Source organism: Oncorhynchus gorbuscha, linkage group LG24, assembly GCF_021184085.1.
Source record: "Oncorhynchus gorbuscha isolate QuinsamMale2020 ecotype Even-year linkage group LG24, OgorEven_v1.0, whole genome shotgun sequence".
Taxonomy (NCBI): domain Eukaryota; kingdom Metazoa; phylum Chordata; class Actinopteri; order Salmoniformes; family Salmonidae; genus Oncorhynchus; species Oncorhynchus gorbuscha.
The window spans coordinates 27,685,097-27,825,417 of record NC_060196.1 but is presented as its reverse complement, the minus strand read 5'-3'; the positions used below and the strand labels follow the sequence as shown (position 1 = coordinate 27,825,417).

General features: G+C 43.2%; 8 protein-coding genes across 13 annotated transcripts; 1 reads left to right on the top strand and 7 right to left on the bottom strand.

Moving 5' to 3' along the window:
• Positions 1-6,243: 6,243 nt before the first annotated feature.
• Positions 6,244-14,710, bottom strand: LOC124013237 (C-type lectin domain family 10 member A-like). Of its 2 annotated transcripts, none has more exons than XM_046327490.1 (9): positions 14,579-14,710; positions 11,774-11,860; positions 8,909-9,031; positions 8,472-8,567; positions 8,283-8,357; positions 7,778-7,840; positions 7,262-7,425; positions 7,017-7,144; positions 6,244-6,917 (listed from the first exon to the last, which is right to left on the bottom strand). In XM_046327490.1, the coding sequence occupies exons 1-9, from the start codon at positions 14,646-14,648 to the stop codon at positions 6,749-6,751; spliced, it is 975 nt and encodes a 324-aa protein (XP_046183446.1). In that variant the 5' UTR covers positions 14,649-14,710; the 3' UTR covers positions 6,244-6,748. The 2 variants fall into 2 exon arrangements, with proteins under 2 accessions (XP_046183446.1, XP_046183447.1); XM_046327491.1 differs by having other exon boundaries at positions 11,774-11,854; positions 14,579-14,672.
• A 12,708-nt stretch (positions 14,711-27,418) lies between these two features.
• Positions 27,419-49,855, bottom strand: LOC124012326 (zinc finger MYM-type protein 4-like). Of its 3 annotated transcripts, none has more exons than XM_046325806.1 (28): positions 49,303-49,855; positions 47,019-48,950; positions 45,835-45,996; positions 45,579-45,640; positions 45,237-45,389; positions 43,434-43,485; positions 42,428-42,683; positions 42,059-42,248; positions 41,595-41,798; positions 41,222-41,372; positions 40,960-41,075; positions 40,602-40,772; positions 40,256-40,406; positions 38,883-39,055; positions 38,328-38,478; positions 37,333-37,467; positions 37,032-37,069; positions 34,690-34,825; positions 34,246-34,358; positions 33,626-33,827; positions 33,071-33,280; positions 32,595-32,719; positions 32,245-32,422; positions 31,842-31,993; positions 31,654-31,768; positions 31,189-31,446; positions 29,324-29,456; positions 27,419-29,137 (listed from the first exon to the last, which is right to left on the bottom strand). In XM_046325806.1, exons 2-28 carry the CDS (start codon positions 47,296-47,298, stop codon positions 28,903-28,905), a joined length of 4,302 nt encoding a protein of 1,433 aa, XP_046181762.1. In that variant the 5' UTR covers positions 47,299-48,950; positions 49,303-49,855; the 3' UTR covers positions 27,419-28,902. The 3 variants fall into 3 exon arrangements, with proteins under 3 accessions (XP_046181762.1, XP_046181761.1, XP_046181760.1); XM_046325805.1 differs by lacking the exon at positions 49,303-49,855 and having other exon boundaries at positions 47,019-47,375; positions 47,406-48,644; XM_046325804.1 differs by lacking the exon at positions 49,303-49,855 and having other exon boundaries at positions 45,835-45,984; positions 47,019-48,644.
• Positions 49,856-51,188: 1,333 nt separating this feature from the next.
• LOC124012089 lies at positions 51,189-53,606 on the bottom strand. The gene is made up of 2 exons (XM_046325486.1): positions 53,258-53,606; positions 51,189-52,338 (listed from the first exon to the last, which is right to left on the bottom strand). The coding sequence occupies exons 1-2, from the start codon at positions 53,479-53,481 to the stop codon at positions 51,792-51,794; spliced, it is 771 nt and encodes a 256-aa protein (XP_046181442.1). The 5' UTR covers positions 53,482-53,606; the 3' UTR covers positions 51,189-51,791.
• Positions 53,607-55,043: 1,437 nt separating this feature from the next.
• On the bottom strand, positions 55,044-83,463 carry LOC124012140 (splicing factor, proline- and glutamine-rich-like). 2 transcript variants are annotated; one of them, XR_006834671.1, is made up of 12 exons: positions 82,633-83,463; positions 78,218-78,406; positions 77,713-78,014; positions 77,509-77,604; positions 74,063-74,259; positions 73,885-73,969; positions 73,692-73,806; positions 73,567-73,609; positions 73,297-73,391; positions 56,201-56,252; positions 55,779-55,883; positions 55,044-55,169 (listed from the first exon to the last, which is right to left on the bottom strand). XR_006834671.1 is itself a non-coding variant. In XM_046325597.1 (10 exons), the coding sequence occupies exons 1-10, from the start codon at positions 83,326-83,328 to the stop codon at positions 67,114-67,116; spliced, it is 1,932 nt and encodes a 643-aa protein (XP_046181553.1). In that variant the 5' UTR covers positions 83,329-83,462; the 3' UTR covers positions 66,396-67,113. The 2 variants fall into 2 exon arrangements, 1 of the variants encoding a protein (XP_046181553.1); XM_046325597.1 differs by lacking the exons at positions 55,044-55,169; positions 55,779-55,883; positions 56,201-56,252 and adding an exon at positions 66,396-67,227 and having other exon boundaries at positions 82,633-83,462.
• An 11,389-nt stretch (positions 83,464-94,852) lies between these two features.
• On the bottom strand, positions 94,853-106,025 carry LOC124012137 (acyl-protein thioesterase 2-like). Of its 2 annotated transcripts, XM_046325595.1 has the most exons (11): positions 105,973-105,988; positions 104,174-104,181; positions 103,631-103,723; positions 101,193-101,224; positions 100,503-100,568; positions 100,270-100,317; positions 99,365-99,435; positions 97,714-97,787; positions 97,420-97,521; positions 96,991-97,167; positions 94,853-96,852 (listed from the first exon to the last, which is right to left on the bottom strand). In XM_046325595.1, exons 3-11 carry the CDS (start codon positions 103,706-103,708, stop codon positions 96,802-96,804), a joined length of 699 nt encoding a protein of 232 aa, XP_046181551.1. In that variant the 5' UTR covers positions 103,709-103,723; positions 104,174-104,181; positions 105,973-105,988; the 3' UTR covers positions 94,853-96,801. The 2 variants fall into 2 exon arrangements, with proteins under 2 accessions (XP_046181551.1, XP_046181550.1); XM_046325594.1 differs by lacking the exon at positions 104,174-104,181 and having other exon boundaries at positions 105,973-106,025.
• A 227-nt stretch (positions 106,026-106,252) lies between these two features.
• On the bottom strand, positions 106,253-109,368 carry pithd1 (PITH (C-terminal proteasome-interacting domain of thioredoxin-like) domain containing 1). The gene is made up of 6 exons (XM_046325596.1): positions 109,029-109,368; positions 108,391-108,434; positions 108,204-108,281; positions 107,619-107,723; positions 107,302-107,410; positions 106,253-107,104 (listed from the first exon to the last, which is right to left on the bottom strand). The coding sequence occupies exons 1-6, from the start codon at positions 109,218-109,220 to the stop codon at positions 107,003-107,005; spliced, it is 630 nt and encodes a 209-aa protein (XP_046181552.1). The 5' UTR covers positions 109,221-109,368; the 3' UTR covers positions 106,253-107,002.
• Positions 109,369-111,695: 2,327 nt separating this feature from the next.
• LOC124012197 (elongin-A-like) lies at positions 111,696-118,903 on the bottom strand. Its single transcript, XM_046325674.1, has 13 exons — positions 118,563-118,903; positions 117,243-117,299; positions 116,642-116,757; positions 115,987-116,522; positions 115,340-115,674; positions 115,021-115,132; positions 114,617-114,772; positions 114,026-114,123; positions 113,566-113,746; positions 113,294-113,423; positions 112,288-112,305; positions 112,162-112,241; positions 111,696-111,999 (listed from the first exon to the last, which is right to left on the bottom strand). Exons 1-13 carry the CDS (start codon positions 118,695-118,697, stop codon positions 111,938-111,940), a joined length of 2,016 nt encoding a protein of 671 aa, XP_046181630.1. The 5' UTR covers positions 118,698-118,903; the 3' UTR covers positions 111,696-111,937.
• Positions 118,904-122,543: 3,640 nt separating this feature from the next.
• klhl43 (kelch-like family member 43) lies at positions 122,544-137,054 on the top strand. The gene is made up of 6 exons (XM_046325357.1): positions 122,544-122,710; positions 133,488-134,258; positions 134,459-134,805; positions 135,161-135,460; positions 135,690-135,865; positions 135,997-137,054. The coding sequence occupies exons 2-6, from the start codon at positions 133,817-133,819 to the stop codon at positions 136,775-136,777; spliced, it is 2,046 nt and encodes a 681-aa protein (XP_046181313.1). The 5' UTR covers positions 122,544-122,710; positions 133,488-133,816; the 3' UTR covers positions 136,778-137,054.
• The last annotated feature ends 3,267 nt before the right edge of the window (positions 137,055-140,321 follow it).

The following is a 140,321-nucleotide window of genomic DNA, read 5'->3' as shown; positions in this document are numbered from 1 at the left end:
GCACGTACAGTGAGGTGAAGACTTTTGGAGGATGGCCTGGTGTTAAGAAGGGTAGCAAAGAAGCCACTTCTCTCCAGGAAAAACATCAGAGACAGACTGATATTCTGCAAAAGGTACAGGGATTGGACTGCTGAGGACTGGGGTAAAGTCATTTTCTCTGATGAATCCCCTTTCCGATTGTTTGAGGCATCCGGAAAAAAGCTTGTCCGGAGAAGACAAGGTGAGCACTACCATCAGTCCTGTGTCATGCCAACTGTAAAGCATCCTGAGACCATTCATGTGTGGGCTTGCTTCACAGCCAAGGAAGTGGGCTCACTCCTAAGAACACAGCCATTGAATAAAGAATGGTACCCCCCAACACATCCTCTGAGAGCAACTTCTCCCAACCATCCAGGAACAGTTTGGTGACGAACAATGCCTTTTCCAGCATGATGGAGCACCTTGCCATAAGGCAAAAGTGATAACTGAGTGGCTCGGGGAACAAAACATAGATATTTTGGGACCATGGCCAGGAAACTCCCCAGACCGTAATCCCATTGAGAACTTGTGGTCAATCCTCAAGTGGCAGGTGGACAAACAAAACCCCATAAATTCTGACAAACTCCAAGCATTGAATTATGCAAGAATTATGCACACCATCTTGAGTGTGTTTTTTATACATTTGTATTTCTGCTTTTCACTGTTGTTTCTAGACCAAGGTCAATTGAACACAAGAATGTTGTGTGCATACAATATCTAAACATCTAAACATCGTTAATAAAGTGTAAAAGGTTTGTTGTTCAGCATTTTATTTGTAAATTATTTTAAGATTAGCTACAGTAATAGGGACAACAAAAACTAGAGATGACTGAATGCCTACAGTACACTTCTTCTATGGTGATATATCAAGAATATTCAAAAGGTAGACAATTCAATATTGTGTTGTAGGATTTGACTCAGCTTCAAAGTTCAAATGGATTTAAGTCTGATTAGTGTCACCTTACCCACCACATGTGTAATACATGCTGCTTTGTAGTAACCTGAGAGGTCACACTATTCTTTGTTAGATTACCAAGTTAGTAAAATGGAGCCTACACCTTCAGAATGTATTCATACCCCTTGACTTATACCACATTTTGTTAAATTACAGCCTTATTCTAAAATCTATTAAATAGTTTTTTTCCCCTCATCAATCCACACACATTACCCAATAATGACAAAGTGAAAAAATGTTTTTCGAAAATGTTTTAAATTTAATGCAAATGAAATACAAAAATATCTACACCCCTGAGTCAATACATGTTAGAATCACCTATGACAGTGATTACAGCTGTGAGTCTTCCTGAGTAAGTACAATATTGTACGTTATTCTTTAAAAGAATATTCAAACTCTGACAAGTTGGTTGTTGATCATTGCTAGACATCCATTTTCAAGCCATACCTTAGATTTTCAAGCTGATTTAAATCCAAACTGTAACTAGGCCACTCAGACACACTCACTGTCGTCTTGGTGAGCAACTCCAATTTATATTTGGCCTTGTGTTTTAGATTATTGTCCTGCTGAGAGGTGAATTAGTCTCCCAGTGTCTGTTGGAAAGCAGTCTGAACCAGGTTTTCCTCTAGGATTCTGCCTGTGCTTCACTCTATTCTTTTTATTCTAAAAAACTACCTTACTGTAGTTCTTGCTGATGACAAGCATACTCATAACATGATGCTTCCCCCACCATGCTTGAAAATATGAAGAGTGGTGCTTAATGATGTGTTGTGTTGGATTTGCCCCAAACATAGCGCTTGGTATTCAGGACATAAAGTTAATTTCATTGCCACATGTTTTGCAGTTTTACTTTCGTGACTTATTGCAAACAGGATGCATGTTTCTGGAATATTTTTATTCTTTATAGGCTTTGTTTTTTAACTCTGTCATTTAGGTTTGTATTGTGGAGTTACTACAATGTTGTTGATCCATCCTCAGTTTTCTCCTATCACAGCCATTAAACCCTGTAACTGTTTTAAAGTTACCATTGGCCTCATGGTGAAATCTACGGCAACTGAGTGAGGAAGGACGCCTATATCTTCGTAGTGACTGGTGGTACAATTCGGTGCCCTTCTTTGCGAGGCGTTGGAAAACCTCTTTGTCTTTTTTTTGTTCAATCTGTGTTTGAAATTCCCTGCTCGAATGAGTGAGTTATTTTTTTTAACCTTTATTTTACTAGGCAAGTCAGTTAAGAACAAATTCTTATTTTCAATGACGGCCTAGGAACAGTGGGTTAACTGCCTGTTCAGGGGCAGAACGACAGATTTGTACATTGTCAGCTCGGGGATTCGAACTTGCAAACTTTCGGTTACTAGTCAACTTACCGAGTTAAATACAATTCAACAGATAATTGTATGTGTGGGGTACAGAGATGATGAAGACATACAAAAAATATTGCCACACTGAGTGAGTCCATGCACTTGTTATGCACATTTGCATTCCTTGAAACGTATTTAGTCTTGCTACAACAAAGGAGTTGAATACATATTGACTCAAGACATACCAGCTTTTTGTTTTTTATTCATTTGACAAAATATTCTAAAAATATAATTCCACTTTGACATGAGGTATTGTGTGTGTAGGCCAGTGACACATCTCAATTGAATTATTTTTAAATTCAGGCTGTAACACAATAAAATGAGGACAAGGCACTGTATTACAGGGAATGAGAAGTGTTATGCAAGTGAGTGAGGACCCAAAAGCGACTTAACAGAAACTGAGTTTATTTAAGTCCAAACAGAAATAACATAATCCTCAATCCTTTACAGGAAAAGTCCAAACGGGGATAACAGAAATCCTCTAGTAGTAGAGGGGAATTGCAGGATAAGCGGCAACCGACTGCAGGTCCCTTCGGGTAGGCGCGGGCCGTAGCTGACAGAGACACCTGCTCACACGCAGCATCTGATGATAGGCAAAACACGACAGGACGGAACAAGAACACAGTAAACAGCAAACAAGAATCCGACAAGGACAGAAGCAGAAACAGAGAGAGAAATAGGGACTTAATCAGAGGGCAAAATAGGGGACAGGTGTGAAAGAGTAAACGAGGTAGTTAGGAGAATGAGGAACAGCTGGGAGCAGGAACGGAACGATAGAGAGAGGGATAGAGAGAGGGAAAGAACCTAATAAGACCAGCAGGGGGGAAACGAATAGAAGAGAAAGCACAGGGACAAGACATGACAATATATGACAATACATGACAAGAAGAGTCGCTATAGAGGAACTGCTGGGGTGTTTTGTTCTGGGGAGATGTATAGGCTTCTGTAAGTGTCTCTGCATGAGTGTTCAGAACTAGTCTTCATCTTGACTTAGTGAAAGGCGGAGAGAATCAACAATGTGAGACTGCAAGTGCCTATTAATTCAATAAAATTGACAAATGACTGAGGGGGCAGATTAAGCTCAGTTTCAGAACTTGATGATAATGCCTATGTATATAGCAACACATACTGTGCATTCAGAGAGTATTCAGACCCTTGACTTTTAAGTTACAGCCTGATTCCCTCATCAATCTACACAACACCCCTTAATGACGAATCAAAAAAAAACATTTTTTAGGAATTTCTGCAAATGTATTTAAAAATCTAAAAATGGAAATATCACATTGACAGAAGTATTCAGACCCTTTACTCAGTACTTTGTTGAAGCACCTTTAGCAGCGATTACAGCCTTGAGTCTTCTTGGGTATGACATTACAAGCTTGGCACACCTGTATTTGAGGAGTTTCTCCACCTTCATCTCCGCAGATCCTCTCAAGCTCTGTCAGGTTGGATGGGGAGCGTCGCTGCACAGCTATTTTCAGGTCTCTTCAGAGATCCTCGATCAGGTTATACTGTAGTACGGATATGTTACAACTTCACAATAAAGCTAACCAAGACTCTTAAATAATACTTAGTTTATAGTGCATATAAAGTTCACACAAGAAGTATTAGTACTCTGTCACCTAATATAAATTAAAAACATTGGCGAGTGTCCTTCATTCTCAACCTGTTTTAGGAGATGTCACCTGGACAAAGTTACACGCCCAAACGGAGAAAATGCCAAATTCGACATTCCAAACCTACTGTTCTTTGAATTCAAGTCATATTGCTTTTTGTTAGGCTATTGGTCTATTGACAGGTTGTATGTATCAATTTATACAGTGATGACAAATGGTATAGATAGGCCTAGTTGGAGGGGGGAAATCAAGATTATACCTCTCTCAGCGTGAACTACCATCACAAAAAAATCATGAATTAATGGGGTTGTACATAGTGTGATTGTACTTTGTAAATGGCAAAGTTCTTTCTGCAGACATCAAACATCTCTACCACATGGGCAGGGAAGAAGAATATGAGAACATTCACATGAGGACATTGGTTCCCTTATTATACGGACCACAAACACAAGAAGGGTCTCTCTCTGTCACCTCTAAGATGGGACAGGACAGTATCAAGAGCCTTGGTCTTGCTCCCTTGAATCATAGGTTTTTGGAAAGTGTTCAGACCCCGGGGCCTTTTTCACATTTTGTTACATTACAGCCTTATTCTAAAATGGATCAAATAGTTTTTTTCCCCCTCAGCAATCTACACACGACACCAGATAATGACACACTGAACACTGAAAACACTGAGATTTACATAAGTATTCAGACCCTTTATTCAGTACTTTGTTAAAGCACCTTTGGCAGCGATTACAGCCTCGGGTCTTCTTGGGTATGACGCTACAAGCTTTGACACCTGTATTTGGTGAGTTTCTCCCATTCTTCTCTGCAGATGCTCTCAAGTTCTGTCAGGTCGGATGGGGAATATTGCTGCACAGCTATTTTCAGCTCTGGAGCAGGTTTTCATCAAGGATCTCTCTGGACTTTGCTCTGTTCATCTTTTCCTCGATCCTGACTGGTCTCTCAATCCCTTCCTCTGACTTCCCCACGGTCCACGGTATGATGCTGCCACCACCATGCTTCACCATGGGGATGGTATTCAGGCCAAAAAGAGTTCAATCTTGGTTTCATCAGACCAGAGAATCTTGTTTCTCATGGGGAGTCCTTTAGATGCCTTTTGGCAAACTCCAAGTGCCCCGTCATGTGCCTTTTACTGAGGAGTGTGATTAGTGGAGTGATGCATAGTTGGTTGTCCTTCTGGAAGGTTCTCCCCATCGTCACAGAGGAACTCAGGAGCTGTGTCAGAGTGACGAGCGGATTCTTGGTCACCTCCCTGACCAAAGTCCTTCTCCCCCTCTCAGTTTGGCAGGGGGGCCAGCTCTAGGAAGAGTCTTAATGGTTCCAAACTTCTTCCATTTAAGAATGATGGCCATTGTTCTTAGGGACCTTCAATGCTGCGGATGGTACCCTTCCCCAGATCTGTGCCTTGACACAATCCTGTCTCGGAGCTCTACGGACAATTCCTTCGACCTCATGGCTTGGATTTTGCTCTGACATGCACTGTACACTGGGAGACAATATATAGACAGGTGTGTGCCTCTCCAAATAATCAAGGATGATCAATGGAAACAGGATGCACCGAAGCTCAATTTCGAGTCTCATAGCAAAGGGTCTTTCTGGGGGTTCAAAATGTGGAAAAAAGGAAACGGGTCTGAATACTTTCTGAATGGACTTCGTCTGTCCTAGTTCGCTCCTTAATGTCTTAATCTAAATTACAGATTGTTTCTTAAATTGCGTGTCGTCCCCTTATGCCGTAGTTTGTAGATCTCAATTGTCAGAAGAAACCACATTTGTTTAAGCCAGTCAATGTCTTTTTAAAGGCAGTAAATGAGGCCGAATGAACCGTTTCGCTGCCAGACAAGGCTCCCTTAATAGCCAGGTGTAGCAGTGATAAGGTGTTGGTACTGCTGTTGGGACAGCTTTATGTAGGCCCTTTGTCACCGTTTGTGTATTGTTTAGTGTTCTGTTGTGTAGTGGCTTTGCTGGCATGCTTCTAAAAAAAAGTGGAGTTTGTCCCACCAAGATTTACATGCTAAAATCACCACTAACCATGAATGAGGCTCCATTTCACCATCTTGGTAATCTAATAATGAATAGTGATCTCTCAGACTACTGTAAAGCAGCATGTAAATGTGGTGGGTATGGAGACACTAATAAATCCCTTTAATATACCTACTTTAAAACTTCAAATGACAATTCTTTATTTGCTACCTTTTGAATATTCATGATACACCACTAGAGAAGTGTACAGTATGCATTCTGCCATCTTTTTCTAGCCCCTGAACTACTGTAGGTAAGACAACAAGGCAAATTTGACTTTTGACACTTTATTAATGCAATGGTTTGGATAGACAAACAGTATTTTTTTCTCAAATGACTAGCCTAGAGACAGCACTGTTAAGCAGAAATATACATGTACAAAACACACTGAGGATGATGTACAGGTGCAGGATCTTCCTTTTATCACTCTCGTTGCTTGTTAACCACCAATCAAGCAACATATGATTGAAGGACTAAAGTTCAAATCCTGTAGCTATAACAATACTATGCAAATTAAGATCCAACACCTGTAGCCTACTGAGAAGTGAAGAGGCGTGAACTGAATGTATCTGACAAGTTTTTCATTAGACTGTTTTACACCATAGCATAAAAATCATTACAAATTATATGTACAAAGAAAGATGTGAATATCAGCAGTAATCTCCTGTAAACTAGTCATAATACAGTTTCTCCTCACTTCTTATCAATGCCAGCAAAAAATATTTTGTTGTTCAGAGACATATTTAGGAACTTTTGAGTTTCTTAAAGATATTGTTTCACAAGGGGGATTTTGTCTCACATATTCTTCTTTGAGTCTTATTACAGTTGACATCAAACCAACTCTTGCCGTCATTAGTACCATCCGGTAACCCCATTCTAGCACAGTCTTCACCGTCGGGGTTCTCTCCATTCCAGTCATCTGGCTCCCGGTCACCAAGCCAGAAGCTATGGATTGAAGGATGATAATACATAAGAGGTATGATCACAATACGTTTTAATCTAGGGTGATTGTATTACCATATTGATTTAAACATGCATTCAAACCTTGTGCTTAGAGGTGAATTGTCCACCCATAACCACTCATTCTCGTTTATACTGTCCGTCAGCCCAATCCAGAACTTGTCTTCAGGATCCGTCCTTATTTTTGTATCAATTTTCTGATCTAAGAATTTCTTCACCAGAAACATTGTTTGAAGAATAATGTCAAGATTTATTGTCATTTGTATGTTAGTAGAGGAAAGGAAAAATGTGCATCAAAACAACTGAGAGAATCAATAATAGAGTCATACCTGCTCCTCTAGGCTCCCTATGATGACAAGGTGTCCCCCCCTGGTGATACACTCATCCCGACTCTGAGCCCAGGTCAGTTTATCAGGGGAGAAGTAATAACACTTCCCCCCATAATAATCCCAGCCTTCAGCACAGTTCATAGGTTGAGGACAATCATTATTCCCTGTAGAGAGAACAGATATAACCCAATGCCATTGTCAGTGCCCCGTGCACTACCCATCTCTATGCCTACCTATAGTCAAATGCCTTTTGTTTTAGTGTTACTGATAGTGTACAATCCATGTGGATATGAGACTGTATACTGTATGATCATCTCACAACTATTCAATAATGCTATATTGTTGCATCAATGAATAAGGAGGGACTAAAACAGACTGCCCCTGAAGTTGACAACTTGATTTGAAGTAGTTTTGACTTTAACTCAGGATTGCTATCTGAAACAGGTTTTTATCTTGGGTCATAATACAACCTACTACATCTATGAGTAAACACATTCCCTCATACTATGATCTCACCTGTGTTTGTAGGGCAAGAGGGTGGAGTTCTCTGCTTTCTCAATTCTTCATTTTGTTGCCGAACTGTTGTGAATAAAGATAATTATGCTTTTCGCAGGTTGAAGTTTATTGCCATGAATCCTGCCCTGAAGGCAGAACTGAGCGACTCCCGCTAGATGGGCCTCACAACGATTATGAAAACAAGAATGAGCTGTTTGGTCTTCATTTACGGTTTGGGCCAGCAGTGTGGTTAAGATTAGGGTTAAATCAGATTTTATGACTGTGGCTTGTGCCAGCTGATGACCACGCTGCAGAGCTGCCTCCAGGGCAAGATTCATGACAATAAATGCCAACCAGCATCATTTTCACAGCGTGACATTGGAATCCATACTTTTTGGAATTAACCAACAATAACAAAAGCAGCACCTTTTTTCTAATATTTTATAAGGAGGAAAATTTCAATGGAAAGGATGTATTAGTGGCAGACAACACAATTTAATTGGAGGGTCATATCTGTGTCACTCACCTGCACGTTCCTTCACCTGAAGATCTTTGTTCTTGACTTGCAGTTCTTGAAGCTCACTCTTTTTGATCATTAAAGCTAGTTGCCAAAAGATAACAACTCTGACTCAAGTTCCCTACATCCAGCTACATATAAACAACAGTTATATTAGAAAACCGATGTGAACATTTTCTTTGTGTGAACTAAACTCACCTGAGGTAAAAGCTTTTTCCAAATCTATAAGATTTCGATTGTAAGCCGCTTGCAGAATTTGGGGCTCTGTGTTTTTGGTTGGCAGGTTGCTGATATCTGATTGCAAAAATACATTAAATTGTAGGAATCTGACCCCAACATTCTTCTGCATAATAATGTAATATTAGTTGATTGTGAAAAGTATTATAAATAGCTATTCATTTTATTCACCAACATTTTTATATTTGATCAGTTATGTTGTCACAGAAATTAGACAATGACCTGGCATAAAACATTTATCCATTTGAAGCAGTACTGTGGAGATTTTCCAGCTCTTGTGCTAAAAATGTGCCTAGATATTTCTCTATATTCATAGCTCTGGACAAGAGCCTCTATGAATCTGTCTCCGATATATAGTCTGCTTTAGACTAGCCACCTCCACTGTCTAGGTCACTCACACAGACACCGAAGTCCAATGACCATCCCCATCAGAAGAAAACAGAGAGTCACCAGGACCACTTTGACAGGGTCACATCCACCTGCTCTGACCTTTGACCCCTCCTGAGAATCAGGGTCACCAGCTGAGGAGACAGAGAGAGAATGAATTAAACGGACCTATAAGACCCGCTACTTCATTTTATTGTATGTGAGACATGAAATCATCAAACATGAAGAAAACAGCTGTGGGTGTTTCTCAAAATGCATACTACCGTACTCAGAGCACACAAATTGGAACACGAGAGTGTCAGAGAATGATTCCAAATCAAAGTATGCAAAACGGAGCATTTAGGACACTTCAAATGCGTTCTCTGTTTGTACATACTTTGAAGCATCCATCGATGCAAGCGTCAGAAAGTATGCAAGGAAATATGACGCAACCACAACATTTTTTGAGCTGAAGCGAGAGAAAATACACTCCGGCTAAATCATTCTGAGTCGACAAGTAATCCTTAGTGGGCGGAGAGGCAGCCGGGGTGTTGGGCGAAGAGGCAGCCGGGGTGTTGGGCGAAGAGGCAGCCGGGGTGTTGGGCGAAGAGGCAGCCGGGGTGTTGGGCGAAGAGGCAGCCGGGGTGTTGGGCGAAGAGGCAGCCGGGGTGTTGGGCGAAGAGGCAGCCGGGGTGTTGGGCGAAGGCCACGGTGGGGAAGATGGCAGGAAAGGAAATAAGGAAGAAAGTGCAGCATATTATGAATAAACATGGAGTGGGGGATTACACAGGTCTTCTGAAAGATCTGGTGAAGGAGAAGATGGACAGATTAAAAGGAGAGACATGGAAGATTTTTAGTGAATATGGAATGGAGGATTGCACAGAAGTTTTGGAAGAGCTTGAGGAGGAAATGGGACAGGATGAGAGTGAGGATCAATTAAATGTGGCAGGTGCAGTGATGACTGCTGCATATATGTTGAGTGTAGAGGGAAGTAGTGGTGAGGAAGATGGGCGTCAAGTGTAAAAACAGGGATACGTGCTCCAGTAGTTCAGAGACGGAACTTGAGAGTGAGGTACCTGCGGCGAAGATTGTCCCAAGGCTGAGTTTGGCCCAGTTGGGGTGAGACATTTTTTATTTAACTAGGCAAGTCCATTAAGAACAAATTCTTATTTACAATGACATCCTACACCAGCTAAAAGCCTAACCAGGATGACACTGGGCCAATTGTGCACCATCCTACAGGTCTCCTGATTACAGCCAGTTATGATACAGCCTGGTATTGAACCAGGGTCTGTAGTGATACCTCTAGCACTGTGATGCATTGCCTTACACCTCTACTCCACTCGGGAGCCCGAAGGAAATGGATCCTTGTTGTTTGGTTGATCCACATGTGGTGTCAGGTTGGGTGGAGGAGAGGTTGAGGACTGTTGAGTTGGTGAAAGTAACTCGGAATGGACTCGTGATGATTTATTATGTTTCCTCCCCCCAGAGGGAGAGGGCGCTCCGGATTACGAGATTAGGGACAAGAATTGTGCCGTGGTTTGTTCTCTGGAGCAGGCCTCCGTCGAAAGGAGTGATAACGAGAGTGGCATGAAGTGTTGAGGAGGAGCAGTTGAAATGGAAGATTCCCAGTGTCTGTGACACCTGCCACTTGATGAGACGTAGATACGGTGGGCAAACCGGAGAAGACATTATCTGTCATGCTGAGTTTTGATGCAGAGTCGTTACCAGATAAGGTCAAGGTAGTAAGTGTCAGTTATCACGTGAGAGCTTATGTTACGAAAATATTACTGTGTTTTAGCTGTCATGTTTATGGGCATATTGCAGCAGTGTGTAGGAGGGACATGCCCACATGTGAGACGTGTGCAGGAGGGCATGAGATGAAGGAATGTGTGGTATCGGTGGAGAAAGTTGTCTTAGTTGTGAGGGTGATCATCGGGATGGAGATCGGAGGTGTCCAGTGAGAGAAAGGCAGATTGAGGTTGCCAGGGTTAGAATAGAACAGAAAGTGTTGTATTTCTAAGCAGTGAAGAGAGTGACAGAGGAAGATGGGTACAGGGTGAGAGCATTCCTGTGAGTAGGTGGAGGTCAAGAGTGATGGGAAGAATAGGTTCTTCAGTACGGTGGGCTTTTTAGCATTTATAGCCATGGTTGTTAATTGTACCGCAGAAATGAATTGAAAGTCACAGAAAATAGTTGTAGTGGCAGCAGCAGAGAAGTACCTGGGATTGCTCACCTGCTCTTTCTATGACATACTTACCAGGTGAAAGCTATGATCCCTTAATGATGTCACTTGTTAAATCCACTTCAATCAGTGTTAATAAATGGGAGGAGACAGGTTAAAGAAGGATTTTTAAGCCTTGAGACATGGACTGTTAATGTGTGCCATTCAGAGGGTGAATGGGCAAGACTAAATATTTAAGTGCCTTTGAACGGGGTATGGTAGGTGCCAGGCGCACCGGTTTGAGTGTGTCAAGAACTGCAACACTGCTGGGTTTTTTCAAGCTCATGTTTCTTGCGTGTATCAAGAATGGCCCACCACCCAAATGACATCCAGCCAACTTGACAGTAGATTTGGAATCAACAAGGTCCAGCATCCCTGTGGACATTTTGACACCTTGTAGAATCCATGTACCGACAAATTGAGGCAGTGCTGAAGGCAAAAGGGGGTGCAACTCAATATTAGGAAGGTGTTCCTCATGTTTTGTACACTCAGTGTATGACTCGTAGGAACAAGGAACATGGTTTGACAAAAATGGCAACTTAGAATCTGTTCTGCATCTATTAAACCTTTTTTCCACCCATATGTAGGAAACTTCCTCATTGTTTTGCCGAGCTTGCACTGACTTCATCTGACCTACACAATCCCACGCATATTCACACACACACACACATACCATTAGTGTCGGTAGATGTCTGGTTGCGTCCGGCTTTGGGAATTGAGATTTCAGAGTACGTGGCATCATTCACTGTGGATGCTGTTGCTGAAATGTAACCATCAAAGTGTGAGCACAAGACAACTCCTCTCATCACATTGGCTGTTCCTGAACCAGCATCATTAACACTCAGTTTATTCGTTTTTGATTTTAGCACTTTGGTCCTGTTTCCACAAGAATGCGGTAACATTTTGTACAAACTCAAAACAGATCATGACAAAGGCTGTTGTTTCAAAAATGTAAGCACATTTTCAGTTGACTAAGTACAACACACAAAATCACCCAGTAACCTTTTCACCAAACCTGATCACTGTTTCATCTAGAAATACCCTTCATATAAAGTCATTGCCTTTCACAAACCTATGAATTTTAAACTGGTTTGTCCACTATATAAGTATCTTGAGAAGTACAAAAATAAAGTGTGTTTGGAAAGTAAACATCTAAATGACATGTATGATGCATGATAACCATACATAATGACTACTAGTTGTTGCTAATTGATTTCAACATGGAGCAGGAAAGACCGCAAGGTAAAGGTGGAAATCAAAGAGCTCGTGGACAAGGGGCCTGTTAAGAGAGGTGGGCCTGGGCCCCATTAAAGAGGTCAAAGAGTTGGGCATGGGCCCCGTCAAAGAGGTGGACATCAGAGGGAGGGAGGGAACTGTTGTATCTTATGAAATCAGGGCCATCGTTGAACATATGATAAACAGAGGCCTTACCATGGCAGAGGCTGACAGATTAGTTCACCCCAATCTGAAAAGATCAACTGTCAATTTGATCCTGAGAAAATGTCATCAAGAAAAGCGGTAAGTCTGGAGGACATGTACTATGCTTTACATCTACAGTAAATGACGTATTGTAATGCATGAACCTTTACTCTGTTCTACCCTCAGAATGGACAGAAGACCCCATGGTGGTGGCCGTGTGCTGACCAGAAGGAGTGGACAGTGGTGGAAATGGCGAGGGCCAGAAATGACATACGGCTGTCCGAAATAAAGCAGGCCATTGAGGAGAACGATGACACCTTTTGCCAATGTGACATCCATCAGCCTACCGACAATGGCCCACCTTTTGGTGAGGCATCCAGATATCTATGAAACACATTTACCTGATGCCTTTGAGAAACAACGACCGGGTGAAACAACTACAAGCCAAGTATGTTCAGGTCCAGCACTATATACTGTATTACTGTTACAAACCACTACATCACAATATCATATTGTAACTATACTGTAAAAATAACTAACCAAAATATATTTTAGAGGGTGATGGTGCTTGATGCTGCTGTGAACCATCACAAATATATATTTGTTGATGAAGTGGGCTTCAACCTGGCCAAAACTCAGAGCCGTGGGTGGAAACTCATCGTCCAATGGGCAACCATCCAAGTGCCTGGACAACGTGGGGGAAACATCTCAATGTACGCAGCTATTTCTGAGGATGGTGTGGCAGGATATAGGTCATTACTTGGATCCTACAGCACTGCACATCTCATTGTGTTTCTCAATGAAATTGAACAGGCCTGTCAATGTGAAGGGGTATCCTATGTCACTGAGTGTGACAATGTCAGATTCCACCCTGCAGAGGTGGTTCAGGCATGGTTTTGGGCCCCATCCCCAATTCGTGGCCCTATACTCTTCTTTCCTCAACCCTATAGAGGAATCTTTTTCAGCACGGAGGTGGAAGGTGTACGATCGCCATCCCTATGAGCGTGCCATAGAATTTCTGTCAATTTTGTTGGGTCATTTCAGTGTATTGCCTAATATGAAAACCGTGTAATCTACAGTACTGTAGCATTTTACTTTCAGCACTTTAAGGATGATTTGAAACACGCATCTTGCATTGTTTCTATTGGATTAACTGGTAGTTAAAATGACTAAATAGAAGATATATTATGTTATGGTGATTAAACCAATGTTCTCATTACATTTCACAATAAACATATGTTGAATCAATGGCTGTGTGGTGAGAGATGTTTACAATCCAAATGAATGCACAATGACAGGTTGAGTGAACGACTGGCTGAGTTACAAGTGTGACCAGTTGACAGTATTGTACTGAGAGTTGTGAAAATGCACCAGATCCCTGTGAAAAGTTGACCAAAGCGACAAAGTAAAACTGTAATGTAAAATAATCAGCACAGATCACTGATAAGGCATGAAGAGTGAATGCAAACCAGCTAACAAATATGTTTCCTGCAAACCCTTTGAATTGTAGTCTCTAAAATCTCTGTGATGCAAGTCATTTTTGTCCTAGCGAACATGTTTTGAAATAGGGTATGAATATGTGTTGTCAAATAAAGTCAGTGTAGTATAAATATAATTTTAAAGGGGCCATCTGGGTATTGTTTTTGGTAAACTGCTGGGGGATGGGGCTGGAGGAATGTAACCACTCAAGTTCATAGACGGAGCTATGGGAGCGAGGACGGACCATCCATGACCATGAGATACAAACGATAGTTTTAACCATGATTTAAAGCCATAACGTGTTAGTTTACAATTACATTGTATACAAACAACACTGTAAAACAAGCTTCCATTTGTTCTGATGGGGTAATACAGTTGAACTAAGCTGATGAGGCGTTTAGAAGTAATATTCTTCAAGAATCAACGGCTATATAGCATTCATTTCAAAAACAGATCCTAGATTGCCCCTTAAAGATTAGAGATGTATATATTGGCAGATAGGGGAAGCTTTTTGTTGAACATTCTGCACATCCTGAGCATACAGCATGATTATAAAAATAGATTTTAGTTTAGAACTTACCACCATCTTTTCCTTCAGTCTGTTTGTGCTTTTTGAACTTCACATCAACGTGGACTATTCCTTCAGACATACTGATCTAAACACTCATACCAGACACTTATTTCATCAACCCAAATAGACACTTGTTTTATATGACGGGGACTGAGGGAGGGACTATGACAGGACTTCTCTTTTCTCTCTTTGCGGCATTAATTTAACTAACCAACTAAATTCAGTTATTACTACAAGTACTAATTAATAAGTGGTAGGCATATTGATGTTGTAAGGACCTTAACCCAACACGTTAAGTATTCCAGTATTCCACACTGGAACTCACCAAGCTGCTGAAAGGTGTTATTGTTGTAAACCTACCATAACAGCAGGTGGTACACACACACACACACACACACACACACACACACAGCTTTCTTGTCTGACACTGAATTGGCTCTAGAACTTCTCATCTATTGTTATAGACAAATGTGTTCAGTGGTTTTTAACTGTTAGAAAGCTGTACAGATGCATCTTTCAGTCTGCATTCTTGTAATAAAACGTCAGCTTATTTTTCCCGCAAACACATGCTTGTGAATATTTCCTGAAATCTTTCCCGGACTAGCTGTCTTGGTTTTCTGATTACTTGATATTTTAAATGATCACACTCCTTTTAAACGCCTTAGAGTTCAAAATAGAACAATCCTTGGTTCCCTATAGAACTTTCAGATCTCATTATGATGAGAAATCAGGCCTGGGCCAAGTGTTTCAGGCTATTGTGAAATGCTGTAGATGTACTTCCTCAATGAAGCTAGCTAACTCAAGCTACTTTCTCATTTCTATTTCGGAGTCTGCTGGTGATCCGTCAACATTTAGGAAAATAGTTAATGCACTAAAGCGTGGAAATTCCTCTAATTTCCCTGCCTAAGCAAGTTGTGTCAGACTTTCTTTAAAGATAAAATCATGGTTAAAAGCCTGGGTAAAAGACTTGCTGGCACGAATGACCAGTTCCTGAAGGAAATTGAAGAACGGCGTAAAGTTCTGTAACCAATTTAAGGAAAATAGATTTAAAGGGAAACGCGTAGCTCTCGTCGTCGATAACCTGTATATTGATAACCAGATGTGCAGAGACAGACTACTCCATGGCTATTTTAAAAATTACAACGTTCTCAGAGGCGGAAAAGAAGGAAACACCGAATTCTAGTCCGGTTATGGATTGTAATACAAAAACAAAAAAAAGCTTTTCTATCTTCAAAAATAACTCATTTCATGATGGAACAGTATTTTAAAATAAATTATACATCTAATTTATTTATTGTCCTATCGTGAGGAACTAAATATTAAAAAATGTATTATACATCTCATTTATGATCCTATATTGATGGAACAGTCCACAACCCTACACCCCCACCTGAACGACCCAGATACTAAGAAGTCCCCATCTGTTACATGGGCCTGCTGTACACGGCCTGTATGCAGTGAAACGCGGTTAGAGAACTAGAGCAGCAATGCCCCCTCAAGGTTCTGAGCCTGCCTGCAAGGGTTGGTCCTGCAAAGCCAACGCCCCCTCAAGGTTCTGAGCCTGCCTGCAAGGGTTGGTCCTGCAAAGCCAACGCCCCCTCAAGGTTCTGAGCCTGCCTGCAAGGGTTGGTCCTGCAAAGCCAAAGCCCCCTTAAGGTTCTGAGCCTGCCTGCAAGGGTTGGTCCTGCAAAGCCAACACCCCCTCAAGGTTCTGAGCCTGCCTGCAAGGGTTGGTCCTGCAAAGCCAACGCCCCCTTAAGGTTCTGAGCCTGCCTGCAAGGGTTGGTCCTGCAAAGCCAGGTTCTGAGCCTGCCCCCTCAAGGTTCTGAGCCTGCCTGCAAGGGTTGGTCCTGCAAAGCCAACGCCCCCTCAAGGTTCTGAGCCTGCCTGCAAGGGTTGGTCCTGCAAAGCCAACGCCCCCTCAAGGTTCTGAGCCTGCCTGCAAGGGTTGGTCCTGCAAAGCCAACGCCCCCTCAAGGTTCTGAGCCTGCCTGCAAGGGTTGGTCCTGCAAAGCCAAAGCCCCCTTAAGGGTGAGCATAATATAAACATAAATTCTCAAAGCTGCTAATGAGAACCTTGACGACCTTGTACCTAGCCGGTGGGGGGGGGGATTCCGGTGGGGTGCCCCCACCCAGGCAATGGCAGTGCTGGCAACGCAAGCTGCAGTAACCCCAGGGGGGAGAGGGTGCATATTATTGTGGCCATGGTGGCCCACAATCAAATGTCTGACTGCACAGAGATGCTTGGGAATATCATCAATACAGGGGACCATGTTGTGGGTGTTTCAGTGGAAGGGGGTACATCTGACCATGGTTAATAAAATCTCCCCATAGTTTTTGCACAGTTTCACAGGCCTTCTCATACAGCTGCAACTGTATATGCATTCGTAAATCAAGACCTTTCTTGAGTTGGGCTCTGGGATGGTGCAACTGTTGAGAATGTGAGTCTATGGTTGTTTGGGGTAAAGGGGTTGAGTGTGTATGAGTGTGTGTATCCCACAACTGTTGCGCGGGAGTTAAAGAAGTTAGGATGATTCACAATAATTGCTTGCCATAATGTAATTTTGGTAATGGTGAGAGGTAAAAACACTTTGCATAAATGGCCTACATTACTACAAATATTAATAGTTAATTATGGAAAAGATAAATAAGATGTAAAATATATGGCTCCATATAATGCGAGGTGAGGGCGATGGAAATGCAACCCAACTCAGGATGAGGAGGGCTTTTAGCAGGTGGAATAGTGGAGACCAATTGGAGGTTTACTTAGTAGCAACGCAAATATCATGGTACAGCTATGTAGACACTCAATCATCATTTTACTTTTTGACAGTACGTTCACAAACATATATTTTGATAAATAGAATTGAAACTTGTCTAACATTATGGTTAGTGTTGTAATTAGTATAGCCAGTTATAATTGTAATGGCTTAGCAGATGACAAAAGAGTATCAGTATTTACCTGGTATAAGGGCACAGGGCGAGACCCAGATGCAGGCACAGGGAGGCAGATGGTTTGAGTCTCTGATATTTATAATCCAAGGGGCAGGCAAGAGAATGGTCATGGACAGGCAAAAGATGATAAGCAAGGTACCTACAGGAACGGGCCACCGCCTTGATGTTAGTTGAGAACGACAGGGTGTCGCTCCAACGGGTAGTATAACTTTTTCATTATATTTCATTATATCACAACGGTTTGATTTGTCTTATCTTAGCAAATTCTTCTCAGCTAGCTACATAGCCGTCTTTGTATCAAAGATAATTGCGTAATTATCGTATTTCGCCGTCCTAACGTAGTCTTCACTAGCCAGCTAGCTAACGTCCACTGATTAGCTGCACTGGAGAAACTATCACACTCAACTGAACGACTTGATTAGTTTAGTGTTAGCTAGCTACATAGCTGTCTTTGCTGTCTTCGTATCATCGTATCCAAGATAATTGTGTTGTTTAGGTTTAGAGTGTGTAGTCTTAGAGTGATTATCTTAATTTACCGAGGTTAGCTAGCCAGCTATTTGTCGTCCTTAACGTAGGTGACTCTGCTAGCTAGCCAACAGCTAGCCAACGCTAGCCAACGTCTTCTGTATAGAACTCAACTACCCGGTCGCACTCACAGGTAGTATCACATTTTCACTTCATTTCATTACAGTACAACGGTTTGATTTGTTTGATCGTAGCTAGCTACTTAGCTAGCTACATAGCCGTCTTTGTATCAAAGATAATTGTGTAGTCTAGAGCGATTTTCTAGGTTCGCTAGCCATCTATTGTCGTTCTTTTAACGCAACGTAACGTAAACAACACTGCTAGCTAGCCTGCTAGCCCCCGAATAGCAACACTGCAGAAACTATTACACTCAACGGAACGACTTGATTAGTGTAGTGTCAACAACGCACCCACTGCCAGCTGGCCTACTTCAGCAGTACTGTATCATTTTAATCATTTTTAGTCAATAAGATTCTTGCTACGTAGCTTAACTTTCTGAACATTCGAGACGTGTAGTCCACTTGTCATTCCAATCTCCTTTGCATTAGCGTAGCCTCTTCTGTAGCCTGTCAACTATGTGTCTGTTTATCCCTGTTCTCTCCTCTCTGCACAGACCATACAAACGCTCCTCACCGCGTGGCCGCGGCCACCCTACTCTGGTGGTCCCAGCGCGCACGACCCACGTGGAGTTCCAGGTCTCCGGTAGCCTCTGGAACTGCCAATCTGCGGTCAACAAGGCAGAGTTCATCTCAGCCTATGCCTCCCTCCAGTCCCTCGACTTCTTGGCACTGACGGAAACATGGATCACCACAGACAACACTGCTACTCCTACTGCTCTCTCTTCGTCCTCCCACGTGTTCTCGCACACCCCGAGAGCGTCTGGTCAGCGGGGTGGTGGCACCGGGATCCTCATCTCTCCCAAGTGGTCATTCTCTCTTTCTCCCCTTACCCATCTGTCTATCGCCTCCTTTGAATTCCATGCTGTCACAGTTACTAGCCCTTTCAAGCTTAACATCCTTATCATTTATCGCCCTCCAGGTTCCCTCGGAGAGTTCATCAATGAGCTTGATGCCTTGATAAGCTCCTTTCCTGAGGACGGCTCACCTCTCACAGTTCTGGGCGACTTTAACCTCCCCTCGTCTACCTTTGACTCTTTCCTCTCTGCCTCCTTCTTTCCACTCCTCTCCTCTTTTGACCTCACCCTCTCACCTTCCCCCCCTACTCACAAGGCAGGCAATACGCTCGACCTCATCTTTACTAGATGCTGTTCTTCCACTAACCTCATTGCAACTCCCCTCCAAGTCTCCGACCACTGCCTTGTATCCTTTTCCCTCTCGCTCTCATCCAACACCTCCCACACTGCCCCTACTCGGATGGTATCGCGCCGTCCCAACCTTCGCTCTCTCTCCCCCGCTACTCTCTCCTCTTCCATCCTATCATCTCTTCCCTCCGCTCAAACCTTCTCCCACCTATCTCCTGATTCTGCCTCCTCAACCCTCCTCTCCTCCCTCTCTGCATCCCTTGACTCTCTATGTCCCCTATCCTCCAGGCCGGCTCGGTCCTCCCCTCCCGCTCCGTGGCTCGATGACTCATTGCGAGCTCACAGAACAGGGCTCCGGGCCGCCGAGCGGAAATGGAGGAAAACTCGCCTCCCTGCGGACCTGGCATCCTTTCACTCCCTCCTCTCTACATTTTCCTCCTCTGTCTCTGCTGCTAAAGCCACTTTCTACCACGCTAAATTCCAAGCATCTGCCTCTAACCCTAGGAAGCTCTTTGCCACCTTCTCCTCCCTCCTGAATCCTCCGCCCCCTCCCCCTCCTCCTCTCTGCAGATGACTTCGTCAACCATTTTGAAAAGAAGGTCGACGACATCCGATCCTCGTTTGCTAAGTCAAACGACACCGCTGGTTCTGCTCACACTGCCCTACCCTGTGCTCTGACCTCTTTCTCCCCTCTCCAGATGAAATCTCGCGTCTTGTGACGGCCGGCCGCCCAACAACCTGCCCGCTTGACCCTATCCCCTCCTCTCTTCTCCAGACCATTTCCGGAGACCTTCTCCCTTACCTCACCTCGCTCATCAACTCATCCCTGACCGTTGGCTACGTCCCTTCCGTCTTCAAGAGAGCGAGAGTTGCACCCCTTCTGAAAAAACCTACACTCGATCCCTCCGATGTCAACAATTACAGACCAGTATCCCTTCTTTCTTTTCTCTCCAAAACTCTTGAACGTGCCGTCCTTGGCCAGCTCTCCCGCTATCTCTCTCTGAATGACCTTCTTGATCCAAATCAGTCAGGTTTCAAGACTAGTCATTCAACTGAGACTGCTCTCCTCTGTATCACGGAGGCGCTCCGCACTGCTAAAGCTAACTCTCTCTCCTCTGCTCTCATCCTTCTAGATCTATCGGCTGCCTTCGATACTGTGAACCATCAGATCCTCCTCTCCACCCTCTCCGAGTTGGGCATCTCCGGCGCGGCCCACGCTTGGATTGCGTCCTACCTGACAGGTCGCTCCTACCAGGTGGCGTGGCGAGAATCTGTCTCCTCACCACGCGCTCTCACCACTGGTGTCCCCAGGGCTCTGTTCTTGGCCCTCTCCTATTCTCGCTATACACCAAGTCACTTGGCTCTGTCATAACCTCACATGGTCTCTCTTATCATTGCTATGCAGACGACACACAATTAATCTTCTCCTTTCCCCCTTCTGATGACCAGGTGGCGAATCGCATCTCTGCATGTCTGGCAGACATATCAGTGTGGATGACGGATCACCACCTCAAGCTGAACTTCGGCAAGACGGAGCTGCTCTTCCTCCCGGGGAAGGACTGCCCGTTCCATGATCTCGCCATCACGGTTGACAACTCCATTGTGTCCTCCTCCCAGAGCGCTAAGAACCTTGGCGTGATCCTGGACAACAAACTGTCGTTCTCAACTAACTACAAGGCGATGGCCCGTTCCTGTAGGTTCATGCTCTACAACATCCGCAGAGTACGACCCTGCCTCACACAGGAAGCGGCGCAGGTCCTAATCCAGGCACTTGTCATCTCCCGTCTGGATTACTGCAACTCGCTGTTGGCTGGGCTCCCTGCCTGTGCCATTAAACCCCTACAACTCATCCAGAACGCCGCAGCCCGTCTAGTGTTCAACCTTCCCAAGTTCTCTCACGTCACCCCGCTCCTCCGCTCTCTCCACTGGCTTCCAGTTGAAGCTCGCATCCGCTACAAGACCATGGTGCTTGCCTACGGAGCTGTGAGGGGAACGGCACCTCAGTACCTCCAGGCTCTGATCAGGCCCTACACCCAAATAAGGGCACTGCGTTCATCCACCTCTGGCCTGCTCGCCTCCCTACCACTGAGGAAGTACAGTTCCCGCTCAGCTCAGTCAAAACTGTTCGCTGCTCTGGCTCCCCAATGGTGGAACAAACTCCCTCACGGCGCCAGGACAGCGGAGTCAATCACCACCTTCCGGAGACACCTGAAACCCCACCTCTTTAAGGAATACCTAGGATAGGATAAAGTAATCCTTCTCACCCCCCCCTTAAAATATTTAGATGCACTATTGTAAAGTGGTTGTTCCACTGGATGTCATAAGGTGAATGCACCAATTTGTAAGTCGCTCTGGATAAGAGCGTCTGCTAAATGACTTAAATGTAATGTAAAATGTAAATGCAACAAGACGGTCTGATTTCATTATTACTGAAACAGCATCAAGTGATATATATTAAGAACCAGTCCATAAAAAATGGGAGGCCTCTTACACTTCAGTGTTGTGTTGCAAAAATTCTAGCTAAATGCTTGGCTTATAGAATAAAAAAAGGTATTGTCAGACACGTTTTTTTTTACATGGACGATACATTGGAGATATAAGACAAGTACTGGAAACAATAGAATACTAAGAAATATCGGGGAGACCAGGCCTGATTTTCATAGCTGATTTTGAAAAGGCTTTTGATCAAGTACAACTGGAGTTTATATATAAATGCCTGGAATATTTCAATTTTGGAGAATCTCTTGTAAAATGGGTTAAAGTTATGTATAGTAACCCTAGGTATAATATAGTAAATAATGGCTACATCTCAGAAAGTTTTAAACTGTCAAGAGGAGTTAAACAAGGTTGTCCACTATCGGCATATCTTTTAATGATTGCCAACGAAATGTTAACTGTTAAAATTAGATCCAACAATAATATTAAGTGATTAGAAATCCGTGGCTTTAAACCAAAAGTGTCATAGTACGCTGATGATTGTTTTCTTTTAAGCAATTAGAATCCCTCCACAGCCTCAGAGGTTCTAGATACTTTTGCTAACCTCTCTGGATTAAAACCAAATTATGATAAGTGTACTATATTACATATTGGCTCACTAAAAAAATACAACATTTACATTACTGTGTAGTTTACCAATAAAAATGGTCTGACGGGGATATGGACATACTCGGTATACAAGTCCCGAAAGAAAGAAATTCTCACTCCAATACATTTCTATAGAAATTTAACAAAAATAGGTAAGATATTGCTACCATGGAAAGGAAAATACCTGTCTATTTGTGGGGGGAAAAAAATCACTCTAATTAACTCTCAATTATATGAACAACAAACTATTTTATTTGGAATGGGAAGTCAGAAAATTAAAAGGGCCTATTTATATAATGAATAGGAATTTGGAGGGCAGAAATGTTTAAATATCAAAGCATTAGACCTCTCACTAAAGGCATCAGTCAAACAAAAGTTATACTTAAATCCGAAATGGTACTCTAGTAAATTGGTAGGAATGTATCACCCCATGTTCAAGAATGACCTTTTCCCTTTATTCAGATTACAACTGCTCACTTATGGTTGTTTGAAAACAAAATCATCTCCAATATATCGTTATTTTTTAAACAAGCCATAGAAAGTTTGTTTCATTGTTCAGTAATCCACCTGAAAAGACAGAACAAATAATACAACAAAGTGGTTAAACTCAGATATACTAATTGATTAAAGAAAAACATATTTTTCAATAACATTTAAAAAAAATGTATAATCTTTGTAAATTATATCATAAATGGGACTGGTGGAGTTGTATCACACATGCAGCTAACACAGACATATTGAAATGTCTGCTCTACCCAAAATCACAACCAACTAATTGCAGCATTACCACAAAAAAGGAAGACGCAAGTAGAAGGGGGGAAAAGTAAGGAACCTGTCTGTTGGCCCTGCATTAAAGTAGCAGCAATCGACTGACATCCAACATTTCTAAATTTGAGGATTACCACATTAAACAGATGGTTGAGAATCACCCATTTTATGTTAAAGACACTAGTCACATGATCTCATTGATAGAGGGCTTAGGAAGGATACCAGAGGACGCCCAGCTGGCCACTTTTGATGTGGAGAGCTTGTACACTAACATCCCACACACTGGAGGCTTGCAGGTGCTGCAGCACCTCCTTCAGCAGAGAGACGATCCTTGCTCCATCCATCTTACAACTGGTATTATCCAATAACTACTTTGTCTTTGAGTCAGATTTTATCCTTCAAATTCAGGGTGTAGCAATGGCTCCCCCCAACTATGCAAGTCAGCAGGAACTAAGTGAATTCCAAACTACTAAACAAGAGCTCTGAATACCTCAAATTCACCATGCAGACTGATGAGAAAAATAAACTACCTGGACCTATGGATCATCAAAGAGAATGATGGATTATCAAAGAGAATGATGGATTACACACAAAGCCCACAGATCGCAATACCTTGCTGTGTGTGGATAGTATGCATCCCCTTCCCCTCAAGAATGGTCTATCATATAGCCAGTTACGCATGGTTAAAAGAATCTGTCCACCAGACAGATTGACAGAAATGCACAAAAAAAGAAGACAGATACATTCAAAATGAGAGGCTACAAGGACAAAACTCTTGATGCTGCAATGAAAATATCTCAAAAACCAAGAGAGGAATTAATTCAAACTCAACCAAAGAAGGACGGTTACATTGTTTTGCACTAAGTACACCGAGGGTTCAGAGAAAATGAAATCAATCCTGGAAAAGCACCAGCAAAAAATATTTTTTTAAACGCACACCTCTTCAAGGAACCCCCACTGGTGGTCTATCAGCATGGTCACAATATTGTAGATAGTTAGGTGAGATCTGACCTGCCCCCTGAGCCCACGCAGACACTCTTGACACCTAACCCAAATGGGAACTACAAATATGGCTCATGCAATAGCATAATTAAAACATCTTTCTTCAGACACACACATACAGGTCCAGATTTTTTTATATTATTATTTTTTTAAATCGCTGTTAGGGGTATCATCTCATGCAAGACCAAGGGAGCAATCTATCTCATAACCTGTTCATGTGGAAAAGCCTACGTAGGACAAACGAAAAGACGATTAAAACAACGCATAGCTGAACACCACAGCGCAATCAGGTGTAAGAACATTGACAATCCAGTAGCAGCTCACTTTGTTGAAGCTAACTATCCAATATCCTCCCTCAAATACACAGGCATTGAGCATGTTGCTCTACCAAGGAGAGGAGGTAACATCGAGATCCTACGACTACAAAGGGAGTCTTACTGGATATCCTATCCAAAAACATTGACCCTAGTGGTCTGTATGTTGACTTTGAGCATAGGGCCTTAGGAACAAATCTTTCTTTTCATGGGCAACGGTCATGAGAATTTTCAATCCCAATGATAATTACGAACAATCAATAGCTTTGACTAATCCCCAAGGTTTGTAAGACCATGGGTATAATAATAATAATGAGGCAAAGACTCAGTTTATGCAAAAGTCTAGTACAGTTTATTCAGAGAACGTTCTAAAGTCAAGAATACAAAAACATACATTTTATAGCTGCGCACATACTTTATCAGTAACCTTAGCTAGTTAACATTAACCTTCTACATCTAGCTATTGAACTTACATCCTCTAAAGCCAGGGCCACAATGTATGAATTAATGGTTGGATCAGATACCCTGTTATAATCATTGGCCAGTACGGTGGATTAAGTAAAACCACAAGTCCAAATCCCTGTTCCCATCCATGGCTTATTTAGGAAAGGGACAATTTTAGCTAGTCCAATCAATTGAATTGACCATAAGTGGACTCCAATCAAGTTGTAGAAACATCTCAAGAATGATCAATGGAAACAGGATGCACCTGAGCTCAATTACTTAACAAAATGTGGAAAAGGGGAAGGGGTCTGAATTCTTTCCGAATGCACTGTATGTCAAACCAAATAATAAATCCCCTATAGGTTGGTGGTAGTCCAATTCATCATATGAATTATCTGTCTCCTCAGCTGGTGACCCTGATTCCCAACATCAAGTGGGGTCAAAGGTCAGAGCATGTGGATGGAACTCTGTGAAAGTGGTTCCGGCGACTCTCGGTGTTCTACTGATGCGTGCCGTCATTGTTCTGAGAATTGTCTGTGAGCGTTGACCCTTCTGGAGGAGCTGGCTAGTGAGATGTAGAGAATTGACGAGTGAGCACTATTTTATCACAGGAGCTTCATGGGACAAAATATTGTCATTTATTTCCAAAAACAAGTGCTTTTGACAATGCATCTGGATGTAGAGAAAATGGGCCAAGCTCCTGTATATTTCTGATGGACTGTATGTATTTTTGCAACTAGCTTTAACTATCAATAATGGTGAGCCACAAGATATGCAGGTCGAAAACAGAGCTCTAAAAAAATCTCAAAGACTTAATGTAAAATCTAACAGCAGGTGAGCAATCAGCGTTCTATACGAGTATGCTCTGCTATGGTAAACAAATAGTATTGTCTGTCATCAATAGAGCATTTCAATTGAACTCAGTGGCATCCCTAAAGTGTATTAGAAAACGGTGCTACCATGTTATGGCCTTAACCGCTTCAGTGTTTTGAGGAAATAATGATTTCACACTGTACAAATGATAATTATGATCCCTTCAGAAGAGAAAAGGGGAAGGTACTGTATTGCTTCATTCTCCACCCGTTTGAAATCAAATGAAGAATTGAGAATTCTACCCATTTGCTGCAAACACGGGTGAGTGAGATTCTAGTACGCACAAATGTTTCATATTTCCATGTTATATTCCTTTTTGATATGGGCCTTTACACAATATATTGATTCAGGAAACTGAAACTAACATTTAGGGGTATTTCATTTCCCAATCACACAGGGAGTGAACATCATCGGAAATGTGCGGTTGGCTGGGAAAGTACCATTTCTTCTTTATTGACAGTGGCCTGGACTCAGTCGCGACAACTGTGTCTTTATGTGGGGGAAGGGGCCTGTTCATCGCAAACAGGACAAGTATGACTATTGACAGACCATGTAATACAGGACAGTAGTCCAATATAGCCCATTTCACTCCAGCCTCAAAGGGGCGTAACATTGTATGAGAGCTCTGCTCAAGAATCCCGGTGGTTTGAATCTGTATTTCAGCACCATATTCTCAAGCCTCATATCTATATTTATGATAGAGGAGTTTGTGACTGCCCATAGTGTACAAGGTAACATGTGAGCTATGCGAAAATCCTGATACTGTACATTTTCTACAATCATTCAAGGAACCATTGCATGTTTTCTACTTAACCGTAGTAGCATTCAGAAATGATATGTTTTTTTAAGACATTTTTAGATGAGCAAGTTGGTGCTGGATTGGGTTAACAGATGAACAAGAGGGAGCGTGGTTATAGGTGGACAACACATCCCAAGCTCCAAATAAAAGGACAGAATATTGTAGTGATTCATTCACTTTAGATGTAAACTATAAAGCATGATCATTCAATCACACAATGCTTCAATTAAAGTATAAAAATAGAAATCAAAAGGTTTATCCAAACAATGTCGTTTGTTTGAGGACATGGATCGTATGAAATGTCATTCCTGATTATGCGTTACCCAGCCTTCTACTCTAGCTTCCAGTGGGGTAATCATGAGCCTGATATGTGGAGAGGAGTCCAAAGACAATATCCCAATGGTGAAGACTGTGCTAGAATGGGAGAAAAGTACCTCGTAAGTTGGAAATACCCAAGAGTGGGTTTGATGTCAGCTGGGTTTTACCAGACAGACAAAATGTAACTATGTCAGGCGCATGACACAGTATCTTTATAAAACTCACGTCTTGAAATGTGCTCATAAAGCCAAAGTAAATTTCAAGTACCAAAGTATCAAGCACTTATTTTCTTCCTAACATTGATAAATGAGGAGTTAAGGGGTTTTCTTAGTGTATGTGAAGTTTTACACTGTTTTATACCCTGCTAGGGTGTGAATCTAGCCACCTTCAACTGGCAAACAGAATTGATCAGAGATCTTCACGCCTAAAACATATGACCACAAGAAATGTATTATTTTAAAACAATCTGGAATTAACTGGATAAATAAGTCTTCAAAAACTAAACATTAGTTTTTCGGCATTTATTTAAAAATAATATTTGGATACAAAAGTTTCTCAGAACAAAGTCGAAGACACGCTGAGAACCATTATGGGGGGCACTTAATGTAAAAATTGCTCGTCTTTGCAGGTAAACTGTCAACATGGCCTCAAACTACAGCATACTCATTTGTAATTTCACTTTGAGGATTCAGGGTTCTCTTCTTATTCCTGATATCACACCAAATCACAAGTGTTTGGATATTCTACATAGGGAAACAGAATGACAATGCCCCCCCCCAAAACAACATTATACATGCATTCTTCCTTCTGTAGCTCAGTTGGTAGAGCATGGCGCTTGTAACGCCAGGGTAGTGGGTTCGATCCCCGGGACCACCCATACGTAGAATGTATGCACACATGACTGTAAGTCGCTTTGGATAAAAGCGTCTGCTAAATGGCATATATTATTATTATATTACATGCATTCTTGTGTATGCATGTGGGAGCACTAATGTGTCAAAGCATTTTGGCAAGTTCAAATGACTCCAAATATAATGCAATAGACAATTAAATGGCATGGGTCTGCCTCCCACCAATTTTAGTAGGCAATGGACTTGGACAACACTATTGACAGTATGTTATAACCCTCGGCGTTTGGTCAATGTTCTCATTCCCATAAACAACAGCAAACACCAGAAATAGTCATATATCCTTTAACATACAAAATCACTAAAACAACATTGTTGACATGGCTGAATGACTTCTGTAATAATAAAAAATAAAAAAACATTTTCAAAGCGTCCTCATATTTGTAGTGATCCCAGAAATAAGAACTCTGCATTAGAAAGGACTTGGTCAGATTGACTTATGCTCCATGTGATAGGCAACTTCTTAAAAGTGTCTTCCCAATCGGAGTACATATTGATTAGGGCTGGAGAGCATTGCATCGTATTGTGAAGTGAAAGAACTTGAAAAGATCTTGTTAACCAAACTCATTTCTTTCTATGACCACAATTATGCTCACCAGGGTTGGGGTCAAATCCATTTACATTCAGGAAGTACACTAAAATTCAAATTCTCTTTAATGCTTTTCAATTGGTAACACTTTGAATGGGAGTTTGGTTCACTTTCTTAATTGACTGGAATGTAAATGGTATTGACCCCAACCACGCTCACAAATGCAGTAATGTCATTCTTCTTAAAGTGATTCCTTCTGTTTACGCCACTTGATTTTGAAAGAGCAGACAGCATGAACAGTGTCTCTCTTCAGTCCCAGTTGTGTGGTTGAGCGTCAGTTCATAATTGCGTTTACACACATTCCCTATACATTTTGTGTACACGACACATTCTCAGTCCATACCTTGGACACCATGTGCGAACACACAGCTCTTCACACATGGCTGGAGTCCTTACGGATCAACACGTAGTGTGTGTGTGTGTGTGCGTGTGTGTGTTTATGTATGCAAACAAGAGCTTCTAACTGTGTGTGTGTGGGCACCATTCCTCATAATCAATCAGTCTCGTCACTGTCTTGGTCAGGGGTCCACTCAGGGTCCTTGGATTGGGGCTCGTTTCTTTGGGGGTCTCCCAAATGGATCTCCCTGACGGTGAGGATGCGTGTCAGCATGGTGTCCAAGGTGTGGTCGTCCAGGCCCTGGGAGGAGAACCACATGGGGCTGTTGGGGACGCACGAGCGCTCCGGGAGCAGGAAGAACACGTTGGTGCGCTGCTTTACCGAGTCCGAGCTGGAGGAGAGAAGAGGGTGAGGAGGAGAGCTCTGTGTTAGAGGGGGCTAGTTTTTAATGAGGAAGGATTTCAGAAAGCACTTTTGAAAAGCACTTTCAAGAACAAGATATTAGGTTACAGTACTAGGTTAGATTGTCCTGCAGAATGGGGAGAATAAAGGCATGCAGTATTTGTGTGTCACTCACCACTTGGAGAGGTAGAACTCGTACAATCGGACAGGACAGCGGAGAGGATTCTCACTGTTCTCCATCATCTCCAGCACCTCCTCTTTCTCCTCGTCCTCCCTCTTCCTCTTCGCTGCCACACCGTCTGCATCAGCTACACACATACAGGTCCATGATTACATAGGAATCAAATGTGATCTATATTGTACTTTCTCCATTAGCAAAAACAGCAGCTCACACTTAAGGCTCAATGTTTCTAGCTTGACGTGACGAACAAAACGGAGCGATTTGTCCAAAACAAATCATCTTTTTGGAAAAACTGAACATTTGCTATCTAACTGAGTCTCCTCATTGAAAACATCTGAAGTTCTTCAAAGGTAAATGATTTTATTTGAATGCTTTTCTTGTTTTTGTGAAAACGTTACATGCTGAATGCTACGCTAAATGCTACGCTAGCTATCAATAATCTTACACAAATGCTTGTTTTGCTATGGTTGAAAAGCATATTTTGAAAATCTGAGATGACAGTGTTGTTAACAAAAGGCTAAGCTTGAGAACTAGCATATTTATTTACAGATTTTCATGAATAGTTAACGTTGCGTTATGGTAATGAGCTGTATTCACGATCCCGGATCCGGGATGACTAGAATCAAGAGGTTAATAGTTTTGATGTCGTCACTATTATTCTACAATGTAGAAAACAGTAAAAATAAAGAAAAACCTGCAATGAGTAGGTGTCCAAACTTTCGTACAGCAAAACGGATAACACCATCGCGTTCGTGAGAGTCTCATCTTTCCATAAAGGGGTAGTTGTACGTTCGGACGCTACAGAAGTTTTTGTGAGAAGTGTCACGCCTTGGTCATTGTATTTTGTGTTTTTGTTATTTGTTTGGGTAAGCCAGGGTGTGACATGGGTTTATATGTTGTGTTTCATATTGGGGTTTGTAGTAATTGGGATTGTGTATGATTAGGGGTGTGTCTAGTTAGGCTTGGCTGCCTGGGGCGATTCTCAATCAGAGTCAGGTGCTTGTAGTTGTCTCTGATTGAGAACCGTATTTAGACAGCCTGACTTTCGCAGTGTATTTTGTGGGTGTTTGTTCCTGTCTTAGTGTTGTAGTCACCAGATGGGCTGTAATAGGTTTCACGTTTCGTTTGTTGTTTTCATATATAGTTATTTCATGTACCGCGATTATTTTCATTAAAGTCATGAGTAACCTACACGCTGCATTTCGGTCTGACTCTCTTCATACAACAGACGAACGTCGTTACAAGAAGACCGATTTTCGGGATGTCTTAGTAGGCAAAACCAAATTGCTGTTTTTGTAACAGTCCTAACGCGTCCTGCACGTACTGTGAGCATCAGAGGGGAATTCCAGAGAATCTTAGCTTAGCCCAAACAATTAAAACGCAAGAGCGAAATTCATAGAAGACAATAAATGTAACATTGGCTTCAGAAACTGCCAGAGACCCAGAGACCTGTTATCACAGATCGTTTGAATCTATCTATTCTACCATTCCTTGCAGGAACAGTAGCAGGATTTTGTCTGTGATTTTGAATCAATCTAGAGAACTGAATCTGAACGCATCTGAGAAATTAAAAATTAAACTTCCGAAAACTTGAAATGATAGTTTATGAACTTGATAGACAATGAGTGCAATGTCTACCATATTGAAACTGAATATATAAGTAGTATATTTGAAAATGTAATTACATAGACATTTTATGCACTATTCATCCAATTCATTTTCAAATCATGAAATACAAGGTACATTTATGAATTCAATGATTCAATTTGTGTGTTTAAAATAAAAAACATTGAATTCAAATACAGTTTCTGTTGCAACTGAACTTGCTCCATTAGAGCGAAGGAGAATAGGCAAAGCACCTGCTGTCTCAGTTGCGAGGTCCTTCTTGGGGATGGGCGGGTAGAAGCGCAGGAAGTTGGACTTGGTGTTGTCGTGGATGGACTTAGTGCAGCGCATGACGTGGGCGAAGGAGAGCTGGCGGTGCTGAGCCACCGTCTTGAACTGGAAGAACTTGGTGCAGAAGAAGAGCAGCGTGTTGAGCAGCACGATGGGAGAGTAGGCCCCCAGCTGTTTACAGTCCCACAGGTACTCCTCCTCCACCCGCGAGTGCAGGTAGCCTGGGAGAGAGAGAGAGGTTCCAACATTAAAGCCCTTTCAAGAAGCATACTAATAAACACAGATCACAAACCCAACACACTCAAATACATGAAAGGAACACAAGAGAGGGGGAGAACGTGAGTTAAGGTGAAGGATGACAGGCGACAGTAAGCAAAAGGCCTTATTACAACCTTTGAGTTATACACGGTGTGTTTGTGTTTTCTTACCACTGGCGGTTATGGTAGGTTTGAAGTCTTTCAGCAGCTTGGTGATCTCCAGGGTGAACTTGCCATAGAAGAGATCAGTGAATATGTTCTCCATGCGACCATTCTGAAATAAGTACTGCAGAAGGAGAGGTAATCAACAGAATGATATCAGAAGTGAGTGTTTGAATGTGTGTGTGTGTGTGTCCTACCTGCTGGACGCCGAGGCAGAGATAGAAAAGACTGTCCTGGCTGTAGGACTCGCCGTTGGGTCGTTTAACTTCACAAATAAACCGACAGAGACCGTAGCTCAGCTCTGCTGTTGTGCACTTCAAAACATCCTCCTTTATCTCCATTGGCCGCGCTGTAACAGGGGGAACAGAACGTTATTCACTGTACAGAGTTATATGATTCCCGTAAGCAATTAAGGAGGCAGGTTTAATCCTAGAAAGAGGCAGTAAATTAAGAAGCAAAGCAACAAAATGTGTGATATCAGGGTTTTCAGGAAATTAACAGTTATAATATAGTCATGTTTGCCTGTGCGAGAGTGTGATATGGTCAGGGCAGTGGGTTGGGTGTTCGTGCATGCACAAGTGTATCAGTAGGCAGACCCACAGCCAAATCGAGGCTTCTCCAGGTCAGGCTGGGTCTTGCTCCATTGGACCCATCTCTTCCAGGCGTCCACCCCGTACATGTGCTGCAGTTTGGGGGGCTCGCCGGGCACCACGTCACTCTTGGCCGCAGCCAGCGAAGGCACAACCGACGCAGTCTCTGCTGCTTTCGACTTACGCTTCTGTGGGGTCAAGGGAGAGAGCAAGAGAGCGAGAGAGAGACACACCCACAGACAAAATATTTACAAAGTATTTTTTAAAGGGAGCACTGCTGGGAGTTGAAATATGGAAATAAATGGCTGAAGGCGCTCTTTGAAAAGGGTCTTATTTAAAGAAACTGTTTTGGGCTCGTACCTTTTTCTTCTGTGGCAAGCCATCCCGAGCTTTCCTTCTGGCTCTTCGTCGTGGAGGAGAAGGAGGTGGACTGGGACTTCTATCCCTCTCCTGATCCCGCCAATGGGCCATCAGCTCCAGGGTTTCTGACAAAACCGATGCAGATATTTGAAAACAAACTGACGACAATGAGAGCAACGCCAGCTGAATTGTAGTGTGTTGAATGAAAGAAGCGTTTGACTTACTGCTGATTGTTACATGTTGAAAACATAACAGGACAGAACAACACAGAGCTAGAAGCCATTCACTATAAAGTCTCAATATGTTTTGACCATATAATTACCTTAAAATAAAAGATTGACAGCCTTCAACCAATGTATAAGTATTCTACAAGTTATACTTCAGGGAAAAAAGTCTAAAAACTCTTAACAGATAAACATGGCTCAAATCAGGAATCCCTAATAACTGTGGAGGAGTAAAAGTTGAGCATCACTCACGGACTGGGAAGTCGGCCTCTATGTCCATGATGGGGGGTGGGGGGGTGGCGGGGACATTGATGTCCACGATGGGTCGGAGCGTCTCGTGGGCATAGGGTCGACTGTGGCGCGATGAGATGCCAGGGGTGGGGGGTGGCTCGTCATCCCAAGTGGTGAGGAAGTTGCTCAGTTCGTCTGTGTCCAGGTCTCCACTGTAGGTGCTGACCTGGTCTGGTCCCCGGAGAGAGAAAACACAAAAGCATTTAAGTTATGGGACAGAATTCAAATTAATAATAGTTTTTCATACTCTCAGAAATTGCATTTAAAAGAGACTTGGTGGAAGAGCAAAGAAAAAAGCTCTCAAAGCTGTAGCGTGGCCTATGAAGCCATAGAGAGAGCTCAGGTTCAAAGACAGTGTTTTTAACTCTGATTACCGAAATAGCTTAAACATCTCCAATTATATAAGGCTACGAAACAGAACATGTTTTGCAAGTCCAGGTTATCCCTCCATGTTTCAGTCACCTAATGAACATGACCTAGATCTCATTCCAATCCCCGTCTCCCTCCCCTGGTTACCGTCTTGTACTACTGGGGCTGGAGGCCTTTCAGGGGGTCGCTCAGGGGACTTCTCCCTCCCCTCATCGGCCACCATCTCAGCCATGAGGATGAGGTCTGCCTCGAAAGGGTCAGAGGGGATCTTTTCCTTGATGTCCTGGATAGTCTCCACAATGCGCTCAGCGTTGTCCAGGGTCACTGGCAGAAACATGGGCACGGGCAGCTGGAAACAGGACAAATAAAGGGTTATTTTCTTTATTTTACCTTTATTTAAATAGGCAAGTCAGTTAAGAACTCATTCTTATTTTCAATAACGTCCTAGGAACAGTGGGTTAACTAATGACAGATTTGTACCTTGTCAGCTGGGGGATTCGAACATGCAACCTTTCGGTTACTAGTCCAATGCTCTAACCACTAGGCTACCCTGCCGCCCCGTGGAGGCTATGAGGGATGTAATTATTTGTTCATGTTGCTATTCTGTTCTGCAAGAGCATGTACCAGCCAACCTCCAACTACTATTCAATGGTAGTTGGTTTCAAATTAGTCCAGAGCACACAGCTCTTAAAGAGAATTTGAGGAGAAATCTATGTGACTGACCGAAGTGAAGGGTAGGTAGTGCTAGATGTGGGGTGTTAACATACCGGGATGGGAAGTCCAACAGGCTGGGGGGTGTACTGGGTGTACAGGTTCATGGGGACTGGGACATACACTGGCACTGGGACAGGCACTATGATCACCTTGGGGAAATCATCATCTGTGGACCAACAAACAATTTCAAGATAAATAGAAATAGAAAGTAGAGTGTCTGAATATCTATATACAGGCTACACGTGTGCATGTGTATATGATGGCCTGTATCATAAAGCATTCATTTTTATCATGCATTTTAATAACACGATTTCATTTTTATAAATGCTTGTTTTGTTTTACAACCATTTGAAAGGGGGATGTGCCTTAAGCCTTTTGTTTGACCTTTCCCGCATGTGTTATTGTTTTGTTTTGTATTTTCTTGTACATATAAATACAAATATAAAAAATAAAAGAACTGTGTGGTATAAAGGCTACATGCGTGTATGATATTGTACCTGTCTGGCACCCTGTGGTAGTGAAGTTGGGTTTACACATGATGCCCTTGTTCTGGACCATGGGTTTGCAGAGCAGGGCCTTATTCTTCTGAGCCCTGGGTGGAGGTGCCCGGGGGGCCTGTGTCTGGGTGCTGGCCTGCCACACAATAAAGACAGACCATTAGTAACCTTAGGCCAAATATAATTTACGCTCATTCAAGGGTTTTTCATAATTTTTACTATTTTCTACATTGTAGAATAATAGTGAAGACATCAAAACTATGAAATAACACATGGAGTAATGTATTAACCCAAAAAAGTGATCAACAAATCAAAATATATTTCCGATTCTTTAAATTAGCCACCCTTTGCCTTGTCAAACGCTTTGCACACTCTTGGCATTCTCTCAACCAGCTTCACCTGGAATGCTTTTCCAACAGTCTAGAAGGAGTTCCCACATATGCTGAGCACTTGTTGGCTGCTTTTCCTTCACTCTGCGGTCCAACTCATCCCAAACCATCTCAATTGGGTTGTGGTCAGTGATTGTGGAGGCCAGGTCATCTGATGCAGCTCAATCACTCTCCTTCTTGGTCAAATGGCCCTTACACAGCCTGGAGATGTGTTGGGTCATTGTCCTGTTGAAAAACAAATATAGTCCCACTAAGCACAAACCAGATGGAATGGCGTATCGCTGCAGAATGCTGTGCTTGCCATGCTGGTAAAGTGTGCCTTGAATTCTAAATAAATCAGACAGTGTCCCCAGCAAAGCACCATCACAACACCACCTCCATGCTTCACAGTGGGAACCACACTTGCAGAGATCATCCGTTAACCTACTTTGCGTCTCACGACACGGCGGTTGGAAGCAAAAAATTATTCCAAAAGGAATGATTTCCACCGGTCTAATGTCCATTGCTCCTGTTTCTTGGCACAAACAAGTCTCCTCCTCTTATTGGTGTCCTGTAGGAGTGGTTTCTTTGCAGTAATTCGACCATGAAGGCCTGATTCACACAGTCTCCTCTGAACAGTTGATGTTGAGATGTGTCTTACTTCAACTCCGTGAAGCATTTATTTGGGATGAAAATTCCAAAGTCTGGTAACTCTAGTGAACTTATCTTCTGCAGCAGAGGTAACTCTGGGTCTTCCTTTAGTCATAGCACTTGATGGTTTTTGTGATTGCACTTGAAGAAACTAAGAATTCTTGAAATTTTACAGATTGACTGACCATGTCTTAAAGTAATGATGGACTGTCGTTTCCCTTTGCTTATTTGAGGTGTTCTTGCTATCTTCTGTATACCACCCCTACCTTGTCAAAACACAACTGATTGGCTAAAACGCATTTTAAAAACTCAAGGCAAAGGGTGGCTACTTTGAAGAATCTAAAATATTTCGTTTTGATGTCATCACTATTATTCTACAATGTAGAAAATAGAAATTGTAAAAATAAAGAAACCTGTCATGAGTAGGTTTTTCAACTTTTGACTGATAATGTAAATCTGGCGGTTTAGAGCGACATAAGTGGATAAGTGCATAAGAGGAATCCAAGACCACTCAAGACAGGCCTGGTTGTAGCTAGATATGTTTGAGTCACGTCAGGGACAATTGTTGGATTTTAGCTAACCCTTTTCCTAACCTTAACCTAATTATCCTGACCTGCCAATGTAATTCTCCTAACTTTGAATGACAAGTCACTTTTGCCCATCCAAACTGGCAGACCTGCCATGTGAGCAGTCTGAGTATCCACAACCTCGATAGTGCGCTCTGCGTGCGAGTAGCCAAAGCAACTGCTCCGTTTGGCTGCTGCTCAGCCCTCACGAGACAGCTGCCTGCACAGTGCCACACACAGCTGATGACAACCACATTACGAGAATTTGGTAATCAAGGCAGCCCTTCCACTTAGCCAGAGTCGGATGAACTCATGATGTGGACATTTGTGTCTGTCTCCACGTGCATCGGAGGTAAAGTCAATGGGTAAAGTAGTGACTAGCTGCAACTGGAGCAAGGCGCAGAAGACTGAGCCGATGGAAGGGGAGGGTGAAATCACCTTGTAACATATATAGATTTTTATTTTATTTTCTTAACTATATTAGCCTAGACAGTTTGTTTTTTAACAGAATGCTCCTCACATTCCATATTTCTACAACCTATGTTTATAACTATTCCGGTACTGCCCGCTCCTGTGGACTATCGATCCTGTCCTGAACTTGATTCTAGAACTTCACTCCCATCCCTGCCGGAATCCCGTGAGGTCAAATAGATTTCAGTTCCCCTGCATTAAAGTCAAATTAAGTGGAAGTTACAATTCAGCCCCATACGCATAATACATAAACATATAGACAAAAGAACACATATGCACAACTTACATTTCCAACATACTTCACATGTCTGCTGGGAACAGTCCCTGTCATGAAGCAACAGAGCATGAGTCAGTAGAAAAACATCACAGCCAGTCAGGCCTGCAAAGTAGATCATTTTTCAATCTAAAATCAGCTGTACTTAACCTGTAGCTTAATGGACGTCAACAGGCTATGCTATTAGCAAGGACAATTCAAACCTACTCAAAGAGATGATTAAGGATGGTTTAACCCCTCTGTGGTTTAACTTGATAGTGTTTAAGGCCTTGTGTGTATTGAGTAACTGATAACTGTGTGTGTGTGTGTATACCTTGCAGGGAAGTGTTGGCGTAGTTGGGCTGGCCAGTGGGGGAGCTGGCTAGTGAGATTACATTGGCGATGACCGGATCAGACACACTCGTAGCAGTGGTAGTATTGGAGGGGGATGGAGCGATTGAGATGGCCACTGGAAGGATGTGTGGAATAGAAAGAAAGAGAATGAGATAAATGTTGCAGTCATTATTATACAGTGCCTGTGGAAAATCTACACGCCAATTGGATTTCCTCACATTTTATTACATTTAGTTACAAAATAGGATTAAAATGTATTTCATTGTCATTTTTTGCCAGCGATCTACACAGAATACTTTGTCAAAGCGAAATAAATATTCTAACATTTTTTAAGAAAATAATTTAATGAAAAATAAAACACTGATATACCTTGATTAGACAAGTGTTGGCCTCCCTGAGTAAATACACGTTAGAAACACCTTTGGCTAAGATTACAGCTGTGAGTCTTCTTGGGGGGACAGAGGAAGGGGTAGTCAACTCCTATAATTTCAGAGTGAGTCCTTATAACTTATGTCAATTGTTAAGCCAAATTTGACTTCTGAACAAATTTAGGCTTGACTAAACAAAGAGGGTGAATACTTATGCAACAACTATATATTTGAGTTATTTAATATTTTAAAAATTAAATGTTTTCACTTTGACATTATGGAGTATTTTGTGTAGATCAATGACAAAACATTAGTGTAGACTGGCTTTACTGTGATATACAGCGGATGTAGACTAGTCAGAACAGAAAGTTGCAGTTGAGTTTAATTTGATACTTTTACATAGTTGTGATAAAACAAGGAAATTATCTTCTTACACAATCTCAAGTAATTATTATTTTACCACAAATTGTTAAGGGGGGGGGGGACTCCAAGTCTTTATGACAATTTGTGTACCTCTCAAGCATGAGCTTTGACAGGCAACATAATGACATGTAATAACCCATGATGACACATTACAATGTCCTATAACATACTACATAAATCCTACCCTTTTGTCCCTGGGGTTTGCCCTGGCTCTGCGTCTGCAGGCTGCAGAACTGGAGCAGACACTGGAGGTTGCAGAAGTGCTTCACCTCGCCCAGCATCGGCAGGGTCTCAATCAGCTTCCCCTGGCGCTCGCACGCGTCACACTTAGCCACCTGAGTGAGGAGACAAGCATGATGTAGAAATACCAGATAAGAGCGTACCTCGTAGAATAAGAACTCACATAACAGCTATTCCACTTGCCACACTGAACTCACATAACAGCTATTCCACTTGCCACACTGAACTCACATAACAGCTATTCCACTTGCCACACTGGATGTAACATTTAATTCACTCATAAAATGAATGTGGTTTCCTATCCCCACCTTTCTCTCTCCTGCACTAATATGAGAGAACTGTACAGTAATCAAAGCAGAATGTATTTTCTAGAAAAGTAAGTATTTTCAGATCCGTGTTAAAGACGAAAAAGACATGCACAGGAGACGAGTCCTAAGTATTGAGCCTCATTGAGCCCTAGGTGTCTTGCTCATTTCCTTAGCGTGGTTCCTTCTCTTACCTGGCAGAAGAGCAGGGTGTAGTGGGACTTGCACTCGTCCGAGCAGAAGTCCTCCAGCTTTCCCCCGTACTGGCCTGTGACGGCCTTCTGCGCAGTGGAGGCGCAGTAGGCACAGATTTTGCAGTGTTTCCCCCAGCGCTTGGTCAGGTCGTGCTTGTAGAGCAGCTTACAGCCTGGGTATGGAGGAGAGAAGGGAGAAAGACAGGGAAGTTGAGCTTTGTACACCAAGTCAAAATTCTTATCAGTTCGACTATGATGATCAGAATAGTCTTTGAAATGAAAAAAGTAATGCTTATTACTGATAGCCATGACATGACTAGGGAATCGCCAGGGACCTCACAATACGATATTATCACGATACTTAGGTGCAGATACGATATGCACTGCGATTCTCACGATTCTGTATGTATTTCGATTTGATACTGTGATTTCATTGCGATTCGATGTTCCAAATATATTGCTCACTATACTATGTCTGCTGCAGAGAGACCAGAGAAAGCATGAGAACATTTGTTTTGATCAGTCATGGAGAAGAAAAAAAGAAGAAGAAAGTGTTGAAAACACGCTGGCTCAACTTAAAAAGATGGAGAACGAGCTATAGGATGAAAAACAGTTTTGGCGCAGGTACAGCCGACTAGTGCTAGCTAACGCTACTTGGGAAAAAAATATATATAAATACATCTCTATTATGATCGGTATGGTCTTTTTTTGCCATCTGTCGGTGCTATCAAGCACTCGACGCGCCCACCGCTCTAGGTCCTCACTCTCTGCTCGCCTTGTCACGCTCCGCTTCATGACACAGGTCCAACACAGTCAGACTGCAACACCTCCAGGGGGTATAGTCTTCCAAATAAATAATACCCATTTCTGACAAACATAAGTCGTGATGATAAAAGTAGAGAAAAAAGTGATTTGTTGGGGCTGTCAACTCATTTCGTGTTATGATGGCAAAGGAAACCAATAAATAAATATAAATGTATACCTTGAGTCAGCAGACCTATTAACACCATGTCCTGCTGTCAAATTAACAAATCGCCCTCTAGTGGCTTCAAAAACGTTAGATTTTTTAATTATTTATTTTACACCTGCAGAAAATCTGGTGTTTCAATGTCAAACAGTTTTGTTATATTTCAGTCTTCTGTGATGTATATAAAGTGTAATATTGGGATGCAAACTCAAAATGGAATACATTTAAACTCTTTATCTGACATGGTACAGGTGTCTCCTTTTTTTAAGCCCATAACCATGTGTGTGAGGTGTACGCTTTTGTTTCAACGTAGATTTGTTTAAGACTACCAAGAAACACTGTGTGACACTGACTTAGCCCACTGCAGTAAAAAGTTCAAGACCATTTTTTCAATCACCCTCCTAACCTTCGCTGCAGAAGGTGTAGTCCCTCTTGTTGATTCTCTTGACCTCCTTGGCTGGCTTCTCAATCTTGCAGTACTCACAGCGCGCCATCTCGCAGTTGATCTTCTTGTACTCCTCAGAGCAATTTACCGAACAGAGGAATACCATCTTATCCTGTAGGGTTGCGCAGACACACATTCAATCAATTCTATAGCAGTTTTAACAGGGAGTTGTGTCTATCTAAATAGAGGGGAGGTGAGTTTGTGAGGGAGTTCAACAAAATGAACAAAGAGGGAAAGGCAATGAGAAAAGAGAGAGTCAGAATGAGAGATGGGATAGAGGCAGAGAAAGAAAACACCATTTAAGTACCTTGAATTGAATGAGCTCGGGCTTGGAGGAGAAGAGGCGGTGGCAATGGAAGCAGGGTAGTCGGGTCCCTTGGGATACCTTGTCCCTGGTCTGGGCCGCGGGCGGAGCTGTGGACCCTGTGCTGGGGGCCACATTAATCTGGCTCTGGGAGTTGCTCTTATTGAACTGATCCTACAGGTCCCAGAAACATAACATTGTGGTGTCAGTGCAGGACAACAAAGAGTAGAGTGCAGGGTAAAAGAGGTGTAAAATATCAAAAGTAAGTGTTTGAGCCGCAGTGAACCATTAAGTTGCCGTCTCTTCAATAGTTATATTCTAATTCAACTGAGCTAATGGATTAACCCAGAGGTGGTGTTACCTGAAAGGTGACGACGCAGTTCATGGTGCAGAAGTTCCGGATGGAGCCGTCCGACATGGCCAGGTGGAAGGAGGGCACCGTCTTTTGACCACAGGTGTTGCATTCTACCCGAGCACCTGGGTTGAAATGAAGGAAGGAGAGTGAGTTATGAATGAGTGTGTGAAACAAAGAGTGTGTAAGTGAGTGAATAAATGATAGAGAGTGAATGAATGTGTGTTTGTGACAGTGAGGTATGTTGCTGAGGTGGTTAGCCTAACTATACCCGAGGAGCTGACAGTCTGTACTTTGTGGGCTGTAACACAGCCAGTAGAGCAGAACATCTCCAGCTTGCCGTCAGAGTCCGCGCTGTCGATCATCTCCACCGGTGGGCGGAAGTTGCGGCACATAGTACATGCCACAGGCTTCTTAGCTTTCTGAAAAACCAGACCAAACACAAAAGGGAGTGAGGGTGACTGCTTTTGCTTGCTTCAACTTACAGGTAGATGGTTCTTACGTACTGGAGGACAATATCCAAGGTCCCTCCCTCGGACCTCCTCTGAGAGTTTTGAGAGCAATTGAGAAAACAAGAGAGGTGGAAAGCAAGGACTTGGCTTCTTCTGACTGTGTGAACTTCATCTCAGGGATCCCATTCTTACCTGTTTGAAGGTGGCGACACAGCCGTCGCTGCAGAAGGTCTTATTGACCCCCTGCACGACCAGCACGGTGACCTTGCCGTAGCAGTAGTTGTTGCAGCTTTGGCAGCTGTTCATGGACAGCTTGTTGGTGGAGCGGAAGCGCGTGAAGCACACCTCACTGCACAGCTTATGCATACTGCCCTGGAAGATCACCTCGTGTTTACTCTGTGGGGGGAAAGAACAAGGAGCAGATGTTGAGACGAGACGCCAATGGAAGAGGTGCAGGAAAAAGACGAAAGGCAAAAGTACAGTTTTATAATTAATTATGTCAAGTATGTCTCTGTGGCGTCGGCCCACTATAAAAGTGTAATTCATCCAAAATGTTCACTTCCTTGTCAGCTCTGACATCACCAATTTTATATTGCCAATTTTGATACTTCAGGCAACTACCACACTGAAATGCGCAAAGATCTTAAGCCCCTTACAACGCAGGCCTTCTTGCACATGCTGCACTTGACGGCCCCTGTCATGGTGGACAGGGAGGAGGAGAGAGTGGAGACGGCAGAGTTCCTCTTGAAGTTGAAGGAGGAGAGGCAGGTCTGGCTACAGAAGTCCTTCACCGTGCCCATGGTGTCCACAGGAGCTGTGATCACGTCCTTGGGGTTAGCAATCTCCCTGGGGGGGGGGGTGATAAGCTCATAAAAACATAATTTACCTTTGTAAATAGTTTGGAATATATTCCCAGGAGAACAATACAGCTTTGCAATGTCAGAAGGCTTCTTATTTTACAGTCTTTTATCTTATCTTTATTCATTATCTACATACGCCATCGGCACGACAACAGCAGGACTCACTTGAGGCAGTAGTGGCAGGGTTTCTTGGCTGGGCCAGTCATCTTGACGGGCGGGGGGCTGTAGGAGGTGAGGCAGGACGTGGAGCAGAAGAGGTCCGAGGAGCCCTTCCTCTGGTAGGCCGTCTGGCCCTTCAGCAGCACCTTCTTACAGGCCGAGCAGGCGACCCGCATAGCCATGGGGATCAGCGGAGGGATGGAGGAAGAGGCTGGGGCAGGTATTACAGTCTTAGGCAGGGCAGCCACTGGCGTGGATACGGCTAATAGTGGAGAGAGGGATGATGAGGATGGGTGGAGATTGATGGAAGGGGGGGGTGCATAACCTGTAAGGAGAGCTTGCGGTAGACTATAAAAATACACTCCAAAGCCCAGAGACTTTTCTGGCATTGGAAATAATTGGGCATGCTTGCATAATCTTTTTTTTAAAATACATATTGGAGATGTTAAAAACGCTTTCAGTGTAAACGACTAATACCAGAAATAAAAGCATGTAGAAAAGATAATATATTTTTTATATAATCTTTGAGAACTAACAATTACCAAAATAAGAGCTCGAAAGTGAAGGAGAATTTAAAATAACAAATACAATTTATTTAGCAGTATTTATTGTTGTTATTATGTTTGAGCAAAAGAACACAGCATTAGCCATGGCAAAATGCATAGAATTGTAGGAAATTAGATTTAAAACTGCAAAGTTCTCACATCCATGGCAGAATATGTATAATCACAAGAAATTAGCTTTCTCCATGGAGAAAATGGTAGAATTGCAAGAAATGTAATTAAAAATTAAACACTCTACACCGCCAAGATAATAGCCTTTAAAATGTTCTCCAAAATTCAGCTGCGCCTACAGGCCGAACTCACCCATTGGCGCGCCCCCTGCCACGCCCACCACCTAAACCCCTATCTGATTCAGAAAAGAAATCTGGAGCTAGGTTAAGACATAGCTTAGGGCTTGACCGACCACTAATGGGTCCTGTTGTGTACAAATATTAAAGTCCCCTGCTCACCGTTCGTAGTTGGGCAGCCGCCCACAGAGAAGACGTTGCTGATTTTCAACTCCTGTAAATAACAACGGTGACATACATTTAACATGCACACAGGATTTGGGATTAAAAAACACACACACACACACAGCTTGAACTATACGCATTGATATCAACTAGAGGTCGACCGATTAATCGGAATGGCCGATTAATTAGGGCCGATTTCAAGTTTTCATAACAATCGGAAATGTGTATTTTTGGGCGCCGATTATCGTTTTTTTTTTGTAATTATTATTATTTTTTATACCTTTTATTTAACTAGGCAAGTCAGTTAAGAACACATTCTTATTTTCAATGACTGCCTAGGAACTGTGGGTTAACTGCCTTGTTCAGGGTCAGAATGACAGATTTTCACCTTGACAGCTCAGGGGTTCCAATCTTGCAACCGCATAGTTAACTATTCCAATGCTCTAACCATTGCACTCCACGAGTAGCCTGCCTGTTACGCGAATGCAGTAGAAGCCAAGGTAAATTGCTAGCTAGCATTAAACGTATCTTATATAAAACAATCAATCATAATCACTAGTTATAACTACTAATCCAGTTTAGCAGGCAATATTAACCAGATGAAATTGTGTAATTTCTCTTGCGTTCATTGCACGCAGAGTCAGGGTATATGCAACCGTTTGGGCTGCCTGGCTCATTGCAAACTAATTTGCCAGAATTTTACGTAATTATGACATACATTGAAGGTTGTGCAATGTAACAAGAATATTTAGACTTAGGGATGCCACCCATTAGATAAAATACCGAACGGTTCTGTATTTCACTGAAATCATTTACGTTTTGTTTTCGAAATGATAGTTTCCGGATTCGATCATATTAATGACCAAAGGCTCGTATTTCTGTGATAGAGCAGTCTGACTGAGCAGCAGCAGGCCCGTAATCATTCATTCAAACAGCACTTTCGTGCGTTTTGCCAGCAGCTCTTTGCAAGCACAGCGCTGTTTATGACTTCAAGCCTATCAGCCTAATGGCTGGTGTAACCAATGTGAAATGGCTAGCTATTTAGCTGGGTGTGCGCTAATATTGTTTCAAACGTCACTCGCTTTTAGATTTGGAGTAGTTATTCCCCTTGCGCTGCAAGGGCCACGGCTTTTGTGGAGCGATGGGTAACGATGCTTCGAGTGTGGCTGTTGTCAATGTGTTCCTGGTTCGAGCCCAGGTAGGGGCGAGGAGGGGGACGGAAGCTATAGTGTTACACTGGCAATACTATAGTGCCTATAAGAACATCCAATAGTCAAAGGTATATGAAATACAAATGGTATAGAAATAGTATTTATAGGACTATATTAACTACAACCTAAAACCTCTTACCTTGGAATATTGAAGTCTCATGTTAAAAGGAACCACCAACTTTTATATGTTCTCATGTTCTGAGCAAGGAACTTAAACGTTAGCTTTTTTACATGGCACATATTACTTTCTTCTCCAACACTTTGTTTTTGCATTATTTAAACAAAAATGTAACATTCATTATTTATTTGAGGCTAAATGGATTTTGATTGTTTTATATTAAGTTAAAATAAGTGTTCATTCAGTATTGTTGTAATTGTCATTATTACAAATGTAAAAAAAAATAAAATAAAAAATCGGCCGATTAATCAGTATCGGCTTTTTTGGTCCTCCAATAATCGGTATCGGCGTTGGAAAATCATAATCGGTCGACCTCTAATTTCAACGGACGACTTTCATGTAACTCACAACAGAAATGTCCAGTTAAGACTTGGCCGTTGCTGAGGACCAGTGAGTTTAGAGATGCCGTACCTCTGCTGCGTCTGGTTCATCCTTGACGCACTCTGAGAGGACCGCTGGAGCCAGGGCCTGATCATACTCCTCGTCCACGGGCTCATCCTTCACCTTGAGCATGGAGATGGTTTCCGCGCTGGTGGACACAGGCTCAGCTGCCAACTGAGCAGACTGGGTCGACCGCAGAGAACATTCAACAACAGACGACAAATGACCGAGGTATTCTGACAAAGCCTTTACAACACCTGGAAACCTTTAACACTCATAAGCAGTGACCAGATTTCTGCCACGCTTAAGCTCGTCTAGTCTCTTGGGCGGAAATTAATTCACTATCGTTTGTGACGGAGAGAGGATACTCACAGCCACAACTTTGACTGGCTGTCTTGCCACTCCATTCTCCAGCCCTGCAGGACAGTCGATGCCTGCAAAACAATAGGTCATTCAGCATGTGAATTTAAAAACCAAAACAAACTGTAAAACCATTACTGAGGAAGTGCACTCATTAGCATCTGAATATTGTGAAAGACCACACCAACATTCAGGTATTCGGGTCATGTGGGAACATTATGTAGCCAAAGACCGTATATTCCAAAGACAGACCCTTGTGGCCTCTCACCTTCACTGTTCTGTGGGTGAATAGCTTCACTAGAGGTGGTGGGACTGGGGTGAAACGGTTTGACATCTTCAGATTGGTCCTCCTCCATAGGCAGAGACGAGCTGCTAGCCTTCACAAAGCTGGTCTCCTCAGCAGGTTGCTCTGTCTCTCCTGTCATGGAGACTTCATGTTTGAGAGGTGGGATAGTGTGTGTAAGATGACATCTTTCAACTCTGAGGACTTTCGACACTGGGGCATTCCAGTAGCAACGGAGTAGAGCAGCCTCTCTTAAATTATGGGTTGCGACCCACCTGTTAATGGTGAATCGCGACGTGTCAGAGTAAGTGTATAATTATTTGACTCCCGGCTGGCGCAGTGGTCTAAGGCACTGCATCACAGTGCTGGCTGTGCCACCAGAGACTCTGGGATGGGAGAGACGAAGGTCGAGAGCCATATGTCCTTTCGAAACCCAACTAAGCCGCACTGCTTCTTGACACAACGCACATCCAACCCGGAAGCCAGCCGCACCAACGTGTCGGAGGAAACACTGTACACCTAGCGACCCGGTCAGCGTGCACTGCGCCCGATCCGCCACAGGACTCTCTAGTGCGTAATGAGACAAGGATATCCCTGCCGGCCAAACCCTCCGTAACCCAGACGACGCTGGGCCAATTGTGCTTCGCCCCATGAGCCTCCCGGTCGCGGCCGGCTGCGGCAGTGCCTGGGCTCGAATCTCTGGTGGCACAGCTAGCACTGCAGGTCCGTTAGACCACTGCGCCACCCGGGAGGCTTATTTATTGTATTTTAATAGCAACCGTTCCAACCTAGACAGATACGTGAATGTTTTTAATAGGTGGAAATAATCAGATATTTAATTTCATTGTTATTTGTTTTTTTCTATATATATATATATTTTTTTTTGCATATCGGCAGTGAAAGGAACCAATATTTATGTATAGTTTTCATAAGCTTGGGTTCCAGGAAAACACAACATTTCTAATTTGGGTCCCAGGCTGAATAAGTTTAAGAACCCCTGGAGTAGAGTGCCAAGCAAGACAAAAAAAGTGTTTAGGGTAGCAACACACATAAAACACAAACAAATCCAACCTGAAGAATTGAATTCAGCAAACTATGGAAACAATTGACAATTCTGATCCTAAGGTCATATAGCCAACAAAAAGCTGCAGGCAGCAGTCTCTTCTTACCTGTATCCATGATAGAAGGAATGGAATTAGTCTTCTCCACTTGCCCGGTCTTGCTGGGCTCCTCTACCTCATTCTCTGTCAGTGAGTCTGTCCCCGTGTCCATCTTCTCCACCTCATCCCCATGATCCAGGGAGTTGCTGCTAAAAGCAACCATGTTGCCTCCCTCTTCCACAGCTGTTATCACAGGCATCCCCTCCAAGTTGTCTTCCTCCTGCATCTGGTCATCCTCCACTTTGATAGCATTGACCTCCATCTCATCGTCAGCATCCACTACTCCCATGTCCAGGGGTATGTCTGTTTCTCCATTAGTCTGTGAACCACTTGTACTGCCTATTTCTTCCAAAGTCTGGGGTGCATCTGTACGGGCTGTTTCCGTCTGAGAGGCATCCGCACGGGCTGTTTCTCTGTCCGTCTGTGAGGCATCCGCACGGGCTGTTTCTCTGTCCGTCTGTGAGGCATCCGCACGGGCTGTTTCTCTGTCAGTCTGTGAGGCATCCGCACGGGCTGTTTCTCTGTCCGTCTGTGAGGCATCCGCACGGGCTGTTTCTCTGTCCGTCTGTGAGGCATCCGCACGGGCTGTTTCTCTGTCCGTCTGTGAGGCATCCGCACGGGCTGTTTCTCTGTCCGTCTGTGAGGCATCCGCACGGGCTGTTTCTCTGTCCGTCTGTGAGGCATCCGCACGGGCTGTTTCTCTGTCCGTCTGTGAGGCATCCGCACGGGCTGTTTCTCTGTCCGTCTGTGAGGCATCCGCACGGGCTGTTTCTCTTTCCGTCTGTGAGGCATCCGCACGGGCTGTTTCTCTGTCCGTCTGAGAGGCATCCGCACGGGCTGTTTCTCTGTCCGTCTGTGAGGCATCCGCACGGGCTGTTTCTCTGTCCGTCTGTGAGGCATCCGCACGGGCTGTTTCTCTGTCCGTCTGTGAGGCATCCGCACGGGCTGTTTCTCTGTCCGTCTGTGAGGCATCCGCACGGGCTGTTTCTCTGTCCGTCTGTGAGGCCTCCGCACGGGCTGTTTCTCTGTCCGTCTGTGAGGCCTCCGCACGGGCTGTTTCTCTGTCCGTCTGAGAGGCATCCGCACGGGCTGTTCTCTGTCCGTCTGAGAGGCATCCGCACGGGCTGTTTCTCTGTCCGTCTGAGAGGCATCCGCACGGGCCGTTTCTCTGTCCGTCTGAGAGGCATCCGCACTGCCTGTTTCTCTTTCTGTCTGTGAGGCATCCGCAAAGGCCGTTTCTCTGTCCGTCTGAGAGGCATCCGCACTGCCTGTTTCTCTTTCTGTCTGTGAGGCATCCGCACAGGCCGTTTCTCTTTCTGTCTGTGAGGCATCCGCACAGGCCGTTTCTCTTTCCGTCTGTGAGGCATCCGCACAGGCCGTTTCTCTTTCTGTCTGTGAGGCATCCGCACAGGCCGTTTCTCTTTCCGTCTGTGAGGCATCCGCACTGCCTGTTTCTCTTTCCGTCTGTGAAACATCTGCACTGGCTGTTTCTATTTCCGTCTGTGGAACATCCACACTGGCTGTTTCTCTTTCCGTCTGTGAGGCATCCGTACTGACTGTTTCTCTGGCCGTCTGTGAGGCATCCGCACCGACTGTTTCTCTTTCCGTCTGTGGAACATCCACAACGGCTGTTTCTCTTTCAGTCTGTGAATACTCTTTACTGTCCATTTCTACCACAGTCAGCAAGGCATCTGTTTTTACAGTTTCTTCCACCATCTGTGAATCCTCTGCATCAGTTTCCCTCACATGTCCTGATTTACCAGCATCCCCTGCCCCGTCTATAATTGAGGAGGAACATGCACTGACTGCATTGGTAGCATCAGCCCCATTGTTCCCATCTGCCGAGGCTGTATTGCTGTGTGAGGCTCCAGGGTCCACTGAATCCATTGATGCTCCAGCCTGAGATGGCTGCTCTGTCTCTTTGTCTGGCTCGCCTTTATGCTGAGGAAAGTCAATATTCTATTAGTAATAGCCCTACAAGTAGTGTCCTGAGTTTTTCCTTACTACATGACATGACCAGGAAAAAGTAAAGACCCCAGTTTGCAGATTGATCAAGTGTCATGGCTATTGAGGGAAAAGTCTAACTCATGCTTGTAATCAAATACCAACTTTGGGAGAACCAAATAGAACCAAGTTGGAGCGTGCAGTGTTTGTTTTAGATTGTTTATTTGCTCACGCTAACTAAATCTGCGCGGGAAATGAAGGGGAGGGTCGACATAATTAGCTAGCTTGTTAACTAGCAGAATAGGTCATCGCTAGCTAACGTTAGTATTCATTCAAAAACGTAAATTACCTCTGAATGGTCAGCTTTCTGGGATTCAGCCATGGCTTGCTTGTAACGGCGAAAGTCGGCTAGCTCTTATTGTCACTCACTCACAATATAGGTTAACCAATGTCCACCAAACTATACTAAAAACGGAACTGAGGCTTTCCAGCTAGCTACCATGCATTAGCTACTTCCGCCCGCCTCCTTGTTGTGGAGAAAACTAGCGAGCTAAATAGCAACGATATGTAGCCAGCTAAAACGACTCTTAATTTGAATTACCGAATAAGGTTCTTAAGCTTTGCCATGCATAAGACATTAACTTCGATTATACCAATGCCGGTGAGTTATAACTTTACAGAAGTCAAGTCCTTTGCATTTTCACTCTGCAGAGCTCATCAAAGAAACTCGCACAACACACGCCCGTCGCCTGCGTAAACATGGCAGACCTGGCCATGTCATTTCCTGTTTGACATCTAGCAAGCTACAACAGAGTTTCTAAACCATACTGTACTGCAGGGCTATTAAACTGTTCCGTTTATCAATTTAAAAAGGCACGTTGATCACTTCCCCGCAAAAACCCGATGTTTAGTGCCAAAAGGAGCCGTTGTTAATATTCTCCAATGGGAGAATTTGTTTTCCTGTAGTCCCGCCCATTAACTGCTGTCAATCAATATCACCCAAAGTCCCAGTTACAGCCAATCAGAGCTGCTAACAGGAGTACAGGTTCTGCCTGCCCGCCTATCCGCTTTTTCACAGCACATTAGAAAGCTCCACTGCCTGATACACCAGTATCCTTTGCATGGTCATTCTGAAATTTGAAGTGGTGGTACAGCATTCACTGTTGATGGTGCCTTAGCAGACGTCAGACCTTTCATACTTGCGTTTATACGGATGTACCACGCCAGTCATGTCAATGCGGAGCTCTCCACATTATTACAACATTTGAGAGGAGCACTGCGATGTGGTATAGAGCTGATTTGGCCTCTGCATACCTCCGGAGGCTATGAAAATTGCGTCACACCCTCCGACCACATTTTCAGATCAAGTTTAATTTAAGAATTAGCCACATTTTTTCAATTTTCGCCCTTCCCCCAGTTAATACTTTACATTAATAAGTTACATGAGTACTCCCTCCCTTGACCTTAATTGCCACCAACATTAACTGCTAACTTAGCAATGACTTACTACTCACTAATTCCTATCAAGTGCTTACCTCACGGAGACAATCCATAATATAAATCAGCTACCCTCAAGAGATATTCTGACAACTTCTGCTCCTGCTCATTAATGAAAACCCTGTTTCCACAACGTTAGCCAACATGAGGAAGCTCTCTCAACCAATTCTCCAGTAGCTTTTGTCGCGTTACATAATATGCATAGCGACATATGCCATACAACATCTGATTGACTTCCCATGCTCTGCTACATAATTTGACCCTCTTTTCAAAGTGTGGAGAGGTCGGTCTGTCTTTCTTTTCCATGATCTAGGCTAGAGGTCGACCATTATGATTTTTCAACGCTGATACCGATACCGATTATTGGAGGACCAAAAAGCCAATACTGATTAATCTGCCAATTTTTTAACATTATTTATTTGTAATAATGACAATTACAACATTACTGAATGAACACTTATTTTAACTTAATATAATACATCAATAAAATCCATTTAGCCTCAAATAAATAATGAAACGTGTTCAATTTGGTTTAAATAATGCAAAAACAAAGTGTTGCAGAAGAAAGTAAAAGTGCAATATGTGCTATGTAAGAAAGCTAACGTTTAAGTTCCTTGCTCAGAACATGAGAACATATGAAAGCTGGTGGTTCCTTTTAACGTGAGTCTTAAATATTCCCAGGTAAGAAGTTAAGTTGTAGTTATTATAGGAATATTTCCCTCTATTCATTTCCTGTAAATACATTTCCAAAAACCTGTTTACATTTTGAAAATGTTTGTCAAAATTGCTCAAGTTCATTAAAAAAAAAATTCTACAAATTGCTTTCACTTTGATAATGTGGAGTATGTTGTTTTGCTCTGTGGTAAAAACATTTAATTAAATCCCCTTTTAGATTGAATTTTAATGCAGAAAAATGTAAAAGCAAGTTCAATGGAGTGTAGACTTTCTATAGGCACTGTAATATTCCCCAAGAACAACTGCATATATCATTTATTGAAACCGCTATTGAACAACATGAAACCTTACATGTTGTACCTTTTAATATTCTTATACAATAGATTCATTGAAGGAATATGCATAACTAACAAGTATTTACAGGTACTGCACATAAAACATGTAGAAGTTGGATTTATTCTTCTGTGACAAAATACCAGTGGAGGGCTTCATGCATTTTTAGAATCCCTCTATTCTGAGCTGACACATTTCACAAAAAAAGGACTAGTGTTCACATCACAATACTTTGGAGCCTTTAAACCTACAGATAACTGAGCAGTCATCATTTAAGACCTGTTGTTCCTAAAACGTGAAACCCAGTCAACTTGCTCAGTGGGTTGTGGAAAGTCACTTTATTTTTCCAGGGACCTTATCAGGGTGTGTGTGAATCTTGGCCTTCCCCTGCTGGAGTTTTAGGGAAGTGATCTTACTATCCAGCTCGTCCATAAACCCTTCATCCACAGATTCACTGTCCCCCTCCTCTCTCCCTCCAACTCCTTCCGTGGGCAAGAATATGTGAAGCTGTGTGCGTGCTGGCATAGAAGCAGCGGGAGGTGAAGATTGGCTGGGGAGGCTCAGGCAGGGCTTTCCTCTCACTGTTAGACCCTCCCAGTGTGACGACTGGCAGTGCTGCACCACCGGAGGACGGAGCTCGCCTTGCTCCTTGGCCAGGGTCAGACTTTGTGATCTGGGCTTCCCCAGCTTTGGGTTGGGTCTGATGGGGTAGGAGAAGTGGCTGTACACTGGTCTGTTGCTCTGGTTCAGGTTCTTTCCTACTATTGTGTCACAGGACTTGCAGAGAGGCAGTGGTCGTTTCCGCAGAGGGCGGCGGTTAGGGGAAAAACCCTCGAACACGGCTCGTTCTCCCGGGGTGAAGAGGGAGGGCTCGCTAATGCTGTGTGGAGAGGAATCGGACAGGTGGAGGTGGGATAGTGGCAAATATAGACACTGTGAAGGTGTGAAATGATATGAAATGTTGACACACTTAAAACTTCCTGTAATCATTTGCGTATCAAGGGCCTAAACAGACACAAAACAATTGCATTCAAGCAAGCATTTTAGTCCTACACGGTCTCTTTCAATGAGACTCAATACTGTACTTCCTCAATGAAAATAACAGATGTACAGTATGAATGTCAAAAATTACTGGTCAACAGCTTCCTTTGACAGGGGGTGAATTTAATCATTTTTTTGTTATTCAAAATTTGCATTCTAACTGGCTGCAGCGGTGTGGTATCAGGGGGAGTGTTCCCAGTTGTGAGGGGTTTTAATGCCTCACTCAGGTTTCTCGTCCAATCCTCCAAGACACAAACTCAGAATTGTTCTTGCACTACATTGTAGTTACAGTGTCCCAAACAGATATATATCCTCGTACACCTGAGATTTATAGAGGAAGACTTCTGTTATCAAAACATGTTGTGTATATATTACCTAATTTGATAACTAATTGTTGGGAACTATACAATTTGCCTACAGAAGTTAAATCTGGGCAATTTCCAGACAATTCAGGAAATAATCTTTCCTTTCCTCATTATCTAATCAATTCACTGTATGATGAAACTAGATTGTGAATCAATATCAGGATATATTTCAGATACATAGGCAACAGTTTATTACGAAGGATTCTTACACAATGTATCTTTTGAAAATTGCACCAATAAGAATACAGCACAAACTAATTTATAGAGGTCCTTCATTATATCTGGTTTGCAAACACTTACGCAATTAAGTCCTCTAATAACAATAATGCATTCAGCAGCCAAGCTGCTGGTTGCATGGGCCCCAGGCTGGTCCTAGTATGACTATCAGCTTACCTGAGTGGAGTCGTGGTTGTCTGCCTGTGCGAGGCTTTAAAGGCAGCTAGGGAAGGCAGTCGGACACTGTCCCTTTGTCGTGTTCCATTGGGCTGAGGCAGTGCGAGCACAGAGTTGGACTTGAGGTAGGTTCGGACAAGAGCTCTGCTCCTTTGCATGGCTCTCCAGTGCCACAGCCTACCGCTGTCCAGGCTGAGGCCAGGACCGGCTCCTGCGGTGCTCATGTCTCCCCCAGAAACAGCAGACTGCACAAGCCCATCTGTGTGCGCATTGGCGCACCCGGGGGTGCATGCGGCCAGGTGAGGCTGATCAATAATTCATGCCCATTAAAGATGCATCGATGAGGCAGCCCAGGTGGACGCCACCTACTTTATATATTCATAACATTAAATAGTCTATTGTGAAACTGGGTTCTGGACTGCAGGAGGATCTGATGATCCACTCATAACTTTGTGCATATTAAGCAACCAAAAAAAGTATGTGTGCGCCATACTTCATCGCTATTCAAACTTGAAAGTAGTCAAAAATGGTAGGGCAGCGTGATAAAAATACCTATTATTTTCCAATAAATGTTTTTGTTCAGATTTGAGAAACTTGAAAGCATTCAAGTTGGAGCATTGACAAATTAAGTCTTATTCCGATTCAACATGAAGCAGAGTCCTAAACCACTGCTTTTAGATTCTTTAAATTAAATGGTTATGCAGCGCATTCAGGAAGTAATCACACACCTCTTTTTCCACATTGTTACGTTAAAGCCTTATTCTAAAATGTATTAAATAAAAAAAAGCAATCCTCAATCGACACACAAAACCTCATGAAAGTGAACAGGTTTAGACATTTTAGCAAATGTATTAAAAATACAGTAATACCTTATTTACATAATTTAAATACATTAGCCGTATTCTAAAATGTGGAAAGAGTTCTGAATCATTTCTAAACGCCCCATGTAAGAATTTAGTATTTCCTGCTTTTAGTGTAGTTGATCTTTACGAAAGCAACAACTACATCAGAACAGGTCTTCGTGAGATATACAGAAAACATTTATTTCTTCGATCATCTTGAAATGTCTACTATAAATGATAACGTTCAAATCATTTCTAGCGCATGGGCTTTGGGGAAATTTCAGGCACACATTCTCCATGCCTTCTGTTTCCTCGGTTTCAGCTTCCAGCACCGTGCCCCTTTCGCTGGACCATCTCCAGCAGTGACAGCCAACCCACAGGATACAAGCGTGATCCAGCACAGGGAAACATTGTACCTTGCCCTTAATTGTAACCGGACAAGAGGCTTCCGAGACAGGTCAGAATAGGAGTGTCTCAGCGAGTTTAAAAGCTTTGAGACACACACACACTTTAGAACAAGCTAAATAGGTATACCAAAATATATTCATGGCAGAACAATAAACATGTTAACTTTCATACTTGTTGATAATGGTAGGAGGATTTCCATGTTAAACCTGCACATTTAAGTTCAATCAGTTCTATTCAACTGTTGAATGAGGCAAGGGGAATTACCAGAGGCAGTACTTTATTTTACATTGTCACTCAATGGCACCTGAATTATGGTAATTTAACAAGCGCCACTAGGCACAACTTAGTACCAATTGTGTTGAATTGTAAGAATATTGAATTTGTGTGGTAAACTCCAGTGGAAACCGTGCCATAAAATGAAATGTTACCAGTGCTATTAGATAGCCATAACATCCCCGTGGATTAGTTGTCAGATCTCTAGAGATTCACTAGGACAATTACAGGTTTAATCAAAACAAAAAAACTGGACAAATCTCCCAAGTTGAACCTTTTATTGCAATTTTGTGTAGAAAAATACATTTTTAAAAAAGTCTCCTGTTGAAATTCTAGTTTTTCTGCTGGTTGGATGCTGGGGCGGCGTCACACTTCACTTCCGCCTGGTTCTTACGGGAGGAAAAATATGAAACATTTATTGAGTCGATACAAATAACATCATCCATTGGAAATGATCAACAAATATCAAATCAAGCAATAACAGCGCAACCACCCAGTTTTCCCAGGCTGTCTCCCATCCCAGCACTAACCAGGCCCTGGCCACAAGCAAAAATAAAATAGAAAATGTTTAACCCAGGTTTCTCCCCGAATTACCTCCCTTGGCTCATCTCTGCAACTTCTCAATGGGCTCGGAGGCAAAGGTCGAGTCATGCGTCCTCCGAGACATGACCCGCCCGGCCCCCTACTTACCAACCACACTGCTCGCTTAACCCAGATGTCAGCCTCAATGTGTGGGAGGAAAAACTGTTATACTGAAAACCAGAGTCAGCTTGTCACTAGAGCACGATGAGTCAAGGAGAACCCCACCATCCAAACCCTCCCCTACCACGGACAGCGCTGGGCCAATTGTGCGCAGTCCTATGGGGCTCCCGGTCACAGCCGGTTGTGACACAGCATGTGATCAAACCTCAGGCTGTAGTGGTGTTTGACCACTGCGCCATTCAGGAACAAGCAACCACACTATTTAAACTAATGTGTTTGAGAATAGTTCAACCAACCTGCAGATCCATTTCCTTGCTTTAGGATAGACCACATCCTTGTTTTAGGATGGACCAGAGGCGCCCCTGCACAGGCTTGAACAAACATCAGTCTATTCAGTTAACCTGCAACAAAAGAAAAACATAAGTCAACAACTTCCACTAAGAATGAAGCAACATTGTCAAAAATCAGGGGGGGGGGGGGGGGGGATTCAGGAGGGTTCAGGATTCAGGGTTCAGGATTGCATGCTCTCCCTCCCCCCCAAAAATGAAATCTTGACAATCCCCACAAAAACATTTCTATTTGTTTAATATGAGAACTTAAGAGATTTAAGGCTTCAAAAAGGTAAACAATGTCTTAGCAACATTAAATCAATTCAGACTAGTGCCCTTTGGTGCAATGACTAAAATGCTTCCATCTAGCCCCTCTGCAGGTAGCTTACCATATGTTAAACCAGGAGCAGCTCCTCAGCCTCCTACAATCACTCGAGGCCCCTGCAGTAAGAGAGAAACAATGAGCTCAAAGCTATGAATTTCGAAAATTTATCCTGAGACACTAGTACACAAATAACTGTAGATATGAGTGCTAAACTACAGGGATGTAGAGGACTTGAGTGGATTAGGCTTTTTGGAATTTAAATGACAAAAACTACAGTACATGCATGCACTAGATGTAAATGCCAGATTGTTTAAAATGTTAAAAGAACTTGTGCCAATTAATGTCAGACATTACAATTTTTTTTAAAGTAAATTTTAACATACAGTGGGGAGAACAAGTATTTGATAACCTGCAAAATCGGCAGTGTTTCCTACTTACAAAGCATGTAGGTGTGTAATTTTTACCATAGGTACACTTCAACTGTGAGAGACAGAATCTAAAACAAAAATCCAGAAAATCACATTGTATGATTTTTAAGCAATTCATTTGCATTTTATTGCATGACATAAGTATTTGATCACCTACCAACCAGTAAGAATTCCGGCTCGCACAGACCTGTTACTTTTTCTTTAAGAAGCCCTCCTGTTCTCCACTCATTACCTGTATTAACTGCACCTGTTTGAACTCTCTACCTGTATAAAAGACACCTGTCCACACACTCAAACAGACTCCAAACTCTCCACAATGGCCAAGACCAGAGAGTTGTTTAAGGACATCAGGGATAAAATTGTAGACCTGCACAAGGCTGGGATGGGCTACAGGTCATTAGGCAAGCAAGGCAACAACTTGGCGCAATTATTAGAAAATGGAAGATGTTCAAGATGAGTCAATCACCCTCAGTCTGGGGCTCCATGCAAGATCTCACCTCGTGGGGCATCAATGATCATGAGGAAGGTGAGGGATCAGCCCAGAACTACACAGCAGGACCTGGTCAATGACCCGAAGAGAGCTGGGACCACAGTCTCAAAGAAAACCATTAGTAACACACTACGCCGTCATGGATTAAAATACCGCAGCACACGCAAGGTCCCCCTGCTCAAGCCAGCACATGTCCAGTCCCATCTGAAGTTTGCCAATGACCACCTGGATGATCCAGAGGAAGAATTTGAGAAGGTCATGTGGTCTGATGAGACAAAAATAGAGCTTTTGGGTCTAAACTCACTCTCCGTGTTTGGAGGAAGAAGGATGAGTACAACCCCAAGAACACCATCCCAATCATGAAGCATGGAGGTGGAAACATCGTTCTTTGGGGATGCTTTTCTGCAAAGGGGACAGGACGACTGCACCGTATTGAGGGGAGGATGGATGGGGCCATGTATTGCGAGATCTTGGCCAACAACCTCCCTCCCTCAGTAAGAGCATTGAAGATGGGTCGTGGAAGCGAAACACACAGCCAGGGCAACTAAGGAGTGGCTCGGTAAGAAGCATCTCAAGGTCCTAGAGATGCCTAGCCAGTCTCCAGACCTGAACCCAATAGAAAATCTTTGGAGGGAGCTGAAAGTCCGTATTGCCCAGCGACAGCCCCGAAACCTGAAGGATCTGGAGAAGGTCTGTATGGCGGCGAAGTGGTCCAAAATCCCTGCTGCAGTGTGTGCAAACCTGGTCAAGAACTACAGGAAACATATGATCTCTGTAATTGCAAACAAAGGTTTCTGTACCAAATATTAAGTTCTGCTTTTCTGATGTGTCAAATACTTATGTCATGCAATAAAATGCAAATTAATTACTTAAATCATACAAATGTGATTTTTGTTTTAGATTCAGTCTCTCACAGTTGAAGTGTACGTATGATAAAAATTACAGAACTCTACATGCTTCTTAAGTAGGAAAACCTGCAGAATCGGCAGTGTATCAAATACTTGTTCTCCCCACTGTAGTTAGGTATGTAGGCTACGTCACTTTATAGCAACATTTATTAACTCCAGAGGGAACAGGCAAATGCATAAGAGCCATGACACCAATCATGCAAAAACACGAGGACTGAAAAAAGTTACAAAGCAAGGTAAGCTTGACTTGGTTGACACTGGAAAAGTATTGTTATAGCAAACCCCCCAAAACGTCAGGAGTTGCACCTATGAAGACGCTTTCACCTTATACATCATGATGGGCATTTGCGACGTCGATCTTGCAGAACGAGTTTGGAAAATGCATTGCCCTTTCCAGTAGAGGCCCTGGAGGGTAGTTCTGGCATCACACTCTGAAGGGGATACGGAGAAGCAGACTGGCCACTCAAAGAGGAGACTCCCGAGGGGAAATGGATCACAGTGCAGACAGACACACTAGACAGCCCTAGGGCTGATTTCACTGCTCATGGTAGTTCTTTACACAAGACGCTTACAGTCCAAGATAACCAACACTAAGTTTGCTGCATGAGACACCGTTTACATACAAACTGTTACACTAAGGATGTTGGCACAGTCCTTGTGAACTGAACCCTTTATAATTGGCTGGCTGGTCACTGGCTTGAGAATGTCACTGATATAAGACAGGAGGATTGATGATACCTTGAAGCATGAAAAAAAAGGGCTGTCCCAACAACAAATATATATGTCGACCGAGAGTATCTTCTTTCGCCTAATCAATAGGTCAAAATGGGAGAAGAAAAAACGTGCATTTTCCCATATATAGAGATTGTGTGTTTTAATCAAATAAACTATATGCACTGAGCTTGTCTGATGCTTTAAGCACACTGTTGGATGAAATAATTCCGACAAATGACTTAGGACTCCGACCACAACTGATTTGTGCCGGGCAGGACTCAAACCTGCTGCGCACAAAAAAAATAAAATATAAGACCGTGTTTGTTAGACTTGCACCCGTTGTGTCCTCCTCCCTGCTGCAGCAACCACCACAGAACAGTTTATCGTCCGTGTTGCTGAAGCAGCAACATAATTAGAGCTATTTCTGAATGAAAAGTTCAGTTACCCAAATGTTTAGTTTACAACCATCCCTAAACCCTTGCTCTTTACGTGACACATGTAGGCCTATGCATCGCATGCTCGTGATCAATGGGGCATGACCTATACAATATCATAATCACATCAATAAATTGGTTAGAAACTACTAACTCCGTAACGTGACAGCAAAATGGATGCAGAGCATGTGACAAATTAAGTCAAAACATGAATGTTTACTGGTTGCTCAAGTAAAAGGGGAAGTCAGATATGTGGAATAACTGAATAGTTGTGGAAAATCTTGGAGATCAAGAAAAGGAATATATATGCATATTATGTGTGCCAAACTGGTGCGGTTAGATTCAAAACATTTCTGACCGTTTGGAAAAATGTAAACACTAACCAAATATGCATACCAGAAAGTCTTTTCGTAAAGCCTTTTACAGCAAGACTAAAAACAGTCGCATGCATTTGTGAATGTAATTGCAGAAATAGAGCGGTTTATTTACTGTTTAGGCCAATTATTCAACGGTTGCTTTATTATTATAATATATTTTTCGTACGCTTCATTGCATTTAAAATCCGAATGACTCGTACGCTGTGTGATGACATAAACAAATTAATTATTGCTACAGTGGCAGAATAAATATATATATATAAAAATGTATGTATTGAAATACAGGCCCAAGTAAATTACAGTATTAATAAACAGGATGTGCTCTTAGGCCATACAGCTCAATGTTAGTTATACAAGGCTGTTATACTAAGCCTAATGATAATGACATCACTTATTATAATGATCATAATAATATCATGATCGGGGTTATTATACATACTTTCTGATCATTTGGAACAGTGTACACACTAAATAAATAATACCAGAGGCTGTTCTAACAAAATGTGTAACTCCTTTATTACAGCATATAGCAAATAATTTTTAAAAACAAATTTGTGAAGTTGTTTATTCCACGTGGTTGCATGGGAATAAGTAGGCTATTATTCAAACAGGCAACACTACCGTTTGAGGCCGCTTAGAGAATGTATATATAGCACATTTAGGCTATTGATTAAAGACCTAATTAAGTTGGGATTTCCTCTCACTTTTCCTAGACAATTATGGCAAGGGCTGTTTTGTCACCTAACTCCGCTGCTGCCTCCACTGCATTTCTCTCAACACCAATGCGTTTAACATTTCGATTATGCACATAGCAACATGGTCTGGGAAAAGGTGGCAATTCAACATTTGCACACACCGTATATAGACTTTGTTGTGTTGACTGTACGTTTGTTTATTCCATGTGTAACTGTTGTTTGTGTGTCGCACCACTTTGCTTTATCTTGGCCAGGTTGCAATTGCAAATGAGAACTTGTTCTCAACTGGCCTACCTGGTTAAATAAAGGTGAGATAAAAAATAACAAAAATGGACTGATATTTCAAAACCGCTGACAGCGACCGCTTGCAAACGAGGGAGAAAGCGCATGTTAAAAAATATAATTTTAGTGTTGCACCATTGTCCTTAACAGTACACAATTTCAGTAGAACATGTCTGAGAGTGATGGACTGGGCCATCCCCACGGGGCCTCCATAATGGATTTGGCCACTTAAGACAGGCAGGAACCAGACAGGGGGAACAGGCTGCCATTTTTGGACAGAGTCACAGGTCTTTCCAAAGTACAGGAGAGAGAAAGAGAAACAGTGCCTTCTTGTGTATGGTAGTTGCCACACTATAGTATCAAGTGAAGTGACCAAGTGACCTTTATGAATAGCTAGGCTGTGAATGACCCAGATAGACCCAAACCCAAACCCACAACTGTCCAGCCGCCCAAGAATAGCCCAGTGGATTAACGCTTGAAAATGACACGTTCTAGTTGATCTTAGCAATACACCAAAGTCACATTCTACAAAAGTAGAGGCTGTTCCCAGCCTACTCAGTTGTCAACAAGCTCATGTTTGCCATTTCTATTACAATCTCAAAGTAAATAAATGAAAGCTGGGTGGAACAAAAGTCCAACTAAAACCTTCCTAAATGACCTAGGGGAGCAACTGAAAAAGTGTAAGAACCCATAATGATGAACCACACAACCAAGAAAACCTGGAAATTGGAGGTTGCCAATCACATATACCCCCCCCAAAAAAAAAAACTGGACTACTGGTGTGTGACAAGACAGGCAAGAAAGAGGACTGAAAGAGCCCAAATACTAGTACAATTCACTGCTCCACATGACCGAATACCTATACTTTCATCCTAAACAGTAGGCCGCATGAGTACGCGGAAAAATAAAGTTTAATAGTATGTAACATGTCAAAAAAAAAAATTGAGCACTTTAAGTCCAGGGTGTCATAATCATTTTGGCTTTGACATTAACTGATCAATTAGATGCGAATGAGCTACCGAAAATAAACAAATAGCAAACGCAATCTCACATGTCGCATTCCCAGTATGCAAAAATATGTTAGTGTGTTCATTTTCAAAAATCAAGTATTGTTTAAATGCCAGGACACTACGCTCATTTTCTGCCCTTCATCTAGTCAAATTCAATGCACACTTCCAGAATGCATATTGAAACAGGGGGTGATGGGCTCTAGTTCTTGTCAAGTAGTCAAACAAAACTAGGCTACTTAAATTGGGAAGACTCAGTGTTCAAATGTAGGCAAAGCCGTTTTTGTTCTCCTTAAAATTTGAGTATTTTGTGCACAGATGTGTTTACATCCTTGTTAGTGAGCATTTATTCTTTGCCAAGATAATCCAGCCACCTGACAGGTGTGGCATATCAAGATGATGAAACAGCATGATCCTTACACAGGTACACCTGATATAATCTGCAGTTATCAAGTCTTGAGGGAGTGTGCAATTGGCATGCTGATGACTGCAGGGATGTCCACCAGAGAATTGAATGTTCATTTCTTTACCATAAACTGCCTCCAAAGTAGTTGTCAAAAACTTGCAGTACGTCCAACCGGCCTCACAACCGCAGACCATGTGTAACCACACCAGCCCAGGACCTCCACATCCGGCTTCTAATGCAGGATTGTTTAAGACCAGCCACACGGAGAGCAGAAAACTCAGGAGTATTTCTCTGTAATAAGCCCTTTTGTTGGGGGCTTATTTTTTAAGGGGTATTGGCTGGGACTGGCTCTCCAGTGGGTGGGTTTATGTCCTCCCAGGGCCACCAATGGCTGCACCCCTGCCCAGTCATGTGAAATCCATAGATTATTGCAGAATTAATTTATTTCAATGGAATATTTCCTTATATGAAATGTAACCCAGTAAAATCATTTAAATTGTTGCATGTATATAGATAGATCTCACGGCCCTTTGGTTTCACTATAAAATATGTTATGGCTTATAGTATAGGTCGAATGTGGTAGTCTGCCTATAACCATCCTGAGTAGGCATATTACACCATTCCTATTCAGAGATTAGAGCAATGTATCAAAAATGTGCTATTATCAGGCTGGAAAAACCCACCCGCACTCGGCCCCGTCCACCTACTCAGCCAGCCACTATTGCGTTGCGACTGTGGCATACTTATTACTAAAAGGTACGTGCTAAATAGTATGCAGTTTAAGCAGAGTACGCTAGTATGGGTATTCGGACATAGCAAGTCTGAACCGCTGATAAAATACATTGACAATTACTCGTTAGGGGTCTTTAAGGAGTTTCTTTGCCGTAACATTGAATCGACTGGGCAAATATCACTTGCCAGTGTTGCACTGTAGACGTCCAAAAAAAGCCAGTCCACTTAGAGCACACGTCAAGTCGAAATGAACATGGTCACCAGGTTGATTCTCACATCCCTAGACACACACAAAAAGTCTAGTGCTGAATATTGCTCGAGTCAAAGCTATCGTTTCTGTATTGAAAATAACTAGTCCGACTTGAGTCAGAGTCCTGTGCTCGAGTACTACGATACACCTTAGCGGCTACATTTTGGCCTTGGTCTACATGATTTACGAAGGTTTGCAATAAAGGCAAAATAAATTATGTTCTAATATTAGGCAAACATTGGACAATGGACAGGCTTCACAAATTGCTTCCTCTATTACTCGATTAAACAGGTGGCCAAGATCAACAATAAAGATCCCCACCAACAACCAAGACCCTTCTACAGGGCCAAGGAACCAGATAATTCAATGACAAAAAAACAATTGCCAGTACCACCCCCCCCCCCTCCATTTGCACTTGTCATTACAGCTTGAAAGAAGTCTCAACAAAAGGAGTTGTGTTGATTGAACCAAAGTCAAGTTGTGGGTATACACCATCACACACTATTTGTTGAGCCAGTGACACAGCAGTCCATATACAGTTTGTTTCATACAGAGACCAGCTTCAGTCAGAAATGAAGGAAAAATACCAGATACTGCACAGGCTAAAAACACATTGCCACACGTTCACATACAGAGGGAGGAATGAGTACTGCACTGTGATTCCATTTTTCAGAAGTGTGATGCCAGAACCCCTGTACTGTCACATCACGTCAGGTGACAGAGGAAGTTAGAGCAGTACATGTTTGGCATTTAAACAAATCATGAACAGGAACACTTACCTTTTCAGTGGCTCTGTAAGCATACCTCTCGCTGCACACAAGTCCAGGCTCTACTGTCCACTGACTTCTGCAGAACTACTCATCCTCAACGTAACCAACTGCCGGAGCCTTTACTTGGAGCCTCTACTGTGGAATGGGGCAGGCTGGCTGTTGGATTTTATTGCACAGCTACTGCACGCCCATGCACTCAAGACACTTGACAAAGACAAGCTTCTCGCTCCTTATAGGTACGCAGGTCTCCTCAGTCTGCCGAAGGGTGACGGGGAATAAGGGGAAGTTCTACTATAGACTTCCATCGGTTATACAAGTCTAGCAACTATTTCAGAGTACTTCAATAATCCATATAAAGCCAGGACAACAAATATATATATATAAATATAAAACTAACTAAGGGGTGATCTACATACCCACTACAGGTGCATAAACAAGGCTAGCTACATTTATTTTAACCATTAGTTTGTGTCCTGATCTGTGATTCCATCTGCAAACAGTATGACATGGCTGAGTTTAGGCAGGCAGCCCAATTCTTAAACTTTATCATCCACTAATTAGTCTTCTGACCAATCAGATCAGCTCTGATTGGTCGAAAGAGCAATTAGTGGGGAAAATATCAGAATTGGGCTGCCTGTAAAAACAGCCCAACAGGCTGAAAAAAAAGCAACTGTGGTCATTGCCTTTGTTAACATAAGATCACCACAGATTGAGTTGAAATTTAATTTTAAAATGAGTCTGATCTTTCTTTCCCAGTACATTGCTGCTTCTAGGCCTACATCCCACCGAGTTGACTGTAGGTCAACATTACTATAGCAAGTTGACTAACATGGTGAGTAGTCCAGGAAGAGCTGACTAAGAGTTCACCAAGAAACATACACCCTATGAAACACAGCCAGATCCAGTCTTCTTGTTATTCAGCCATTCTGGCAAACTGGCTTCATTCATTGTATTCCAAATCACCTAGACATGTTGACAACACCCAGTTAGAATTTTAGATGGGGTGTCAGTTCCGATTTCAGTCACAGGGGGTTGCTATTTACTGTTCTGTTAATCAAACAACCATTTCACCAACTGGAATCCCTGTTACATTACTGAAAACTGCTGAAAACTCTTCACTAAGGCAAGACTCTTCATCAGGATTGTCTGTGTAAGACAAGTCACGGGAGTAAACTGTATTAAGTGCGACACAGTTAGGCCTAGGACTTCTTGTTTTAGAAATGTCTCCTTACACACTGCAACCTTTAAAGTGGCCAAACCTGTCAAAGAAGAAATGTACACAAAACAAACATACAGGAATAACATTGAATGTTTTATGGTATACATTACTTGTGTTAAGGTATCCAATCAGATTGGTTTAGACAACTGTTTTGATAAACAACTGTAGTCATTTGAGTAACATTGAGCACAACCACAATCAATCTTTGTGCTGTAATTGTTTGAAATTGACAAAATTCTAAGATCCTATTGAGTTCAAGTACACAGTGACTAGTGCAATTTCAACAGCGATGTAAAAAATATGGATGAGATTATTTTTAAACATCTCATAGGAGCACAAGTTTGATCTTCAATTAATAAAAATGTAACACGGACAATGTTCTCCATTCTCTGTAGCTTTCTTTGTAATTATATATCTATTTTTTTTTTGTTGCTTACATCACTGACATATCTACCCTTTGGTGTGCTGTGTCTTAAGTCTCACAGATTTAGAGGTCTAATCGAGCAGTCTTAAATCAAGAAAATGTATTGCAAGGGGCTGGTGTTTTCATATCTCAACATCTTCATAAATGCGTGAAAGATCATGTTGACAGTTTTTAAACAATGTGCCCTAATCCTAAGAGATAGCTTGGGGTTTTAGCAATGAAGCTCTTTATATACTTCCCCAGTGAGACGTAAAATGGTGGTCACAAGTTAGTCTCTGCGTCCAGTATAAGAGGTCATTTTGGGAGGAAATGCTAACTAGCTTAGCGCAAGGACTGGAAGTCCAGGAACAGCTAGGATCCTCAAGAATTCATCTTTGCCCTAAGCTAGCACTAGTTAGCACCGGCTCACAAAACTACCTCTAACTTTATTCTTAATGGAAGTAAAATGGTAGGCAGAAATTAATCAGACCCTGGGGAAGTAGATAAAGGTCCTCATTGCTAAAACCCCAAGCTGTCCCTTTAATGTTTCAGACCTAGCTGTCCAATTGGTTCATGTGAAACTTCAAAGTAACTATAGTCACTAATGAATCAGTTCACATCCCTGTTGGTTTATCAGTACTTACGCTATGAAAGACACTAAAGAAATTCCGCGAAGGAGCCATAAATAAAATGGACAAAGTGGAAGGCCGAAAAGTTCTACGGTAGCTTGAAGGGTACCACTTCTCTCAATTCCCGTTTCTCATAATAATATGGCCATTTGAATTATGACCTAAGAACATCTGTCAGACAGTGGCTGAAACTGGAATTATTTAGGGTAACATTCTTAAATCGTTTTCATACATTGCCGTGTATGATATACATTCCAATTAAACATATTGAATGATGCAATATCAAGAGACAGTGGATGAATCAAGTGCTGCTTTGAGATGTTAAATGTGGTCAAAGAGGACTTTCAACCTCTGTTCAATAATATGTAGCCGACTTGGGAACAATACACGAGCCAAACATACTACCTTCTTGTCAACGCAAAAGCAGCAGCACAGTTGTCAAAAACCATAACACTTCATTTAGAGCTAGACAAAAATTATACTTTTAAAACAAATCTTAATTGAAGTCGCAAAAGTCCAAGGGAATTTTTTTAATCTGGTATTTTTATAAACAAACTATTCTAGTAGCATTTATCGCATTTGACACCAGCACTGCTCATTTCCATTGTCAAAATTGGGCCCCAAAAGTACAATTTCTACTAGACCTAATTGTGCTCTAAAATGTGAACTTTCTTTATCAATACTGTCCAGTATGCATATGTTGTTCCATTTAGTTCACATGGTGATCATTTACATTATAAAGTTGCTGTTCACCCCCGGCGCCCAACATAATAAACATCTAGGGAAAAAGGCTTGTCAACTCTTGCTGGGCTTATTTAGGATAATGACTCAAAATTGGGTTAAAATAAACTTTAAGAAGGTTTGGAAAGAACCAAATTAGGTCTTTATTGTAAAGTTACATGTTTTTAGTTCAAATCTTAAATGGCACAAAACACAGCCATAGAAAGGTGAGAAAAGTTGACACTTATCACCATTTACGACACGGGCACGATACAACTGGAAAGAAAGTTATACATAGGTGGGATAGCGCTATGTGATTACTGAGGGTGACCAATTCATCAATTTCACACTACAAATACAAAAGAAAAAAAGAAAAACCTAACTTGCCATAAAATGAATGAGTCCTCAGGCTAAAGTGCAAGAACACTTTCAACTTAAATATAACAATGACTCAATGTGAAGATGTTCAGAGAACCTACACAAAAACACTGCTATGAGGGACACCGAAAAGATTTAAAAGCGGGGCTTCTTGGCAGGCCCATCAAACTCCTCACGGACCCTGCCAAACCCTTGGTTGTTAGGACCCATTGCCCCCCGGCCTCCCTGAGGGAAGTTCCGCTCGTTGTGCTATAGGGATCAACAACCATACCAAGGAAGCAGATTGGGGGGGTGAGGTGAAGGCAGTGCAATGGCACGCAGTTCAAGTCCATATTCAGGGGAGAAGTAAGGGGGGGTAGAAAGAGAGTTGGTTTTGTTTGAGAGCCATGACAAAATAAACAGCAGAAGACATGTCCAAGGGAAACGTTCGTTGAAATAGTTCCAATATGTAGATCCACAGGTGCCACAGGTAACATACGGAGAAGGAAGAAAGGGTAATGTTTTCGTTAGTTATGTCCTACCATAGTCTGCTGTGCATGCCAAAGGCTGGGCTACATCACTCACTACTGGCATCATATGGAGCATTGACAGGAAGCCTGCCAGTTTGCTATGGCCCGAAGGCTCAAAGATGAAGTATAATGCCAAAATGTACAGGTTGGCCAGACTGGTCTGTTGATAAATGCACTTCAGTGCTATACTTCCACTTTCTTAATCGCTTTAAAAAAAAGACTTATATCAGGCCTATTTTCTGATATAGCTGTAACCCCATTGTTGCTTGTCTTGCCTGTATTGCTTAATTACACAAGTAATCCTGAACAACTACAGTATTGCTGGCCTGCCAAACAGCAATAAAAATGGGAAATATGATTTTAATCAATGAGCCTACATCAAGTCTTGCCCAGTTGTTAAACTTAACTTTCATAGCCTTAGTAAAAAAACACAACAACTTGAGGCAGGACTGAATTTCACATTACAAACTACAATCTTGAGTCTACTGGCTCACCATAGACTAGGTTTAATTCAAATAGCTGTTCATTGGCCTAATCCTGCCATGTTATTCAGTTGGTCAATGCTTTATAGTGCCATTTCTCCAACCATACCTTCTACAATTTACTATGCATCACATATGTGTAAATATGCCATCAGTTGGGCAAATGATGCCAACACTGGTTAAGACTCTTTTCACTGAAGTTCCACAGCGTTTGTGGCAAATCCTGATCTAAGTTCCTGGACCAAAAATACCTCGGTTCATTTTGTATACACACACAAAACAGTCACCCTGCTCCTGCACAACACAATAATTTTGTATACACACACAAAAAACAGTCACCCTGCTCCTGCACAACACAATCTTTTCATTCTTAAGTGCTACATTTTTTATGTAAATGACATGTTATAGGGTCTACACACTTTAGTGATTTGGCTTGTTTTTGAGAAAAGTGCAGCAGCCGCAATTCACTTCCTCATTGCTCAGTGTCGGGGCATGCAAAAGACACGATCAAAAACAAAATAAATTACCCCAAATGTCCTTTTAGAAACAGACACTCCAAGTATAGGGATATAAGTCTTTAGATGTTGTACACATGACATGGTATCATTCCCAACTTTATATAACTTTTTTTTGGGGACTCAAGACCTACCAGCGGTGCTGCACTGTCTATGCCCATGTACTACAGGGACACGCTCGGCATTGCACAGCAGCATGGGGAACTAAACCAAAACGGATTAGAAACCATGGGTTGGAACTAGAGGTTGACCGATTAAATCGTAATGGCAGATGAATTAGGGTCGATTTAAATTTTCATAACAATCGGAAATCGTTTTAAAAAACGGCCTAGGAATGGTGGGTTAACTGCCTCGTTCAGGGGCAGAATGACAGATTTTCATCTTGTCAGCTCGGGTGGATCCAATCTTGCAACCTTACAGTTAACTAGTCTAACACAATAACGACCTGCCTCTCTCGTTGCACTCCACAAGGAGACTGTCTGTTACGCAAATTCAGTAAGCCAAGGTAAGTTGCTAGCTAGCATTAAACTTACCAATCAATCATAATCACAAGTTAACTACACATGGTTGATGATATTATCTAGCGTGTCCTGCGTTGCATATAATCTGACTGAGCATTCAGGCACCTAAGTATCTGACTGAGCAGTGGTAGGCAGAAGCAGGCGCGTAAACATTCATTCAAACAGCACTTTCGTGCGTTTTGCCAGCAGCTCTTCGTTGTGCGTCAAGCATTGCGCTGTTTATGACTTCAAGCCGATCAACTCCCGAGATGAGGCTGATGTAACCGAAATGAAATGGCTAGCTAGTTAGCGCGCGCTAATAGCGTTTCAAACGTTACTCGCTCTGAGCCTTCTAGTAGTTGTTCCCCTTGCTCTGCATGGGTAACGCTGCTTCGATGGTGGCTGTTGTCGTTGTGTTGCTGGTTCAAGCCCAGGTAGGGGCGAGGAGGGGGACGGAAGTTATACTGTTACACTGGCAATACTAAAGTGCCTATAAGAACATCCAATAGTCAAAGGTATATGAAATACAAATGGTATAGAGGGAAATAGTCCTATAATTCCTATAATAACTAAAACCCAAAACTTCTTACCTGGGAATATTGAAGACTCATGTTAAAAGGACCACCAGCTTTCATATGTTCTCATGTTCTGAGCAAGGAACTGAAATGTTAGCTTTCTTACATGGCACATATTGCACTTTTACTTTCTCCTCCAACACTTTGTTTTTGCATTATTTAAACCAAATTGAACATGTTTCATTATTTGAGGCTAAATTGATTTTATTGATGTATTATATTAAGTTAAAATAAGTGTTCATTCAGTATTGTTGTAATTGTCATTATTACAAATAAAATAAGCAGATTAATCGGTATCGGCTTTTTTGGGCCTCCAATAATCGGCATCGCCGTTGAAAAATCCTAATCGTTCTAGTTGGAACCCAAATTATTTTCCCAATCGTTTCCTTCTGAATATATCATTTTCTCTCTTTGTTCTATTTCACTGCTCCAACCAGCAAAACCATAAACAAATTGCAGGTTCATTTACTTACATTTTGTTCCTTTTTCAAACCTTCAGATGTAAAGTCCCCTGTTTAGGGGACCTGCAAGGTTCTGGTACCGACCAAAACGTTTACGCTTATTAATCAATCTGTGAACGTAAATTTTAAGAGGTGAGATTTAAACCTGAGTATGTAGCATTACTAGTTATTGTTTTAATTTGGATCACATTGATTACACTTAATTGGTTAAACCCCTGGAATGTTTTACATTTAGTGCGACAAACTACTTCACCAATCAGTGCGGAATGCCTTCTGTAGCTCAGTTGGTAGAGCATGGCGCTTGTAACGCCAGGGTAGTGGGTTCAATTCCCGGGACCACCCATACGTAGAATGTATGCACACATGACTAAGTCGCTTTGGATAAAAGCGTCTGCTAAATGGCATATATTGGATAGAGCAGCGTGCTATTGAACGGGTCAGAGAGTTAATCTGTATAGTAAAGTCATTAAGATCTAATTCTATTTTGCCGTAAACAGCATGGTTTAAATCATAATTAAAGAAACACACTGTGCCAGTCACAGTGAGGGTGCGAGATGCAACTTAAATGAGAAAGCGTGCCTTGAAGCGCTGGGCATTTTATCACATGCATGATCTGAATTAATCCCACAATTATACATACGGAGTGGCTTCTATGGAGGGACTTTGAATGTCTGAACTTCTGAGTTGGTTTAACGTTGGACAAGAGCAAACATTAGCTCGCAAGCTTCTGTGCGCAGTGCAGCACTATAAAAACACATCTTACCTTACTGTCGTTAAAGACACCCTACGCTCCACCATTTCTTGGTTGCTAAAAGCCTAATTTCAGTTTGTGACAAAACAAGCAAGTACAGCTAACCATTGTACCATCTAAACCGCTGCGAAAAATGCTCTAGAAGCAAAAATATTGTATTCAAACAAAACTTAACGAGAAGCATAGAAAGTGCACATAGAACAGATCTACCGCTTCTTAGAGGAAATTTCAATGAGAATGACAACTCTACAACACATTTCTATGTTAATTTGGTAATGTCGCCCAAATGGTTAATTACTGCAGCTTGAATAAATACAATGTGAAACATCATATAGTATCGAACTTAACTAGCATTGAAAAAGCAAATCCATTCTTTTAAACATCTCCCTAATTTCTAAATCATGCATCAGTAGGCTACAGTAACTAACCTATTCTTCAGAGGGGAAACACACACACAGATTTCCAGCTGGCAGGCAGAGGCTGGAATAAGTTTCAGTAAAGGCTTTGCATAGGAGCTTTGTTCTAATTATTGTGGGACAGATTTTTTTTTTTTTTGCCCAGAACGTAAAATTGCATTATTAACCGGTTCCCATGCTTTTACAATAATGGTTCTGTTCCGGAACAGTATAGACCACATTTGGTTACAGTTTGCAAGTCTGTTCCCTGAACCGATTCCAAACCTGGATTAGAATGTTGTGGAAAAAAGTTCAGAATAACACAATTTCATGTGTACACATCTGAAGACCTATACAACTACACTGAGAGCGTGTCCATTTCTTAAAAAACACATTTGAGTACTTTTGTTACCATCTTTTGTGCAACCCGATATGGCTCAACGAACAATCAAGAAGTGTATTGCAGCTTGGGTAAGTGTAAAAAACAAGCCAAAATGCACAAAAGGTGTCTGGACCCTTCTAGAACATTCCATTTACATCAGAAATAGAGATTGACTTTAGAAATAGGAAAATCCTCCTTTCAGGTGTTCTACAAATTGGTAGACAGAGCCCTCCATACTTTAAAATGCCAAAACTCAAAATGAGTTATCACATACAGGTATGTTGATCGAGGCACATGGTGTAAAAGTGTATATATTAATTGTTCATTCTATTTGGAAGGTAGTCGTAGCCGTATCAGCACTTTTGTTCAAACTAATAAAAACTTGGCCGATTAATGGTAGTTCTACTGTGAACTTGACTAAATGGACCCTGATTTGTCATAGCTTCCACGTGTGTAGTGGCAAGAACAGCTTGTCAAGCCAGTAACATGTCTACTAGCCATCTTACATCCTGGGTAAGAGGATCTCTGCGATCACTGCACTAAAAGTTAGGTTCATACTGCATTGCTTGCAGTGAAGAACAGAAAAACGGACGTGGTGCTATCAGTAAGAAATACACTAGATACGTTGTCGAACTGTACAATCCATTATTGAATACCAATAACTGCTCACCCATTGCAAAAGCAGCCAACCAGCTGTGTTTTTCTATCAGATCGTTTGCCACCCTTACGTCAAAATAGATGTGTTCCATTACATTAATTGATATATCCTTGACAGTATAACAACTTATACAAAGCACAAGCTGTATCCATTTTAATGGACTTGAACAGCTTCGCGTCAGACCATTTCTAAGTTACCAACCAGACATCTAACTGGTCAACTTACTAATTGTATGTAACCTATAACACAAAAGGACATTAATACACCTGCCTGCCATAGGCCTAATGTGGATGCCTTAATCACATTCTGGGCATTATTTCACCCACAGGGTACAAGTAGTACAGGTATCCAGCAAGCAGTCCCAGGGCAATGCCTGTCACCATCAGTTCTTCGTATTGTGTTTTGCAAGTTGCACTAAAAGAGCTTACTCATTAGCTTAATGTTATGTCAAAAGACATGTTTGCTTCAAAAAGCAACCTGCACTAAAAAACCCATCATTTGAATTGCTTGGACATGGTGGTTTGCCGGGAAAATGTTAAAACAACTGCTATGCCACAAGAGAACATTGCAGGAAGTTCACTTTTCACACTGAAGCCCCTAAAAAAATACTTCCAGGTTACACCGAGACACCATTTCATGTGATCGCTTGAAGTTCAATGACAGTATGGTAAAGTGTTTCAACTAAAAAGGTTTTCCACAAAAAAAAATGCTTTTAGATGACATCTTTCCACTTGCCAAGAAAATGTGCCTGTCTGGCTCACACAAGACAGGGCTTGCAGTAGGTCTATTACACGAAGTAGGAGCTTTAAGAAAGCAATTCACTGGGTTTAGTACAGGTTGATTATTTTCAGCTGAAAAACAGGCTGTAAGAGTGGAGGAACTGAGGGGACATGCTGCTGCTGAAAGCTGCTACGCACAAATTCAATATCGACACGGTACAGACGCCTATGAAGACACTGTCAGCACACAAGCTTCGAACCTGGGCCGACCTGAGCAAAACCATCCACTTCACTCTCCCAGATGACAACTACAGCAACCAGAGGAGGAAACCACCCCCAATTAGTCTTCTACTCCATTTGGAATACATTACCATTTCGTTGGGCATCATGGCTCCCCCAGCGTTAGGTCCACCCATGCCTTGGAGTCCCATGGGGAACTTCTGGTTGGGTGAGCCAAATTGATTGTCTAGTTGGGACAACATGTCAAACATTACAATGAGTCATGGCAGCCCTTAGGGGGCAATGTTGTCATATATGTTTATAAAGCAGTCTCAAACTTCTTACTCGTTTCAAAACAACAAGCTGAAAATAAATATTTTTTATTTGACAAATCCTTAAAAATATAAAGATTCACTACTCACCAGCCATACCCATGGCGCCACCCTGAGTCAATCTCATGTCCCTCTGTAAAATCAATATCGTAAGAACACGCATTTTCCTCAAATGTAAAGGTCTGAATGGTGATATGGTACTCTGCTCAGCTTACATTGTCCATGAAGTTCCCACTTCTGTAGGCCTCCTCCCGCTTGCGCCGGATTTGCTCCTCAATCTCCCTCTGGCGGAGCGTCTCCTCCTCACGTATGCGACGTTCCTCCTCCTGCCTGTAAAGCACACTGCCACGTTTTAGTAACACTCCAATAAATTGTGTGTTCAACAGTTATTCAAACCAGTTTCAATACCTGAGCTGCATCTCTTTCCTCTTCTGCATCTCCGCACTGTGCATCTCCTCCATGCGTCGGAGCTCCTCCTCACGCCTCAGCAGATCTAAACAGTGTACGAACATACATGTAAGACACAGCAACATCTAACTAGCCTTCCATTTTGAGAAGGAGTTGTTTCTGGTCCAGTTAAGCTTGCCTTGGCGGATCATGTTGGCCTGGTGCACATGGAAAGCATCGTCCATCTCGCCCTCCAGTTTCTCACGGGCTTCGCGGATGTTCTTCTCAACTTGCTGGCGCTGCTGCTTCTCCATGTCATCCAGGGACTTCCAACGCTTAGAGTACTCAAACTCAAAAGTGCCAGGACGGGCAAACCTGGGAGGCTCCTCCCGCTCCCTGCAGGTGTTAGAATAGAAACCGACTTGTAATCAAGACACAACAAAAAGTGGTACTCAAGAGGGGTTATCATTCTCTGAAAAATCAACCGCAATGGGTCTTTAACTGTGGTATCTGCTAACCCAACCCCCGACCTCTGGTAAACACTACCCATTTGGACTTTTTTGGGGTGGATACTTTTTACCCCACTCTCCCCAACTTCGTAAAATCCACTTCGGCACCGAGTCGTGTCCTGTTGCTGCAACTCCCGTACAAACTGGGGAGAGGTGAAGCTAGAGAGCCATGGGTCCTCCAAAACACAACCCTGCCAAACAGCACCGCTTCTTCTTCGCTTAACCTGGAAGGCAGCCGCATCAATGTGTCGGAGGAAACGCTATGCATCTGGCAAACGTGTCAGCGTGCATGCGCCCAGCCCGCCACAGGGGTCACTACAGTAATGGGACAAGGACATCCCGGCCAGCCAAACCATCCCCTAACTCGGATGACGCTGGGCCAATTGTGCGCCGCCTCATGGGTCTCCCAGTCGAGGGCCGGCTGCAAAACAGCCCGGCTTTGAACCGGGATCTGTAATGACGCCTCAAGCACTGGGATGCAGTCCCTCAGACTGCTGTGCCACTCGGGAGGAGTGCTTTGACTTTAACCCCCATTAAACATTGTGTGTTTGAGCTACAGACTTTTGGATTCGTCCATTTCTTCTGAATCCATGGATAGTAGGCATGCGTAATTAACGGGGGGCTGAGCTAGAGTGGTGTTGGTGAGACAAGGGCGGATACCGAAGAGGCCCAGGCCGGGTCTTTTATACAAACTTAAAAGCCATCTATGAAAAGCAGACACTCTTACAAACATGTAAGATGTTTTGCTCTATGGCGCTCACAAACTACAAGAGTTGTTTGAAGTTATGTTTTTTTTTCTACATTAGAAGATAATTGGAAGACATTGTGTCCATTATATACAGTGCATTCGTAAAGTATTCAGACACCTTCACTTTTTCCACTTTGTTAAATTACAGCCTCATTCTAAAATGTATTAAATAGTTATGTCCCCCTCAATCTACACACAATATCCCATATTGACAAAGCATACAGGTTAAGACATTTTTGCAAGTATAAAAATGATCACACATTTGAAGTATTCAGACCCTTTACTCAGTACTTTGTTGAAGCACCTCTGACAGTGCTTACAGCCTTGAGTCTTCATTGGGTATGATGTTACAAGCTTGACACCTTAGTTTGGCACACCACAGTTCTCTGCAGATCCTCTCAAGATCTGTCAAGTTGGATGAGGAGCGTCGCTGTACCGCTATCTTCAGGTCGCTCCAGAGATGTTTGATCGGGTTCAAGTGCGGGCTCTGGCTGGGCCACTCAAGGACATTCAAAGACTTGTCCCGAACCCACTCCTGCATCGACTGTGTGCTTACAGTAGTTGTCCTGTTGGAAGGCGAACCTTCACCCCAGACGGAGGTCCTGAGCGCTCTGGAGTGGGATTTCATCAAGGACACCTCTGTCTTTGCTCCTTTCATCTTTTTCATCTGGGGCGGCAAGGTAGCCTAGTGGTTAGAGCGTTGGACTAGTAACCGGAAGGTTGCGAGTTCAAACCCCCGAGCTGACAAGGTACAAATCTGTCGTTCTGCCCCTGAACAGGCAGTTTAACCCACTGTTCCCAGGACGTCATTGAAAATAAGAATTTGTTCTTAACTGACTTGCCTGGTTAAATAAAGGTAAAATAAAAATCTTTGCCTCGATCCTGACTAGTCTCCTAGTCCCTGAAAAACATCCCCACAGCATGATGCTGCAACCACCATACTTCACCGTAGGGATGGTGCTAGGTTTCCTCCTGAAGTGACGTTTGTCATTTAGGCCAAAGCGTTCAATCTTGGTGTAAGCATACCAGAATATCTTGTTTCTGAGTCTTTTAGTTGCCCTTTGGCAAACTCCAAGCTGGCTGTCATGTGCTTTTTACTAAGGAGTGGCATCCTTCAGGCCACTACCATAAAGGCCTGATTGGTGGAATGCTACAGAAATGCTCGTCCTTCTGGAAGGTTATCCCATCTCCACAGAGGAACTCCGGAGCTGTGTCAGTGACCATAGGGTTCTTGGTCACCTCGCCAACTAAGGCCCTTCTCCCCCAATAGCTCAGTTTGGCCATGCAGCCTGCTCTAGTAAGAGTCTTGGTGGTTCCAAACTTATTCCACTTAAGAATGATGGAGGCCACTGTGTTCTTGGGGACCTTCAATGCTGCAGACACAATCCTGTCTCAGAGCTATGCAAATCTGACAATTCCATCCTCCTGATTCTTAAAGTGTCTTCGCTTTGTCATTATGGAATATTGTGTTTAGGTGGAAGATAAATTATTTCATCCATTTTAGAATAAGGCTGTAACGCAGCAAAATGTTGATAAGGTCAAGGGGTCTAAATACTTTCAGAGCACACATAGTTGCCATCACAAATGCCAAACAGTTGTCACTGATATTAGTTTCCCAGTGAACATTCAAATAATGAATTTGTCCGGTTTTTTGCTTTGGCGAACCTCATTTTTTTGACATTCATCAATTAAACTCATGAAATCAACTTGTAGCCCTGGTTGTTCAGCAAATGAAATGGTAAAACACTTTTTTAAAAACTTTATTTAACCAGGCAAGTCAGTTAAGAGCAAATTCTTATTTTCAATGACGGCCTAGGAACAGTGGGTTAACTGCCTGTTCAGGGGCAGAACGACAGCTCGGGGGTTTGAACTCGCAACCTTCCGGTTACTAGTCCAACGCTCTAACCACTAGGCTACCCTGCCGCCCCACTTCATTTTGATGCTAGATATTAGGATAGGACATGTATATAAATGAAAGTTAACAGATTTTTACTGGGATGTCGGGACTGATGGTGTTAGTGTAATTTTCACGCCCCATGGAAAGCACCTAGCTACAATAGCTAAAGTTCCATACCTTTGGGGGCAGGGTGGCAGGTAGTCTAGTGGTTAAGAGCGTTGGGCCAGTGACCAAAAGATCGAATCCACCGAGGCGACAAGGTACAAATCTGCCGTTCTGCTCCTGAACAAGGCAGTTCACCCACTGTTCCATTGTAAATAAGAATGTGTTCTTAACTGACTTGCTAGTGAAATAAAGGTTAAATACATTTTTTAAATGTAAAAAAGAAATACCTCAATATGATCAAAGGAACGCTGTGGGGGGGTGATAAGAACACAAAAAGCCATATGCTATTGATTTAAGGCTATTTAGTTATATGAGGTGAGGGTTACTTATGATAGTTGTGGTTCTTCTGTGCCAGTTTCTCTGGCAGACCATCCTCATCATCGTATTGTTCAAGAGGCTCAACGACGATTGGACGAGGTGACCTAAGACATCAAAAGTACCAATTAATTACAGCATGTGAGCCTTTAGGAGAAAGATTCATTTGTTTCATGTTCTACTGAATGGTTACCAAATTCATGTAAATCACTTACGTGGTGAGCAAGAAGACTCCATCATTGCAACGATCCAGGGCCTTTCGTGCAGCAGGTTTAGAGGCAAATTCGACAATGCCCTTGCCAGTGGAGCGCCCGCGATCATCTACAATTACCACAGCCCTCTCCACCACTCCAAACTGGGAAAAGGCCTCCTCCAGTAGCTCATTGGAAACAAAAGGTGATAAATTCTTCACAGACAGTGCAGCCGAGTGAGTCGCAAAGCGCACCCGAAGCGGTCTGCCTTTCATGGGTACATCATCCAGCTCAGCTTTAGCTATCTCAGCCAATGCACGGGATTCCTGGAATGGTAGAAATTTGGCTTTTAATTTGATTGAGTTGTTAGTGGGTAGTTTTAAGATTAAATGGTGAAAAAGTAGTCAAAAGCAACAACCTTCACCCTAATTGTCCGGTTCAACCTAGACAAGGCATTAAAGACCAAAAATTACAACATTTATAACTACCAAAAGGACAATGTCTATGTCAACTAGTGTAGTGCACTTACAAGGCGTATGAAGCCAAAGCCTTTGTTTTTGTTGATGAAAATCTCACTGGGCTCGCCATACTTTGCAAACAGCTTCTTGAATGTGTCATCTGAGATATCGTTGGGAAGGTTTCCAATGAAAAGACGGCATCGTTGAGTGTATGTCTTCTCGCCAGGTCTGCGCAACGAGGACAATGTCGCTCTCAACTCCTACAGACAGATACAATGTTCAGTTCAGATTCCAATACTACAATGTTTAGCCTGACAAATGCCCTTGATTATTCTGTTACTAGAACATAACTATGGTTAACATTAATTAGGTGATTATGTCGCTCCTGATGACTCGCTTTTCAAATGTCTAGAAATGTACACATTTTGTGCTCTTGTTGGAAGCAATCACTCCCCTATTGCTGACTATCAATGATCTATAACTGGGCTAATAACTCACTAACTAGCAAAGGATATGCACAAAATGTGCACATGGCTATATACAGCTCTTGCTTTGATCAAGTTTATCTACTCACGACCACAGCTGTAAACACAGTCCAGTTCAAAGTAAATGGCAATGGTCTATTTGCATACAGGCCTACAGCAGCTCTGACTGGTTACGCTGCACAGGTCTGGGTCGAGAACGGCCCGAGTAGTGTGTGTCAATATAATAGAATCCTACCACGACGTGGTCTGCCTACAACAAAATCTATTACATAGTTTGTTTTGGTCTGTTGCATTGAGAAAGTGTCTAATAGTTTTGATTCGATCACAATTGCCACAGTAAAGGGAAACTTTGATAAAGTTAACAGGGAAAAACTCTAGAAAATTGAGTTAAGTTCAATAATAACTAATTAATATTAAAAACTAAATACACTTTCACTGTATCAACCTCATCTATCAGAAGGCAACTTCGAGTCCTTTTTTGATAAAACTCTGTTAAGCCTAGAGCAGGGTTAACCTCTTGAACCTCTGGGGGCAGTATTTCATTTTAGAATGTATGCACACATGACTGTAAGTCGCTTTGGATAAAAGCGTCTGCTAAATGGCATATATTATTTATATATTAAACAAGATATTTTGTAACGAAAAGATGCTCGACTATGCATATACTTGACAGCTTTGGAAAGAAAACACTGAACTGAACTGCAAAGATATTTTCTGTGAGTGCTACAGAACTAATGCTACAGGCGAAACCAAGATGAAATTTCATACAAGAAGGGCTACTCATGTTTTGAAATCTCTGCGTTCCGATGCGTCCCTATTGAGCTATCAACCAGATTGACTGCAACGTACAGCCCCCTTCAGCTTTTCTTCACCCAATCCGTCGTCGAATAAGTATGGGGAGAAGAAGCAAGCAGGCAAAAAGGTAGCATGGAAGCCCATATCCATATCAGACCCTTTCTGCTACCTTTCACTGGTTGTCTACATGGGGCTGGTGAAGCTGAAAAGCCTGAGGGACTACCAGAAAACATCATCTCTCTACCAACTGCCTTTCCCCATGACTTACATCCTGCAAAACGTTTCTGGTTCTCTCACAGGCGCTTCACACCAGTGACCCAAAGGTTGATGAAGCGAATGACAAGAAGAGAGGCACAGCAACATTTGATAGACTGTGCAAAATAAAACCTTTCTACTACTACAGCATTGTTGAGGCCTGCAAAACCTACTTTCAGCAAGCCCAGAATGGGTCAATAGATGAGAGGATGGTAGCCTCAAAGGCCAGAATTGGCCTCAAACAATACATGAGGAACAAACCAATCAAGTGGGGTTACAAGCTGTATGCGTTGGCTGATTCTGTGTGTGCCTACATATGCAATTTTTTTTGTCTATGAGGGGAAGAACAGTTTTGCTACCGGTAAGAGAGTTAGCTTTGACTCTGTAATGGAGTTATTGGAGTTTCAACTGCCAGGGAAGGGCTACAAACTGTTTGTGGAGAACATCTACACAAGCCCTACCCTGTTTGCAGACCGTAGGAAGCGGGAAGTGTGGGCTTGTGGCACCATTCGTACCAACAGGGTTGGCTTTCCGAAGACGAAGGTGAACGACATGCCTAAGCGGGCTGAGTGGGGGACCATGCAATGGATCGGTGAAGATGGCCTGCTGTTTGTAAAGTGGATGGATACCAGAGAGGTGGTGATGTGCACAACTATCCACAAGTCCTTCAGTGGGGATCATGTCATCAGACTTGTGAAGGACGGTGCCGGGGCATGGGCCACCAAAAATGACCCCAGTCCAACTGCAGTAAAAGACTACAACAAGAGCATGGGAGGTGTGGACCTATCATATGCGCTGACAGGCTATTACAATGTACCACATAAGACAATGAAATTGTACAAGACTTTCTTCTATCATTTCATTGACATTGCTGTGTTTAATGCATTGATCCTACACAAGGAAATGGCTAAGAGCTGTGGAAAGCTCTTCCTCTCACAGAAAGCCTTCAGAGAGCTGCTCATCAAGGAGCTTGCTGGCTACAGCACCACATTCTGGCCACTCTACCTAAGTGCCTTCTGCTCCTACCACAAGTGTTCATCTGCCCAAATTTATTTCTGCAGGCATGGATTTGCCAAAGGGGCGCAGCATGGAGTCCCCCATCACCTGCACCACATGCTTGGTGACCCTCTGCTTCACAGCAGAAAGAGACTGCAATGGCACCTGGCATCAGCAGCACAATAGAGCTTTGGCAAAGTGGGTGGGGTTATATCCTTCCTGTTAGGCCCTGTCCAGGGGTCTCATCGGCTGGGGCCCAGTGTCTCCTGGCCCCTCCGGTTTCAGCCTCCAGAATTTATGCTGCAGTAGTGTATGTGTCGGGGGGCTAGGGTCAGTTTGTTATATCTGGAGTACTTCCCCTGTCTTATCCGGTGTGAATTTAAGTATGCGCTCTCTAATTCTCTCCTTTGTCACTCAGAGGACCTGAGCCCTAGGAACATGCGTCAGGACTATCTGGCATGATGACTTCTTGCTGTCCCCAGTCCACCAGTTGAAACTGCTATTCCAGTCTCAACTGTTCTGCCTGCGGCTATGGTTTCTTCCTAGGTTTTGGCCTTTCTAGGGAGTTTTTCCTAGCCACCGTGCTTCTACACCTGCATTGCTTGCTGTTTGGGGTTTTAGGCTGGGTTTCTGTACAGCACTTTGAGATATCAGCTGATGTACGAAGGGCTATATAAATACATTTGATTTGAGAGGACTGGGGGTCTTCCAAATACTGAAAGTGTGTAAATTAGTTACCTGTTTGGGACACCTGGGTGACTTCATCTGCACAAGTACTGTTGCCCTCATGTTTTTCACTGAAATTGTTCCCACCTTCCTATCTGAATGTTTTTTATCTTGTTTTTATTTAAGTCAGCTGGAATTTTAACTGGAACCATTTACCCAAGTCAGTCCCCTTTCATCTTCTAAAATCAAAAAGGTAAATTCTGTTATATTTATATTGAGGAATAAAACACAGTATATTCAGAAACCTCAATTAGTGAAAAGACTATCATGAAAGTTTATAGGCTATTGATTGAGTTGTTAGTGGGTAGTTTTAAGATTAAATGGTTAAAAAGTACTCAAGAGACACCCTTCACCCCAATTGTCCGGTTTACCCAAAAGATAACGAGCTCAGTTTGATCAGTTTCCTCCACATGCCCAGTTTACGATTTCTTGCACAAAAGGTTAAAAAACATATTCTGATTGAGAATCTATTGAGCATTTATGCCACCATTCTAGGAAACTATGACTTGAAAGTCATGAATGGTCGTATATAAATACTCCCAACATATCTATCTTCACCTTTTATGATATTAAATGGCATTATGCCCATCCTTGTAATTCACAACTAGCATATTAACATAATTATTTTCCTGGCCAAATATACTAACGAATGAAAATGGGCTTGGAAAATAAAATGAGCGTTTTTCCCGTATTGAACTGCAACAATTATATAAATCACTCAAACTTGTTCAACTTTAATTATTATAAGTAATGTTTCTGAATGTCTGTTAATTAATGTCTCATCGCCTTTTCTTATTCCTTTGTTTTTTTCCACCGGTTCACTGTAACAGCAATGGCCATGTATTGATGTGTAATTTTGTTGCAAACAAATGATTCCCCGCGGCGCCACAAATATGTTACATTTGTCTCCACGGTGGCTTTCCTCGAAACTTTACGTAGTGTGTGTGGATGCATATCTATTAATCCGCTTTCAGTAACATTGTGGAAATGTACCCCATTCTCACAAAATGGCCGACGTGCCTCCCATGTAGCCAACTAGCCTAGTTACAGGCTAACTCCGCAGCGTGTGAATGGAACGCTTAAGTAGCCCAATGCCATGGACCCACTTTTATTTCACATAATACATATGCATATCTAACGTTAGATATAATAACCTGTTTTTTAGCTAAGTAGCTAAAATACTAATTACGGAAAGTTAGCTAGCATGGCTGGCTAACGTCGTTACTCACATTGGGGGGGTGGGCTTCCTCCGCCTCATTTGAAGTGTTCTTCTGCGTTTGAGGTTCAGGTTTTTTGTTCCCGGGTGCAGATTTATTCCCATTCCCATTGGCGTTGCCGGGTCCTGGTCTTTGCTGGTTCCTATTCATCTGGTTTGGTGGGGGAGATGAGAGAGCGGGTTTTGTTATTTGGTTTGGTGGGGGAGATGAAAGCGCGGGTTTCGGAGGAACAGGCTTCGGAGGTGGGGACTGCATTTTTGGTTGAGCCGCAGGCGCTGTTGCTGCGGCCGCGGGAGGTGCGGCCATCGGAGTTGCTGCTGCGGCCTTCGGAGTTGCTGCTGCTGCTGCGGCCGTCGGAGTTGCTGCTGCTGCTGCGGTGGCCGGAGCTACTGTGGCAGCGGCCTGCTGTTGCTGTATGGGGCCCTTCATGGTTAGCGCAGGGCCAGGAGTAGGTGGTGGCCGAATCGCTTGAGCGCCTGGCTGGGAAAGAGTTGGTGCGGGTGGCTTCTGAGGGGTTATCTGAGGTATCTGGTTGGGTGGTTTTCCAAAGTTACCGGGATGAGGCCCTCTTTGAAAAGGGTGTTGGTTTTGTCTGAAATTATTCATGTTACCCATTCCACCTCGCATCGGGCCAGCACCTCCTCGGCGTTGAAATCCAACTCCACGATTATTTCCTCTAACGTTAAGGTTAAATCTGTCCCGAGACATTTCTGCGTTGTAGGATCGATCACTGGATAAAATAAAAAGATGCACTATAACGTTGAAGCACGAAGCTAACTGACTGCTGTTGTTCCAAACAGCTCTCCTTCTTTCTAAAATGGCGATTCAATAACGTCGACGTACCTCCCGATTTAGACAGGAATAGCACCTGCGCATGCGTATCTCCGCCCAGAAGTATTTACATATCGGGAATCTCCGGATGTGATTTTTTTGTAAACAAGCATTTCTTTGTGGTTTTTTTTAGACTCTTTTTTTATGTAAGTCATAGTCATTTCACATTAACGGTCCGTGTAACCCTTATCAGTCTAATAATCTCATACACTCATTCAAATTGAATATTGGGCTCCTGAGTAGTGCTGCAGACTAAGGCACATTAAGGTTTAAAAAATGTGTCCCTGACCAAAAGGCACCTGAACAGCTTCTACCCCCAAGCCATGAGACTGCCTACCCACTTTATTATTTATTTCATTATCTTAATTGTTTTTGCACTGGCATCACACTCACTGGACTCCATTCCATTTCTTAAATTCCAGCCATTATAATGAGCCCATCCTCCTACAGTTTCCCCCACCAGCTGCCAGTGCCACATGTACATGCTGAACTACCTCAATTACCTCGTACCCCCCTGCACATTTACACAGTACTGGTACTCCTTGTATATGCAGTGCATTCGGAAAGTATTCAGACCCCTTCCCTTTTTCTACAATTTGTTACTTTGCAGCTTTATTCTAAAATGGATTACATTTTTAAAAATCCTCATCAACCTACACACAATAACCCATAACGACAAAGTGAAAATAAGTTTAGAAATTTTAGCAAATGTATTATAAAAAAAAACAGAAATACATTATTTGCACAAGTATTCAGACCCTTTTCTATGAGACTCGAATTTGAGCTCAGGTGCATTCTGTTTCCATTCATCATCCTTGAGATGTTTCTACAATTTGATTGGAGTCCACCTGTGGTAAATTCAATTGATTGAACATGATTTGGAAAGGCAGACTCCTGTCTATATAATGTCCCAGAGTTGACAATGCATGTCAATGCAAAAAACAAGCCAAAACAATTCTGCAGCATTGAAAGTCCCGAAGAATACAGTGGCATCCATCATTCTTAAATGGAATAAGCTGGCATCCATCATTCTTAAATGGAAGAAGCTGGTCGCTGGCCATTCGGTTAATCTGAGCAATCGGGAGAGAAAAGCCTTGGTCAGGGAGGTGCCCAAAAACCCGATGGTCACTCTGACAGAGCTCCAGAGTATCTCTGTGGAGATGGGAGAACCTTCCAGAAGAAAAACCATCTCTGCAGCACTCCGCCAATCAGGCTTTTATAGAAGAGTGGCCAGATGAAAGCTACTCCTCAGTAAAAGGTACATGACAGCCAACTTGGAGTTCGACAAAAGGCACTTAAAGGACTCTCAGACCATGACAAACAACCCTTTGGCCTGAATGCCAAGCGTCATGTCTGGAGGAAACCTGGCACCATCCCTACGGTGAAGCATGATGGTGGCATGGGGATGTTTTTCAGCGGCAAGGACTGGTAAACTACTCAGGATTGAGGGAAAGATGAATAGAGCAAAGTACAGAGAGATCCTTGATGAAAACCTGCTCCAGAGTGCTCAAGACTTCAGCCTGGGGTCCAACAGGACAACGAGTGGCTTCGGGAAAAGTCTCTGAATGTCCTTGAGTGGCCCAGCCAGAGCCCGGACTTGAACCCGATCAAACATCTCTGGAGAGACCTGAAAAGAGCTGTGCAGCGATGCTTCCCATCCTTCCTGACAGAGCTTGAGAGGATCTGCAGAGAAGAATAGGAGAAACTCCCCAAATACAGGTCTGACAAGCGTATAGTGTCATACCCAAGAATAGTCAAGGCTGTAATCGCTGTCAAAGGTTCTTCAACATAGTGAGTAAAGGGTTTGAATACTTAGGTAAATGTGATATTTCAGTTTTAAAAATGTTATACATTTGCAAACATTTATAAAAACCTGTTTTTGCTATGTCATTATGGGGTACTTTCTGTAGATTGATGAGAGGGGAACTATTTAATCATTTTTAGAATAAGGCTGTAACGTAACAAAATGTGGAAAATGTAAAGGGGTCTAAATACTTTCCGAATGCACTGTATATGAAGATGGCGATAGTGTGGGAGATCAGGGGCGAAGAATACTGGTGGCAAGTACAAACAGAGTGAGCAGTACAGCAGATCAAATTCTGGAGGTGAAATGGACGTGAATGAGTGGGCGTTAAGCAAAGTGGAAGGAAGGTGTGGTGAAGAGCTCGGAGCCCGAACCTTGCATCAATGGATATGATATAGAAAAATCTGGTCCAGTATGAGTGACATTTTTGGAGAAAGTGAATCCTTGCCTTTTGGCGGATCCATTTGTGGTTTCAGTCTGGGTGGGAAAGGAGTTGTGGACAGTTGAGTCAGTGAAGGTAACCCCTAGTGGACTTGTGATATTTGTGTGTGTTTATTTTGCCCGGCAGGAGTGGGCGCTCCGTGTCATGCAACTCGGTTTCTTATTTTGCTCTGAGGAACACGGCACCATTGAAGGAGTGATTTCTGGGGTAGCATTAAGTGCGAAGGTGGAGCAATTGAAGGTCAAGATTCCCAGTGTTTGTGACGCCTGTCATTTAGTGTGTCGTAGGCCTGGTGGTGAGCATGGGGAAGTAGAGGAGTCACTATCTGTCATTTTGAATTTTGAATCATTGTCTTTACGTCAAAATCATGTTAGGAAATATCAGTTATTCTGTTAGAGCTTTGTGCAGAACCCACTGCGGTCTTTCAGGTGTCACATGTATGGTCATGTTGCAGCAGTGTGTAGGAGGGAAATTCCAAGACGTGGGAAGTGTGCAGGAGGGCATGGGACAGAGGAATGTGTAGTTTATGTGGAAGAAGTTGTGTGTCAACTGTAGGGGTGCCCATGTTGCTGGGGATCGAAAGTGTTCGGTGTGAGAGAGGCAGGTTGAGGTGGCCAGGATCAGAGTAGTACAGAAGGTGTCAGGCAGTGAAGGAAGTAGAGGAGGGTGGGTTAAGGGCACGGGACCCTGAGAGGATCCCTGCGAGTAGTCGATCTGTGCCAGCACAGAGGAATAGGTCAACGAATATGCTGGGATTCAGGAAGCAGGTGCAGAAGATGAGTTTAATAATGAATCGATGCAGATGAACAAAAACATGAGAAGCGTACAGAATCTGAGAGAAAACAATACTACCTAGTGGCTGCTGTCTACTGAGGGCTAAATAAAGGGGGAGTAATCAAGGAGAAAATGATAACCAGGTGTGCGTAATGATGGGGAGCAGATGTATGTAATGATAGGTGCCAGGGCCAGTGGTTAGTAGACCGGTGACGTCGAACACTGGAAGGAGGGAGCAGGAGTAGGTGTGAAAGTACCCCGCTAGCCAGGAGGACGGCCCGAGGGTGAGGAGCAGGCCGGTACGGACGGCGGAGATGGAAATTCCGGGTTGATGTTGGGTTCCAGGATGTCCACCACTCGGACCAAAGAACGCTCCTCAGGACCGTTTCCCTCCCAGTCCACCAGGTACCGGAGCCAACCCCCACGACATCAGGAGTCCAGGATGGACCTAACCGCATAGGCGGCAGTCCCATCGATGTCCAGGGGAGGCGGACGAGTGTCGCAGGGGGACAGCATCAGCCAGAGAACCAGGAACTGTCGGCCTGAGGAGGGAAACATGAAAGGAGGGTGAGATCCGGCAGTTGGTGGGGAGTTTTAGACAATAGGTTACTTCATTGACCATCCGGAGGACCTTGAAGGGCCCCACAAACCGGGGGCTCTGCTTCCGTCAGTGTAGGTGGAGTGGGAGGTTCCTGGTGGAGAGCCAGACGCGATCACCAGGGTGGCACACAGGAGCCTCACTGCGGTGGTGGTCCGCCTGTTCCTTCTGACGGCGCACTGGAGCCTCATGTGTACAGAGAGATCCTTGATCCTTGATGTGGGCGGCGTTCCACACCTCCTCTGAACCACTAGTCCACTGCAGGGGCCTTGGTCTGGCTCGGAGTCCACAGAACCCGGGCCGGCTGATATCCCAGGACGCACTGGAAGGGAGTCAGCTGGGTTGGAGGAGTGACGAAGTGAGTTCTGGGTGTATTCCGCAGGAACTTGGCCCACTCCCCCTGCCGGTCCTGGCAGAGACTTCTTAGGAAACTCCCCAGCTCCTGGTTGGTCCTCTACACCTGCCCATTGGACTGAGGCCGGTACCCAGATGTGAGGCTGCCCTAGTGCCGGAAGACCTGCTGGAATAGTGCCCCAGCAACCTGGAGAGTGGTAGGTAGACCAGAGAGAGGGATTAAATGTCAGGATTTTGAGAATTTGTCAACGACAACCATAACAGTGGTAAAACTATCAGTAGTTTCCCTGCTGGACCATGCCGGGAGATTTGGTTTGGGCACATACAGAGCAAGAGTTGACATAGTGGGCAACGTCCTGCGCCAAGGTAGGCCACCAGTGCTTATCGGAGAGCGATTGGATAGTGAGGGTGATACCTGGGTGTCCAGTGGCGAAGAATGTCTGCCTAGGTAAACAGCCAATCTCTTACCCCGTAGGGATGTAGATGCATTCTGGAGGGCAGGTAGCAGGAGCGGGTTCCCTCTCCAGAGCCTGGCGGATGTCCACACCTACGTCCCAAAACACGGGGCTAACGATATGGGGGATTGATTGATCGGCAGAGGAGGCAAGGGCCTGGTCGATGAAATTCCCAGATTCTGCCTCAGGACAGCCAAAGGAGGGAGGCGAGTGGCGAGGTGGGGACCACCGCTCCCGAATAAGGTTATCCAGACGGATGGCCATCGTGTTGAGTGCGTCGAAGGATGGGATGTCATCCCGACACGCCAACTCTGTTTGGACCTCTTTGCACAGTCCTCCCCAGAATAGAGTGTGGAGCGCCGGCTCATTCCATCCGCTGGAGGCTGCCACAGTCTGAAAGGTGAGGGCGTACTCCGCAGCGGTACGGGCACCCTGCTGGAGTTGGAGAAGTTGCTCACCTCCCTGTCTGACCTCTGGAGGATAGTCGAAGACCACCCTGAACAGAACCATGAACCCCTTATAGGAACCAAGCTCCTCCTCTCCTCTCTCCATGACGGCCGTAGCCCACTCCAACGCCCGTCGGATCAGCAGGGTAATAACCGTGGAAACCTTGGACCTCTCAATGGTGGGGTCTCCTGTCTGATAGGGTATGGAGGGAGCACTGGAGTAGAAAGCCACAGCATTTCGATGGAGTACCATCATACTTCTCCGGAAGGGACAGTCGGGCATCGCTGACCTGGGCAGACAGCTGGGTAAGCTGGGGGACTGGCTCACTGTGACAACCTGTGGTAGGAGACCCTCTGATAGAGGTATGGAGAGCATCGCTAGTGGTGTCGAGACAGTGGAGGATGCTGAGGACCTCCTCCATGGCCATACCCAGTTGCGCCAGCTGGTCGTGGTGTTGGTGGAGTAGTTGACCCTGTTTGGGCGATAGGGCAATGTATGGGTTGGAGTAAAGACAGCTACTACTATACCAGCATGGAAATCTTGAGGCACCAGTTACAGAAAGAGAGAGAAGAGCTAGATGAGATTATGAATGACATACAAAACAAGCAAGACATATTAAAGAGGGAGAAGGATCAAATGGAAAAGATAAGGGTTGAGGTTCAGAGAGAAAAGGATACAGAAGGTTACTAGATTACTCAACTTAAAAAATAGAAGGGGAGGAAAATGGAAACCCTGGAGTGGTCTTCAGCAGAGACAGACACCCTTAGTTCAGGAGCAGACAATATAATGGCAGTAGGCAGTAGAGAGATGGACGGGGAGAAAGAAATATGTCCTACGGCAGAGACAAAACAAGAAAGGGGAGACATGGAGAAAGTCAAACTGGTAAAGCAAGGAACAGAAAAAGATGTAAGCAAAAGCAATCGTAAAGACAAAAGGAGCTATATGAATGCTGTGACACAAACGCATTCAGAAGAGATTGAAAAAGCGCACAAAGGTCTGGAGCAGGTGAACTCTGCAACACAAACCTCACCAGAGAAGATGGAGAGAGAATCAATTGAGGAAATAGGACAGGAGGATGAGGAAAATGAGCTTGCTCTACTGATGGCTGAAGTAGACAAACAGAGAAAGGAGATTGAAAACAACATGGTGGAAATAGATAGAGAGAAGAACAGATCAGAGCTGAGATACAGACAGCCCCCCCAAAAACTGCTGGAGGCTGAGATGCAGAGACAGATCAAAGATTCCACTCAACTTAAAGAGGAAACTGAGAACAACCTCAGACAGAAGACAACTACAATGCAAATTGAGCTGGATCTGACAACAGATGAAAAAACGCTTCCATAGAGAGAATATTTTGAGAAAATCCGTGAATAGGATTGAAGGGAGGAGATTGAGAATGTTAAGTGCAGGCTTCATGAAATTAAAGAACATCTAGAGGAAAGACAAGTGGTCATTCAGAGACATGAGTTGGTACAGAGAACAAGAAAACAAAGAGAGAAAGAAGTGTTAAAGAAGATGAAGACGGAGTTGGAGAGAGGCAGTCAAGCTCTGCAAAGAGAGTGGGGAAGAGGTAGGAGGAAACATCAAGAGAAGGACCAGGAGCTTGAGATGCTAAATGTGGAGATGTTCAGAGAGATTGAGAGACTGTAGGGTAATATGGACAAAGAGACGGAAACACTCAAGTCAAGTGACAAAGGTATCCAAACCTCAGACATGGTATTAACCATAGAGGAAATGAGACTGTGGTTGATGGAGGAGCACACAGTGATGGAGGATGCTCAGATGAGTGTAATAGGAGCAGAAGCTGCTCCACCTGGATTCAGCGGAGTGCTACGGTGGCATTGGCGCTTCTGCTATTGCAGAAGAGGAGAAAAACATAGTATAGTCCCAACTCACAAGTCAGCAAAATTGTGTTTTATAGAAATGTAGAGAGTACATAAAATTGAACAACTCTGCTATCATTGATCGGGTGTCAATGTAAATAGTCTGTGCGGCCATTTGATTCATTGTTCAGCAGTCGTATGGCTTGAGGGTAGAAGTTGTTAAGGAGCCTTTTGGTACTCAACTCGGGGCTCTGGGATCACTTGCCGTGCGGTAGCAGAGAGAACAGTTTATGACTTGGGTGACTGGAGTCTTTGCCAATTTCTTTGGGCTTTCCTCTGACACCGCCTAGTATATAGGCCCTAGATGGCAGGAAGCTTGACCCCAGTGATGTACTAGGCCGTACGCACTACCCTCTGTAACGCCTTATGGTCAGATGCCGAGTAGTTGCCATAGCAGGCGGTGATGCAACCGGTCAGGATGCTCTCGATGGTGCAGCTGTATAACGTTTTGAGGATCTGGGGACCTCCTGAGTGGGAAAAGGTGTTGTCGTGCCCTCTTCAGAACTATCTTGGTGTGTTTGGACCATGATAGTTCATTGGTGATGAGAACACCAAGGAACTTGAAACTCTCTACCTGCTCCGCTACAGCCCTGTCAATGTTAATGGGGGCCTGTTTGGCCCGTCATTTCCTGTAGTCCACGATCAGCTCCTTTGTCTTGCTACGTTGAGGGAGTGGTTGTTGTCCTGGCACCACACTGCCAGTTCTCTGACCTCCTCCCAAAAGCTGTCTCACTGTTGTCGGCTATCAGGCCTACCACTGTTGTGTCATCGGCAAACTTAATGATGGTGTTGGAGTCGTGTTTGACCACGCAGTCGTGGTTGAACAGGGAGTACAGGAGGGAACTAAGTACGCAACCCTGAGGGGCCCCAGTGTTGAGGATCAGTGTGGCAGATGTGTTGTTGCCTACCCTTATCACCTGGGGCGGCCTGTCAGGATGTCCAGGATCCAGTTGCAGAGGGAGGTGTTTAGTCCCAGGGTCCTTAGCTTAGTGATGAGATTTGTGAGCACTATTGTTTTGAACGTTGAGCTGTAGTCAATGAACAACATTCTCACATAGGTGTTTCTTTTGTCCTGTAAGTTTGGCGGCGTGAGTGAAGGAGGCTTTGTTGCGGAATAGAAATGAAAGTTACTCAACGTTCGCACAGGAAGTTGCCAGTGGGACATGCCCATAACAGTGTTCTGTGAGAGTTGAGTTTGAAGCGTTGCGAAAGGTTCATGTCTTGTCAAAAGAATCAGTGCACTCTCTGCCGGTTTCCTGGACCCAGATTTACCCACTGGACTAAAAAGGATACTCTATGGAGAATACTTTTGCTTTTTAGCCCAGGAATAGGTTTAAATAGATTATTGTCTCAAGTTTTTTTAAATTACCCAAAGACCCATGGTGGAGATGCAGGATTAAATAATTTGACAAACTACCAAATGTGCAAGTCCTATGTAAAAGCACAGCTGCAATGCACTTACAATTTTTGTCAAATCACTGTTTGCCTAATAAGTCTAATAATGACACCATTAATACATGTTTTATGTTGTCATTCCCTCACATCATTAGCTTATCTGTGAATTTATAACAATGTCTTATATTTTTTTGATGTAATTATTATTTTTTTACTGACTTTTTTACTAGGCAAGTCAGTTAAGAACAAATTCTTATTTTCAATGACGGCCTAGGAACAGTGGGTTAACTGCCTGTTCAGGGGCAGAATGACAGATTTGTACCTTGTCAGCTCGGGGGTTTGAACTTACGGTTACTAGTCCAACACTCTAACCACTAGGCTACCCTGCCCCCATGTAAGAACCCCCATGTCTGGAAAAAGATCTCCTCACCTACACATGCTATTTTGACAGATTCTTTAAATTTTTTATTTTTTTTTTTTTATTATTTTTTCACCTTTATTTAACCAGGTAGGCTAGTTGAGAACAAGTTCTCATTTGCAACTGTGACCTGGCCAAGATAAAGCATAGCAGTGTGAACAGACAACACAGAGTAAACAATTAACAAGTCAATAACAAGTCAATAACACAGTAGAAAAAAAAGAGAGTCTATATACATTGTGTGCAAAAGACATGAGGAGGTAGGCGAATAATTACAATTTTGCAGATTACTGGAGTGATAAATTATCATGATGAGCACTGGAGTGATAAATGATCAGATGGTCATGTACAGGTAGAGATATTGGTGTGCAAAAGAGCAGAAAAGTAAATAAATAAAAACAGTATGGGGATGAGGTAGGTAAAATTGGGTGGGCTATTTACCAATAGACTATGTACAGCTGCAGCAATCGGTTAGATGCTCAGATAGCAGATGTTTGAAGTTGGTGAGGGAGATAAAAGTCTCCAACTTCAGCGATTTTTGCAATTCGTTCCAGTCACAGGCAGCAGAGAACTGGAACGAAAGGCGGCCAAATGGGGTGTTGGCTTTAGGGATTATCAGTGAACTGAGATAAGGCGGAGCTTTACCTAGCATGGACTTGTAGATGACCTGGAGCCAATGGGTCTGGCGACGAATATGTAGCGAGGGCCAGCCGACTAGAGCATACAGGTCGCAGTGGTGGGTGGTATAAGGTGCTTTAGTAACAAAACGGATGGCACTGTGATAAACTGCATCCAGTTTGCTGAGTAGAGTGTTGGAAGCTATTTTGTAGATGACATCGCCGAAGTCGAGGATCGGTAGGATAGTCAGTTTTACTAGGGTAAGTTTGGCGGCGTGAGTGAAGGAGGCTTTGTTGCGGAATAGAAAGCCGACTCTAGATTTGATTTTAGATTGGAGATGTTTGATATGAGTCTGGAGGGAGAGTTTACAGTCTAGCCAGACACCTAGGTACTTATAGATGTCCACATATTCTAGGTCGGAACCATCCAGGGTGGTGATGCTAGTCGGGCGTGCGGGTGCAGGCAGCGAACGGTTGAAAAGCATGCATTTGGTTTTACTTGGGTTTAAGAGCAGTTGGAGGCCACGGAAGGAGTGTTGTATGGCATAGAAGCTTGTTTGGAGGTTAGATAGCACAGTGTCCAAGGACGGGCCGGAAGTATACAGAATGGTGTCGTCTGCGTAGAGGTGGATCAGGGAATCGTCCGCAGCAAGAGCAACATCATTGATATATACAGAGAAAAGAGTCGGCCCGAGAATTGAACCCTGTGGCACCCCCATAGAGACTGCGAGAGGACCGGACAGCATGTCCTCCGATTTGACACACTGAACTCTGTCTGCAAAGTAGTTGGTGAACCAGGCAAGGCAGTCATCAGAAAAACCGAGGCTACTGAGTCTGCCGATAAGAATATGGTGATTGACAGAGTCGAAAGCCTTGGCAAGGTCGATGAAGACGGCTGCACAGGTTAATTAACTAAAAGTGCATTTTTTACCAAAATAGGCTTGTGAAATGTGTTGAATTATAAAACAATTGTCGACAATGCAGTGCTGCAGACGGATGCCATTACCAGAGTTTTGAAATCACCTCACTCCTCTTGAGGACAGCTCTACTTTTTAAAAACTTTCTGAAACACAACTCAAAGGCAAATAAAAAGGTTTACATTAGAGAGAAGGCGAAGGAGAAACTGTTATTTTGCTAAATGTCTCAATAAGCATCATGTTTACCTTGATGATGACGTTGTAGTATTAGATCTATTCATGCATGTCATTATGCTACACTTCAGTGACAGACTATCAAACACAACTAATTTGACATACCCATATCTAACTGCCTGTAGCCCAGGACCTGAAACAAGGATATGCATATTATTGATACCATTTGAAAGGAAACACTTTGAAGTTTGTGGAAATGTGGAATTAATGTAGGAGAATAGAACACATTAGATCTGGTAAAAGATAATAGAAAAAAAGATAATACAAGATAATACAAGAAAAAATTATTATCTTTGAAATGCAAGAGAAAGGTCACAATGTATTATTCCAGGTTAGGTTCGATTTCGTCTCTAGATGGCAGCAGTGTAGGTGCAAAGTTTTAGACTGACCCAATGAACATTTGCATTTCTGTTCAAAATGTTGTATCAAGTCTGCCCAAATGTGCCTTATTGGTTTATTGATACATCTTCAAGTTCATAACTGTGCACTCTCCTCAAACAATAGCATGGTATTCTTTCACTAATAGCTACTATAAATTAGAAGGGTGCAGAATTTAAGCGTTCTGCCCATATCAGATATGTCTTTGTCCTAGGAAATGTTCTTGTTTACTTATAACCTCAGGCTAATCACATTAGCTTGCGTTAGCTCAACCGTCCCGCAGGGGGGGCACCAATCCTGTAGAGGTTAAACCACCCGAATTCATACATATTTCAGTGTCTGCACCATAGAGATAGAGGACTCATCTTTATATATCTGTCCTAATGCAACATCTGTGAAAGCATGGGCAGCGCCATTGAGGCTACAACTCATCGGAATCCCCACCCAGGTGACTACTTTGATGACTTTAAGAGGAGCAGAAGCATAATGGAAGACCTCAATGGCTCTGCCCATTCTAAAACGGCCACTAGAGGCCTCCATCATTCTCTATGGTCTGCAGATGTCCGCAACAAAGAATTGCACCCTTTGTCTGTCCGTATTTTCTTGAATAATATGGTGTACAGTTCACAGACCAGACACATTAATACTGTGATCATGTTCGACAAAAACAAAAACGGTTCAAATGCACGGTTATTTGCATCATTTATTCCACATACAGGTGTCTTAGAAAGTAAAATAACCTGAGGGACCAGCAGTCGCTCAACATATTTTAGCCAATCAGATTAACAGACACAATGATGAGATGACAAAGTGACAATACACATTGAGACCAAATGAAAAATTGAGATGAGCCACAACTGTAAAAAAAATTCTAACAATGACAAAGTACAACTCAAGAGAACAGACATGAGACACTTTATTCAACCTTGTCCCACGGGGAATTAGGTGACAGGATGGAACTAGAAGGCAAAAAAAAAAGGGATGGAAGAGAGAAAAGCATACGAAATGTCATCCACTAATACAAGTGAAAAGTAAACGTGCTGGGTCAAGGAAGATGACATGGGGGAAAGATGTAATAAGACAAAGAGGGAGTAAGAGACATTCATTAAATAGCGGAACAATTAATGTCTACCATTTTAAATTAGGTTTCAGTAATACAGAATAGGTCATCATAAAGAGAACATTGACAAAAGGAAAAATACAGAACACCTGATTTTAGCACAACGACTCAGTTAATGTCCTACGCCCAAGCTCCGCAAGTTGTTCAAGACTAATGCTTTTTTTGTTTTTTAATCACCCTTCAATTAATAAAAGGAACAGCTTTTTTCCCCTCTGCCTTCCCACCGCATACCAATTTTAAGAGTCAAATAACAAGACCTGGTTAAAGTTAACTCTGACCTTTCACACTGTATTAGTGGGTGAAGGTAAGTTGTCAAATGAGTAAATAGTTTTGCTTTGACAGTAAAAATGACCTTGGTCAGTGAGAGAGCGGAAACGTATTTGTGCTGGACATGGATGGAATAGAACATGGCTCACCGGTCAAATGCCAGATGCTAAGAGGGAACGGCGAGGAAGAGCTGCAGTCAAATGAGTAAAGTTGTGTGAACTACATTTTATGTTCTGGTCTGGTTCTGGTACCATCTGGAGCAACACATTATCTATTTTATCTTTGCTGACCATCTCTTTTGTGCAATAGACAAATACTTGTAGCAAAAACAATTATGATTTTAAGCCCTAAACCCTTTAAGGTATATGAAATTAATAATTTCAATATTTCAGTCAATACATTTAATTCAATCTCGCCACAATCATTTTGGATTCAGGCAATGGAAATGTTTGATTTTATACATTTAGTTTTATCATGGCCCATTTATGGCAAACAAAATAAATCACATAAATGTACACATCATCAATAACCCGAAATTGTGCTAAAGAATAGAACATTGTGGCAAAAGTAATGATCCATTGGTTTCCTTTATTTCAATTGGGTTTTTATAACGTCAGATAATTGAATCAGCACAAGTACGGGAACCCATGGGTAGCTGTGGCGTGACCACAACCCCACCAGTGGCCGTGAACCCGTTGGGAACAGCATACACAGCAGCATGGCACCAGAGTCACTCCAGACGGCACCAGACTTCGGGGACTGAGGTCCAGAACCATAGGCTGCTGAACCTGCCATCTCCTCAGCCTGGGTCAGGCTCTGACACTGGGTGGCATCTAAGAACAGGAGGAGCCCCCTGCCCACTTACTGCTTCACTCACTGACACACACAGCAATGGAGGGAAACAGGAGTGGCGGTTCAGAGAAAGAAAGAGGGGATAATGGTGGGTTGGGTAAGATAAAAGAATCCCAGGGGTATGTACTGTGTTTATCAGTGATTCTCCATCAAAGCGAAGACTTGTTTGCCCACTTCAGTGTGTTCAAAACTGTGCGTTTATAAAAAGGTCTGTCCAGTATGATGTGCGTTGGATTTTTATGGAATGAGGCATGTATTATGATGTTATGTGAAAGTATGTGTTACTGTGTTTGTGTGTGTGGAGGGAGAGGTGCTCATGGCTGTTTCCTGTGAGAGAATGGCAGGTCAGAGGTGAGAGGTCAGCGTCTAAGAGTCACAGTGGGGTTGAGGTGAGGTCAGATTCGGGGCAACTGCTTCTCAATGAATTCCTTCACTGCTGCCATCTCCTGTAAGATCAAAATAAAGAAGCATATAAGAACCCGAACATCGTGAATACTTCCACGCTGATACTCATAGAAAACCATTAGCACACATAGAACAACATGGATACTCATGCATGTTACAATCAAAAAAAACTTTTTTACCTGAGGACAGGAGCTGTGCATGAGTCCTGGGTAGGTCCGGAAGGTGATTTTCTGAGGGTTGACGATGACCTTGAGCTTCTCGGCTGTCATGGCCCCAAACTGCACTGGGATCATGGGGTCCATCTCCCCATGACACTGCAGTATGGGCATGTCCCTGTTCCCACTGGTGCTCGCAGCCTAATGGGCACAACAGACCATTACATTCAATTATTAAAAGCAAAATGTGAAGACCAAGACCAGGTTCTAACGTCAAATAACCTATTCAGTTTATTCATATCTATACAGCAAAATCATTAAGAGCAATGGAGATAAGAACGTTTCCCAGTTTGGAATCCAGCCAGCCCAGTAATAAAAGAAACAGCTCTAGGGAATGTTCAGGGGACTGAGTACCGGAAATTGTAGAAAAACAAGTAAGCTGTGTAAATGTACCTGTGGGAAACTCTTGTGAAGCGGCAGCCAGCAACTGAGGGCAACCACACCTGCCAATTGCTGCTGACAGGTGAGGGCGGTGTACAAGGACAGAGCCCCACCCTGGGAGACAGGGAAAAATAGAGGGAAAGTAAAAAGGTAGAATGTGTTTAGACCTATGGAGATGTTCATGGTTCACATAGTTTACACAGTTTCAACAGCAAATGTTGAAAAGTCACTGACAATCTGGAAATGGAACAATCTTCTTTTTTTTTGCACAACACCTTCAGAGCGATTGACATTGAGTAACCTCACCTGAGAGAACCCTCCAAGCATCACACGATTGGCGGGTATCCCATTCTTTACCTCATGGTCGATTATGGCTTTGACTGTGGAGAAGTAGGGTGAAATCAGAGGCTGAACATATACCCAATGTCTAGTTATGATGGGCACAGTTTTAGCTATCATGGTTATATGAATAGATCTTGGCATGATATCTATGTGCATCTACAGGGCATTCGAAAAGTATTCGGACCCTTTCCCACATTGTTACCTCACAGCCTTATTCTAAAATTAATTAAATTAACTCTCAATCTACACACAATACCACATAATGACAAAGCGAAAATAGTTTTATTTATTTACAATGTTTACTTTAAAAATATATATTTTTTAAACCTTATTTACATAAGTATTCAGACCCTATGAGACTTTGATAATCAATGAGATGTTTCCAGAACTTGATTGTAAATTAAATTGATTGTACATGGTTTGGAAAGGCACACACCTGTCTATATAAGGTCCCACAGTTGACAGCGCATGTCAGAGCATAAACCAGGCCATGGGGTCAAAGTAATAGTCCGTAGAGCTCCGAGACCGGATTGTGTCGATGCGCAGATCTAGGGAAGGGTACCAAAAGATGGCTGCAGCATTGCAGGTCCCCAAGAACACAGTGGCCTCCATCATTCTTAAATGGAAGAAGTTTGGAAGCACCAAGAATCTTCCTAGAGCTGGCCACCCGGCCAAACTGAGCAATCAAGGGAGAAGGGCTATTGGTCAGGGAGGTGACCAAGTACCCGATGGTCACTGACAGATCTAGAAGGACAACCATCTCTGCAGCACTCCACCAATCAGGCCTTTATGGTAGAGTGGCCAGACAGAAGCAACTTCTCAGTAAAAGGCACATGACAGCCCACTTGGAGCTCGACAAAAGGCACCTAAAGGATTCTCAGACCATGATTCTCTGCTCTGATGAAACCAAGATTGAACTCTTTGGCCGGAATGCCAAGCGTCACACCTGGAGGAAACCAGGCACTGCTCATCACCTGGCCAATACCATCCCTATGGTGAAGCATGGTGGTGGCAGCATCATTCTGTGGGGATGTTTTTCAGTGGCAGGGAGACCGGTCAGTATCGAGGAACAGATAAACAGAGAGATCCTTGATGAAAACCTGTTCCAGAGCACTCAGGACCTCAGACTGGGGTGATGATTCACCTTCAAAACAGGACAACGACCCTAAGAACACAGCCAAGACAATGCAGGAGTGGCTTAAGTCTCTCAATGTGCTTGATTGGCCCTGCCAGGGCCCAGGCTTAAACCCGATTCAACATCTCTGGAAAGACCTGAAAATAGCAGTGCAGTGACATACCCCATCCAACCTAACAGAGCTTGAGAGGATCTGCAGAGAAGAATGGGAGAAACTCCCCTAATAGTGGTGCGCCGAGCTTCTAGCGTCATACCCATTAAGACTCAAGGCTTTAAAAAAATGTTTTTTTTTTTTAATTATACATTTCTAAATACCTGTTTTTGTTGTGTCAGTATGGGGTATTGTAAGTAGAATGAAGAGGGAGAAAATGAGTTAATCCATTTTAAAATAAAGGCTGTAAAGAAACGTGGAAAAATTCAAGGGGTCTGAACACAGTCGTTATAACATGTATAATACTTGTGCCACACTGAATGACTTACTGTTCTCCGCTGCCCTCTTGATGCCAGCCTCATCCTCTGGAGAATCTGGGCTGAGACCCATCAGGTCAAACCTACAGAAACACACAGATCCATGTTCAGACGATGTAATACTCATCTCAAACCGTGAGCTCCAAATATATTGGAACAGTGACATTGTTGTCGTTTTGGTTTGTACCCGAGCACTTTGGATTTGAAATGAGTGAAAGTTAGACGCATTAATATCATACTCATCATTATTCACAACTTATTCAGGACCATCTGTAATCATGGTAGCATCCACATGAATGTAGAAGTGTTTAGAAACTTGTTTTAATCTTATTTACAATAAAAGTTACTACAAAATGACAATACATGATTTACCATTCATTTCCATTGGGCACAAAATAATCTGAAACCACCAAAACAAACAGCAAATGCATCAAACAAGTTTGTAGAGTCACAATCTTCATGTAATCATTGCGTGCTAGGAATATGGGACCAAATACAAAACTTGATTACTTTAATACACATAAGTGAATTTGTCCCAATACCTTGGGTCTCCTAAAATGGGGGGACCATGTACAAAAAGTGCTGTAATTTCGAAACGTTTCACCCGATATGGATGAAAATACCCTCAAATTAAAGTGCACTGTCAGCTTTAATCTCATAGTCATAGTATAATTTCAAATCTAAAGTGCTGGAGTACAGAGCCAAAACAACAACAGAAATGTCACTGTCCCAATATGTTTGGCGCTCACTGTACATCTTATGTGCCCCTGGTATCCTGGTAGTGTGTGTGCCCTTGAAGGAATTTCATGTTCACAAAATCTCTTACCAAAAGGAAATCTCTTTTCCACTGAAGTGTAGTTTATAGTCAAGCCATTGGCCAATGGCAAATGTTTTAGATCAGTGCAAACATGACTCACCATGAAGGCATGGTCATCTTCATATTAAGAGTGACAGGGATTCTGGGCCTGTGGAGAAACAAATTAATCAATGGACACATGCTATACTAGGTTAGAGGACTAAATGGTTGTGTAGAAAGATAAGAGACGACCAAAGACGAGATTCGACAAGATTCTGCAACACTCCAGAAACTGAGGCACTCAAGAAGAGGAATAAACATGCAAGAAAATATGGAAAAAGAACAAAGACTTACGCGTGGGGGCAGATATACTTTACATGTGGCAGTCGGATAGCAGTCAGGGTTTCTGCCCAGCCATGTCTGAAAAGAGGAAGAGCAACTTAGAGAGAGAAAGTGGTACTCTGTACAGATTAGGCTATTCGATTTATACAGAGAATAAAGGCGCAGCATACTAGGTTAGGCTTGCTCCGAGCAGAACTTGGCTAGGCGATGCGAACGTCTGTGCATCGCATACTCCGTTAAAAGACCTTCGCTTGAAAGGCAATTCTTTTTTTTAAATGAAATTGTACTGTTTGTCCCCCTTGAGACGCTGTAGCAACATAGGCAGTATACATCAATGACCATAGAAGTGTTGATATACAATTCCTCAGAAGTCTGAATTAGTAAAAAATTAAATCAGGAAATCTGCAATTCATTTTGACGCTTTTGCCCGTGAGGTCTTAGTCACTCCATTTTACATCGAACTAAAATGTTTGGCGTAGTATTTCTCTAGTGAAAACATTTGCATGAAAACTAAGAGTTTTTTGTTGAATGACAAACAGTTCCTTAAAGAATCCCGTCTATGGTTCCCAAACCTAATAGGAGTAGCACTGTCAAATCACCCACGAAGGAGCTTCGACTTCAGCTACTGAACTTCGAATTGCCTCAGGAAAAAAAGTGTGAAATGCTGGGAAGCCTGAGACAGGCTTAAGACAGGAAACTCACCCTGAGTCACCCAAACCATGAAGGAAGATCACCTGTGGTAGAGATAGGGAGGGAGATTGACAGTTCTACATTGGGTAATGGTGCATTATGAACATCAAAGAGCATGCCAGTTTACTGGCTACTGCACTGTATTTGCATATGAACACCAGGTTCTAGTGAATCATGCCCAACAGCAAAAAAAAAAAGGGGAAATTCCTGCTGTTGCCAAGACGACTCTCAGTTTATATTACTGCTTGTCAACTCTAAAGAATAGCATTTATCAGAGGCATCATAAGAGAACATCTGAATTTGGTGAGCCATATAGATTTTTTGTACACTACGTAAACATCGAACACACACCTTCAAATTAATAGAGTTGGTTTTGACCTAACAAGTGCTTGCAGACCCTCAACTTTGGTGTAATCGGTTTGTTATCCCTTTCAGGGACAACATTTTAACCAAAGCACAGTTCAACGTTTTTTATTTACATTTGGTGGAGTTGTCAACTAACGTGAATTCAATGTGAAATCAACGAAAATATCACGTCATCAAATCAAAGTTTGTCACGTGCGCCTAATACCTTACAGTGACATGCTTACTTACAGGCTCTAACCAATGGTGCGGGAAAAAAAGTGTGTGTGTGTGTGTAAGTAAAGAAATAAAACAGTAAAAAGACATTTGAAAATAACAGTAGCAAGGCTATATACAGACACCGGTTAGTCAGGCTTATTGAGGTAGTCTGTACATGTAGATATGGTTAAAGTGACAATGTATATATGATGAACAGAGAGTAGCAGCAGCGTAAAAAGAGGGGTTGGCGGTTGGTGGGACACAATGCAGACAGCCCGGTTAGACAATGTGCGGGAGCACTGGTTGGTCGGGCCAATTGAGGTAGTATGTACATGAATGTATAGTTAAAGTGACTACGCATATATGATAAACAGAGAGTAGCAGCAGCATAAGAGGGGGGGGGGGGGGGGCACACAATGTAAATAGTCTGGGTAACCATTTGGTTACTTGTTCAGGAGTCTTACGGCTTGGGGGTAAAAACTGTTGAAGCCTTTTTGTCCTAGACTTGGCACTCCGGTACCGCATGAAATGCGGTAGTAGAGAGAACATTCTATGACTGGGGTGGCTGGGGTCTTCGACAATATTTAGGGCCTTCCTCTGACACCGCCCGGTGTCGAGGTCCTGGGTGGCAGGCAGCTTAGCCCCAGTGATGTACTGGGCCGTACGCACTACCCTCTGAAGTGCCTTTCTGTCGGAGGCTGAGCAATGGCCGTACCAGGCTGTGATGCAAACAGTCAGGATGCTCTCGATGTTGCAGCTGTAGAACCTTTTGAGGATCTCAGGACCAATGCCAAATCTTTTCAGGTTCCTGAGGGGGAATAGGCTTTGTCGTGTGCCCTCTTCAAGACTGTCTTGGTGTGTTTGGACCATTCTAGTTTGTTGTTTATGTGGACACCAAGGAACTTGAAGCTCTCAACCTGCTCCACTACAGCCCCGCCGATGAGCATGGGGGTGTGCTCGGTGTTCCTTTTCCTGTAGACCACAATCATCTCCTTAGTCTTGGTTACGTTGAGGGATAGGTTGTTATTCTGGCACCACCTGGCAAGGTCTCTGACTTCCTCCCTATAGGCTGTCTCGTCATTGATCAGGCCTACCACGGTTGTCATCTGCAAACTTAATGATGGTGTTGGAGTTGTGCCTGGCCATGCAGTCGTAGGTAAACAGGGAGTACAGGAGAGGACTGAGCAAGCACCCCTGGGGAGCTCCAGTGTTGGGGAGCTCCAGTGTTGAGGATCAGCGTGGCAGATGTGTTGCTACCTACCCTCACCACCTGGGGGCGGCCCATCAGGACGTCCAGGATCCAGTTGCAGAGGGAGGTGTTTAGTCCCAGGTACCTTAGCTTAGTGATGAGCTTTGGAGGGTACTATGCTGTTGAATGCTGATCTGTGGTCAATGAATAACATTCTCACATAGGTGTTCCTTTTGTCCAGGTGGGAAAGGTCAGTGCAATAGAGATTACGTAATCTGTGGATCTGTTTGGGCGGTATGAAAATTGGAGTGTGTCTAGGGTTTCTGGGATAATGGTGTTGACGTGAGCCATTACCAGCCTTTCGTTGGACATAGGTAAAAAGTTGAGTGAAAAATATTAGTTCGTATCGTGGCAAGTAAATAAAACAAAGCGGATAAAACTTAAAGAAAATGCCCTAATGTTAGAAACAAGCATCCTTACGATGTCATCCAGAGTCACATTTATTTTCCAATTCAAAGCAGACAATATTTTATATCCAGCAGGTTTTTATAGGACTATTGTGATACTGGTATCATTCCTGCCCTAGTTCACAGAACCTCTGAACAACAAATTAGCTTCAGTATGGCAAGCTTTGCAAGAAGTGGCCAAATTTGCTGATGGATGCCCGAAGTTACACTATGGTGTTGGTGTGCTCTCTCACCGCAGCGGTCTCCTTCTCTGTCCCAGACACCGTCACAGCCTCGGCGAGCAGCGGCACAGACATGTTGTTGCCACACATACACTGTAAGGAGTGCTAGAGAGGAGGGGGAAGGGCATATCAATGATGTGGCTGGTTATCAATGCTGCTATTCATCACAGGGACAGACATGATGACTAAAGACCTGAACATGCCGCAGTTTATGGCTGCTATGAACCAATGAGACAGGCGGAGTACTGAGAGAGTACCGAAACTCAAATAAATGCACACCTAACTGCAAATCTGTTATTAACCAAAATGCAAATAAGCTAGTATCAGCGCCACTGCCTATACACTGAAAACGGATATCGGCTAGCTAGAGCATATTGTTTTCAAAGTCAACATTTAATACCCTCAAAGCGTCAGGTTGAACGACATAGGAAAAAAGATTGAGGCAAGCAAAAGAGAAAAAAAACAATGAGAGGAGAAATGAAAGGGAAAAGTGAGGAGGTTAATGTATAAACCTTCAGGGAGATTAAACACAGAGTTAGTTACAATTCCACCCACCTAATGACCTGTAGTTAGTGAAAGCAAAGGGAGACAGAGAAAGAGCCAAATCAGGGGAATGATAATGACAGGCTCAATAGGGAGAAAGAACAGGACCGTGGGGTCACGCATCACAATAACTTTCTGCACTGCAATGACACGCATGTTCATTATGCCTTTGCCTCATTTCCTTGTCACTGTCAGCTACTGTACACTTTAATAGACTTAGTGCCTACCTTTAAAAAATGTTGTAGCTTCAAGAGGTGATGAATAGCTAATATTTGTTTAGTTAATTGTGGCCCACTCCAAAACAACCAAGCCATACGATTCCCCCATGCAGGATAGCCTACAGCACTCTGTCCTTGCAACCCGGGATCCTTGGGACATCCCGACCCCATTGAAGTTAACATTTAAAATGGTTAAAGTAAGGGTTAGGCTTGGGCTATGTAAAGGTTAGGGACGTCCCAAGTATCCCGGATAGCACTAACCCTCGCTGGTGAATTGGATACTAGTAAAAATGACAAAGTTTAGGCTTTGTTCCTGCATGCCTATATAATTTTTGACTTTATGCCGTCACTTAACGTTAGCCTGCCTGTAATTGTATTTGCAAGGCAAAAATCCTCAGTCCCTTCAAATATAAAGGCAAAATCGCTGCTTGTCCTGCACAACCCTGTCAGCAGTTGTTAAATAGCTAAGCATGGACGGAAGGAAATGCACCGATTTCACAGTCAGCTCTATCAGCAAGCCTTCTATTAACGACACAAACAATGCCGTCCATGCACTGCTACAACATCACGAGTTCGCATCTGACTGGTATTAAACTGAGAAACCAAACTTTGACTGGTTCAGTGAATGGCGTAAAAACAATGTGCCGCCTTTATTTAGTTGCATTCACAGCAGATAATGGCTCCATTTTCTCAGTAGTCAAGCGCAATTGTTACTGGGAATAAAAACCTTGTAAGGTTTACCCGGTGCGCAAATTCTAGCCACCAGGCAAGCGTCGAGTAATATGCGGCAGTCAGTATAGCCAGCTAGCACCAGCAACACTGGGTTGTATTAATTCCGCTGATTCTGTTGTTAAATGTTTCTTAAAAACGTAACGAATCGGAGAGGGATATACCTGGAATTTTCCAATATAAAATATCGTTTCAGTTGCCAAATTAAACTATTTGGATTAATGAGTTTACACCTAATTTTATTAGTAAGCCAAGTTACGCATGCTAGCAAACGCATGAGCTGGTGTGGCTACCTGCAACACGTCAGTTATATTTATATTTTAGCTAGTTTGGTTAAAATATTTGACGTAGACATATGTGGCAATACATTGACAACTAGCGATCGAGGGTACGATTATGTTGTTAATTAGCTACTGTAGCTAGCTAAAGGAAGGGGGTGGGTAGGAAGAAACAATGGGGGCTGAGAGATGCAATTTAGCTCGCTGCTAGCTAACAGCCGTTGCGTTGTGCAACCCGGTGGGGAAATTCAGGAGAGGTTAAGTGCAAATCCGCTAGCTAGATTGTTTCAAAACGTTGCCATCTACATCCAAGCAGTCAGCTTAATCCTGTTTAACTAGCTACACATCCTCAAAGATGACCAGCAAGCTAATCACACAACAGCAATCTGTAGTACAATGCCCTCCGGTATCTTTCGAGCTTGGTTCGATTGACATGTGGGCTAAATTCGACCAGGTATTTGAATACATCACATTCCCCATGCTCTTCAACCAAAGCGGTAACCAAAAGGCCCATATGGGTTCGGTTCGGATGGGGTGAAGGAGTATTGTAAAACCGCGGCCCGCTAATACAAATTCATACACTCACCACTTGCTGTCCCAGAATCTCAACGGAACTTCCGCTACTGGTGTAGAAAGGCGGGATTCTTTTTAGTGGCGTCATAATGTCTACACCCCTTCTCCTGCTTGCGCTGTACACCTCGCCATCAATTGATCCATTGATTATAAAATATTTGCTTAGTGCAAATTGCACTACCAAATCCAAAGAGCATCTTTTGAATACAAATAACAATACTGTAGCCTTTTCACTACAAAATCTACATTTCAATACGATTCTATTCTCACAATAAAAAAATAAAATACTATTATTTTCTTATGTATAACATCTTTATTCTTCAAATAATTTCATCACACACAACAGCAGAGGACATTTTCTATTCCTTAGACTACGCATACAGCATTTTCCTCAAATTCCCAACTCCAACATGTCGAACAAAGCAATCACATTCAGCCACTGGCAGCAATGTGACAGCTCATTAATAATGCAATGAAATCAGAGTGAAACAGCTTTTGTGTTTGGTGAGTGTCAAAGGAAGCCGTGTGGTATAGTGGGCAAGTCACTTGGGTATATGGGTCAAATCTAATCTATTCAATTTAAAACCTTATGCTGATCTACTTTGGTTGTGTCAAAATGTTCACATTATTGCTAAACCATTCAGAGCTTGGATGAGAAAGAATATGAGTGATCTCCCACTGCATTGGAGTCGTTCCAGTTTTGCTGAGACAAGTTGTCATATTACAACAAACCACTAGGTGGCACAGTATCCAGATATATTTTAGATAAAAGCACTGAAGCTTTTGATGCTTTATCACAGGGTTGCCAGTGAGTGGCGTTAAATGTAGTCATTACCCAAATGAAAACTGACTCACTCCTTTCAGCCTCCACTGTTTGTGGTACAATAAGTGCAACAACTGAGCAAATCCAGATTAGACACTGATATTCAGTATTAGTCATACCTGACCTCCAATAAGAAAGTTCACCCACCAGGCCTAAGTATCCATCACCACTTCATTTTGACCCATATCTGTCAATGCAACTTTCCCACCCCTCCATTTTCTCAGGAGATGAAATTTGTTTGTGGGATGATGCTGTCGACTTTATGGTCTGCAGGGTTAGCGGACGCCTCATAGTTGCAGATAGTCACTTCATGTCTGTGAGCCTGGGAGGAAGAAAGCAAAACAGATGAGACAGAGGTGAGGTGTTTTGCCATTTCACAAATGGACAACATGGAACAGTCAAAGTAAAGCCTGATACAAAAGTGAAACATAATTCTGCAAATCAATAGAACGATAAGAAACAAATAAAACATTCAGCGCCTCAGATAATTTACTGGAGGTGGGTCTAATTTGTTCTCACCTGGGAGTACTCCCCTCTCAGCCCAATGTAGTAGACCCGTGTGGACTCTGTCCCAAAGTTCCGTGATATGTGAATGGACAAGTGATTAACGTTGGAGAAACGGGCAATCCTGGAAAGAATGATAATTTAGGGTGGATTCGTTTAGTGGGTTTTTAGGTTGGGTGGGTACTCAGGCACAGTAAACTGAAATGTGATTTTTTTTTAATATTTTATTTTTTTTTTTTACAAAGGTTTTGTTATCTTGCCTCGGAAATAGTCTATGGGTGAGCAGTGACCAAACCATATTTTTTCTGGGAAAACAATACTATTGCTCTTACTTAGTTGGGTATTCCAGCTGAGCCAGTGGATCTCTATTGAGACGGAAGGCTTGTTCAGGTTCTCTGCCTGTGTCATCAAAGGACATTTGGGGTATGTTCTTGTACCTACACGGACAATGCAACAACACAAAGTGACAAACAGTTATCAAAACCACACATGGTGACAATAAATACATGCATTTCCATGCCAATGTAGCGGAACATAGCTAATTGTCACTAGCTATCTTGTCTCACCGTGTGAAGAGTGAGTCAAATGTCAATGACAGAGCAATATGTTAGCTACTTGCTCTTTCAGTTTGCCCAGAGCTGGGGGTGTATTCACTATGAACCAAACAAAAGCAAACAGAACAAAACTACCTGAATCTGTCCAATAGAAACTCACTGCAAAACATTTTCTGTTGTGACCTGTTTTGTAAAAAATGAATACTTCCCTGGTTGAGTCTTGAGTAATAAGCATCATATCAAATCTCAGAGTGAGTTGATACATGCTACACTGGCTCAATGCAATCCCACATGCTACACTGGCTCAATGCAATCCCACAGTCAGGACCCGATGTGTTTCTGAAAGGCAGAAACAGTACTCACAGTCTCATTTCAGCAGGATGCGATTCATCGTCTTCACCGGCGATGATTATACCTTTCAGCTTGACACTTCCAGTGAACCTGAGAAAAATTGGATTTGTGACAGAATGCATAAAACACAATATGATGAAACAAGTTAATATTCAAGATTAGAAAGGGTGAAAAGGGGGTTGAGGGGTGGGGTTCTTACGGGATGTTGAACAGGAGCTCTTCATCAGCATCACTCTCAACAAACTACAGAGGTTAGAGACCATTTCCAGATAATTAAATGAGAGAAAACATTTCACATAACAGGTATGAGAAAGTTAAGTGGGCCTTCATCAAATCTAAAATAAAATGCATTCAGATTGCCCTTATTACATCAGCTGATATATCAAAGTGCTGTACAGAAACCCAGCCTAAACCCATCACATTAGAAAGGTTATGAGAAATTGGCTTTCACTAATGGGAGAGGTCCAGATCAGCTCTAAAGAAAAGTTCACTGACACCAAAATGTTCCACCACCTGTGTAAGTTACATATTTCGTTCAGTGTACAAAACAAGTCAACATGGGTTTTTAATATTACAAGTGAATGTGTATCATGGACTTCTGGAAGGACGCATCATATCATCCAGTCTGGCCTTTACTGACAACTGCAGTATCGCTGCATACCAATTTCCCTTGACAAGTACGCGATACATTTTTGCAACGTTTTGTTTTACCGAGGAGCCAAAATGGCAGCTGCCACAGCTGAGTTTCATAATTTCAGATGATAATTCAGGGCTTCTACACCCTCAAAAATGGTTACATTGAGATGTACTATACACGCAAATAGTCGACAACATTACCTTCTCCCTGTCAGTCCGTTGATCCCATGGTTTAAACACGAGTTTCCCATCGCCTTCTCTTGTTTCGTTGAGACACTGCAGTTTCTCGATGTCAATGCGCTGATACAGTGCATACTCCAGGCCCCGTTCAGCTGGCTCATGCTCGTCTTCACAGCAGCCGTGGCTGTGCCCACCATGGCCGTGACCAGACATCACAGGTACTAAATATCGCACTTTAGAGAAATGTACGTCCTAGCTGGTGATGATAGGAGCTGTCGAACTAGCTAAGTTTGTTTCAGTCTGACCTGGCTGATTTCACTTTTCCACAACATTCTGGAGAGGAAACCTTTCAAAACCACATGTACGTTAATAGCCAATCAAGATGGACGTACAGATGCAGAACATCAACGTGCTCTCTGATTGGCCTGGCCAACACCAATGAACAAGCACAGGGTTTCCACTAGCTATCTGTTTACTAGCTTTCATACCCAAAAAATCAGATTCCAGTCAAAATTGGCTACAAAAATGTGCTTTTTGATATTTAAGGTTAGGCATAAGGTTAGCAGTGTGGTTAAGGTTGTTTAAAAATCACATTTTAAGATTGTAGAAATTGACAGGGTTTATGCCATGACCCAAGCACACAAACCTGTAAAACTCATAAACTGATACTTGATCCTTGTCTAGTGGAAAGCTGCTCTCACTTGTTTTGCACCCAACATCCATCGCATGTTTCTTTCAGTAGTCATTATTACAGTCAGTGATACAATATTAAGTTGAACAATTACATATTCTCTATGTTCTCAATAGTGCTGGGAATACAGAATGTACCCTACTACATACAGCAACTTATTCAGTGCACTGTGGACAGGCTCCCTTGCTAGATTTGAGCAGTGGTTTTCTCTTTCATTTCAACACAAGACACAATAGAACATGAATACATTTGAGGGCAAAATGTCAATTTTATTGAAAATGTCCATATAACATTTATTAAAATCTATTAAAATTACTATTTCATCCACATCCATTTGGATCCAGGTTCAGGGGGAGCCAGGGGTCCCAGAGATGAAAATAAATACATAAGAGTGAAGCTGCAGGGTCCTATCACTTCCTCTCTCTCCCTTTTTGTGTTTTCCTCTTTCCGCACTCACTTCATTCCTCACAGTGAACCAGATAAAAGTAGGGATGCACATGTGGTTCAACACTGAACACAGTAAGAAAACAAGGTGTGGATGCACTGGAATAAAATGGGTCTATTCAATTGTACGTAAAAACATGCTGCATGTAACAGCACTGTCATTTGATGTCTTAACTTATGCGTACCATAATAAAGCATAGTTCTGTCTGTGTCAGAGTTCCTCTGTAGTGTATGAACTTGTAACAAATTACTAGTTTCGCATTTGAAATATTTTGTCTGTGTGTTTGTTTGCCAGGGTCTATCTGGGAACATTTAAAAATGGAGGACATAATTGTGTGTGTATTTAAGAAACGCTAAAATAATGGAGAAAATCTGTGTGTGTGTGTGTGTGTGTACAGTCGTGGCCAAAAGTTGAGAATGACACAAATATTCTTTTTCACAAAGTCTGCTGCCTTAGCTTCAAAAGGAGGGTGGTGCTTGGAATCATTGTTCTTGCTCTGTCAACCATGGTTACCAGCAAGGAAACATGTGCCGTCATCATTGCTTTGCACAAAATGGGCTTCACAGGCAAGGATATTGCTACCAGTAAGATTGCCCCTAAATCAACCATTTATCGGATCATCAAGAACTTCAATTGTTGTGAAGGCTTCATGACGCCCAAGAAAGTCCAGCAAGAGCCAGGACCGTCTCCTAAAGTTGATTCAGCTGCAGGATCAGGGCACCACCAGTACAGAGCTTGCTCAGGAATGGCAGCAGGCAGGTGTGAGTTCATCTGCACGCAGTGAGGCGAACACTTTTGGAGGATGGCCTGGTGTCAAGAAAGGCAGCAAAGAAGCCACTTCTCTCCAGGAAAAACATCAGGAACAGACTGATATTCTGCAAAAGGTACAGGGATTGGACTGCTGAGGACTGAGGCAAAGTCATTTTCTCTGATGAATCCCCTTTTCGATTTTTTGGGGCATCCCGAAAAAAAGCTTGTCTGGAGAAGACAATGTGAGCGCTACCATCAGTCCTGTGTCATGCCAACAGTAAAGCATCCTGAGACCAGTCATGTGTGGGGATGCTTCTCAACCAAGGGAGTGGGCTCACTCACAATTTTGCCTAAGAACATAGCCATGAAAAAAGAATGGTACCAACACATCCTCTGAGAGCAACTTCTCCCAACCATCAAGGAGCAGTTTGGTGACGAACAAGGCCTTTTCCAGCATGATGGAGCACCTTGCCATAAGGTAGAAGTGATAACTAAGTGGCCCGGGGACAAAACATCGATATTTTGGGTCCATGGCCAGGATACTCCCCAGACCTTATTAATCCCATTGAGAACTTGTGGTCAATCCTAAAGAGGCGGGTAGACAAACAAAACCCCACAAATTCTGACAAACTCCAAGCATTGATTATGCAAGAATGGGCTGCCATCAGGCAGGATGTGTCCCAGAAGATAATTGACAGCATGCCAGGGCAGATTGCAGAGGTCTTGAAAAAGAAGGGTCAACACTGCAAATATTGACTCATTGCATCAACTTCATGTAATTGTCAATAAAAGCCTTTGACACTTATGAAATTATACTTCAGTATTCCATAGTAACATCTGACAAAAATATCTAAAGACACTGAAGCAGCAAACTTTGAAAATGTATATTCATTTTCAAAACTTTTGGCCACGACTGTATGTGTGTGCACATGTCTGGTGGGCATTTTTGTAGATTACCCATAATTCATTGAATTAAAAAGATCTTAGCTCCTACAATCTCTTCCTCTCCTCTCAATCACGTCATACATTCATCTCTCTCTAGCTCTATCGGCGGGAGAATCTGTTCTTGAAAGCTTTGATAGTTTTGGCCATCATGGGGGCGATTTCTGCAAGACAAACAGACGTGACATTTTAAAACAGAAAAGTTAACCACGCAGACATGTCCTCTCAGAGATTAAAGTCAACACGTTTTGTTTTACATGCATGTTGGGTCTAATAGAAATATCTGAACCTATTTTCTCACACACACACACACACACGATACTGACTTTTGACCTGTGGTTTGTTGTCTCTGGCGCTGGGGCCACCCCCACCGCTGGGGCCTGAGGAGCGAGAAGTCTCAGGGGGACTGTCGTGAGGAGGAGTGGCTGGGCTCATCCGAGTGAGAGCTATACGACAAGGCTGGCCTTATTCTAAAAAATCAAATAAAAACAGGAAGGTAAATCCAATCAGTGTACAGAAATATTAAATAAAAAACAGTATAGTTTTAATAGTGTTTTTCAAATCTGGGGGGGCATTATATGCGCCATCTTTGAATACTCAGAAAACTAGTAAGCAATGCGAGGAACATTTCAAGAAAGTTTCTATGCGCTATTTTTTACTCATGTAGCATAGCTGCTATATCCTCAGATTGAACAACTGTCTCGTTTTATTTTCCCCACCTAGCTTTCACAATGTCATCCTGCAAGGTCGGAACGTCCAGAACACGACAGAATGTCTCTTCCATTTCATCCTCCATTGTGTTGAACCTTTTTAATATCTTATGACTGTTCATTCCTCAAACAAAACATATTTGGATCAAATTTGATACATATCATCTTAAATTAGCAATCAGCCCAGCATTTCTGCGTATATGAAAATGTAAGTAGCAATATAACAAAGTGTTTGATGGTGGTGGGGACATGAAATTCATTCCAGAATGTTTGTATATGCTCTTCTAGCCTCACCCCATTGTCAGATTGAACAACGAAAAATCTGTGGCTTCTCTCTCTTGCCCTTTCTGTTTAACAATATCTCTGGCTACTCTGGCATCCCTGAAGCTATGTGTCATCCTGCAAGGTCGGATAGTCCAGAACACGTCAGGGCGAGTTTCGCATTTTAATTCAATGTACGTTAGGAATCGTAACCCCTCTGCGTGAACTTGGTTCCCCATGATGACATTGCAACAATTCACATAGAATCAGAACGGTCAATTTGTAGATTAAAATATGATTTAGTGGACCTTTGAGAATAAGTTTGAGAGTCTGAATTACGTGTTAGCAAATAAAGTTACCACTCAGCCAATCATGTCATCGTATATGGAAATGTAAGTAGGAAAAAATAAACATGGAAGTGCCAACATGAAGAGTGTGCACTACTATGCAGTGTGTGACAGTGATATGCACACTAGTGTCCACATACTTGATCGGAGCTGCAGCTGCGGTGGAGCTGGCAGTGGAGGTGCTTGTGGTGCCAAACTTCTCCTGTCGCCGGCGGACATCACGCGGAGGTTTGGCGACGGAGTTCACAAATGCCATTTTAACCTGTCGACCTGCCAGGAAAAATACACACACATAAAACACATGCTCACTCAAAATCAACACCCTCTGTACACTTTCATTGATAACAATAACTCCTAGTAATAACTACGCTATAGTAGAATTCAGCTCATAGATAGGATGTAGGGAAAGAACCTTTGGGCTTGTTGGCATGGGCCGAACTGATGTTCTGGGTGAGCTTGCGAAGGCGCTCCTCCCGCTCGTCGTGCTTCCGCAGGTACATCTCCCGCCACGACTCGTACTCCTGGGGTGTCTCACGCTTGAAGTCCCGCTGGCAGTGGCGATGCCAAAGCTCATCAGAGTCCTCCATAAAACACTGAGGGGAAAAGAAAAAGGGTTAAAATTGATCACGTTTTTACATTAAATATATCTTACAATTTAGTAGGGAGAGTAAACACCATTCATTGTTCAAAGCCTAACAGTTAAGAGTCATGTTTTTTGTTTGTACACTTCACCTAGGTTGTTCCTGGTATACAGTGTGTCTTGGCAGAGTATGACAGCTTGTGTACTACATGCTCACTGACCATCTCGTACTGGGTGACGGTTTGTGCGTTCATGTGTGAGACGCTACTTTGATTGTGTGTGTGTGTGTTACCTGATTGCACTGCTCAATGCGGTAAAGCTGTTCTGGGGTGCATCGCTCTAGTACTGGTTCCAGAATCTCAAATGGCACACCTCCCACCTCATCAATTGCTGGGAAAAAAACATACAGTAAGCATCTCATTATACAGAGACTCACACAATCAGCAGGGTGTTAAGTATCTCGCAGATAAAGAATGATAGCGTGGATATATCATGGACAGCACTGTGGTTAGAATACATAACAGTCACACTAACAGTCAGTGTTCAATGTGGGTGTAATGTTAAAGAGGAAGTCACGTGTTGCTCTTAGTTTTGGTTTAAATTATTTTAAAACCGTGAGAAAGTGGATCGAAGTGGACCAGCAGCCACAAGAATCCACAAGACAATTAAGTGGTGTTTGAACAACAGCCCATTATAAAATGGGTTCAGTGATCCATGCCTTTGGCTTCTCTCTTTTGAGAGATGTTAGGTGTACTACATTAACAAAAAATGAACCCTTGACTAAACTAACCAAATGTGGTAACAGAAACTGAAATAAAAACCTAAGCATTATGATAACGACGCCATTACATGGCATTCAGTGTCGCTAGGAGACAACACTCACAGTCAATGTTGTTTTGAAGCACCCGGATGCACTGCTCGTACAGACTCATCATCTTAGGCAGATAGGACGTCTTTGAACCCGAGTAGACCGTCATTTTAGAGTTAAAGCGTCTCCCAGTGAAGCCGGTGTCCTCCTCGGCGTCATTTGACACAGGACCTGCAGGAAAGAAGCCAAAAGTTAAACATGAAAAATTGCTGACAATCACAACTAAATTTATTAGGCCTAGAGAATAAACACAAATGTACAAATGTCCCCAAAGTGCAGACAAGTCCAACACACAAACTGTACTTACACTCTAGCATACTACATAGAATGAACCAATGCATTCTCAGTTGTACACTTGTATGGACATTAGAACGCACCCACACAGTGCGAAAGAACCAACATTAAAAACCAATAAGTACCTTTACGCCGCTGAGGAGACAATGGTGTGAGATCAATGGAAGGCAGAGGTCTGTAGAAAGGCTGGATGGCTGGCAGAGTGATATCAGGAAGCGTGGACACAACCTCGACCACCTGAGGTAAAAGAAAGAGTTCAGTCAAGAACCTGAGAACAAGGACTCTCATAATGAGAACATCAGGGTCAGGGCACCTGGTTAATAAAAACATTACAGGAAGGTGGATTGTAAGGACTTAACTGTCCCGCAGCCCAAAAATATAACATTCTCCAATTGAACATACGCATCTTGCGTGAAGAAAAGGTCAATGTAGGTCTGTTCTTACCTTCCGGCGTTTCTCAGGGACCGGAGTCGTTGCTGTCGGGTTCTGGGCTGGATCAGCCCTTTTGCTGCGGCTCCCATTGGCCTTGCTGGGCTTGGACTCCTTGGAGGAGGAAGGAGCAGCAGGCGAGGGCTGGACAGGCGGACGAGGAGGTGTGTGGTGGTGGGAGGAGGGCCGACTGCTGCTGCTGCCGGGCTTCTTCTTCTTCTTAGTGGGTGTAGGGGCGTCATATGTGAGGAAGGATTCAAACGACATGGTGGGGGTATCAAATGCCTCTTCTGCCTGCTCCTCAGTCACTTGGACTAATACAGGGGAGTCCCTAGGATCACGTGACCTCCCTAGAGATTAAGGAGAACAAGGAGGGAATGATGTTAATGGGATGTAGTTTTTTTTAAAGAGAGAAGTGGGTGAGAGACAACCCACATCTTTAGGGAACAGGTTAATGGGAAAATGGTTCTCATTATCCAACATGGTTAAATAAATAATACATGACTGGAAAACCATCTATTAACAAGCCAGCAACCCAACACTGACTCAAAGCTTGAAAGAGGCATCTATGGAATAGGCTGTCATTTGAGAACCACCCTCTCTGTAAATGTCATAGAAGTCACAGCTAAATTCTCAGCCAACTCAGTTGGCAGCACACTCACCATCACTTCCACCTCTCTTGTCCTTCTTGCTCTCCTGTGGGGTGGAGTGCCGACTGTGCTTGGAGGCCTTGCCAGTGTGCTGCGGTTCCCTCTCCGCGCTGCGCTTCTTCCCTTCGCCACCACCGCTCGCCTGGACATGACGTCGCCGCCTCTCCTCGTCCCGGTCGCCGTGGGAACCGTGATGCTCCCTGCCAGGCTCTTTGTGTGGTTTGGTGTGTCGGACCTCTTTGTGAAGGAGGCTGGGCGCGGGCTCTGACTCTTCCTCCATGGGGCTCTCGTAGCCCTCAGACTGGTATCCCACTCTTTGACCACCGTGGCTGAGCTGTGGGGGGCTGTAGTGGTGCTGGGGGGGGGAAGGGGAGTAGTTGGTGCGGTAGCCTCTTTCCTCTTCTATCATCATCTCCTCCTCTTCATCCTCCTCCTCTACATGAGGAGGCTCCTCTGGGGATAGTTCCCGGACACGTTTGTGGCTTACGTCCCTTCCCTCAGAGCTGTGAGAGTGCGCATGTGTCCGTACGTCCTTGGCGTTGCCGGGTCTGTGAGGAAGAACAAAAAACAAAGCTACACTTCAGTAGAATTCAGATGACGATACGCTGAGAAAAAGACGAAGAAGACAAATCAGAAGAAGTCCCCCAATCCCTCAGTAATAACGTACCTTTCAGCAGACGGGGTGGGAACCAGTTTCTTCCACTTGGCCACAAGGCTCTTCGCAAGATCTCCAGCAAGATCATGTTTCCGGAACGAATTCACAGTTTTTCCTACTCCAGTTTCCTGCACCGGCGAGAATAAAATATAAGCATGCCATAGATAGTAGTCGGGTGTCCTCATTATCAGTACATTATGTTTTTGACACTGGTGTCGTGTGGGTCATGTTTGGAGAGCAACGTGGGTGGTTTGTATAGATTCAGGCACTCTAATGGTTAAGTGAGCAGGCCTGTACACTTAGTAGTGCACATAAAACAGACCATATTAGCGCTATTGCCCATCATAAAAAGGAAGTGAGCATGCTCTGAAGGTTGCGTGACAATATTGGACAGCACAATCAACTCCTGTAGAGCAGAGGGTCACATCATCCTGCTGCAAAACCAGAACCTGTACTTGGATTCCTCTTCTAAATAACACTGCGGTGAGTGAAGAACTATGGTGCAATGCAATCAATGTGTGCAGTCTTGGAGACTAAAGAAAGAGATACGATCACTTTTGCACTAACGAAAGAATAAGCATGACATGAGCATACACCGTTTCCAAAATCTTACCACAAGGATATCCACAGTCATAGGCAGCTCCCCCAGCCTTTTGAGGGTCTTCTGGAGCTAGATAGCACCAATACAGAAGATTTACAGAGTGCTTACTACATCCTCTTCACTGATCGACCTAGCTTGCCTGATTCTGAGAAGAGCCAAACATTCTGCACATTAGCAAAGAGCACACAATTCAGGTATGCCAAAGGGAAGGATATAGTTTGTGAAAGGTAACGGGTCAGGTTAATTCAAGGTTTTGAATGAATGGAAATATAAAGACACATAACAATATTTACATAATCACAGTATTGATGACATTTGTCTACTGTGTAAAAGTGTGCGCTGTATGTGTAAAAGTGTACGCTTACGGGTAGTTTGACTTTGTAGGCTGTCAAACTGTGTAGTACTTTCAGACTTTGCTTGATTCATATTTGTGTAGTCCAATTTTGCCTAAATTGCACAGTCATGGAGTCATCAGGATTTGCCTGGCCTATTTGAAGGGGGTTGTGGGGGTAGGCTAACTACACATATATGGAGAGGTGGTTGTGTTTACTAAAGTTGATCAGCTGACAAAAACCCACCACGACATGGAAGTGTGTGCAGGGATTGCTTTGTTCAATGAGACACAGCCGATATCACAGTAAGGCACTACGACCAAATGTATTGTTGTTGTCCTTAAACTTGGACTGATCCATTGAGTGAAGTGCAACAATCTAATAACTAGGCCCGTGCTGCTGTTGCTCGATTGTGTAGTTTATACAATCGCTGTGGGGTCATGTCTAGAAATAATCCATCTTTTATCAAATTAACGTCAAAAGTTTAAATGTTTTACATTTAAACTCACTCTAAACCCCTTTCCCAAACAACATAATCCGCCTAACCTACTACGTCAATTCTAACCTGCTGCGTAAATTCTCATAACCTGCTACGAAAAATCAAATCTGACGTTAATTTGACAAAAGCTGGATCCCTTTTAGCCATGCCCGCTCTTCGCTTTCGCTTTTTGTGGTTGTTTCTTTAACACTAGCTAGCTGGCTACATTATTAGCACTTTATTAGCAGTGGCAATGTCCGTTAGCTACAATAACTCCATGGCATAAAGTACAGTTCTGCGGACAGGCAGGTAGCTCGAGGACTAGGTTAAACTTCACATGAACTATGGTTAAGAAACCCAGTTAGTTGGCTAGGCTACATATCGTGACGTGCTCTTAGAAAAAGCAGCAACTACCTACATTAGCGGAACTACCTCCCATGCGACAATATTTCAAAACATTTTAGTGGGCGCAAGTCATCCGCTTCAACCTTGCCATTTCATTCTGGGCCTTTCGATTATTACCTTGCGAGGCTCTAAGTTCTCGCAGAGCCGAGACTGAAGTCTCTCCACCGCTTCCAACAGCTCCTCCGCCATGTTTACTGCTGGTGCCCTGTGCCCGGAAGCTGCTTCATTACAGCAGAATAGGGTCAGTGCCATCCTCTCCACAGCTTCACTCAGCCTACAGTTGACTTGGAGATTGGCGGAACTACGTAATAAAACAGCTGACAAAGTATTAACCAGACACCTCTTTGAGGATTAAAGATCCAATGCAGACGTTTTCACCTCAATATCAAGGCATTTCGGCCAAACAATTATTCGTAGAGAATGTCGAAGGTTTTAATTCCTCGGCGTACACATCACGGACAAACTGAAATGGTCCACCCACACAGACAGCGTGGTGAACCTCAGGAGGCTGAATATATTTGGCTTGTCACCGAAAACACTCACAAACTTTTAAAGATGCACAGTTGTCGGGCTTGTATCACCGCCTGGTACGGCATCTGCTCCCCCAACAACCGTAAGGCTCTCCAGAGGGTGGTGCGGTCTGCACAAAGCATCACTGGGGGGCAAACTACATGCTATCCAGGACACCGACACCACCCGATGTCACAGGAAGCCCAAAAAGATCATCAAGGACAACAACTACCCGAGCCACTGCCTGTTCACACCGCTACCATCCAGAAGGCAAGGTGCATCAAGGCTGGGCCCGAGAAACAGCTTCTATCTCAAGGCCAGACTGTTAAACAGCCATCACTAACATTGAGTGGCTGCTGCCAACACACTGACTCAAATCTCTAGTCACTTTAATAATTAAAATTAGGATGTAATAAATGTATCACTAGTCACTTTAAACAATGGCATTTTATATAATGTTTACATACCCTACATTACTCATCTCATATGTATATACTGTACTCTACTGCATCTTACCTATGCCGCACGGCCATCGCTCATCCATATATTTATATGTACATATTCTTATTCATTCATTTACACTTGTGTGTGTGTATAAGGTAGTTGTTGTGAAATAGATTACTTGCTTGATATTACTGCACGGTCCGAACTAGATGCACAAGCATTTCGCTACACTCGCATTAACATCTGCTAACCATGTGTATGTGACCAATAACATTTGATCTGATTAACTAATTTACAGCATGGTGATGTCACCAGGTTGGCCAAACGCCATCCCACCAAAACAGGCTGAACGTTCAGGCAGTCTTTTCAAATAGCTCTTACACTAAAAGGGCATTATCATAATTTTCACAATTAAACAGTATTATTCCAACCGCATAGTATGGAAATATACAGTTGAAGTCGGAAGTTTATATACACCTTAGCCAAATACATTTAAACACAGTTTTTCACAATTCCTGACATTTAATCCTAGTAAAAATTCCCTGTCTTAGGTCAGTTAGGATCACCACTTTATTTTAAGAATGTGAAATGTCAGAATAATAGTAGAGAGAATGATTTACTTCAGCTTTTATTTATTTCATCACATTCCCAGTGTGTCAGAAGTTTACATGCACTCAATTTGTATTTGGTAGCATTGCCTTTAAATTGTTTAACTTGGGTCAAACATTTCGGGTAGCCTTCTACAAGCTTCCCACAATAAGTTGTGTGAATTTTGGCCCATTCCTCCTGACAGAGCTAGTGTAACTGAATCGGGTTTGTATGTCTCCTTGCTCGCACATGCTTTTTCAGTTCTGCTCACAAATTTTCAATGAGATTGAGGTCAGGGCTCTGTGATAGCCACTCCAATACCTTGACTTTGTTGTCCTTAAGCCATTTAAAAAAATATATATATTATTTTAAAAAACAATAGCCCCTTTTTCTCCCCAACTTCGTGGTATCCAAATTTTGTCTCATCGCTACAACTCCCGTACGGGCTCGGGAGAGACGAAGGTCAAGAGCCATGCGTCCTCCGAAACACAACCCAACCAAGACGCACTGCTTTTTAACACAGCACGCATCCAACCCGGAAGTCAGCCGCACCAATGTGCCGGAGGAAACACCGTACACCTAGCGACCTGGTCAGCGTGCACTGCGCCCGGCCCGCCACAGGAGTCGCTAGTGCACGATGAGACAAGGATATCCCAACCTGCCAAACCCTCCCTAACCCAGATGATGCTAGGCCAATTGTGCGTCGCCCCATGGACCTCCCGGTTGCGGCCGGCTGTGACAGAGCCTGGGCTCCGTCGCGGCCGGGTGCAACAGAGCCTGGGCTCCAACCCAGAGTCTCTGGTGGCACAGCTTCCTTAAGCCATTTTGCCACAACAGCATTTTGCCACAACAACATTTTGCCACTCCAGCAGCAAAGCACCCCCACAACATGATGCTGCCACCCCTTTGCTTCATGGTTGGGATGATGTTCTTCGGCTTGCAAGCCACCCTCTTTTTCCTCCAAACATAACTATAGTCATTATGGCCAACCGGTTCTATTTTTGTTTCATCAGACCAGAGCACATTTCTCCAAAAAGTATGATCTTTGTCCCCATGTGCAGTTGCAAACCGTAGTCTCGCTTTTTTATGGCAGTTTTGGAGCAGTGGCTTCTTCCTTGCTGAGTGGCCTTTCAGGTTATGTTGATATAGGACTTGTTTTACTGTGGATATAGGTACTTTTGTACCTGTTTCCTCCAGCATCTTCACACGGTCCTTTGCTGTTGTTCTGGGATTTGATTTGCACTTTTCGCACCAAAGTACATTCACCTCTAGGAGTCAGAACGCATCTCCTTCCTGAGTGGTATGACGGCAGCGTGGTCCCATGATGTTTATACTTGCATACTATTGTTTGTACAGATGAATGTGGTACCTTCAGGCGTTTGGAAATTGCTCCCATCCAGACTGAACCAGACTTGTGGAGGTCTACATATTTTTTCTGAGGTCTTGGCTGATTTCTTATGATTTTCCCATGATGTCAAGCAAAGAGGCACTGAGTTTGAAGGTAGGCCTTGAAATACATCCACAGGTACACCTCCAATTGACTCAAATGATGTCAATTAGTGTATCAGAAGCTTCTAAAGCCATGACATCATTTTTTGGAATTTTCCAAGCCGTTTAAAAGCACAGTGAACTTAGTGTATGTAAACTTCTGACCAACTGGATTTGTGATACAGTGAAATAATCTGTCTGTAAACAATTGTTGGAAAAATGACTTGTCATGCAGAAAGTAGATGTCCTAACCGACTTGCCAAAACTATAGTTTGTTAACAAGCAACTTGTGGAGTGGTTGAAAAACTAGTTTTAATGACTCCAATCTAAGTGTATAAAAACTTCTGACTTCAACTGTATATAAAGCACAGGAAATCATGTTTTTACTGCATTGGGTCTTTAATAATCTTTGTGTCATCATAATGATATTGGTGATAATGTACTGTTATGGTCCTATAGAAATGTAACATGAAATTAATTTGACCATCATTAATTATTACCCTTACAATACTGGTATTGAGATGTATTCATAATGTGTTCATAATCAATACAAAAAAAATAATATTGTTGTCAGTGTCATAGTGCATGTATCCTTTCTTGTTGATATAATCTCTGCCATGTTCGGTGTGTCAACATAACACAACTACAAGTTTTTCCGCTACTTTGTTAAAATAGCACCAGAGCCTATTACACACACACACACACACACACACACACACACACACACACACACACACACACACACACACACACACACACACACACACACACACACACACACACACACACACACACACACACACACACACACACACACACACACAGAGAGAGAGAGACTGTGAGACAACCGTTCAAACACAGAAACTTGAGCATACAGAGAGAAAATAGCCCCTCTCCTGCCTGCCCAGACGAGTGACTGAAGGGTGACTGAAGGGGGCAGGATAGCAGAGGGCTGGCCACATATGGAGTATTTTTGGTGGGGGGGGGGGGTGCCTGTATTTGGAGTTGTAGGTGGTGGGAGCTAGAAATTAGGGAGGGTGTCTCATTTCATAGACTTGGTTGGACCCTGAATCACTCAAACACTGAACCAAAGTCCACTGACAGACAGACAGCGGACGGAGGGACGGAGGAAAGAGGAAGAGAGAGTAACCTGTGAGCAAAAATCAACAAAGCGAAAGAAAGCCAAGAGAGAAACGAGGAAAGATAAGGAAGAAGAGTGAGTGGAAGAGAGAGAGGTAAAGCATATTGACTGAATTTTTCATCAAATTATTTGCATGTCTAATTTGAGTAATGATTTATCCAACTTGATTAGACAGCCTAATCATAAAGCATTTATATGTAATATGCTTAAGTTGAACTGCTGAGTTTTCGAATTTCACCAGAACTGTACAATTTAACCATCGCCAGTAACACAAAATACAAAGTGTGCAGACACCCAAATAAGTCCCCTTTCAAGCACTTAATCACCTAAAAAAGTGGATGTAAACCCATTCATTTTAGCCTCAACTATGTAGAATCTGAAATTGCATTTTTTTTCACAAACACTCACAGCTCAAACACATTTAATGCGAGGTCAAATTGATATCAGAATGCATACAAGTGATCGCCTACTTGGGAGGGGTAACTCATTCCAGCTCTGACCTCAACATCTATAAATAATCTCTGGACTCTGGAGATACACAATGGAATTCTGACACTGGGGAGGTGGGAGTCAGGCACATGATGGCATTGTGTACCACACAGAGATGTGTTTTGTCACGGTGTCACCTACTCAGATACCTCGGCCATGTTCCAATATCATACCCGCCGACTTTTATTCCATCTCTGCTATTTTTCAGACGTTCATGCCCCATTTTAATTTCTTTCCTCCTTTTGCCTTAGAGTTATAAACTGTTTTCTGTTCCTAAACAAATTGTCTGGGGGCGGCAGGTAGCCTAGTGGTTTGAGCATTGCGTCTGTAACTGAAAGGTTGCTAACAGAGGGAAAGCAGGTAGCCTAGTGGTTAGAGCTTTCGGCCATTAACCGAAAGGTTTTTAGATCCAATCCCCGAGCAAGGCAGTTAAGCCACTGTTCCCCTGTAAGGCCGTCATTGTAAATAAGAATTTGTTCTTAACTGACTTGCCTAGTTAAATTTTAAAAATAAACCATTTGATATTTTTCATAGGATTTGGTAGTAAATCTTTCCTTCATATTATGATCCTTCTTGTCTTCCAATTCTGACTCTCCTCATCCTCAAGACACATTTTCAGTGATGTTTTGGCACAGTCCCAGAGCAAGCCCTAGCCTTTTGGAGGCCCTATGCTTTTGGAGGCCCTATGAGTTAATTTCTTGCAATTCTATACATTTTTCCATGGAACATAGAGAAGATTTTGCCGTTTTAAAGCACTTTTGCTGTTACTCTAAACATTTTCCCATTGTGTGGAGAGAATTCTACTCATTGTGCCATGGGGCGGAGAAAATAATTTGCAGTTTAACAGCTAATTGCCTGCAATTCTACACATTTTGCCATGGGGCATAGTGAACATTTAGCAATTTTAAAGAAAATGTTCTAAAATTCTACACATTTTGCCCCAACTTATGCTATGTTAATATGATATCTGAGTAAGAGTGACAAACAAAATCAATGGGGACCCCCTGGAGGTCAGGGGCCCTGGGCACGTGCCCTGTGACATGTAAAAATCTTCCCAGGGTGAAATATTTCCCGGTCGTTCTGATTGTGTTGTGATTGTGACCACATGTTGTAAAAATGCTCACAGTGTGAAAAACGTCTCTGTGTGGATGGCTGAGCTCACACCCTCTCTCATCATTGTTTTAGCTAGCTAGCTATTATAATTAGCTGTTAGTTGGTCAAGATGGCTTGTTTTCAGAGGTGTGCGGTTTAAGATTGTCTGTATAGCTAAAAAAAAAAATTACAATAATATAAAAGCTCGGTTTTAGCCAAAGTATAAACAACTGTTTCACATCTCCACTAGTTACTTTTGATAACAAACGTATTGAGCTAGCAATCTGCCATTCCGTATATCACATGATAGGCTGCACTAGCTAGCTAGCACAACTAGCTAGCTTATAAATGTACCCACAGCCTCTCACATTACCAAAAGCCTACAGCACCGTGGTAGCCTCTGCTGAAGCAAACCTTGAGTGGAAAGTAAATGGCAGCACTGCAAATAAATGCAATGCTAATTTGTGGTAAAGCCAAATCAACTATCAAAGATGTATATAACTAACCCATGGTACTGCAATTTCTCCAAAAGCATCTGTTTCTGCTGTCATTTGTCACTTGGGTGAGCTCTACTGTCATAATGTGGAACTGAAGTTTGTCGCCAGAATATTGCCAAGGCGAAAGCAAGTCCTTGATGTCCTGTATGGCCATATGCTTAATCCGTAGGTTGATAACTCAAAATGACAGTGAAATATTTGAGCGAACAGATTTTATTTCCTTGTATACAGGGAAGAGACATTACAGGCTATCCAAAATTAAACTATCATCGTCCCTCCTGGCAGGTACCAAACCAAAATAATTAGCTGTGTAAACAAGTCACATCTCAGTGATCTGCTATTAGTATAGCAGATGTTTGACACTTTAGAATACAAATACAATGAGTAGATATGCCCCCCCCACCCCACACCAAATTGAGATGCTGACCTACAAAAATTAAGTAATACATTTCTGTATACTTCCAACCATTTACAGTAATAGAATTAACCAAGGTTCAGCACTATGGCTGTTTTTACACAGGAAGCCCAATTCTAAACTATTGCCATAAACAATAATTGGTCAAAATACCAATTAGTAGGAAAATAATTAGAAATGGGCTGCCTGTGTAAAAGCAGCCAATGTGGGTTCCTCAACCCTCCCTGAAGAAGGTGCTGAAATGTAGGTTCTTTCCATTCAATCAGGGGTGTCAAACTCATTCCATGGAGGGCCTGGAGCACATGGCAAACTCATTCCATGGAGGCTCTAGAGCAGGTGGTAAACTCATTCCATGGAGGGCCTAGAGCACGTGGTAAACTCATTCCATGGAGGCCCTAGAGCAGGTTGTAAACTCATTCCATGGAGGGACTAGAGCAGGTGGTAAACTCATTCCATGGAGGGCCTAGAGCAGGTGGTAAACTCATTCCATGGAGGGCCTAGAGCAGGTGGCAAACTCATTCCATGGAGGGCCTAGAGCAGGTGGTAAACTCATTCCATGGAGGGCCTAGAGCAGGTGGTAAACTCATTCCATGGAGGCTCTAGAGCAGGTGGTAAACTCATTCCATGGAGGGCCTAGAGCACGTGGTAAACTCATTCCATGGAGGCCCTAGAGCAGGTGGTAAACTCATTCCATGGAGGGCCTAGAGCACGTGGTAAACTCATTCCATGGAAGCCCCTAGAGCAGGTGGCAAACTCATTCCATGGAGGGCCTAGAGTACGTGGCAAACTCATTCCATGGAGGGCCTAGAGTACGTGGCAAACTCATTCCATGGAGTGCCTAGAGTACGTGGCAAACTCATTCCATGGAGGGCCTAGAGTACGTGGCAAACTCATTCCATGGAGGGCCTAGAGTACGTGGCAAACTCATTCCATGGAGTGCCTAGAGTACGTGGCAAACTCATTCCATGGAGGGCCTAGAGTACGTGGCAAACTCATTCCATGGAGGGCCTAGAGTACGTGACAAACTCATTCCATGGAGGGCCTAGAGTACGTGGCAAACTCATTCCATGGAGGGCCTAGAGTACGTGGCAAACTCATTCCATGGAGGGCCTAGAGCAGGTGGCAAACTCATTCCATGGAGGGCCTAGAGCAGGTGGCAAACTCATTCCATGGAGGGCCTAGAGCAGGTGGCAAACTCATTCCATGGAGGGCCTAGAGCAGGTGGTAAACTCATTCCATGGAGGGCCTAGAGCACGTGGTAAACTCATTCCATGGAGGCTCTAGAGCACGTGGCAAACTCATTCCATGGAGGCTCTAGAGCACGTGGTAAACTCATTCCACGGAAGGCAGAGTGTCTGTGGGGTTTCGCTCCTTCCTTGTACTTATTATACCTGGTTGTCTACGTCTTAATTGAAAGGAAAAAACTAAAAACCCGCAGACACTAGGCCAGGAGTTAGGCTGAAAACACGCAGACACTCAGCCCTCCGTGGAATGAGTTTGATACATGTGCATTAAATGGTTAGAGTATACACTGCGTGTCTGACTTTATTACTATGCAAGTAAACAAACCCTTTGGCTAGTTTGAGCCAAGTGCTAACAAAGTAACAAGAAGCAGACCCCTAAACAGTAAGAGGAAAATAAGAAATATAGGCTATATTTTCAGAAAACAAAACAGTTATGAAATCCTATGTGCAACTATAACACATTGACGAGATTTACGTGACGTGATGAGCGAGACATACTGTAAGACTGGTGTGCTGGTGCTTCAATATGACGATGGCATTGCATACATACAAAATAAAAAGCCTACATGTCAATGGGGATGTGCATCTTTCCCTTTCAAGACAATTGAATATCAAGATACCTGGACTTCAATACGATAGAGGAACAATACATTTTAGGTTGAACCTACCTAACCACACTAATGATGATTACAGTTGAACACGATGCACAGTACATCGGACAAGGCAGAGAATGTTGGCTAGCTCCGATATGGACCGCTTAGCCTCTCAAATGAACATGTAGATGCAACCAAATAGTGAAATAACATTTTTAAAAGTTATGGGGAGGCAATATGTGTAAGGATAACTAAATACAGCCTTGCCAAACTAAACCCCTCACGCTTCTGCATAATCCACACTGTGACCTGTAACCTAAGAATGCATACAGAGATGGTGCATTGACTGAAAAAATGTACACTTGTAAAACACAAAAACATCCAATACCACATTGCATTACCTCACAGAACATAACTTCTGAGATGAAGTAGAAGTCCTTCCCCAGCAGTGTGACGACCCTGAATACAGTGCATTCAGAAAGTAATCAGACCCCTTGACTCTTTCCACATTTCCTATTACCACATTTGGTTACGTTACAGCTGTGTTCTAAAATTGATTAAATTGTTTTTTATAAAATAAAAAAAACGGAAATATCACATTTACAAAAGTATTCAGATCCTTTACTCAGTACTTTGTTGAAGGATCTTTGGCAGTGATTACAGCCTCAAGTCTTCTTGGGTATGATGCTACAAGCTTGGCACACCTGTATTTGGGGGAGTTTCTCCCCTTCTCTGCAGATCCTCTCAAGCTCTGTCTGGTTGGATGGGGAGCGTCACTGCACAGCTATTTTCAGGTCTCTCCAGATATGTTCGATCAGGTTCAAGTCTGGGCTCTGGCTGGGCCACTCAAGGACATTCAGAGACTTGTCCCAAAGCCACTCCTCTATTTTCTTAGCTGTGAGCTTAAGGTCGTTGTCCTGTTGGAAGGTGAACCTTCGCCCCAGTCTGAGGTGCTGAGCGCACCTCAGACTGTAGGTAGGTTTTCATCAAGGATCTCTGTACTTTTTATGTTCATCTCTCCCTCGATCCTGACTAGTCTCCCAGTCCCTGCCGCTGAAAAACATCCCAACAGCATGATGCTGCCACCACCACGCTTCACTGTAAGGATGGTAACAGGTTTCCTCCAGACTTGACACTTGGCATTCAGGCCAAAGAGTTCAATCTTGGTTTCATCAGACCAGAGAATCTTGTTTCTCATGATCTGAGACTCCTTTAGGTACCTTTTGGCAAACTCCAAGCTGGCTGTCATGTGCCTTTTACTGCGGAGTGGAAATTGTCTGGCCACTCTACCACGAAGGCCTGATTTGTGAGGACAGACGCTGGGAGACGAGAAGCAAGAAGCGCTTTTGCGCATAACAATGGTGACAGGTGTGCCCTCGAGCGCCAGAGAGGGGGAGCGGGAGCAGGCATGACATGATTGGTGGAATGCTGCAGAGATGATTGTCCTTCTGGAAGGTTCTTTCTTCTCCACAGAGGAACTCCCTGACCAAGGCCCTTCTCCCCAGATTGCACAGTTTGGCCAGCTCTAGGAAGATTTTTGGTGGTTCCAAACTTCTTCCAATAAAGAATGATGGAGGCCACTGTGTTCTTGGGGACCTTCAATGCTGCAGAAATGTTTTGGTACCCTTCCCCAGATCTGTGCCTCAACACAATCCTGTCTTGGAGCTCTATGGACAATTCCTTCGACTTCATGGCCTTGTTTATGCTCTGACATGCACTGTTAGTTGTGGGACCTTATATAGACAAGTGTGTCCCTTTCCAAATCATGTCCAATCAATTGAATTTACCACAAGCAGACTCCAAACAAGTTGTAGAAACATCTCAAGGATGATCAATTGAAACAGGATGCACCTGAACTCAATTTCAAGTCTCATTCAAGGGTTTTTCTTTATTTTTTAAAACTATTGTCTACATTGTACAATAATAGTCAACACATCAAAACTATGAAATAACACATAAGGAATCATGTATTAAACAAAAGTGTTAAACAAATTAAAATATATTTTATATTTGAGATTATTCAAAGTTGCCACCCTTTGCCTTGATGACAGTTTTGCACATCCTTGTCATTCTCTCAACCAGCTTCATGAGGTAGTCACCTGGAATGAATATCAATTAACAAGTGTGCCTTGTTAACTTGTGGAATTTAGTTCCTTCTTAATGTGTTTAAGCCAATCAGTTGTGTTGTGACAAGGTAGGGGTGGTATACAGAAGATGGCCCTATTTTGTAAAAGACCAAGTCCATATTACGGCAAGAACAGCTCAAATAAACAAAGAGAAACGACAGTCCATCATTACATTAAAACATGAAGGTCATTCGATCTAAAAAAAAAATCTTCAAGTGCAGTCGCAAAAACCATCAAGTGCTACGATGAAACTGGCTCTCATGAAGACCGTCACAGGAAAGGAAGACCCAGAGTTACCTCTGTTGCAGAGGATAAGTTCATTAGAGTTAACTGCACCTATGATTGCAGCCCAAATAAATGCTTCACAGAGTTCAAGTAACAGACACATCTCAACATCAACTGTTCAGAGGAGACTGAGTGAATCACCTGACCTCAACCCAATTGAAATGTTTGGGATGAGTTGGACCGCAGAGTGAAGGAAAAGCAGCTGACAAGTGCCCAGCATATGTGGGAACTCCTTCAAGACTGTTGGAAGAGCATTCCAGGTGAAGCTGATTGAGAGAATACCAAGGGTGTGCAAAGCTGTAATCAAGGCAAATGGTGGCTACTTTGAAGAATCTAAAATCTTCTGACACTTTTTTTGGTTACCTTATGATTCCATATGTGTTATTTCAGAGTTTTCATGTCGTCACTATTATTCTACAGTGTAGAAAATATAAAAAATAAAGAATTTAATGAGTAGGTGGGTTCAAACTTTTGACTGGTAAATAAGTGTCACGCTGGTATAAATGATTCAGGAGACAGTACATACAAGTACTATTCAGTGCGAATAGGCGACAGGTGTGCGTGATGAAAGTTCTGGAGGGATTCGTGACAATAAGGTATTTCTGTTTTCGCTTTGTCATTATGGGGTATTGTGTGGAGATTGATGAGGATTTTTATTTATTTAATCCATTTTAGAATAAGGCTGTTACGTAACTAAATGTGGAAAAAATACTTTCAATTGAAAAAGTAGAGCCAAGTCTTTGCAATCTCAAAAAATCTCCTCACATCAAACCTCAGCACTTTGACGCACGAGTCCGGATTGGCAGATGAAGCAAATTGGTCGGGCCCCGAGCTATTGCTTAGTAGCTAGGGCAGGCTCTGCACACTCCAATACACATTTGAGAAGTTGCCGACACCCCATCCTCCCAACAATAAACTCTGCCTCAGACCTCAACTACCTTGTAGAGTTTTTCTCTGAACTTTGTGTTTTAAAATAGCCCCGGTCAGTCCAGTGAACGATGCCTGTGACTGAGCTGTGTTCCCCCCACATGGAGATGGGGACAGGATAGCAGCTGTTGCTGGTGTCATATGAAAGAGAGCTGACACAGTTAGAGTTAGTTACAGGCCAAAGGGAGGGTGTGAGGAGCCACCTAGCAGGATGTCGCAACCATAGAATCAGGAATTAAAACTGTCAGACCCCCCTCCCCACTCCCCAAAGAGATGAAACAGCAGTCACCAGTGATGTACTATACCACTACTACTAGTAGTAAAAGACTTTACAAAATCGAGTAGATGGCCAGAGGCGAAAGGCCACCCCTTACGTAAGATTTGTTCTGGGTACCAAAATTATAGCCTACAGTTACTGACCTATAGCTGGTTCTGAGATGAGAGCTATTGGAATGATGGGGGAAAGAGATCCCTGAGAGTCTGACCTAAATTGTTCATCTGCTCGGCATTGAGAAAAGTGCAAGTGAAGATAAGCATCCACCTTGAAACGTCAACGACGCAAGTTTAGGCTGCTTAAGAAAGTACCTGATATATCTGAGATCCCTTTCTTAGATCGTCTCTCCTGGTGTGCAAGAACCTGACCACCAAAGGAAGCCATTTACAAAGGACTTAGAATATTCAACAAAATTCTACCAGTGTAGCGAACAATGTGATGGGACGGCATCAAATGAAAAGAACCTTCTCATGGCACATAACCCTCACAAATATCTGGAACAGAGGTTGGTGGGAGTCACAGCTGCTGTGTCATCCTCCACACTGGGCGCCCCATGGCAACGACACAACAGTATCACAAAATCAGACGTCATCAAGGGAACCAACAATGGCACCACATCTATTTATTAAATGAAATGCCTAAGCCTGTCACTTAAAACTGGTACTTAATATATCATAGCACATTGAGGAGATGTACACCATTTTGATAGGTCAAGGATGATCGGTGACCCATATATCCACTGTTTCTGCAGGTGATCTTTAAACAACAGTCTGGACATAAATAGCGTTGGCTGAGAGTTCATTTCCGGCAGGATCCCCATGTATGTGTTTTCATAACGCACGTGGTGGAAAGCACCTGCACTCTGACATACTGTTATACGCTCTAGCCATGGAAATATATTATGTTTACTGAGAACATCAGCAGCATGGAGTGAAACCGCTGATTTGGTATTTGAGAGAGAGTAAAATATTTCCTTTCACACAAACATGTACGAATAGAAACAGAAATTCAACATGCTCTTTACAAACCTAGTGATATTTCGCAGCAGATTAATAGATTAAAAAAAGAGGCATGAAGCAAAATGAGACTCTTTGCCCAGAGTAGAACACTCAGGGGTCAATTTCACAACAAATCAAATTAAGTCAAATTTTATTTGTCACATGCGCAGAATACAAAAGCTGTAGACATTACTGTGAAATACAAACTTACGACCCCTTTCCCAACAATGCATAGTTAAAAATAACAATAACACAGGGAATAAAATACACAATAATTAAGCTTTATACAGGGAGTACCAGTACCAGATCAATGTGCAGAAGTACGAGGTATTTGAGGTAGATATGTACACGAAGGCAGGGTAAGGAATGTGACTAGGCATCAGGATAGATAATATATATATATATATATATATATATATATATATATATATATATATATATATATATATATATATATATATATATATATATATATATATTTTAAACAACAGTAGCAGGAGCATTTCCAAGCCTTGGTCCTTTAATGTTGATGATAATGATCCGTACCTTTTTGTAATCAAAGGGCGAGTCATGATTACGTTGTTCCTCCGTATGACCCTTTTAATTGCCTGGGATCCTTTTTGTATTGCCTCTGAATACAAAGTGATTGTATTTGTCCCTGCCTGTCCTGTTGTCAGAGCGAATGGGGTGAATTGCTCGAGTGTCAATTTTAACTGGGCCTGGACAGGGAGGCAAGGCCACCATAGAGATCAGAGTTTTATGTCGATGAAGGCCACAGCCACAGATTGTCCTTCTGTGTTTGTTTACAAAGGGATAAGTGATAAATTAAGGTTATTTTGGTGTAGTGAGTCAAATCACTGGGAGGGTATGATGAGGAAGCAGAGAGGGGGTATACTGGGTAATAATCCAAGCAACAGGGACGCTGTCATGCTTGCTTTGCCCTTAGTGTGTTTTTAGGTGACATGACCCAATTTGTAAGTCGCTCTGGATAAGAGCGTCTGCTAAATGACTTCAATGTAAATGTAAATGAGTATATCTTGTGTGTCTGTGACTGAATGTGCCATAATCTCCACCCAGCACAGCCAGAAGAGGACTGGCCACCCCTCAGAGCCTGGTTCCTCTCTAGGTTTCTTCCTATGTTCCTACCTTTCTAGGGAGTTTTTTCCTAGCCACCATGCTTCTATATCTGCATTGCTTGCTATTTGGGGTTTTAGGCTGGGTTTCTGTACAGCACTTTGTGACATCAGCTGATGTAAAAATAGCTTTCTAAATACATTTGAGCTAGCGCGATGTGTGTATTTTTCCAGGTATGTGTTGCTTAATTTGCTGTGATGAGTGAGACTTTGAAATTAAGTTTACATTTTTTTGGAAGAAACATGTATACATAGCATGTATAAACAACTTTTATACAGAATTTCAAATTCAAAACTACTAAAACAGTCAGAGGAAACTAAGGGAATATAAATAGTCATATTTTTCAAATGTGCTTAGTAGTACAACAATCTACGGTTCTAAGGGAAGTTGGTTAATTTAAGCAGAGCCTTACATAGTGTGGCTAAACTTACCTCAGGAAAACTCCCCTCGTATTTCTCAAGTTCTTCTATAGGGTCATTTAAAACATTAATTAGATTCCCATTTGTTCTGCTGCTGAAATACACTGTGAGTCGGTGTGTGAGTATGAATACAAGCACATCGGGCTGCTATAAATCATGAACCTGACACTGGATTTCTGGAAGCCGGAAGCCCCCCCCCCCCCCCAAACACCCGCACCTGTCAGTCACATCCCCCTCTTTTTTAAAGAGTATACAGTATGATGTTATTGTGTTGCCATGGTCTTTTTCTCTGATGTGATACTCAGTGCTTTTTCTCTGATGTGATACTCAGTGCTTTTTCTCTGATGTGATACTCAGTGCTTTTTCTCTTTTTTTCAGGTCCTGTGTGCTGTCTCACTGAAACAAACAAACCAACCCACCTAAACACCGTGTCTGTCAATCTGTCCTCTTCGAACCCCTTCTGTCAGCAGTAGGAATACATAGTTAACCCTCCAGCCAGTCTGTGTCTGACTGTTCTTCAGTGTTTCAGTGGTTGTGTTCATCAGTAAAGAAAGTCCACCTTATCACAGTCAGTAAAGAGTCCGTTTTGTCAGTTTGTTGATTAGTTGGTCCGTCAGCAAGTGAGTAAGAGTCCTCATCCCTCAGTGCTTCAGTCAGCGCTCAAGAACCAAAACCTTTAAAACCATACTGTCAAAGTAACCGTCGCCATGGCCCCCAAGAAGAAGGCCAATCGCACAAAGAAGATTACCCCGGAGCCAGTCATCTCCCAGGTATCCACTGTCACCACACAGATGGCAGGAGGAGTGGTGGTGGTGGAAGGTGTGAAGAAGATCGAGGAGATGGCCGCACTGGACATCGTACAGCTTAACCATTTCAACCTCCCCCTGCCCCCTCCCGCCATCAAGCCCGGAGAGAAGGGCCTGGGCCTGGGCTGTGAAGTGACCCGCCCCCTCCACGGAAACGCCCTGCTGGAGGAGGTGAGCCGCATGCGCCAGGAGCGCTTCCTCACCGACCTGGAGCTGGCCTGTAAGACCAAGGCCTTCGACGTGCACAAGCTGGTCATTTCCTCCGTCAGCCGGTACTTCCGGGAGATCCTGGCCAAGGACCCCGGAATGAAGCGTCTAGAGTTACCTTCACTCTCCCCCCTCGGTAGGTTTCAAACTAACCCGCCTAACATATAGCTGCTATCTATCAGAGGTATCTATTATCTATCTATTATCTATTAGAGGCAGCAGCAAGAGTCTTGTTTGGGAACTTAAGGACTGTGTTCAGTCCAAATATTTCTCAAAGTCCGCATCAATAGACAAGAACACATGGATAAAGCGATGATGTTTTCCACTTATTCCCAGGCCTGGCCAACGTGATCACCTTCGCCTACCTGGGCCGCGTCCACATGTCCCTGTACACCATCGGCTGCACTGTGTCCGCCGCTGCCACCCTTCAGATCCCCCAGTTGCTCCAGATGTGCATGGACTTCCTGCTGGCCGAGATGAACGTGCAGACGTGCGTATACGTGTGGAACATCGCCGCCGCCTACGGCCTGTTTCCCGTGCGCGACGCGGCCCGCCGCTTTGTGCTGGAGAACTTTGTCGCGTTCACCGAGACGCCCCTGTTCAACCAGCTGACCCTGGAACAGATCACAGCCTTCCTCCAGGAGGACAGCCTGCTGCTGCCATCTGAAGTCACCGCCTTCCAGGTCAGCTCCGCTCACCACGCTTTAACCCTACTTTTTCTGCCTGTAATAACTGACCTAGGATCAGGTCTCCTCGTTCCCTACCCCCAAATGCAGCCATTTTGAGCTCAACCTAAATCCAGCCTCAGACCAGCTGTTAAGGACATGATATAGCCACATGACCTTAGTACACAGACACTTGCCAGACTGTGACATCCTACTATGAATAGAAATACTCAGTCAGTATAAATCACTGTATGTATAGTTATTAATACACAATACCAGTAGGGATGAGAGACATAGCAAGGAGGCAGAGAGGGAGCGGTATTTATAAAACAAACAGAATTCTAAGTATAGAACTGGTTTCATTCGACCACAGTTGGCCATGAAATGGCTGGACTTCGACCCCAAGCGTCAGGTGCACGCCGCCGAACTGCTGTCCCACGTGCGCTTCGAGACCATCCCTGCCAGCGAGCTGGTCAGCGAGATCCAGCCTGTGGCGAGAATGATGATGGACCCTCACTGCCACCGCCTGCTGGTGGACGCCATGAACTACCACCTGCTGCCCTACCAGCAGAACACGCTGCAGTCTCGCCGCACGCAGGTGCGTGGCGGACAGGCCACCCTTCTGACTGTTGGGGGGCGTCCCTCCGTCACCGAGCGGGCACTGAGTAGAGTGGTGAGTGTGGGGGGTGATCTGATGGTGGGCTAAACATTAGGCAGAGGTCAAACGCATGATGAAGAAGTAAACCAACATTTTAGAATACTTCTGCACCACCAATCACCATGATTCAACAGTATTATCCTTGATTCAACCGTATTATCCGTGATTCAACAGTATCATCCGTGATTCAACCGTATTATCCAAAATGAGAAGTGCTACGTTGTTGACGTTGGTTCCCTTCCAGGTGCTATGGAGAGACCCACGTGAGGGTGTGGCCACCTGGCGCCACCTGTCCCAGCTGCCCGCTAAGAGCTTCAACCAGTGTGTGGCTGTGATGGACGGCTTCCTGTACGTGGCCGGAGGAGAGGACCAGAACGATGCACGCAACCAGGCCAAGCACGCTGTCAGCACCCTCAGCAGGTACACCGTAAATGTATCATACTGTAAATATAATGAGCCAGTGTTATGTGGCATACTTGACTGTTCCTTGATTATGGGTAGATTTAATTTCACTTTAGACAAATCAAAAGTGTCCATCTCTTGCTCCTCAGGTACGACCCTCGCTTCAACACCTGGTTGCATCTGGCTAGCATGCGCCAGCGCCGTACCCACTTCAGCCTGGTGGCCACTGGCGGGCGCTTGTACGCCATTGGCGGCCGCAACGTGGAGGGCCTGCTGGCCACCACCGAGAGCTACCTGCCCTCCTCCAATACCTGGCAGCTCAAAACGCCCATGGAGGTGCCACGTTGCTGCCACGCCAGTGCCGTGCTGCCCTCCGGAGACATCCTAGTGACCGGCGGCTACATCAACTGCGCCTACTCGCGCTCCGTGGCCTGCTACAACATTGAGACGGACACCTGGAGTGAGAAGGCCAGCCTGGCGAGCCCCCGAGGATGGCACTGCTCCTCCACCCTGGGAGGGAAGGTGTACGTGGTGGGTGGTAGCCAGCTGGGCCCCAGCGGAGACCGCGTGGACGTCCTGTCCATGGAGGTGTTCTCCCCAGAGAACGGTGAGTGGAGCCAGGCCTCCCCCTTGCCCCTGGGCGTGAGCACGGCAGGCCTGTCACCCCTCGGGGAACAGCTTTACCTGATGGGTGGCTGGAACGAGGCCGAGAAGCGCTACAAGGCGGCCGTGCAGAAGTACACCCCGGCAACAGACAGCTGGTCCATGGGGGAGGATCTGCCCGAGGCCACTGTGGGTGTATCCTGCTGCGCCCTGACCCTCCCACCCCGCCACACCCCCCGCAGGCAACAGCACCACAACACTCCAGCAACCAAGGAGGAGCAGCCACAGAGAAAGAGCCATGTGGTCCCACAGCCCATCACTGCCTGAGAGATTTAGAAGAAGAGGTGAAGAGAGCGAAGGGAGGTTGATAGAAGGGAGGAGTGACAGAGAGCAAGAAGTTGAGGAGAGGTAGGAACAGAGAGCTGTCGATAGAGAATCAGAGCCGTAGAACAGGAAAGATGGAAGGGATAACTATTCACTTATTCTAAAATTGATTACATGTTTGTTATCATCAATCTACACACACTAACTCATAATGACAAAGAAAAAATAGGATTTTAGACATTTTTGCTAATTTATTTAAAATAAAATCTAAAATATGACATTTACATAAGTATTCAGACCCTTTACTCAGTACTTTGTTGAAGCACCTTTGGCAGCGATTACAGCCTTGAGTCTTCTTGGGTATGATGCAACAAGCTCTGTCTGGTTGGATGGGGAGCGTTGCTGCACAGCTATTTTCAGGTCTCGATCGGGCTCTGGCTGGGCCACTCAAGGACATTCAGAGACTTGTCCCAAAGCCACTCCTCTATTTTCTTAGCTGTGAGCTTAAGGTCGTTGTCCTGTTGGAAGGTGAACCTTCGCCCCAGTCTGAGGTGCTGAGCGCACTGGAGCAGGTTTTCATTAAGTATCTCTGTACTTTGCTCCGATCCTGAAAAGTCTCCCAGTCCCTGCCACTGGTAACAGGTTTCCTCCAGACTTGATGCTTGGCATTCAGGCCAAAGAGTTCAATCTTGGTTTCATCAGACCAGAGAATCTGGTTTCTCATGATCTGAGACTCCTTTAGGTACCTTTTGGCAAACTCCAAGCTGGCTGTCATGTGCCTTTTACTGAGGAGTGGAATCTGTCTGTCCACTCTACCACGAAGGCCTGATTTGTGAGGACAGACGCTGGGAGACGAGAAGCAAGAAGTGCTGTTGCGCATAACAATGGTGACAGGTGTGCCCTCGAGCGCCAGAAAGGGGGAGCGGGAGCAGACATGACATGATTGGTGGAATACTGCAGAGATGATTGTCCTTCTGGAAGGTTCTTCTCCACAGATGAACTCTGTCAGAGTGACCTCCCTGCTCCCCCTCCCTGCTCCCCCTGGTCACCTCCCTGACCAAGGCCCTTCTCCCCAGATTGCACAGTTTGGCCAGGCGGCCAGCTCTAGGAAGAGTCTCGGTGGTTCCAAACTTCTTCCAATAAAGAATGATGGAGGCCACTGTGTTCTTGGGGACCTTCAATGCTGCAGACATTTTTTGGTACCCTTCCCCAGATCTGTGCCTCAACACAATCCTGTCTTGGAGCTCTATGGACAATTCCTTTGACTTCATGGCCTTGTTTATGCTCTGACATGCACTGTTAGTTGTGAGACCTTATATAGACAGGTGTGTCCCTTTCCAAATCATGTCCAATCAATTTAATTTACCACAAGCAGACTCCAATCAAGTTGTAGAAAAATCTCAAGGATGATCAATGGAAACAGGATCCACCCGAGTCTCATAGGAAAGGGTATGATTACTTATGTAAATAAGGTATGTTTTAATACATTTGCTAAAAACCTGTTTTCACTTTTTAATTATGGGTTGTGTGTAGATTGAGGATTTTTTATTTAATCCATTTTAGAAAATGGGGGGGGGGGTTCTGAATACTTTCCGAAGGCATCAACCTATGGTTGATGAATGTGAAAATGACAATCCATTTGCGGCATGTATGAAATATGTATTGCAGTTAGCAAGGTGGAACTGATATGATTACGCAAATGTGTTTGTGTGTATGTGCGTGCAAATGTACATACTAGAGTGAATGTGTGTTTGGGTGTTAAATGGAGACATAAGCTTTTGACAAATATTGCAATACAATTTCCAGCAAAATTCTTCCCAGTAAAATTAGCTCAATAAAAGTAAAGTAAAGTTAATAGTATTTAAACATGTTAAGTGCAATGTAATACAAGAGTTGCAATGACTGCTGGAGTCAACTTTATAGGGAAAAGTAATTTTACAATGTCATCCACTGACTTAAACAGGTAGAGAATGTATGAGCAAGACCATGGCCTGGCAAACTAGTGATACATTTACGGCCCGGATTCATAGATCTCAGAATTCCCACCTACCAAAGACAGCCAACATAACAAAGCAGACCTTTTTGGTAATATTTGGCACTTAAGTAGTCAGATTTGGAAATTAAATGGGTTTCTCTTTAGAGATTTGGTTCAGGTCATTTTGTAGTTAGGCCCAGGATTTCAGCTCCTGCTCACGTGTTTGTGTTCGATCAGCGTCCTCCATCCAGGTGATACAATGACAAGCTACCAGGGTATGGAATCAGTGAAACGCCTAAAGATAGGCAGACCTAGGGGTTGTGGCAGGCTGAGGACTCAACCAATTTGATGTTAATGAGGCTCATTTGAAAGGAGAAATCACTATTTTGATTTTAGGTGAGCAGAGGCTGGCACAGGGGGTAAAGTGTGTCTGGTGCTAGAGGTTCTAACCTTGGTGTTTCACTGAATAAAGCCAATTGTATCTAAATGGTGTTTCTCTTTATTTAACATCAACCCTCACAGGTAATGTATACACAAGCTGCCACACCAGGATATAACCACATTTGTCCATTTTGTCGTATTTAGCTAGACAACCATGGTAAACTCAGATTAAGTGGTGAAAACCAGTGTTTGCAAATGCTGGTCCTGGGGATGCTAAAGTGCGCATATTTTAGTTTTTGCCCTAGCAAAAACACCAACCTTGGGCTAGGGCAAAAACAGAAAATGTGCACACCCTTTTGGTCCCCAGGACAAGCATTGGGAAAAAGCTATTCTTTACTCCAAATGGCATTCTTAAGTGATGAGACTGGGGGTTTAACTAGACAACCAACTAGTATCTACTTCTGACACTCAATATACTGACATTCATCAAATTAATGCCATCATTTGGCAGATGACTGACCCATGAACTGCATGCAAACAAATCTAATTTGTCACATGCGCCAAATGCTTAATTACAAGCCATTAACCAACAATGATATTAAAAATGTTAATTACTCAAATAAAATTAAAGTAGCAAGGCTATATACATGGGGTACTGGTAGAGTCAATGTGCAGGGGCACATTAGTCAAGGTAATGTGGAGGTAAAGTGACCGTAGGACCTTTCCTCTTGTACTGCTGGCTGTGCAGTAGCAGAGAACCATCTGACTAGGGTTGCTAGTAACTATCAGGCCTTTCTGGCACCACCTGGTAGAGCTCCTGATGGCAGGAAGCTTAGCCCCAGGAATGTACTGGGCCCTGCACACTACACTCTGTAGTGCCCTGCGGTCAGAGGCTGAACCATTGCCATACCAGGCAATGATGCAACCATGCCCTCCATGGTACAGCTGTAGAATTTCAACCAACCTTAAATATTGGCGGCCTTATCTTTGCTACAGCTCATATTCTATTAAATACAAATTAAAAGTTAGATTACTCGAACTGGGCAAATAGTGTTGCATACATCTTATTTTACAATGGACGCTTCAGAGGAAAAAACCGTGATACAGACCCATACAGCCTGCTCTTAACCACAACACTAATGTTGCATATTAATATTTACCCTTTAAAATAGCAAGCGCCGTTCTTCCAAT

What these genes read in the sequence shown, in the direction of transcription:
- LOC124013237 (XM_046327490.1), bottom strand. Translation starts at nt 14,648, where the DNA reads ATGTCTGAAGGAATAGTCCACGTTGATGTGAAGTTCAAAAAGCACAAA. An exon ending in TCAGGTGAAGGAACGTGCAG is followed by an intron (nt 7,841 to 8,282) that starts GTGAGTGACACA and finishes TATTCACAACAG; the next exon opens with TTCGGCAACAAAATGAAGAA. An exon ending in CTCTTGCCCTACAAACACAG is followed by an intron (nt 7,426 to 7,777) that starts GTGAGATCATAG and finishes TTCTCTCTACAG; the next exon opens with GGAATAATGATTGTCCTCAA.
- LOC124012326 (XM_046325806.1), bottom strand. Translation starts at nt 47,298, where the DNA reads ATGGGAGTAGTGGATGCTGACGATGAGATGGAGGTCAATGCTATCAAA. An exon ending in TACCACAGGGTGCCAGACAG is followed by an intron (nt 34,359 to 34,689) that starts GTACAATATCAT and finishes GTTGGTCCACAG; the next exon opens with ATGATGATTTCCCCAAGGTG. An exon ending in GAGTTCTACCTCTCCAAGTG is followed by an intron (nt 29,138 to 29,323) that starts GTGAGTGACACA and finishes TCTCTCCTCCAG; the next exon opens with CTCGGACTCGGTAAAGCAGC.
- LOC124012089 (XM_046325486.1), bottom strand. Translation starts at nt 53,481, where the DNA reads ATGAGCACCGCAGGAGCCGGTCCTGGCCTCAGCCTGGACAGCGGTAGG. An exon ending in ACAACCACGACTCCACTCAG is followed by an intron (nt 52,339 to 53,257) that starts GTAAGCTGATAG and finishes CTCTCCACACAG; the next exon opens with CATTAGCGAGCCCTCCCTCT.
- LOC124012140 (XM_046325597.1), bottom strand. Translation starts at nt 83,328, where the DNA reads ATGTCTCGGGACAGATTTAACCTTAACGTTAGAGGAAATAATCGTGGA. An exon ending in AGGAAGCCCACCCCCCCAAT is followed by an intron (nt 78,407 to 82,632) that starts GTGAGTAACGAC and finishes ATCTGTCTGTAG; the next exon opens with GAGTTGAGAGCGACATTGTC. An exon ending in GCTTTGGCTTCATACGCCTT is followed by an intron (nt 78,015 to 78,217) that starts GTAAGTGCACTA and finishes CTACCATTCCAG; the next exon opens with GAATCCCGTGCATTGGCTGA.
- LOC124012137 (XM_046325594.1), bottom strand. Translation starts at nt 103,708, where the DNA reads ATGTGTGGCAACAACATGTCTGTGCCGCTGCTCGCCGAGGCTGTGACG. An exon ending in CAGAGAAGGAGACCGCTGCG is followed by an intron (nt 101,225 to 103,630) that starts GTGAGAGAGCAC and finishes TCTCTACCACAG; the next exon opens with GTGATCTTCCTTCATGGTTT. An exon ending in AAGTATATCTGCCCCCACGC is followed by an intron (nt 100,318 to 100,502) that starts GTAAGTCTTTGT and finishes GTTTCTCCACAG; the next exon opens with GCCCAGAATCCCTGTCACTC.
- pithd1 (XM_046325596.1), bottom strand. Translation starts at nt 109,220, where the DNA reads ATGTCTGGTCACGGCCATGGTGGGCACAGCCACGGCTGCTGTGAAGAC. An exon ending in AACGGACTGACAGGGAGAAG is followed by an intron (nt 108,435 to 109,028) that starts GTAATGTTGTCG and finishes TAACCTCTGTAG; the next exon opens with TTTGTTGAGAGTGATGCTGA. An exon ending in CATCCTGCTGAAATGAGACT is followed by an intron (nt 107,724 to 108,203) that starts GTGAGTACTGTT and finishes TTGTCCGTGTAG; the next exon opens with GTACAAGAACATACCCCAAA.
- LOC124012197 (XM_046325674.1), bottom strand. Translation starts at nt 118,697, where the DNA reads ATGGCACTGACCCTATTCTGCTGTAATGAAGCAGCTTCCGGGCACAGG. An exon ending in TGACTGTGGATATCCTTGTG is followed by an intron (nt 116,758 to 117,242) that starts GTAAGATTTTGG and finishes TCGCCGGTGCAG; the next exon opens with GAAACTGGAGTAGGAAAAAC. An exon ending in CAACAAACCACAGGTCAAAA is followed by an intron (nt 112,000 to 112,161) that starts GTCAGTATCGTG and finishes TTTGTCTTGCAG; the next exon opens with AAATCGCCCCCATGATGGCC.
- klhl43 (XM_046325357.1), top strand. Translation starts at nt 133,817, where the DNA reads ATGGCCCCCAAGAAGAAGGCCAATCGCACAAAGAAGATTACCCCGGAG. An exon ending in CTGAAGTCACCGCCTTCCAG is followed by an intron (nt 134,806 to 135,160) that starts GTCAGCTCCGCT and finishes ATTCGACCACAG; the next exon opens with TTGGCCATGAAATGGCTGGA. An exon ending in GCTGTCAGCACCCTCAGCAG is followed by an intron (nt 135,866 to 135,996) that starts GTACACCGTAAA and finishes CTTGCTCCTCAG; the next exon opens with GTACGACCCTCGCTTCAACA.